The sequence below is a fragment of the Raphanus sativus genome, chromosome 6 (assembly GCF_000801105.2).
Source record: "Raphanus sativus cultivar WK10039 chromosome 6, ASM80110v3, whole genome shotgun sequence".
NCBI lineage: Eukaryota > Viridiplantae > Streptophyta > Magnoliopsida > Brassicales > Brassicaceae > Raphanus > Raphanus sativus.
Genome location: NC_079516.1, coordinates 34,982,613 through 35,126,791, shown reverse-complemented (window position 1 = coordinate 35,126,791; position 144,179 = coordinate 34,982,613). Strand labels below are relative to the sequence as shown.

General features: G+C 32.4%; 10 protein-coding genes, 1 long non-coding RNA gene and 2 pseudogenes across 11 annotated transcripts in view; 7 read left to right on the top strand and 6 right to left on the bottom strand.

Annotated features, from left to right (window-relative positions):
• The first annotated feature begins 6,450 nt into the window (after positions 1–6,450).
• On the top strand, positions 6,451–7,691 carry LOC130495919 (uncharacterized). Its single transcript, XR_008934917.1, has 2 exons — positions 6,451–6,685; positions 7,151–7,691. It is a non-coding gene; the product is annotated as an uncharacterized LOC130495919 (long non-coding RNA).
• Positions 7,553–8,462, bottom strand: LOC108806941 (MLP-like protein 28). Its single transcript, XM_018579157.2, has 2 exons — positions 8,170–8,462; positions 7,553–8,090 (listed from the first exon to the last, which is right to left on the bottom strand). The coding sequence occupies exons 1-2, from the start codon at positions 8,375–8,377 to the stop codon at positions 7,813–7,815; spliced, it is 486 nt and encodes a 161-aa protein (XP_018434659.1). The 5' UTR covers positions 8,378–8,462; the 3' UTR covers positions 7,553–7,812.
• Positions 8,463–14,788: 6,326 nt separating this feature from the next.
• LOC108808314 (uncharacterized) lies at positions 14,789–15,732 on the bottom strand. Its single transcript, XM_018580481.1, has 2 exons — positions 15,728–15,732; positions 14,789–15,593 (listed from the first exon to the last, which is right to left on the bottom strand). Exons 1-2 carry the CDS (start codon positions 15,730–15,732, stop codon positions 14,789–14,791), a joined length of 810 nt encoding a protein of 269 aa, XP_018435983.1.
• A 5,531-nt stretch (positions 15,733–21,263) lies between these two features.
• LOC108810319 (uncharacterized) lies at positions 21,264–23,148 on the top strand. Its single transcript, XM_018582439.2, has 7 exons — positions 21,264–21,400; positions 21,624–21,872; positions 21,954–22,009; positions 22,079–22,157; positions 22,229–22,367; positions 22,594–22,707; positions 22,779–23,148. The coding sequence occupies exons 2-7, from the start codon at positions 21,709–21,711 to the stop codon at positions 22,968–22,970; spliced, it is 744 nt and encodes a 247-aa protein (XP_018437941.1). The 5' UTR covers positions 21,264–21,400; positions 21,624–21,708; the 3' UTR covers positions 22,971–23,148.
• Positions 23,149–53,149: 30,001 nt separating this feature from the next.
• Positions 53,150–57,215, top strand: LOC108806241 (probable sulfate transporter 3.3). The gene is made up of 11 exons (XM_018578296.2): positions 53,150–53,489; positions 53,636–53,684; positions 53,785–53,992; positions 54,722–54,893; positions 55,005–55,070; positions 55,160–55,273; positions 55,359–55,475; positions 55,742–56,346; positions 56,508–56,593; positions 56,717–56,793; positions 56,883–57,215. The coding sequence occupies exons 1-11, from the start codon at positions 53,241–53,243 to the stop codon at positions 57,033–57,035; spliced, it is 1,896 nt and encodes a 631-aa protein (XP_018433798.1). The 5' UTR covers positions 53,150–53,240; the 3' UTR covers positions 57,036–57,215.
• Positions 57,216–62,232: 5,017 nt separating this feature from the next.
• Positions 62,233–65,308, top strand: LOC108806151 (auxin efflux carrier component 7). Its single transcript, XM_018578186.2, has 5 exons — positions 62,233–63,844; positions 63,934–64,019; positions 64,408–64,565; positions 64,654–64,730; positions 64,836–65,308. Exons 1-5 carry the CDS (start codon positions 62,427–62,429, stop codon positions 64,900–64,902), a joined length of 1,806 nt encoding a protein of 601 aa, XP_018433688.1. The 5' UTR covers positions 62,233–62,426; the 3' UTR covers positions 64,903–65,308.
• Positions 65,309–83,869: 18,561 nt separating this feature from the next.
• Positions 83,870–86,167, top strand: LOC108809690 (protein WVD2-like 7). Its single transcript, XM_018581849.2, has 5 exons — positions 83,870–84,202; positions 84,278–84,347; positions 84,776–85,371; positions 85,453–85,651; positions 85,741–86,167. The coding sequence occupies exons 2-5, from the start codon at positions 84,303–84,305 to the stop codon at positions 86,053–86,055; spliced, it is 1,155 nt and encodes a 384-aa protein (XP_018437351.1). The 5' UTR covers positions 83,870–84,202; positions 84,278–84,302; the 3' UTR covers positions 86,056–86,167.
• Positions 86,168–91,612: 5,445 nt separating this feature from the next.
• On the top strand, positions 91,613–92,587 carry LOC108808313 (uncharacterized; annotated as a pseudogene).
• Positions 92,588–104,601: 12,014 nt separating this feature from the next.
• On the bottom strand, positions 104,602–105,441 carry LOC108809122 (uncharacterized). The gene has a single exon (XM_018581255.2). The coding sequence runs from the start codon at positions 105,301–105,303 to the stop codon at positions 104,869–104,871; it is 435 nt and encodes a 144-aa protein (XP_018436757.1). The 5' UTR covers positions 105,304–105,441; the 3' UTR covers positions 104,602–104,868.
• Positions 105,442–110,071: 4,630 nt separating this feature from the next.
• LOC108806228 (U-box domain-containing protein 11) lies at positions 110,072–112,651 on the bottom strand. The gene is made up of 4 exons (XM_018578278.2): positions 112,259–112,651; positions 111,904–112,020; positions 111,454–111,819; positions 110,072–111,376 (listed from the first exon to the last, which is right to left on the bottom strand). Exons 1-4 carry the CDS (start codon positions 112,541–112,543, stop codon positions 110,345–110,347), a joined length of 1,800 nt encoding a protein of 599 aa, XP_018433780.1. The 5' UTR covers positions 112,544–112,651; the 3' UTR covers positions 110,072–110,344.
• A 6,410-nt stretch (positions 112,652–119,061) lies between these two features.
• Positions 119,062–120,028, bottom strand: LOC108810219 (heavy metal-associated isoprenylated plant protein 22-like; annotated as a pseudogene).
• Positions 120,029–135,068: 15,040 nt separating this feature from the next.
• On the top strand, positions 135,069–136,742 carry LOC108808309 (2-oxoglutarate and iron-dependent oxygenase domain-containing protein ICU11-like). The gene is made up of 8 exons (XM_018580479.2): positions 135,069–135,125; positions 135,227–135,265; positions 135,376–135,552; positions 135,637–135,787; positions 135,877–135,966; positions 136,047–136,171; positions 136,371–136,489; positions 136,646–136,742. Exons 1-8 carry the CDS (start codon positions 135,069–135,071, stop codon positions 136,740–136,742), a joined length of 855 nt encoding a protein of 284 aa, XP_018435981.1.
• A 7,238-nt stretch (positions 136,743–143,980) lies between these two features.
• The window catches only part of LOC108808308 (endoglucanase 3), a 1,697-nt gene continuing 1,498 nt past the window's right edge, over positions 143,981–144,179 (bottom strand). The window contains exon 4 of the mRNA XM_018580478.2: positions 143,981–144,179. This exon is cut by the window's right edge and continues 293 nt beyond it. Within this exon, the coding sequence (XP_018435980.2) occupies positions 143,982–144,179 (198 nt within the window). The 3' untranslated portion in view covers position 143,981.

Genomic DNA, 144,179 nt, shown 5'->3' with positions numbered 1-144,179 from the left:
TTTGACGGCGTTGAAATTTTAACAGCATTAAAAAAAAGTGGTACTTATATAATTAGAACACTAGGTAATAACCCGTACCTTGCACGGAATGAGATAATTAATTTCGTTATTTTTAAGATATAAGTCAGTAGATCTGTTTAGTCTAGATATTAGTTCGGTATTAGGTTGTTGTTTTCGTTGTTTTTAATCTCGTAAAATATAATTACAATTCAAAGTCCATATTTATTTTTTTTTGTTTGGTTAAATGATTACGATTTTTGATTTTTTTTTTGTGACAAACACAAAACTATTATTATTGTTTGGTTTCATGTTATATGAATTTTAGACAGTTTTGATTCGAACCAATGCTTTCATTTTATAACCTTTAAACACATGAAAAATCAAATCAAATCTAGATATTAGTTAAAGAAAAATGACATCAAATATTATTTGTATTGTTTGCACATTCATATATGTTAGACATAATATAAAAATTTGTATATTTATACTTATAGATAGGCCTGAAACTTAAAATCCGGATCCGCAATCTGATCTGGTATCCGCTCCAATCTGGTTCGAAAAATGGATATTGGGGGAGTCCTGATCCGGGTAGTGTTTATACGGATTCGGGTAGTGAAATTTTAGGTCCGGGTATCCGGATCCGGACCTATTATATATTTAAAATATTTAAAATATAATTATATTTATATATGTATACCATATATAGTTTATATATAAAATAACCAAACTTTTAGTTTTATTAAATTTCAATAATTTTTCAATTTTATTTTTTAAAATTATTTTAAATAGATTATATAAATGGTTAATTAGCTAGTTTTAATTTTAATTTTTTAGAAAAATATTTGGATCTGGATATCCCCGAGCGCACGCGTAGCGCCTAGCGATTAATGAAAAACTCGGAGACTAATCGAAGATTAATCGGGGATTAATTTTAGGGCATCTATCAAAACAGAAGAGTTATATTGAAAATATGTCTGTGAACCACGAAGATTAGTTGTGGTCTAGTGGTCTGCTCCCTTCTATAAGTTTCAATCAACCAGGGTTCAATTCTCAGTGTTGCCTTTTTTTGTTTTTTTCACTGCTAGGTTAAATGAAATGGGAAAAGACAAAACTGTCTCCATCTTCAACCTAAGGCCCTGCGTTTTTTTGGCTGCCGTTTTATTTTTTTTTCTTGCGATTTCATCTTTGTTCTCATTAATATCGTTCACTGTAACGCAAATTGAGTAGATCTATAACCTAACATGCCATTACGAACAATAAATCAACAAAACATTGGACTTTTTATTTTTTTCCGATGAACAACCGAATTGGAGCAAATCGCTGCGGTGGGTCACCGTTTCACGCGTTTCCGGGGAATATACCGCCGCCTAGAACGCGTTTTCGAACAAGGGTTACGTCTATGGATTTCTCCAACGTTGCGTATATGTATGTTACCCCTAAAGAATAAAATTATCAATTTACAGAATTTGTTCTTTACAGAATTTGTTCTTTTTTACAAAATCATATACAAATTTCTAGGTATGCAATTAACAAACTATAAATCATATACAAATTTTTCTATTAACAATCTTTAATCAATAATTTTTCATAGTATCTTCTACGCGATTCACCATTATTTTGAATTTCTTTATGGATAATTTTTTTTGATAGATTCGATTTAATTGCACATACTAGGAATATCCAAGCACATGTACGTGATTAGAGGTCTTATGACATGAATTTTAGTTTTAGACTTTGAGAAAATTAAAAAATATATGAATTTTAAACGGCTTATCTGAACATGAATCAAGCATAGAAGGGTTTGAACTGAACCTCGACCAAAATTTATAACTACATTAATATGGTTGAAATCTTGAAACTCAAAAATTCTAAATCTGTATAGATCCAAACCGAATCTAAATGGGTACCTGAATCCAAATGAATATATGAATCCAAATGGAAACCAACATCATATAAATATATTTGAAAAATAACTAATTACTAGATTTTGACCCGCACGTCCGTCCGGGTATATTTTCTATAAATATGTTACTATTTGTTTTCTATGTTAATATTAGAGTTGGACAAAAAACCCGAATCCAAAAAATTGAACTGATCCAGATCCAAAAAGAAGTACCAAATCCGAACCGAAATTGATTAAATATCTAAGTTATTCAAAATTTTGGTATTTAGAGAACTAAAACCGAATCCGATCTGAATCGAAGTATTTCAAATATCCGAATGTATTCGAAATAGATTTATATATATATATATATATATTAGATTTAATGATTTTAAAAACATCCAGAATATATATGGTACTTTTAAGTTGGTTTAAATAATTGATAATATACATAAATAGTCATATGTAAATATCTAAAGTCATTCATTAAAGTATACTCAAAACACCAAAAAAATAAAATAATTATTAATTCTCTATCCAACTATTTAAATCAAACCAATGTCGACAAAAAAAAAGATCAAACCAATTTATATCTTAAGTTTAGGTATTCTGACATATGTTATTCAAATTTATATGTAACATATTATTTTGCTTATATATTTTGCAAAATTTAAAGTATATAATAAATTTTAAAATAGTTTAAATGGGTTATCCGAACCCGAACGAACCCGCAAAGATTTGAATCGAATCCAAACCAAAATTTAGAAATAGTCGAATTAGACTGAAATCTTTGACACTGCGAACCCGAAATCTAAACAGACCCGAACTGAACCCGAATGTGTACCCGAAAGCCCACCCCTAATTCACTATCTATTTTTTTCCTTTAAAAACAGAGTAAACATATAATTAATAGTATTTTATACGTACTATCATATAAATAATCATATATATTATATTTTAAAGTTTAATGTGAAATAAAAAATCATAATTTAAGTTGGTATATGAAATTTGAATTTTTATTGTAGTTTTCTTATATATATTGAAAACATTTTTCAATAATGGTTATTGGAAAATATTTTAGTAAAAATAAATTTTTGAATATATGTATATGTTGAATCAATTTTTGATATAAATCAAATTTAAACTATTATTTTGATTTAAAATATATATAAAGTTTTAATTTTCTTTTATGATTATCTTAGACTAATGATATTTTTAGATAATTAGATTAGCTAATTTTAGTATATTTTAAAGTTGGCACAAATATATAGTATCTCATAATATAATAGATTTCCAATTTTTCTTAATAATATAGATTCATTCTTTTTCTAATATACTGTTATATGTGTTTCCAAACAACATTATACATTTTCTATATTGCTATTCATGTTTCCAACAAACCTTTTTTTGTTAAACTGATATTCATGTTTACAAACAAACTTATTTTTTAAACTACTATCCAAGTTTCCAAGCAAACATTTTTTAAAAATTATTATTCATGTTTCCAAATAAACCTAATTTATACTTCAGTTTTAATAATATAGATTGTTTTAGGAATATTATCAATCTTAGAAATCAAAGAAATTCAATTGGTTTTGATTTGGTGCACCGATATTATGATATCTAATGATATATTGGTTTTGATCCTACATATCAATAGTTAACCGAGGATTATTTTGTATGGAAACACGTTTGTTTTGATTTATGCAGACCAAACTAAACCAAGACATTGGTATTTACATGGTTTCCAATTTACAGAATTTGTTCTTTTTTATGTGTGAACCGAACTATGTATATACAAAATATTGGATAATAATTCAGACGACATGTTTGTTTTGATTTCTATTGGAACACATTTGTAGAAATATTGGTATTTTATGTAGTGGGGACCGTGTATTAAAACATGTTTGTAAGTCATATAGAGATTGTGGCATATTTGATTCGGTTTGAACTTTTACGTAAAACGACATAACCGGTCAATATACTGAAACATATTTAATTCGGTTAAGTGAAGCACGCATGTCATAATTAAAGTCATATTTCACTATGTTTTAGGTTCACGTTAATTGATTAGGTAGGATTTGTTAAGTCAAAAACGACAGTGTATTAAATCCAATGGCATAGATTGGTAAATATTAAGAAAAGATCAGGGTTAAGTACTAATTGTACTTCCCTTTTAATAGAATAGATAATAGAATAGATTTTAATAGAATAGATATTTGATTTATAAAAAAGAACAAAAACCCGCGCGGGCGCGCGGATCAAAATCTAATTAAAGTACCAAGTGTTTACAATTAATTGTTAGATAGAACCTTTACCGTTGAGAAAATATACATTTAAAAAAAAACATATGAGAAAAGGATAGAGAAAAAGTTTTTACTTTTAAACTTGAGAGTTGAAGCCGGTGATAACATTGCAACGACAAGAAAATGATCACTATCATGAAACAGGGAAATTATGGGATATGGATGGAATATAATGAAATAGAACCTCTTTGAGTTTACATGAATCGATGATCTCCCAAAAAGGAGGTATCCAGCCTCTAGGACTCTTAACATTTCGTTTTTTTACTGTAGTCCACTGCATATCTTGAACTTTCTGAGTTAGTTTGTTTAGTCTACCTCCTTGAGGTTTGAGAGGGATCACCCATCTCAAACCTTGTACACTCAGGGGTCATATTTAGCTTCACCTTGTTGCAGGATATTTTGGATCATAGCCATGAACTATGCAATCTTCGGGTGAGCCACATTTTCACCAATCTTCTCGTATAACATGTTCCACTTCACCACATTTCCTGTCCTCCTTGCTTCGGGGTCACCTGTGTGGGTTTGTGAAAGCTTATGTTCAATTCTATATATCCGATTAGTACGATGTTATACACTTTGAGTCTAAGAGGCTAGTCCGCAAGAATTTACTTTTGGTTTCATTCCCAAAATGTGTCATACTAATTAAAATTTAACATCTCTTTATATATCAGACACTTCTTTTCTAATTTTCCAATGTGAGACTAGTTTGATATCTCACAACCTGGACCGTGGATAGGAAGCTCTTGAACTCTTTCATCAGATCTCCCTCTATCACTCTGTACTTTATCATATTCTTCTTCGGCTCCACAGCCTCTCCTTGGCCACTTTTGGCTTCCCATCTGCATTGAAAACGCAGACTTTACCAATAAAATCTTATAGCGTCCAGTAAATTATAGATGTATACAACTTTTTCTTACCAAGACATAGTTTCAGGTGATGCGAGCGCCAACTCTGCCCATCTCTCTCTCTTGCATACTGGCTCCCTGGATGTTTTCAGGAGATGTTTTAGACACATCTAGTGGTCTTACAATGTGATAGCTTCTCGTATTCCAGTTCCCATATAAAAAAAGCAACCTCTATATATCCACGATGGCTTTTCTTTCAACAACATTCTACAGCGCGCTTATCGTTGTATGTAGCAAACTAAACATGCATTATTTTGAGACGTTTAATCATGAGATAGATCCTACTTCATGTTGCTGTTAAATATTGATGATTTTTTTGGTGCTTTATCTCTTGTATAGTCTTTTGATCCAAGATAGCACGGATGCCACACAACGACTAAACTAGAAAGTAACACAAGTCTTACCTTACGAAAGTGTCGACCTGATACAGTGAATATGTTGAGGCCCTCTTTCACCTATTCGACTCTATTAACAAGAATCTTATATTTCCGCCAAAACAGAAAAAAATAAAAAATTTCCATCAAAACTATAAAATTGAGGTTTTCCGTCAAAACTTTAAAACCGAGTTTTCTGCCAAAATCGTAAAAACAGAGTTTCTCGCCAAAAACACAAAACCGAGTTTTCCAGCCAAAATCGCAAAACCCAAGTTTTCCAGCCAAAATCGCAAAACATAGTTTTTCCGCCAAAATTGTAAAAATCGAGTTTCCGGCCAAAACCATAAAATTGAGTTTTCTATCAAAAGCGCCGTCAAAACCGCAAAACCGAGTTTTTCCGCCAAAACCGTAAAACCGAGTTTTTCCGCCAAAACCGTAAAACCGAGTTTTCCCGCAAAAACCATAAAACCGAATTTTCCATCAAAACCGCAAAACCAAGTTTTCCCGCCAAAACCGTAAAACCAAATTTTCCCGCCAAAACATAAAAATTGAGTTTTTCCGTCAAAACCGTAAAATCGAGTTTTCCAGTCAAAACTGTAAAATCGAGTTTTCCCACCAAATAAAAACGAGTTTCCTGCCAAACGTAAAAAATGAGTTTTTTCCTTCCGTAAAGTTGAGTTTTCCCATCAAAACCGTAAAATTGAGTTTTCCCGCCAAAACTGTATAATCGTTTTTTCCACCAAAATCACATAATCACATTTTTCATAAAAAATAATTAATTAATTATATTAAGTTAAATGGGTTAATAGGATCTTCGGTAATTTTAAGTAGAACTCATTTAATAAATGAGTTTTAACAAAACTATCCATTTAAAATCCACTAAACTAAATGTATTTAAACGGGCATTTATTTTTTGAGAAACCCATTAAAAACCCCCGAACAGAAACCCATTTTAACATCCCTAAACAAGATCCTCCCGAAGATGCATAAATGACAGTAGTGAAAGAAAAAGTCACAGACTTGAGAGGCTAGAAACTGTTTTTAATTATTCTTCCGCAACTTGTCTCTTTGAAGAATCCAAGGAAAAAAAAGCAGACAAGAGGAAGAGACATTGATGATCTTGTTAGTGAAAATAAGGATTAATCTTGTTAGTCGAGAATCTCATAGCAGCCACCTGCCACCCTTCCGTAGTCATCACCATGGTTCATCACCCATCAGGTACTTTATTGGTTTATAAAGATCGAATTTATATCCTCTGAGATGGAAACAAGGTGTGTGAATGATACCTCTCCTGATGCTATATCTCTTGTTTGCTTTTTTTTAATAAATGAATTTGGCTCAGAAACTAAAGACTCGTAGTGTGGAAAATAACTGTAAGTCTGTAACCCAGAGTGGAACGACAATTAACTAAGCCTTGCAGTCAGTGATCCTAGTCAAGTGTATCTTGTGAGTTATTTTTTTGATCTTGGGGGTCCTAAGATTTATAGAGCCAAAATTTTGAGGTGAATCTTAATAAAAAAAAAAGAAGTATTTCTACAGTTTAAGAGCCATAGGACCTATCACCAATGTATAATAGCTTTTTACATGTAGTTAAGCGAAAGTATCACCGGGCAGGACCGGCCGGTACGTGGGACTTGTTGATCAAAGAGTCTTTGATTGTTTTCTTTTCTATTCCGCTTACAGGAAATGTAAAATAAAGACACATTCACTTCGCATGACAAGATAGGAGATGTGGTAATAGACATCAGGCCGTTTCTAGAGGCTCAAAGAAAACTGCTTGGCTGAAGAGAGTTGAATCATCTTCAGTAAAGGAAAGATGGTCCACGACATGTTTCTCAACCTGAGATATGTTGAAAGCGGTGAGGTTGAGATTCAAATTGAGTGGGTCGGTGTTCCATGGTCAGACAATCTTTGAAAGAAAACAACAAAAAGCAAGTGTAATATAATGCAGGGGAAATGTTGATATGCTCACAGCTAACCTAAAATATTACAATGTGTATATGTGCACATGCGTCGGTTTATGCCTTGGAAAAGAGGTGTTCGCGGATCTCTTTGGTCATCAATTCAAAGAACTGCAGAGCCACCTTCTCACCAGTCAAGAAGAAATATCATTGCAACACACAAGTTACAGTTTACAACTTATAACTTCAAAGATACGTAACACACTAGAAATCATGTATATATGATTATGACATACTTGCATAATATTAGATCTCTTCAATCATATAGAGAGCACATTATTGATAAATATAAGCTTAACACCCAGACACAATATATAGATAGATACATAGTTGTACGGATAGATGATAGACTGATAGATGATGAATAGATATCTGAAGAATCCTCTAGAATTCAGAAGAAAGCATTTTGTCCATGCCCCTGGAGGCATTGACAAACAGCACGAGTATGTCCTCTGGGTCAGCCACCTTCTTATCAATCTTCTCATACTTCAGGTGACACTTAACCAAACTTCCAGGTCCTCTTTGTTTCGGGGTCGCCTGAATAGTGAGGAAGAAGTTCTTGAACTCATTCATTAGATCTCCCCCAATAACCCTAGCCACCATCAGATTCTTCTCCGGCTCCAGTGCATCGATCCTCTCCTTCATCACCTTTGGCTGTCCATCTACACCCAAAACGGGTGTTTACGTTTTCATGTTTTTGCAAAACAATATATCTAACGAGTCGATAGTTTTTATGCTTACCGGTGACGTAGTTCCAGAAGAGAATTCTTCCAACTTCTCCAGGCTCTCCCTCGAGCACATCACATCTCTGGAGGTTTTCAGGACTGGCTTTCGGAAGATCGTTTGGTTTTCCAGTGAGCATGTGGTAGTACTTCTGGGCGGGAGCTTTGATCTCAATAGTTGTCTCAATCTCCCCTACCATAGAAGACTGCATCGTAGTCCGTACCATTTTTCAGACGGTGTTTAGTGTCTCTGGGTGTTAATGTGAGTGTATGAGTATCTTAACAATTCATTAGCCTTTTTATAGAGGAAGTAATGAGAAAATTTGACTAGGCAGAAAAATGGGATATAGTTAATCTTCTAGTGACCCTTTTTATTCCCAGAAATTTAATCTCAGATAATATATAATATATATCGTTGTTATTTGAACCGTCCCTTTACTAAAGCATAAGAAGCATTAGCTTTCACTAATATATATTCTGGATATTATCTTAGTAGAGTTGGTTTGAATAGGTACCTTTCACTTTTACCATGCATCAGTGAAGTTCGATGCAGCTATGCTTCTTTACATCTATACTATTAAAAGGAAAGCAGTCTTGAAAGTCGATTTATGCAAGTTATTTTGGACCCTTTCATTTTCAAATTTTTTTGGTCTTACCCTATTTAATATAACTAACAATATTGAATTACTAACAATACATAACCAAATATTTCTCTAACCATATCCACATCTTTCTCTACGATATACCAATGTTTATTTAGTGGACCATAATATGTCCTACTCCTACACGATCGAGAATGATTTTTTTCTTCTAAACTACACGAGAATGATATACACAACACACAATATAGTTTATATATTTTAATATACTCCTAATTCTAATTAAACATGTATCTTTAATCTCATTTCAATACAAGACTCATTTCACCTGATATATAAACCTACTCCACATAGAAGACGAGACACTAAAGAAATCTATATCCATTTTTTCAACTGAAATCCATAACCTTATACGTGTGAAGTTACAACACTAAATTACACACGTCTTCTAATTATTTCAATATAAATAAAATGTAGTCTAACTTCTATATGTTTAAGCATGAACTTATTTTTTATTATTGTTTATATTTTTCATGTTTTTACAAAATCACCATGAAAATGAAGTCCGACTTATGTAAAAGCTTTGGATGTAGTATGCAAAAATATGTCTTGAACCAGTTTTGCAGCTGATATTTTATTACCTTAGAAAATATGAAAATAGTGATATGCTTTGTGAACTCGATTGTATAGGTAATATGGGTAGATAAATTTAATGTGAAATTCCTATTATATAGGTAACAAAAAAATCTCCAAGATATCAATACTATTCAATTCAAAAGTTATACCATGATCTTTTAACAAAAATATTACATATTTCATAGGTTTAGGGCGAGATTTATGTTGATTAAGAAAATGTATATTTTGATTTCAAATATTCATTATTTAATTTATGTGCGCTATATAACCAAGACATTATTCCATAGTATCATTCTTATATTAATTGGTTAACAAATTTTGCATATATTATATAAATAAATAGGTATAATTTAGGATCTTCTAAATATCTTCATTCGTAACTAACAAATTAACCAAAATTATAACCTAAAGTATTTTGACGCCAACTCCATTAACAACATACTCTTATAAATAGTTTTTTCATCTTAAAGCTTTGTCAACCCCAAATATCATTTTATTTTATTTTATTTCAAACATGAATCTTAACTTTTAAAAGATATTAAACTTTTAAAACTTTAACATCTTTAATTAAATATATTTTTATCATTTTCTCCTTGAATGTTATTTTGGAACAAAAATTTTAAAAGATTATTTAAAAGAATTTCCCAAACTTATATAAATAAAATTTTTATTTGATAAAATAAATTGTTCAGCTAACTAATAAAACACGATAAACAAATATGTTAAATAAAGAGATTGATGATGCAGATCAGAATGATATGAAATCTTTACAATTATAATTTCCTTAAAAATAACAAAATTAAAATATATACACAAATTTAATCATAAATCATATAAAATGTTAATATATATATATATATATATATATATATATACATTATGTTTGTTACATAAAAAGATACATGGTCTCATTTCAATATTCAGAGAGTGAGTTCTTTTGTGGACTGAACTTCTCATATTGCGGATTAATCTGGACCTTCAATTAGTTTGGAATACTCATGTAAAACAATTTCTTTTAAAAAAAATATTAATCACATGCTATAAAGCTCGACTTAAAAGATTGAATCAATTTTCTTAATAAATATCATCAAATTTATATGATTTTTATCGGGTCAATCAGTATTTGATTATAGGTTAATGATAGATCTTTGGGGGTTTACCGAGTTTTATTGGTTTTAACACATTGTATTTTAACTAAATCTGAATCGGATTATAGACGGGCTAATACCAAATTTATCGGTTTGACTACGGGTCTAAATCAAGTACGAAAACACATATATAATTTTAACTTCATCCCTTTTTTGATATAATACAAATTTATTACTTAATAATGTACATCAAACCCAAACTACTTATTCATGTAAATATTGTTATTATCGAGAAAAAACCCACGCTTTAAAGCGCGGATCAAAATCTAGTGTTTATTATATTTATAAATGAATATTGGGGACCCATTTTTCTATAACGATTTAGTGATCTCTCTTTCTTAGTAGTTGTCCACATGTCTTTTTTTTTTGAACACCTTCCACAGATGTCTATCAACACTGTTTACTCTCTCCATTTGAATATGTATGATGTTTTAGGAGATCTTTTTGTTTTATAATATAAAATATTTTCATATATCTGAGTAATTTTAACTTTATCAAAAATTATATAATTAATTGTGTGTTTTAGTGTTTTGTTTATAATTAAGTAAATTTTTAAATTATATTTTCAATAACTTTTTGAAAAGAAATAATTTTTTTTAACATGTAACCCTTATTATTCATATATACTATAACAAAGAGTATTTAGAGAGGGATTTTAGAAACAACATATTGAAAATTTAAATAATAAAAACTAGAATTTGACCCGCATGTCTGTGCATATATTATATTTATTTTTAAAATTTATAATTTTAATATTACCGTAAATATTTTAAATATATGATATACATATTAGTATTAAATATTGTACAATTCTATAATCTTATTGTTTTAAGTTTCTTATACAGTATTATTAATATATAATGAGTTGTTGTATACATGTATTAATTATTATTACATATTAATATATTTCTGAGTTCAATATAGTAAATTCATATTCTTAAATAATCAAATAGAGAATCATGTACAAATATATTTTCTAAAAGTTTCTGTGGTTTGCATACAATGCATTTATAAAGTTTATTTATTTATACTACAGAAATGATATCTCTTAGGTAGTTATGTTTTCGTATTGTATTTAAAATATATTTTAGCATCTATCAATATAGTATATTTCAGGATTTTATAAGTAAATATATTATTCTGTTTAAGTAGTTCAGCTCTATTATCGTAGTACATTTTATAAATAGTAGCATCTATCATATTAGTTTGGTAAACTTTATCGATATAAGATATTTTTGATGTTATGGTATTAATTTTTCTGATTTTTTATTCAATTAATACATTAAAATATTATACTATTTTATTTTTATAACATTATTTGTTTTTTCACTGCAAAATTTTATATTTTAACATCTATCATTTATCTTTTATAAAATTTGAATTATTATGATTATGAGTTTAAAATATTTAATATCACAATTGTATATTTGGTCAATAGAAATTTGGAAAATTACACAAATATTTTTGATTTTGGAATATTTTATGACTTTTGAATCTTTTTGTTACTAAATCTATATAATAAAACTGAAGTACACTTTTTGATATCCCCTCGATTTTTTCTAAATATTACATTTGTGCCATTGCTATTTATTTATGAGTGAAATTAATTAAAGATATAATAAGATTATATCCTTAATTACGTCTAACAACAAATATTCAGTCAGTTAATTCGGCTAAATTTTCGTGAGGTTTAATTAAAGTAATTACGTGCACAACCAAAATGTACGATGCAAGCAAAATGCATAGTAAATAAGTAAATAGTTGCATATGCTTTATGTTATACATTTTATACAGTTTTCATACTTTATACATTTAAATAATCCTACACGGTAAATTATATATCATCATATTTTGTTGATAAATTTACCCGCTTGGAGAATTCTGTGCAAACAATACGACTTAAATATATACATTATGTTATGACTAGTAACTTTTCTTATATAATTTACATTAAATAAATATATCCATAGGGTAACATATACACATCAATAAGAGCCACACATATTTTGACATACAATATTATAGAATTGTAAAAATATAATTCATATACAAACTAAAATTTATGATTTATTTCATTACACTTATCAAAATACATAGATTATCGTATTTGATTTTAAATTAAAAAAAATCAATGAAAACATGTTAAAAACACGAGTTAAATAAATAGATTTCCAATAACAAGGGTTCAAATAATTTGAAATTCTCAAATTTCTGGTCCAGTTAATAAAAAAGAACTAAAAATGATATATATATATATATTTTTTAAATTATATACAAAGCTTAAAATATTAAAATTATATATTTAATTTATAATGATCATTAAAAATTTAATCAAAAATTAATCCCACGCTTTTAAATTGCGGATTAAAATCTAGTTAATGCATTACTTTATAAAACATTAGTTGAAATTTAATTATTGTATATATTCAACAGAATTTATTATAATTTCAAATTAATAATAAATTTATTGGTATATTATTAATATGTTTAACGAATATTAAAATTGTAAAGTCTTATAATAGCATACTTTTAACACATGAACTAAAGGTTGGTTATATAATTTATATTTTGTATATAAATATTTTTAGAAAATATATTATTGTGAGTTTCAAAATAAATAAAAATTTTAATATATAATATTTTATTGTGATTATAAAAATTGTATGTTAACAATTTATTTTTGGGGTATAAAATATTACATGATTTACGAATTTTAACATTTTTTTACAGTAAGTGTTATTTATTTATTTAAATAAAAAACCTTTAAAAATAAAATATGTCAACTTATCAATTTAATATTGTTTTTTATATTTATTTCATATGTCATTTCTATTTTAATATAAGATAGACTATAATTATAAAATTTATAAAATATAGCATATAAGTTTTATTTTTAATTAACATTAATTTATAATAATAATTACGAAATTAATTAATAAATTAATTTATATAAAAATTATATCTTTAGTAAGATCTTGCTAGATTATTTCTTAACAAATTTTTTATAATTAAAATAAAACTAAAATTGATTTATTATTATATCGTTATTTATTATTTTTTAGAAATGATATATATTTTATTGATTAATGTAAATAATCAAATATGTCATATTAAATGATTAATTAAATTGTCCTCCTATCATTTTGTACCGTAGATTTTTTTTCTTCTATTTTAATAGAAAATATTTTAATAGAAAAGATGACATAACTGTAGCTTTAAAAAATATACTGATACAGTAATAAAGTTTCTACAGCTGAAAAGATAGGGCTTTAGAAAATAAGGTTGTTACAGCCATTTTTCTATTTTTTTGGTTGTAGCTTTAAAACCGATATAAAATATGATATGAATTTGAGTTTTGTTTGAGTTTTGTGATTTTAGTTTTTGGTTTGGTTCATCTAAATTTGCAATTATACTTTATTTATAGTAATCTGTGCGCTGGCATGTGTTATTTTTTATTTATACTTATAAATTTATATTAAATAGTATATGATGTTTGTTATTTATTAAGTTATAATAGTAGTCTTAATTTGGTTTTGATGTTTAGAACCAAAAAGTTCTGAAAAATATAAGATATTATCAAAATTACCGAATATTGAATATTCTTTCTAATCCATGATTATAGCATAAATTTAAAATATATTAATATATTATCTTTGATATTGTTACTAACATCAAAAAATTTGATATCAATGGAAGATGGTAATTTAAAATTTAAAATTCACAAATTTAGGGATATATTTGTTTCAAAGATATGTCTATATTTTAAATAACAGATTTTGAATTTTGAATACATAAAAGTATATCTAAAACTATATAGAATGATATTGTTGAAATATGTATTTTATAGCATGCTATATTATCTTGGGAATATATGATCATGTAATAATACATTTATGTTTTGTTTGGGTATATAACAGAGATTTGCGTATAAAATATGCGAAATGTTTAAGAAGAAGAACTCGATGTTATGTTATAATATAAAACTACTACATTTGCGATGTGTTTATAAGAAAATAAACCACAAGTAACATTCCTATAATTGGTCGAAACAATTTATAGATCTTGATCTTTAAGTTTTTTTTTTTTAATGAAATTTCAAATTTATTGAATTATCAAAAGAATATTATTTACGTATCAGTCACCTACTGTAATCTGTAGTATGAAAAAAGAATCTACATCGTAATCTGAAACCATCGCTGCATTAGTCCTCCCAGTTTGTGGTCTGATCCATACTTTAGAGAACTGATCCTGTTCCTCATGGCTTTATCAATAAGCCTACGCTTCTGATCCTGCAGCTTTGATGCCTCCTTCCATTTCTCTCCCTCCATATATGGTAAACTATCGTCTGAAACAAAAGTCTTGCTAGACACGGATCAACTCCCCTACCCCCCATTCTCTGCAACTGCTGCACCGTCCACTGCCAATCCGGATTGATGTCGCTTCCCACAAGTCTTCGGGCTAGTCTCTCCCATATCGTATAGGAGTAGGGACAAGTAAAGAACAGATGGTCTCTTGTCTCATCCCTTTCCCCACAAAGTTCACAGCCTTGGGTTATCCCCCATTGCCTCATTCTATCTCCCGTAGAAAGCTTGTTATTTATCGCAAGCCAAAGGATAAAAGAGAAACGAGGAACTCCCTGTAGAAACCATACAACTTTGCTCCGCCTTGGTCTAATCGGTTCCCAAGTCTGCTTTGCAGAGAAAACCACTTTGTAGTCATCCTCACTGTGCCTCCATAAAATTATATCACTTCCATCCTCAGGACGAGGTGGTTCTATTGCCATAATACTATTATATAGATCATGAGAACGCCTACCTCTCTGTCCTTTTATCCTCCAACCATCCATTGTTACTGCATCACAGACCTTAGCATGTCTCTGCACACCAAGAAGAATAGTACCTGCAGCTCCTGTCGTGTCTATCAATCGCCCCTGCCCTGCCCAATCATCGAACCAGAAGTGACAGTTCCTGCCATCTTTAACTTCAATCTTGAGGAACTGATAAGCTACTTCTCTCAGATTTAATAATTTTCTACATATCCAAGACTCCTCAGACTCATCCCTGACATCCAAGAAAGAGTTATACTTCAGCAGGTAGTGTTTTACCCAATTAACCCACAGTGAAGTGTGCTGAGTGAACAGTCGCCATATGAGTTTCAAAGCAAAGGCTCTTGCTGAATCTCTGACTTTTCTCACCCCATTTGATTTTTAAGTTTATAATCAAATAATCAATCCTTGGAAGTTGACCATATTGATAACCTGGAGGCAACAATAACCAAACAAAATAAAACAAAGACATAAACAGAGCCTAAAACCCATATATGTCCACAAGTCTATTCCTTCCACCTTTCCAAAAGAATTCGATATCAATGGAGCTGACCTAAGGAACAAATGTCTTGAGCAGTCCCAACCCTGAAGGGGATATCACCAAGCCATACTAGAACCAGCAGCATAAGAAACAATCGAGAGGTCAAAACTACACCAACTCCAGCAGCTGCTATCCATGTGAAACTTGTATGACCAGAAACCACCACTAAAACTAAGATACAAGGACAAAAGACCTTGAAACGCTACTTGGGAAAACGTCAAAGAAGACCACCAGCTCTTACACGCGAACACTCGCAAGGCAGCCAAGTGACCTACAGAACAAAAACTGTCCACCTCCTCGCAAGAGAAAAACTGAAGGTCAAGTTAACTGCTTCGTCTAGAAACCATCTCCCAGAACCACAAAGGACCAAGATAAGGTCTATTAGATACCTCCACAGCGAACATAAATCACAAAAAACGAACCCAAAAGGTCAACTTAGGATGCGACGAAGTGACTGAAACAACAAGAACCAAACAAAAGCAGTATTTCCAAGACTTCAAGCTAATAATAATTCACCAAACAAGAACATAAGTTCCGGTGATCGAGATGCTAGAAAAACCATCCTTCCCAGAGACACAGCCGGCGATAGAGATGCTAGAGGAACCATCCCCTCCCAGAAACAGAAAGCCGGTGGTAAAAAGTTTTGAGAACCTCTTTCCCCGGAGTCTTAGCCGCTCCGGTGGCGGTGAGAACCACCAACCACCGGAGTAAGAAAGAAAAGATCGATGGCTGCTCTTTTAACTAGGGTTTCAAAATTAATCGACGGCTGCTCTTCTAACAATAACCAATCTATCTATTAGATGTGATTTTAATAAGTTCAATTGATTTCTCCCAAATTAATCCAAATTTTCACAGCTCAGAGATTATCTATGTATCATGCACACAAAATCAGAAGGCCGACGGACTAGCACGAGGAGCTAGAAACCAAACGACCTTTGTTGGTCACATGGATGCGGAGCAACCAACTTGGATTACAGAGTCTATATGAGTTTGTAATAGTCGACGACAAAAAAAAAATATTCCAAACCGTATTTGTTTGGTTTAGATTAAAAATGGTTTGTTACTTAAATATTAATCCAAACCATAATTAGTTTAATTTAAACATACCAGTTACCATATAAAATTGTATATGTAGTATATTTAATCACAACATATTTAATAAGTCCAAATTAAAAACATGTCATATAAAGTTCAAATAAGAACATAAATTAATAGATTAGATAGCGCTTCCTTTTATTTGATAAAAATAGACTAGCTATAATATTATGTATATTTCCTAAATAACCATGTGATTTAAATATATATATTTTACTTTAAATAATTATATGCCAAGAATGAGAAAATCTACAACTGAAAAAAGAATAATGTCAAAAAACGTGTTTAAAAAGGAATTAATAATTTAATGAAATGCATTTTAGCCAAGAAGAGTGACAAGGGAATCAATTTTTCGGCATCCCTTTTCTTTTTGGAAAATTTGGTGGCAATTTTTAAAAACTTACTTTTAGCTAGTGGAATATGCTAAGAAAAAAACTATTCTGCACCACGGCTTTTCTAACTCACTCAAAGTATTGCTCATCGTGTTCAACATATCATTCAAGATAAAAAAAACATATCATTCAAGATAATTAGTAGAATATAAGTTACTAGGTAGTAGCGCTGTACGCAGAATGAAATAGTTTATTAAATGATTTATTGTATGTTATACCAAAAAGTTTATTGTATAGTTTTTTCTAGGGATATTCATTCATATATCCGTTTGGATTCAGTTGGTCTATTTTGATTTTGGATTTTTAGAGTTAGAAATTTGAATTGTATACGGATATCTATAATTTTTAGTTTAGATTTGGTTCAAATCATTGCGGCTTTAGTTCGGTTCGAGTTTGGATACCCATTTTAATTATGTATTTTTAACAAAAATTCAAATATACTTAAATTCTCAAAATTTGAAAATAAAATAATATAAAACCTTAAAATTGAATAAAGTAAGACTAAATATTTAAATTTACATAAAATTAGTTGAATTTAAATATTTAACATATTTAAAATAATTAACATATTTAAATATATAATTGCAATTTAAGATAATTTTGGTGTCCAAAATATTTTAGTTTGAATTAGATTCGGGTCTAGTTATCTAGATATTAAACTGTTGAGATCCATCTAAGTACTTAATCAATTTTAGTTTGTATTTAATATTACTTTGAAATCTAGTTCGGTTTGGTTCTACAGATCCAGATATTTTATCCAAACTTACTTTCTTCTCCTAATATAAAGCAAAATAAAATAAATTTACAACAGATATTTTCAGCTTGCTTAACATACATAATTATTGGACTATACTTTAATAATACCAATAAAAATGGTTGGTTGTTATGCCAATATTGTTGGGCATGTTACAAAATTGACATTGTCTATAACCACTAATGTGTATTTTCTTATAAAAGATTATTGGTAAATATAATAAAACACGAGAGTGAAAAGTGTTACCGATGCGTGGAAAATAATGTGATCTCTACATTCGGCTTCTGAATTCTGTTTTTCAATCGATTTCAAGAATCTTTTTCTAAGCGTTTCTTATTTCTTATTTTCTAGTAATTTGATTATGTTTCTAACTTTTGGTTAATTGTGAAAGTTCCGTAAAGAAAGGCAATATTTGGCTGAACTAAAGATCCGAATTTGTTTGTGGTGTTTTCTACATCAGTTTTCTTAATTCATAAACAATCACAATTATTTATTACATTTGTGTTCAGAAGCCTCAACCATGGCTAATTTCAGGAATATATGAAACTTTCAATTTCTAAAAACATTTACATTCCAGTATTTTACTTGAAGTGAATCTTAATGATTTTGTAATTTTTTTTTTCAAAATGATATTATTCAGTAGTTTGAACGGAGAGAATTTCAGTTCAATAATACAAAGGTTAAAAATGAAAGAACTAAAAATAAGCTGATTATAAAAAATTAGTGTAAACACATTAAATTATTTGCAGTTGAGTTAAAAATTAGAATGTAAACGCATTAATTATCAAACGATTATGAGGTCGACACGTCAGAATACTCAAATTAAAATCGATGTGAGACTGCCACGAGTCCAACGTAGTGTGAAAATATTTAGTGATAATACTTCTATTTTAATATATACTAGGTGTTTGCCCGCGATTTCGCGGAAAATAATATTATACGGAGAAATATATATGATGTTTTTAATATTACAATCACTAAAAATGATGAAAGATATTAAATTTTAAATTTTAACTTTAATTGTTTGATTATCAAAAATTTCAACATATATTTTTAGAAGATCTTAGATAGTTCAACAATATAAATATAAGTTACTAAAAGAATTTCTATGAAAGCCACATTATAATCTTTCTTTTATTCTACCTTTCATAGAGGAAAAAAAATTTGTGTAGTTCCAAGATGATGGTCAGAGTTTTCTATAGCTCCAACATCAGAATTACTGCTTTGTTTTACTTATATTTTTTATTTGTTTGATTATTTTTAATTTATTTTAAATTTAATAAAATTATTTTTTCTTTTATATTTTTCCGAAATATTTTTCAAAAACAAAAGTTTTAAATATGATTAAAGGTAATAACATTTTAGTTTAAATATGAACAAGGTATTCAAAACTAAAAATGGCAGATAATTGATTGTATAATTACTTTTCAATTTACATAGATAAATGAATAATTCAAATGCTAACAACCAATCAAATTACGAGAATTAATTATAAATTTCATCTATGAATGACACACGATGAATTTTATAGGATGATTTAATTAAATAAATTCAAATTCCAACAACCAATCAAATTAAGAGAATTAAAACTAAATTTCACCTATGAATGATACATAAGCGAAATTCACTATAGAAAAATTGAGTATTGATGACACAATCTTCTAAAATACATATTTGTTAAAGCTATTTTTGTTAGTATGATTTGTTTGGCTATTGATATAAGATTATTCTTAATTTAGTTTCTTTTAGAACAAAATTAAATAAATCAAAAATCAAAAACTTTCGACCAATCAAATTAAAATGATTATGAGAGAGCTCTCCTATGAGTGACACATAATCATAATCACTAAAATGTCTTCTCAATTAATATATATGAGGATAAGGAAATTAAACTATATGCCATATATATTGATAAAATTAACCATGTTAGTTTGATCCAATCATTAAAATATATTTTGCATATAGTTGCTATTATTAAAAAAAATTCTAAAATCACATATTTATTTTATAATATTTTATAAAATCTCACTATGTTAAAGAATGTTAATATTTTAAGAATGGCCTGACACCGCGCAAGGCACCGATCTTCACCTTATATATATATATTGTTACACTATAAATATGTTATTTATAGTTTTAATTATAATCATATATTAAACCTATGAATAAAATATATTTTTATACAAGTTATATTTCGACATTTATTCTAAAGTTAGTTATAATATATAATATTGTTTGGAATGTTTTTTTAATATAATCTTCTTATAACTTACCAAACGCTACAATGCTAATTAGATTTTCCTGGAAATATTAAATGTAGGAAACCCGATCATTGATGACACAATTTTCTAAAATATGACTTCTTAAAATCATTTTTGTTAAATATTATTTGTTTGGCTAATGATATAACATTATTCTTGATTTATTTTCTTATAGAACTGAATTAAATAAATTAAAAATAAAAACTTTTGACCAATCAAATCAAAACGATTAATTAGAGAGCTCTCGTAAGAGTGGCACATAAGAAAATTAACTAAATTGTATTCTCAATTAATATATAGGAGGATGAGAATTTTAATATCCTTCAAATTAAATTATATGTCATATATATTGATAAAATTGAACATTTTTACCATTGTAGTTTGTTCCAATCATTAAATATATTTTGCATATAGTTCTATTATTTAAAAAGTTCTAAAATCTTATATTTACGACAAAAAAAAAGATATCTGAAATTGAAATTAAACATGAGGTTAAAGAAAAAGATATCTGAAATTGAAATTACAAACGACGGCTCCTCGATAGAAAGAGAAGAGAAGATTTGTAACAAAAAGGTTCAAAATGACTAAATGCCTTTAGTCAAAAAGGTTCAAAATGACTAAACAAAGGCAAACCCAAATCTTAATCCAACGTCAAGAAATTTCAGAGGATGATATTTCGCAAAAGACACGCATTGTCCAGTTCTCTTCATATATTGGGCTTAACCCTTATTTGGCCCATATTGTAAACCATGCATTAACGTGTGTTCGGATCAAAACGGTTTCTGACCCGGAAAAACCAGGCCGGGTAACCGCAATAAGAATATTGATGATGAGAATATGCCGTGGAGGAAGAGACTTGAAGGAAGAAGATTCTTAACTCATTCGCATCTCTATTGCTATATTCTCTCCTCTTCCTCTTCCTCTTCTACTTGCTCCTCCTCCATTATTTATGCACTTATTTCTTCTCAAAACTTTCTAACGTTACGGCCATTCCTGCAGGTTCGATCTCTCTCTCTCTCCTTCTCTAGCTGCTTCTTGCTTTTTTTTCTTTTTTTTTTTTGTCAAACGGCTGCTTCTTGCTTAATAATAAGTTTTATGTAATATATAAGTGAAGACGCAACTACGACTCGAATCACTGAGAATCGAGCACACAACTTGTGGAGTAACGGAACCTACAACGACTTGTCTCCATTATATGTTTGTTTTTTTTCTATCATTACAGAACAAACAGAAACAGCCAGCAAGTAATTGCTTTCCTGGCGAAAGAAGCGAGTTCGGTCTTGTTGTGTGGTTTTGAAACAGAGCTAATGAGCCTCCAAACTGCAACAAAGTCAAGAAACAACGCCCTTGAGGGTATCCATGGAGTTCACGTCGTGTCTCCCTTCTCATACGAGCGGACAACCCAAGTTGGTGACTTTCAGACCAACTGCAAATCCTCAGAAATGGGAACAAATCAAAGACTATTCATCGAGTACGTGCATGACAGGATGTTTTTAAGCTTCTTCCATGGATAATACTCATAACTTGGTTTCTCTTCTTTTTTTTCTTACAGACGTGTTTGGCAACAAAGACCTCCATGTCTAAGGCCAATCCACTGTTGCATTCGCGGTATTATTATAAACACTATAAACCCTTCCATCTTTGTCTTCCCATTCTCATGAATCGATTATATGACAGGTGACCAGAGTGCCTTAGAAACAGCAGCTAACGTGGCTACTTCCCTTCCTTTCATCTTCCTTGGAATGCAAGCACCAAGGTAAATTCTCTCTCTCTTTGCTCCACCCATTTATAAGTAGACTTTCTCTAACTAGAAACTATGCAATGTAGGAAGAACCTGAACACAAAGGTGTACGCAAACTCCCTAATTGGAGTTGGAATCGCGTCGAGTCTGTATCATGCCTCTAGAGGAAAGTTGAGGAAGTATTTGAGATGGTTAGATTACACTATGATCGCCACAACAACAGTAGTAAGCTCCACTCATATATGGCCCTTAGAGTTCTGGGAGGAGGAGGGGTCTTAAACAATTTACTAAACATTTTAGTAAAAAAGATATAGTTTTTAATAATTTGGGAGCCCATGTCATATATAATAGCTCTAAACTTTTGGGGTTAGTATAAATGTTTTATTTAGCTATGTCCAGGACCACTCTACTATCTTTAGCCAATATAAGCGGTTATTTGTGTATTGGACAGTGTCTTTCAAGGGCTCTAAGGAATGAGAATCCAAAGTTCTTAATGGCTGCATCAGCTTTAGTTCTACCGTTTCAGCCTCTAATGGTCTCTGCTGTTCACACCGGAATGATGGAGGTACTAATTAAAGCTCATGAGACACTTACACTTCTTGATGTAATCTAACAGAACGACACATTTTGAATCAGGTGGCGTTTGCTAAACGAAGCTTAAAGGATCCAGATCTCAAAACAGCTCATAACGTACACAAGATGTCTTCGTTGCTAGGAGGTGCGCTGTTCATAGCTGATGACTTCTTCCCCGAGACACAGTTCCTTCACGCTGGTTGGCACCTTGCTGCAGCCATTGGAGTTGGAACATGTAATAAGCTTCTTGAATAGTAGATATCTACTCTTGGAACAGAGAAACCAAAATAGTTTCTGTGTTACTCATAATCAGCCGACATAACTAAGAAACATTGTACCCGGTAATATCTACTTAAGTTCTAGTAGATGGTGTATACATGATCATGTAAGAACATTATTGAATTTCTAAAAGGCCATGCAATATAAAACAGAACTCTCTCTCGCTAGCCAACACATCAATCGTGAAATCCAACATACTCTTGCAGTCTTGCTCTCCAAGCTGCACTTGAATACCACCGAACCAAAATCAATTTCCCGGTTCTGTCTCTTCGCTACAGAATTACTCGCCTTGGTTACACGAAGCCCAGGCCCATTAGAGTCGATCCGGTTTAGTCATGTTCAATAATTTCTCTTAAGGAACATGAGTTTAATTTCTTCCAACTGCTGAACTACAAAAATAGTTGAACTACAAAAATAGTTCTAGACCATGATTAACCTCGATCTCTTGATTGGGGTTCTTAACTTCGGTTGAGAGACGGTTCTTAGATTTTCTTAGATTTTAATTAAGAAAAGCTAAAAACCGTCTCTTAAATAATAGATATAGGAGCCGACTCTTAACCGAAAAGTGTAAAAAAATATAAAAAATATCAAATCATGAGTTAAAAACTCCGGCTAAGAGACCGGGTTTAATCATGTCCTTAGGCAGACAAAAATTTTAAACACTATAGAGATTATTATCTTTTTATCTGTTTGTAGTGATGTAATAGGAGAGTCGTGGAGTATTAAGTTCAAAACTGAATACGACTGGCGAAAGAAGGGTAAAGGAAAAACGACAACTTGAAATTTAGAAGAGGAAAAAAGTTATCGCATGGATTGGAGTTGGTTTTTAAAGATGGAGCCTCGACGGATCTGGTTTTCCTCTTTCTAGATCTGGTCATCGACTCCGGTGATGGTGGTGCATGGGTAGTGTTTCTGACTCGGTCTATTTGATTTTTCATGGATCTTGGGATCTAGTTGGAGCGGTGTAGCAGTCGAAGGATCCTCTCCTTTGCCTTGGCGTCTCGGCGTGGTAAACCCTTTCCTCTGCTCTCAAGGCCGACTTAGAGTCGCTTCTTCAAGGTGTGGATCGGTGTTTTCCTTTGTGGTGGTGTCACTATGGGATTCTCGTTGGTTCGTGTGGCGGGTTTGGTGAAGCTCTGGCATGCGGATAATGGTTTGGTTCCAATCCTCCTCTCTGGTCTTTGTCGTTTTCTCCTATGATTTCAACTGATGGTGCTTCCGCTTCGGGTGTTGCGCATTTCCCGGAGTTGGATTCGAGTATGATCTTCATCGTGTGCTGCCTCGGTTCTAGTGCCAGGGCTTGCATCCTTTTGTTTTGTGTGGGAGATCTTGCTCTAGTTCTTAAAGTAAGTATATGTGGGGAGTTTGCTTGCTCCGTGAGTCATTGGAGTCTCATCTCTCCGATGGTTGCATATCTAGGAGTTTATCCATCCTAGTGGCGTAGTGGTTCAACGATTGCTCCATCAGGATGACTTATTTCTTTTCGCTCGGGTACTCTTCCATCTTGTCACTGCTGCTCCCAACGTAATCTACCTTTCTGGGATTCTCGGTATGATCATATCCCTTACTGCCGTCAGAACTTCATAGTGACAACATGACTTCAACAAGAAGGCAAGGTTAGTTGCGCAAGAGCCAAACCTGGATTAAGCGACTGGATGGTGAAGTTGATGTCTGGTCCGGACCTGACTGTATATCGTATCCATTGACTGACGTTTTGTTGAAAACTCTTTTTTTTATCGAAAAATATATTTTGACATATGGCACAATTTGAAGAACAATATGAACAATACATTTTTTTTAACTTGGGCTTGCATTAACAAAAATTTCACAAAACATAATTCAAAGATTTCCAACTTTAAAACTAAGGCATAGCAACGAAAGGAAAGAGAAGATATGCAGTATAAAATGGATAACCATAGAAAGAAAATAAAAGAATGACAAGCTATGAAGAATAAAACAGAGATATAAATTGGAATATATCTTTTATTTTTATTTGATTCCCATTCAAAGCATATTTTCTTTTGACTATAAGTCTATTAAAAGAATTAAATTTGAAGATATCTTTTATCTTTGACCAGAAAATATATTTAATCTATAATTCTGTTATCTTATATATATTCATCTTAAGCGTAATAAAAGATGAAAAAATTAAAAGAAAACATTGTAAAACTGGCTATGATTATGAAAACTTTAGTCACATTACTTTTTACCATCTTTTTTGTTATATTGTGTGTTCATTGTCGTAAGATGTCCACTATCAATCCCGGTACTTATTTAGTATTATACATTCCTCTTTTTACTTATGTACATGATTGCATATCTTTTATATGAATGTGCATATTGGCTTGATGATTGTTATTGCTAAATAGGTCTTGGAATAGAGGAAGTTGAAAAATGCTTCAAATTTAATCCTTGTGAAAATGGAGGAGATAGAGGCTGCACAGTGTTCTGCAGAAGACAAATGGCAGATTATTTGTTTGGCACTTGTACTAAAACAGCATGTTGTTGTGTTGGTAGATAAGTCAGAAGTATGCATACAAGATAAAATGATTTGATAAAATTTATTGGAATCTTCCTATAAAGTAATAAAACTAAGGGAAAATTGCCAAAAGTTTCTAAAACCGATTAGAAAAAGTTGTTAGTGTTAGAAGATAATACGAAAAAAGTATAATGATCATCCTCTTAACCGACTCTTCCAACCAACTGAACACATTATATAATATTTTCTTTGTAGTATAAATACATACCCTAGTTGTGTTTCAGATGATTTGATCACATCAATAAAAAGAAGAAATCAAATTATCATAACTCCATCTCTTCCCTTCCTTTACGTTACCAAAAAGAAAGACATTAAATAATTAATAAATTTCGTAATTCTGTTTTTATTTTATTTACAACAGGTTATCAGCACGAGCGCTCTCCTACCAAGAAGATAAGTTTTTAATTTGTCTTTTAATTAATTTAATTAATTTAATTTATATTAATTTAAATATTGTTTCGGAGTGAGAGGCTACGCTTTCTCCGTTTATTCTTCGAGATGATAGGCGTTGTCTTTCCTGACTGATTGTTAAGATAGGTTATGCCTTCACAATCAGAGAAACATGTGATATGCTTTGCCTCCGTAAATAAAAAGAAAATATCAAAATGGAAGACTAAGTCTCCTCGGTTCTTGAAATAAAAAAGGTCAAATAGTAGGCTAAGTCTCCTCAGACCTTGAATAAAAGAAAAAAGGTTAATAGGACAGATTTTGTCTCCTCGAACCTTTGATAAAAATTATTAATATGGTAGTCTTTGACTCATCGGATCATGTGGAAGGCTAAGCTTCCAATTTTAGTTATGCTTTTTAAATTTCTGCAATTTAAGTTATGCAATCTATTTTTTGCTTTTATTTTATGCATTTAATTTATGCTTTTAAATTATGCATTTAAAATTCAGTGTTTATTATATTTTTATATGTTATTCTATGAATAAGGATATCATGTCGAATTTGAAAAAAAAGCTCAAAATTAATGCCCATGATAGTACGGAAAATAATTATATGATATGGGAAGTGGGTGCAAAGATGCACCTGAGAGAAAATGAGCTTTGAGAAATCATCGATAAGTAAATCAGATGAGAATAAAAAAGCTATGATATCTTACACCACTTTGATGATGGTTTATAAGATGAGGTGTATCATGAGAAAAGATCTAAAAGATCTTTGAGTAATTAAATCTCTGAAAGAAATGATTCACTAAATAGTTGGAGTAAATCCTCCATGAAAACTGAAAAAATGGAAATCATGATACTTAACCATCAAGTCGGTCTTACTGGGAAATGACGAGTGTGTAGATGCGGTTGAAACCGATATTGTGGTCGTGAAAGAGGACGAGGAAAAAGATATTGTCCCTATGATAAAAGAAATAACTTCCACATAAATGGAAAATGGTCGGGTGATAAAAGACAAACAGAAAAGGTTTGCTACAGATGTGGCAAGAAAGAACGTTGGGTACGTATTTGTCGTATACCAAAATATTAGCCGATTTGTATTGATAGTCAATAAGAAAAGAGAAATAAAGTAAAATAAACTTCATCTTTTATGATTCTGGACCATTTTTTCATGGATTGAATACTCATCTTGATGTTTTAAGATTTTCTGTATAATTTAGAAAATAAAAATGAAAATATCGATGCGACATGAAAATTATTCTCCTGAATAAGATTTTGAGATTCAGGATAGGGATAGATACTTGGTAGATATTGGGTCATCATACATGGCTATTAAAGGTAACAAATATCTATCCTCTCTTAAAATAAATAAGCATAGTATCTAGTAATATAAAATTACTATTGGCTCTAGAAGAGTTTATGATGAAAAGACATGCATAAGAAAATAATGGCAAAAGTGTAAATGGTGGTAAACCTAAAGCTTACTGATATATAGCCATCTCCAATAATGTTATCGATATTATTGTGAAATATTGAAAAACCAGAAGTTTTTCACGTATAACATATCTTAAAGAAAATAAAAGAAACCATCACGGAGATGAATCATCAAGAAAGTTCATTGGATGTGATTTCTTTAAACAAACCTAAATCAGGATCTCACTCTGAAGGATTTGAAACATAATTCATGAATATGTTATTGGTTCTAGAGTGGGATTTACTACGAGATTTTAGACATAATGTCATCATCTCGAGGGGGAGAATTAAAGAATCCTAGTGAATGGAACATTGATAATATTATGTTTACTCGAAAAAGAACTTGATAAAATAAATTAAGTAAGATGATTCCCATGACCGGATGTAAACATGCAGTTATGCATGTAATAAAGACATATACAATCCAGAGGGATAAAGTATATGTAATAATTAGAAATATGTTTGCAAAGTTACTAGACGCATATGAAACAGCTGGTGGAATGAGATATGAGTAATGGATTATCATGAAAGTTATGTAGGATAATCCATTTATAAAATGGCTGCTAGACATTTTGATGAAATAATGAAATCTCATATACCAGCTGAAAAGACTCCAATAAGAAAATGTGTCTTAAAATGACGATATATGAGTCTATGGCACACTAGAGACGTGATAGACCACTTTGGTTCCAAAGAGTCCTCGAAAAAAAAAGCAAATATATGAATAGAGGATAAATCTCTTGAAGAGATCGTTGATGTGGTTAATGTGTAGTCAGGTACCTGGGTAAATCATCGATGATGATAAAGAGATTTTAATTAACCATGTCAGTATAGGTAAAAAGATGGAATCAAAGAGAAAATAGATTATCGACAATAAATGAGAAAAAGCGCTATATAAATGAGGATCCTGAATCTACCTCTATATATGAGGGTGAAGTGAATGAGACAATCAATTCGATATAAAGCTTGTTAGAAAAATGAGAAAGTTTTGGACTAGAAATCCAAGCATATTTCTCTAGAGAATAAAATGAAAGATGACCTTGAGGTATAAAAAGCAGCTTGTTCCAAAATCACTGGAGAAAATTTAAAATAGATGCAGTATATCGATATGTCTGGCAGGATATAAACGACTTGAGCTGCATCTCGATATTTAGTATTCCCGGGAGAATTAACAATGTTTTCGGGAACGATAAAACTCTGAAAGAGTTAGAACAATTCTTAAATGAGATATCTGGATGCAGTAACTGGTGTTATATTTACGGCATGATTTGTCAATTGTCATTTTAATAAAGATGAATTTCCAGTGTTAAGAAGAAAATCAGAGGAATTTCTACAGAGATTACATGGTGTACACAGTTGTTGTTACACCTTTATTCTCCTACAAGTCAAAAAGAGCTGGAAGTTCAGAAAATTGTGCATTTGCATAATTTGATAAACCATTTACCATATGAGTTCACAGATACGAGTGGTGATGAAATCATATATATCTAACAAATCCGTTCAATATTACATGAGTATGAGTAGATGACAATGAAATGAAAGAAAAAAAACTCATTGAATTTAACCAAATGTAGAAAATCTTTTATCAAAAGAAAAATATATTAACCAAAGGGCAAGTCGTGTTAAAAAAATTTAGCCAAAAAAAAAGTCGTGTTAAAATTTTCCAAAACTGGATTCAACTTAAACTCTTCTCAAATTTTCCCAACCAAAAATTGAAAAATGGTTTTTATTGGATGACAATGGATGTCCTTACCAAACTATATATTCAACATTTAAAATGTTAGAAAATAATATTAAAAGAGGGAAAACTGACACATGGAGGTCCCTAAAGTGGGCAAAGAGGATAACAAAGCAACACGCGATCAAAAGCTCGATGTGTCTTTAAGGAGGTCCCAAGATAATAAGTATGGGTTTTCAATCTCATGACAATGATGAAGAAATGGATAGGCACTATAGCATATAGATTCACCTTATTATCATCCTAGAGTCTAAAGACGAAGAAAAGAGGATCTTGACACTAACATCGTATCGAATCTCATCATCTTTTCTTGTGTTCTGGCCAAAGCCACCATAAATAAAAAGAGAACATTACAAGCCTTGCATTATTGCATAGTGCACCGACCTCTATGAGAAGATTCATGAAACCTAATAAGACAAGGACCAAGCTTAACCATTGGTGGGTTTGAAGTTCTTTCTTGATGTGCCACGTTGTTATTAAAAATAAAGTTTTTGAGATAAGAAAAAAAAGTGACTTGGTTTCACATTTATGTTTGATTAAGAAACTAGAATCGAAAGTTATCCACTAAATAATGGCACGCATATTTTCTCTATAAATCTTTTTGTTTTAACTTTCACGAGTGCTGTTTCCTTCTTTTCTAATTGTCAATTGCTCTCGTGGTTGTTAATTCGAACGAAAAGTAAAGTGCTTAATTTAATTGCTTGAATGTGAAGTCCCAAGTGTTGATTAACGAACAAAACTTACCTGTTGTAACTTTGGTTCACGTTACCTATTATTACTGTAATTCACAGTTACTACTGATCGTGAGAACTGTGTAGGCATGTTTGTGGTTATAAATAATGTATATCTAAAGTTATGCTGCTATTTGCGTTTCACTAATTCATATGCGGTGATATTCTCGTGGTTCTTGGTGAATACTCAGATGACAATGCCATTTATAACAAAATAAAAGATAAATTCTTTCAGTAATACTAATATGCACTCTTCACGAGTTTCAATATGGATGATACAACAAATGATATTAGTACAAAATAGTATAGTACAGACGCAATGCTTATGCAATGTTGTCAAAGAACGACAAACAATTACACCATCTGAAGCGCTAAATTAAAGTGAGAAAATTAAAATAAATTGTTTGGACTTTACATTTTGGAAGAAACTCATCTATGTAGAACTTGTACAGCTCCTTTTTACATCACTTACAGCTCCTTTTAGTCATATGTACGTATTATTTGTTGAAGATAAGAACATGATACAAACAAACACCAAAATTGAATCACATCAGCATAATAAAATCAGGAAGAAAGCAAAACATATCAAAGACAAATCCGTATAAGTTGTTTGATGTACATGCAAGTTGGTTCAGAATAGAGGTTGAAAGAAGGTTGAATAAAATTGAAAATCGGAGGACAGATCTTGTCACAGTCTCATTATTATTTTTACTTTTGGACGATTGGATCACCTGTCAGATTACGTGGTTGCAACTTGCAAGGAGATGGACGTTGACATCTTCTTTTCACTCCCAAATAATTGTTATTGGTTTTTATTATGAGTCTGACTGAAAAACACAATTAGCGAGAATATTTTGGCGATAATATCTTTTCCTTTCACTTCAGCTGGTATTGTGCCAATCAGGTGAAAATGCTTTTCATCACTTTTACGCCTAATACTGTTTAAAAAGAGGTATACATATCATTTAGTTCTCTCTCTGTTTTTGAGGTGAAAAACAATTACGCCCAGCACTGTTTAGATTTTCATTATTTCTTGTTTTTATTACTCTGCCACTTTCCCTCCTATTTACTCCAACTAGTTTACTCTCAGTTACTCCGAAATTAACCGATCACACCCTATGAGTGTGATTGGATGGTAATTGTAGTGTAAACTTTTACCTAACTTTTGTTTTACTCTGTATTCAGCTAAAAAACTACCAATCAAGTTAAATGTTTTTTTTTTGAACACTCTAAATTTCATTAGATTGGTTTGGTTTGGTTAAACCGGGTTCAATACAAAGCAATTAAGGGCTTGCTTAGCCAGACCATCTTCAAAAACCAAAGAGCTTCGATGGCTGAAGCGAAAAGAAACAGAGACAAAAGAAGATGAAAGGAGATGGATGTCTGAGATGATTCCGTGAAGATCAGAGAAGGATGCTTTTCCTACGATTGTTGCCACCAATTGCATGGAGTCCGATTCGAAGATCACAGTGTCCAGTTGGAGGGCAATTGCATGATCCATCGCCGAGCGCATTGCTAGTCCCTCCGCCACGAGAGACGAGATCACAAAAGCGCAAGTTTCACTATGAGAGTTAATTCTCTCACCATACGTATCAGAGAAGCTCCAGGCTAGGCCAGCCGCTTGGAGATCGCTCTTCCATGCCGCATCAGATCGACAGAGGATTGCAGGATTGGGGGGTCTGTGACTCTGGGGATGGGATCGGTTAACCGTCGGTAAGATTAACTGAGCCGATTTCCATTCTTTGGCATCACAAACAGCTTTGTTGATTGTTTCCTGCACTGAGAATTCTCTTTTTTGGAAGATAAGGAGGTTACGAGCGGTCCAGATGGAGGATATGATCTAAGGAGCTAGGGAGCAGTCACTGAGTCCAATGGGGGGGGAGGACAGTTTCCTTTAGAGCTAACTTCCAGCCGTCTGTGAAGGATCCAATAAGGAGGGGCTTGAGGCCTGTTGAGACATGAGCTAAATCCCATACCTTTTGAGCAAAGGGGTAGTGGAAGAATAGGTGAAGGATGGATTCTGAGCCTTCGCACCTAGCGCATTTAGAGTTAAGGATTATCTGCCTAGCAACTAGCATCTCACCTACTGGAAGCGCGTTATGCTTGATTTTCCAGATGAGGAGCTTTAGCTTTGGAGACATTGGGATTCGCCAGACGTCAGAGATCCAGTCTTGTTGCGCTTGTGGGACTGTTGTAAGCGAAGGGTGATTCTTTTCAAGAGCAGTGTAGTATCCTGTTTTCGCAGTGTATACTCCTGAGCTTTGGTTTAGCCAGATTCTCCTGTCCGGTCCGCCACATTTGCTTGGTTTTATGGACAGGATAGGGTCTAGTAGGAGGGGAAGAAGGTTCTCAATTTTTTGTGTGTCCCATTCCGTTGAGTGATCTTTGAAGAGTGTGGAGACTGTTGAGTTGGCTGAGAGCAGAGGTGCAGGTCCCATAGGGGAGATTTTCTGTGATGTTGAGAGCCAGGGATCTTGCCAGATAAGGACGCTTGAGCCGTTCCCAATTGCCCAGCTAAGGTGCTCTTTTAAGAGGTCTCTTCCTATGAGGATTCCCCTCCAGCCGTGAGAGCAAGCAGAGGGGGCTTTGGCTTGTAGAAAATCTTCATTGTGGAAGTACTTGCCTTCGAGAACCCGAGCTAGGAGGCAAGAGGGCTTTGACAGTATACGCCAACTGATCTTTGCCAGGAGTGCGTCGTTGAAGCTTTGAATGTCTCTAACGCCAAGGCCTCCATCTTTCTTTGATTTCATCATAGTGTCCCAAGATATGAGAGACATTCCTCGCTGGCCTTCCTTAGGGTCCCAAAAGAATCGAGTCAATGCGGACTGGATCCTTTTACAGAGGGACTGGGGAAGCTTGAAGCATTGCATCGCATGATTTGGAATGGCAGCCAGGACAACTTTGAGAAGAGTGAGTTTGCCAGCCGGTGATAAGTGTCTGTTGGACCAGCTAGCTGCTCTGGCTCTGATCTTGTCTACAATGGAGGTAAAGGTGTCTCGCTTTTTCCTACCGAAGTGTTCGGGGAGACCCAAATATTTCCCTGTTCCACCTTCTTTGTGAATTCCCAGATCGTTCATTCTTTTATCTTTCAGGGCTTGTGGAGCTTTATTGGAGAAGGTGATTCCTGATTTTAGCGGGTTGATGCGTTGCCCTGAGGCAAGTTCATAGGCAGAGAGGATTTCCAAGAGGGCTTTGACACTGGTGGAGTTTGTTCTACAGAGAAGAGAGTGTCATCTGCAAAAAGTAAGTGGTTGATTCTCGGGCTGTTTGTAGCCACTCTGATCCCCATTAATTTCTTTTCTTCTTGTGCTACTCTGCAGAGGCCTGACAACACTTCACTACAGAGAATAAAAATGTAAGGTGAGAGCGGATCGCCTTGCCTGATACCACGATGGGGGTCGACTCTGCCTTGGGCTGATCCGTTGATAAGGAAGGTGTAGGATACGGTCTTGATACACTGCATGATCAGGTTAGTCCATTCTGCTTGAAATCCCAGTCGTAGAAACACAGCCTCTATGAAGTCCCAATCAAGTTAAATGTTATTCTTCAACTTTTACTCTACATACTATTGCTAAAGTGGGAAAAACAAGTGGTTGTGACTGGTAAATCCCAACGTAAGAGAGAGTAAGGGTGTGACTGGCAACTGCCAACGTAATTAGCAGTAAATTACAGTAGAGGACTTGAGTAAAAAAGTTTGAGAGTAAACAAAATAAAAAAGTGTCACATCTAGGGCAACTGACATTCCCACTTCAGAAACAAAGAGGAAAATACAAAGAAAATTACATTTATTTAAATAGTAACTAGTAAAACACAGATCGTTTCTAAAGAGAAGAGAAAAGTTAGAGAAAGAAAGAGAAAAGTCTGGCGATCTTTAAATCCGGCCGACGGTGTGGACTTCCATAGCCACCGTCGGTCTGACCTTTGTTTTAGATAGTCTTCTAGTCTCCGTAAGTTTTTCCGCCTGCTTCCGGTGTCGCACCCTTTTCGTAGTGGGCGTTTGGCTCGTGTTTCCGGTGTGGTTTCTTTCCGTTAAAGGGAAACGGTCGGCTCTAGCTCCCGCGTCGTTTAGTCATGCTGTAGTCGACATCGGCTTTATTAGGGTTTGTTTGCTTCTTTTCGTTTTGATGGATCTTTGTGTCGGTGGAGACTCGTTTCCACTAAAGATGAGCTCTCGGGCTCCGATGGATGCTCTCCGAGGAAGGAAGGTGGGTTTGGGTCACTGCGTAGACGAGAAAGATCTACGGCGTGGTGACGACTTTCGAGGAAAGTAAGCAAGGGTTCTCGGTTCGCGTGTCTAGGATTTAATGTGGTTCAAAGTCGGAGGTTCAATTGAATTTTCCGGCGTGATGACAGTGCGGTGAAGAACGGTTATGGGTTCGCTGGAGGCTTGTCGATTTCCGAGCTCCGGCGAACGAGGATGTCGATGGTGTTGCTCCGGCAGTGGTGATGCGGAAACGGTCAAGTCGAGGCGATTTTGACGTCGACGCGTGTCGCGTTAATGGAACAGATCTCTCCACGTGTCGGGTCAGCCTCCTCGATTCGCGATCTGGCTGGGTTGTGCGGTTTCTGAGTTTGGTCCGAAGACCTGTTTAGGTTTTCTCTTTTAGCCTGTAGGCATTTGGGCTTGTAGCCGTCTTTTGTTGTAATCGGGCTTCGGCCATTTACTGGGCCTGGCCCTTTATATAATTTAAAATACTTTGACGGAAAAAATAGTAACTAGAGTAAAAGAATAAATTAATAATTAAAATTTTGTCCACCTGATTGCTAAATTTATGAGCCGAAAATGGAGTAACATATTAGTAGTGAGAATATTAACGCTATTTTATATTCTAAATAAAAAATAGAAAATAGAGAAAAACAAAAAAAGGTGAAAAAGGAAAAAAGAATAGAAAAGTGAAGTAAAACTAAGGCTGGGCAAATAAACCGAATCCGAAAATCTGAACCGAACCTGATCCGACAAAAATGAATCTGAACCGATCCGAATCTGAAATAAATACCGAATGGATCTTGTTTCAAGGTATTTTGGGTTATGGATATTATCTGAACCGAACCCGAATCTAAATGGATATCCGATAGAACCCGAAATATTCAAAACCTTAGAAATATCTTGTATCAAACATGATCTCAATTCCTAATATGTATTCAAAATACATTAAGATATACTCAACATATAAAATACTTATATATTACATGAAGGTTGGTGGTTCTATTACATGAATGTTGATGGTTAAATGTTGCTGTTGAATTTTGAAATATTTAGATTTAGATTTTGTTTTCATTAAACAATGTTTTTTATTTCATGAGAACATGGTTTTCATTTTATATTTTCATTTATTTTCTTTTTTTTATCAATAACTATATTTCTTTTATATTTGATTTTAAATGATCATGGTTGATGTTCATTTCTTATTTTTAAATCTATTTTATTTATGTTTTTGGTTAAAAAAGGTTCAAATTAGGTATTTAAAACCCAAAAAATCGATTATATTTATGTTTTGGTTACAAAGTTAGTACATATCAGATATTTTTAAACTGAATAACCGATTGGGACCTGAACCCCAAAAGTACACTGGGTTGTACCGGTTTTTTGAAGATTTACTAACCCCGACCCAATCCGATAAAACCCGAACCGGTTCTGAACCGAACTTTCAAATAATCCGAATAGAGCTGATTTTGATAAACCCGAAAAAGCAAAACCCGAATGGATAAAACTGAAATCTGATTGGGACCCCGAATGCCCATGCCTAATTAAAACATTTCTCTCACAAATCCAAGAATAAAATTGTAGAATATTTTTTCACCTTTCCAACAGTACATAGAGTAAATGAGAAGAAATATATTTTCACTTGATTGGAAATATATAGCATAACTTGGAGTAATAATTTTCTTTTTTTTGAAACTGGCTTTAAATAATATTTTTTTCCACCGCTATAATTAACGCTAGAATTACAAATCAGTCACACTCACTGTGCAGTTTTACTCTCAAGTTTGTTGCAGAATTATAATTAACGTTGGCTTCTGTTTCTTTTTGGAAAAATAATTGTTGGCTATGTGAAGTATTAGCTATCACATGGCTAACCATGCAGAATATACTAATGTATATCTAGTTACACGAAGTATATATTATGTATGATTACATCCCTCAATTTAATGATGTTATTTAATTAACATCACGAGTTTAATTTTATTAATTCAAAAAGTTATATAGATATCAGAAACCGTTTAAATCTACTGTTTCATCAATTAAAATATGGTGTAATTGATAGTAGTTGAACAAAATATAATTTATAAAATCAATATGTTTTATAAAATTTTGATAAGTAGTGTTTTGACATTTTTTTATTTTAGTGTATTTGAAAACTATACTAATTATATCATTTTATTTATATTAAATATGAAAGTTATATAAGATATTATTTAGTTTTGTTTTTAATTAGTTTAGTCTGTTTTGTTATTAAATTTCAATAAATATATGTAATTCTTTTGATTAATTGTGTGATATATATATATGATCTATTTTTATTACAAAATTTTTTTTGATGTCGATTTACTAACTCTAATATCTTATTTGTTTAATATAAAAATAATTAACTTAGTTAAATTAATGAATTATTTTATTTATATTTTCATAAAAATTGCATTCATTTAACTTACTAAACCATATTATATTCTTATATTATTTTATTCTTAAAATTCAATAATTAATAATTATTCACGAGAGATTATTTTTGGTTTTAAATGGCATCAAATAAGTTTTAAACAAATAAAATGTTAGACTCAATGAATTTACGTCAAATAAGTTTTGTAATTAAAATTTATCAAATAAGTATATATCATACAATTCATCAAACAAATTACAGAAAATTATTAAAATTTCATAAAAAATATTAAGATAATTAAAAAACAAAATTACACAATATCTTATATTACTTTCATATCTAATATAAATAAAATAATATAAATATATAGTTTTCAAATACACTAAAATAAAAATGTTAAAACACTACATATCAGAAATGTTAAAACATATTGATTTTTATATTTGATATGTATAATTCAATTCTTAAGCTTTTATTACATTGGGTTAAAATCTAATTTTAGTTAAATTATTGTCGGATTAGTCATATTTTAATTAATGAAACGAGATATTTAAATGGTCTCTAACATCTACATTTTTTTCGATGAATAAAATTAAACTTGTGATGTTAAATACATAGCATCATTAATTTGAGGGATGTTGTCATGCATAACATATACTTCATGTAGGTAAATATACATTAGTATACTTTGCATGATTAGCCATGTGATAGTCAATATTTCACATAGCCAACAATCATTTTTCCTTTCTTTTTCCTGTGTTTACCTTTTAACATTTTCTTCAGTTTTCACCATTTATTTATTCTGTATTTCTCCAAAGTTTACCAGTCACAACCTATATTGTTGCTCAGGTCTGTGAGCAAATGACACTGCAGTAAAAAATCTGGTGGTGTCTTTTGACATTTTCCGTCTTCGTGTCACCTTATACATTATCTTATTTTCGTAAATCAACGTTTTAGTTATCTTTACAAAAGCCAACCAAATGGTATCAATATCATCGTCTATCTCGTATAAGACCATAAAGCAATTACAAAAAAAGATTTATACTCGTTTTCGTTTTTAGACCTAAAACTACATATCAATTGTTGGTGGAATATTGTTTATGAAATGATTTCTAAAAGATCCATTGTTATTTCCATAAATGGAGTGATATAAGTGTAAGATGTTAGAACTATTTTTTACAAGCTGATTGGACTGAATAAAAAATGAATATATGTGAATAGAATTTTACAAGTCTACTGGATTAAGTTAAAAATATAATACAATACTCCTTCTGTTTTTTAAAGATACATATTCTAGACTTTTCACATATATTAAGAAATCACATTAAAAATGCATTGATTTTTGTGAATAACAATTTTCCATAACTTTTAACCAATAAAAATCCAATAAACACAATTAATTTTTTTGAAGTTAACAGATTTTCATTAAATAATACATTGGAAAAGTAAAAAATGTATCTTTTTAAAACAATTTTTTTTTCTAGAATATGGATCTTTGAAAAATAGAGGGAGTATTATGAAGTAATGATATAATTTATTTGGAAAAAGTCAATCGTGTTTGTAAGTCAATGGGTTGAGTAAAATGATAGAGACATCATTTTACTAAGTTGATGACTAATGTAAATCTATTTGATGACAAATAACTTAAGCTACGTAAATTTGGTAACGAATCTAACTTAGTGACCAAGTTATGCAACTTAGTGACAAATGTCTAAACTAAAGTACACTTGATGACTAACTAAAGTGATTTAATGACAATGGCTAATACTAAAATTCACTTGGTGTCTAATTATGATGACTTAGTAACAAATATCAAAAATTTAAGCAAACTCAATAACACATGTCAAAGTTGTTTTATGACTAAGCTTTGTGACTCTCTCCTATAAATAGATATCTTACCTTTCCATTAGGGATAAAGAGAAACACACTTGAAAAATTACAAGTGAAAACATTCACAATAAAAAGATGTATGAAGATAAGCTTCTATAAGCAAATACATCAGATATTCTCACTCTTGCAACAAATTTTCTTTAGACTTTTTATAGAGTCTCGAGAATATAACGTGGATGTTAAGTTCATAGATTTTATTTTGGGTGATACAAAACAGTCTCACATGGTTTTATCCTAGGACTCAAAATCGTACAAAAACCATCTCATCTACTAGCGATTTATTGAGTTAAAGAAAATGATCAAATCACGACTCTACACATTCATCTTTTTCATATCGGTTTTCAAACGTTTTTACCGATTTATATTATCGTTATCACTACTCTTTGTTTCAATCTGGATTCTCGCGTCCTAACATACTTAACTCAATAAATCTGCTACCTACTTATAGCTTGAATCGGATTGAATATTTCTAACAATATTTCTAAAATGATTTTATAAACGTTTTTATAAAATGTTTAATCCGTCTAAAAATGTTCTGAGAACGCACTTTAGCTATTTCCTCATAAAGTTTTTACATAAAACATGAATGTGCAATTAAAAATTATTTACGTGACATTCATTGAAAGGTTCATGATCTCATTTTTTTCTAAATGGAAAAAGCGTTTAAGATAGCTTTTTGGAAAAAAACCGGAAACGATTATTAAAAGTTCAAGAACGCTTTTATGTGATTCTGAGGATGATTATTAAAAGTTCAAGAACGCTTTTCGTTTCGGAGAACGCCAATTAAAACGTTCAAGAATACCAACTAAGCGATTCTGGAGCAATTATTAGCAATGACTAATGGGGTAAAAGGTAGTTCAAACAGTGAGGAGACAACTCTAACCAAGAATGGCCTACGCATTTCCGGTTGTACAAAGCAACATAAGAGGACTTTATCCCGAAAAGTTCAATAGAATTAAACTTTGAAATTATAGATAAATAGTAAGAAAGGATTGTGTCGAACAATTACAAAATATTTTCTTTGAATAAATCTAAATCTAAGGATTGAAGATTGTGTTCAAATAATCATAAAATATTTTGTTATACAAATATGAACAATTAGACGACAATCCTAATTGGAAATAGTCATCCACGTGGATCATTTTGTCTATGTCTAGTAAAACCACTATATAAATATATAGTGAGTTGAATACTTCCATGAAACATTGAAGTTCTATATGGAAAAATCAAGGCTAAGATCACAAGCTCAAAGAAGTTTGCAATGAAGAAATATCTAGTCAAAGAGTTGTGTTTCTTTATGCATGAGACAAAGACTGCACGTACGACAATTTATTTGCATACTAGGTCTATAGTTAAATTGGAAAATATCCAGAAAAACTATCTCTCATAAGCAAAGGCTAATAGCCATATGACTTGATTGTCAGGCAAGACAAAATTTTCAAATTACAAAGTATATGGTATTCACAATTGTGAACATAATGCGAAAAGTGATTGAGCAAAGAACTAGGTAAAACTAGAAATCCCATGAAGTTGTTGAACAAAATTTCTAAACTCTTAATGGATGAGTGATAATATGCATGATCCCGAGTTATCTCAGAAATTTGGGGAGAGTATTGCTTACCGCATATAATAAATGGTAAAAAAACATATACACTTAAAGGTACTAATAAATGGCAAAAAGCCATATAATAAATGGCAAAATGTGGGGGGGGGGGGGGGTGGGAGTTGCTTACCGCATATATATAGTACATTTGTTCCAAATACTAAAAAGTGTAGGAGTACTTAGAAAAAGTCAAAGTACTAACTCCTAAAAAATGGAGATGCTTAGCAAAAGTTATAAACTACCTCCTAAAAATGTCTTAGACATGAAAACTGTGATCTCATAAAATCAGCTGACAACCTTATATTTCCAAAGGTTTTATATGAAATTAAGTTTTAAAATCATCAAAAGGAATGGGTTTATTGCCTATGATTAAGGATGTTTGATGGAAGAAGTTGGTTTAAGGGGACAACTAAATCAAACAATATCCGATAAAAGCACTGTAACATGCCCATATCCAAGATGATAAACAGTGCTCCTGTAAATATAAGGTTAAGCATTGGCTTTTAATGAGATAAGACCATGACCTTCATATACATGTATATAAAGTAACAAGGTAATTTATTGTGTTTATGATAGGTGCACATAGGTTCAAGACATCATGATCACTACCTGAAAAGTAAATCCGACAAATACAAACAGTGAGTAGTTAAAGACTAGAAGATGTTACTACATCATATACAGTTAGTTTTTCGTTTATACTTGCGAAAATTCTGTCTATCTAATCTTATTTAAGGTCTAAGCAGTCGAGTCAGTCGAGTCTGCATAAATTTAGATTATTTCTATTTATGTGGGGGATTGTTGAAACTATTTTTTACAAGCCAATTGGGCTGAGTAAAAAAATGAATATATGTAAATAAAATTTTACAAGTCTATTAGGCTGAGTAAAAAAATATAATCTAATGTGAAGTAAATGTTGTACTTTATTTGAAAAAAGTCCTTCATATTTACAAGCCCATGAGCTGAGTAAAATGATGGAGAAATTATTTTATTAAATTTATGACTAAGCTAAATTTATTTGGTGACAAATGGTTTAAACTAAGTAAATTTGGTGAGTAATCTAACTAAGTGATTTGGTGAGTAACTTCATCTTTTGGTGGAGTCCTAGTGGTAACACAAAAGGATTACACTGGAAATTTTGGGATAAGGTTTGTTTACATAAGGATGATGGAGCACTGGGATTTAGAGATCTGACGGATGTCAACACAGCTATGCTTGGAAAGCAACTATGGAGATTTATAGAGAAACCAAATTCTCTATTTTCTCGTGTTTTTAAAGGTCGGTATTTTGGGAATACTTCACCCCTAGAACCGGCCAGATCATACTCGTCCTCCTATGGATGGCGCAGTATAATCTCTGCTAGATCTCTGGTTAGCAAAGGACTAATCAAAAGGGTGGGATCAGGATCTTCTATATCAGTATGGAATGATCCATGGCTCCCAACCAACCGCCCGAGACCAGCAAATAAAAAACAAAATGTTCTCTTACCAGATCTTACGGTCGACTCTCTCATTGATAACTCGTCGCGTACTTGGAACTCACTGGCTTTACAGGAAATAATGGAACCTGCGGATGTCAAGATTATTGAAAGTATACCCTTGAGTAGGGTACAAACAGCAGACCGAGATGGTTGGCACTTTACAAAGAATGGAAAATATACGGTTAAATCAGGATATCAAATAGAAAGAGCATATCCAGATAGAGGGAAAGGGATAATAGAGTTTGGTCCAACAGTTACGGATCTTAAAGCATATTGTTGGAAAGTGCGTTGTCCACCAAAGATGAAGCACTTTCTGTGGCAGTTGTTGTCAGGATGTATAGCTGTTAAAAAAAAATTAAAAGCCCGGGGTCTCAAGGGAGATATTGGATGTGACAGATGTGGAGCGGCTGAGGAATCTATAAATCATGTATTTTTTGAATGCCCACCAGCAATCCAGGTTTGGGCTCTATCGAGGATCCCTTCGCATCCGGATTATTTTCCAGGACAATCCTTGTTTACGAATATGGATTATTTGTTATGGAGAATCAAACCAGCAATGGACGATCATCATTTTGCGTGGATACTTTGGTACATATGGAAAGGAAGAAACAATAAGATATTTAGTAATTTGGACATAGACCCAAGGGATACCCTTAAACTGGCTATGACCGAATCTTTACTCTGGTTAGATGCACAACAAGTTATAATAGAGAAGAATCAGGTTTTAGAGGCATCTGAGTCCGTTTTACCGCTTAGACCGGGACGATGGTGTTTTACGGATGGATCTTGGAAATCAGAAGATACCTTTTCCGGTCAGGGATGGTATAGCACTTTAGAAGGATTTGAAGGTTTACTGGGAGCTAGAAATACAAGGACAAGTCAATCACCCTTACATACGGAGGTGGAGGCTCTCATATGGGCAATGGAATGTATGAGGAACTTAAGGCAGTATAATGTTACTTTTGCAACGGATTGTTCTCAATTGGTGAAGATGGTTTCGGAACCAGAAGAATGGCCAGCTTTTGCAAGCTACTTAGAGGACATCAGAAGTCTCAAGAGAAGTTTTCACAGCTCAGAGATAAATCATATATCAAGGACGCAAAACAAAAAGGCGGATAGCTTAGCACGTGGTGTGAGGCAACAGACGTCGTTTACTGTCCATATGGATACAGAGCAACCAGTTTGATTTACAGAGTCCACATGAGTCTGTAATCTTGTCGACAAAAAAAAAAAAACTAACTTAGTGACCAAATTATGCAATTTAGTGATAAATGCTTAAACTAAAGTCCACTTGATGACTAACCAAAGTGACTTAGTGACAAATGGAAAATACTAAAGTTCACTTGGTGTTTAACCATGGTGACTTAGTAACAAATGTCAAAAACTTAAGTAAACTCAATAACACATGTCAAAGTTGCTTTATGACTAAGCTTTATGATTAGGGATAAAGAGAAACACACTTAAAAAATCACATGTGAAAACATTCACATTAAAAAGATGTATGAAAATAAGCTTTCATAAGCTTTAATACATCATATACTCTCCCTCTTCCAACAAATCTCTTTAGATTTTTTTATGTAGTCTCGAGAGTATAACGTGGATGTTAAGTTAATAGAATTTTTTTTATTTTAGGTGATGCAAAATATTCTCGCGTGATTTTATTCCGGGACTCAAAATTGTACAGAAACCATTTCACATACGGACGATTTATTGAGTTAAGGAAAATGATCAAAACGTGATTCTACGTATTCATCTTTTTCATATCGGTTTTCAAACATTTTTATCGATTTATATCATCGTTATCATTACTCTTTATTTCGTAATTTTCAATATGGATTCTCACGTCCTAAAGTAAAGCTATGATGTATGAGTTTCAGATATTATTAAGCTCTGCATACATTGTATCTAGAGTTCTATTTTTCTCATGTTTTGGCTTAATTGTCATTCTTATTTATGTATCTTATGAATAAAACCGTCCATATTTGGGACTAATTAGGCATCTGGTGTCATGATGATATATCCTTCTTGTTAAGAAGTTAAATTAGTATTGGAAAAAATGATTGGTAGCTACTATATAACCATAATTAATCTGGATAAAAGTAATATAGCAAAAACTTGATTCATATGATAGTTATGAACTATCATGTATTTATGTTAGCATGAGTATTTCCAATCCAAATCTATTTTTTATTTATATTCTTTTCTAAAATAGAATAATTTTATTATAGAAGTGAATTTGTTCTAATTAGATGCCTATATAACAGAGTCAGTCTATTATAGACAAAACATATAGTACAAATGTAACATTTTTTTTTCTCTATAACAAAGTAATTCTATTATAGTATCTTCAACTTCTTGTTATTTTTACTTATAACTTCTTGTTATAAATTCTAACACATCTTTATTTCTTCCTCGGAAATAGAAATTGTTATTTTTCTCTAAATATAAAAGTAAAATAGTATTCCTCTATTATAAAGTCATACTTTTTCAAAATAATCTTTTAATTTTAAAAATTTTTATAACTATAACCAAAACAATTATTTTTTATTACAAAAAGATAATTCTTATAAAAATAGAAGCACATTTTTTATTTACATACTAGTCTTTTAAGGAATTTTTAGTTTAAAAAATCATAAGTTTATAAAAATCTTGTAAAAGTTAAAAGAAAATAAGATTAATCATCAATTTTTAGAAATAAAAGATACTTGTTGTAAAGTTTAAATAGAATCTTTTGAGAATATTTATTTTAAAAGACAAAAATAAAATACATTGGAGAGAAACAAATCTATGTTTTAGAGTTATTTTATTTCCTATCAAATTAAGAAAATAAATTGGAGATGGTTTTAGAGTATCCCGAACCCACTCTATTTATCATTCTAAAAATAGAGTTTGGATTAAAAATACTTTAATGTTACTCTATTTTTACTATATAATAAAGCAAAATGATTCTATTCTATAAAAGAGTTATTTGTTTATTTTTTTCATCACTCTATTTTTAACTATAAATATAAGATTTTGGAGAAAATCCAACTTTATTATAGAATTACTCTATTTTTAAAAGAAAAATATATAGTGAATTATTGAAGATGATCTTACAGAGATATAGTATTGGAGTAAATTCACCTTTATAATATAATTACTCTGTTTTAGAAGAAAATATAAAATGTCTGATTAGAAACTTCGGTGGAGTAAATCAGAGTAAATAGGAAAAAAAATAAAGTGGTAAAAATTAATTATCTTAATATGTTAGAATAAAAAGGTGGTGGAAAATCAATAAAAACCAAGCAAATAGTTTGCTTTCTAGGGCAAATGAGTGGAAACAATTTTTTACCCTTTTCATCATGATTGGATGTATCCTAATGGGACTCAGAGTAAAATGTATTTAGGGCATGATACTTTGGTCTCTTAGGTGGGTTTTTAACTCATGATTTTACATTTTTTTATTTTTTTTTTACATTTTTCGGTTAAGAAATAGCTCTTAAAGTACCATTAAGCCTTGGCACTATTAAGCCTTAGGTCTTAGCAAAAAAAATAATTAAAAATTAGTGGGTTCCACCCAATTTTTAAAAACCACTTCTTTCACCTCTTTTGTAAAGATTGGATTTTGGGAAGTTTTTGGACTATTCGCAGGCTCCGCTGATACGTGACGGTCTACGATTAGTTTTCTTTTAATTTTTTTAACCAGATTGAAAAAAATTCAAAAAAAAAACAAAAACCTACCTATGAAACCGTGGGCTAAGAGCCAAAGGTTAATAGTGTTCTTATATATCTTTTTAAGAGATATTTCTTAGTTTTTCTTAGTTAAAATCTAAGAAAAACTAAGAACTGTCTATTAGCCGAAGCTAAAAAAAAACTCAATTAAGAAACCAAGGTTAATCATGTTCTTACTCCAAATTTTATTACTCTGGCAATACCATCCACTCATACTCAAAAAATAAAATATGGTTGGATTGGAGACGGTCTAGCATCATTAACATCGTGATTCATTTAATTATCTAAAAATGTGTCATATTTAGAGTCCGACCACTTATAATAATGTTTTGACATATTTTCACTTGTTCATAATTATATAACATTGTACTTAAATAGTTTATTTACTAGTCAAGATGTATAGCAATGTTATGGTTTATCGTTTGCGTAGTTTAAAATCAATTTTCTTTATTTATTTAATAGTAGTGTAGTAAATGAAAAAAAGCTTATTATAGAATCAAAGAGACAGAGACTATAGAAATGCAATATCGGCAATTCTCCAGAAAGAGAAGTGAGACGCTGTTGTCAAAAAAAGAAAGAAAAAAAGAGAAGTGAGACTCGATTTAGTTCAATAGCTATCAAATTTACTGTAGTCATGAGAAATTATCGTTCCACGGAACCTTGAATAGTACCCAGCGCGACTTTAAATATAAGATACTTTGTGATGCGTTGACGATTGTGTTGTTAGAGAATCATCTACCGTATATACTAATTCATACAGCTTCACAAGAACATAAAAGCAACAAAAACAAATTTATGATTTCGAAGCAACTACATATCTTTCATGCACTTTTTTGTGGAAATAGCAACTTATTTCTTTCTCAAAAAAAAATAACTTAGAGAAATTGCCAAAAATACCATTTTCATAGTACCACTTTTCATGTTTACACTAACCACTTTTACCACTACTTTTAATGAATGCTCTAGATTTAAAGGTTTAGGATTTAGGGTTTAGATTTGATGTTTTAGGGTTTAAGGTATATAGTTTAGGGTTTACAGTTTAGGATTTAGGGTTTAGAGTTAAGGATTTAGGGTTTATAGTTTAGACTTTAGGGTTTAGGGTTTAGGATATTGAATTTAGGGTATATAGTTTAGGGTTTAGGGTTTAGAGTTGAAGATTTTGGGTTTAGGGTTTAGAATTAGAGGTTTAGGAATTAGAATTTGGGATTAGAATTTTGAAAAACATATAAAAATAAAGATATAAGAATTTTTACCATTTTAATAAATAAGGTATTTTTGAAAATGTGTCTTTTATTGTGGTAAAGATGAATAATGGTACCTTGAAAGTGGTATTTTTGAAAATTCCCCAATAACTTATGTCAGTATGGAGTCTCCTTTAAAAGATATGAATAAACAAATGCGACATTGTGTTTCAACAAAAAAAACAAATGCGACATTAAAGAAGTTGACGAGTTTGTTCAGTGGAGGAATCGAAAAGATTCATGTCATGTCTGAAATTTTTGGGTCCTTTAGTTTTTTTCTTCTATTTTTTGATTAAATTTAAAAAAACAATTATTGACAGTTACACGAATAATATAACATTATATGGTTATACATATGCAAATTATATCAGTCATATAACAACATTTGTGAATTATTATGTCTTTTGTTGTTAACACCATAAATATAATTTTGATATTGGAAAAATGTATAATTTGTATTTTAGCATAATTCTAATTTTTTTTAAGAAAAAAACATAACACATATCCAAATCATCAAAACCAAAATACACACATAGATCAATCATTCAAAATGTAATGGTATATATCATAGATAACATGTTAAAATATGTTAAGAATCATGATTTTTTTTTGAGTTACAAGTCTAATTTATTGTTATCGATAGTATGTCGATGGTGTTAACAATATAACACATAGTAGTTCAAAAATATTATTATATGTTCATGTAGTTTTTAATAGAGTCATTTTGGTAGATAGCCATGAAACTAAAGTTATTTAGGTAATCATGCAAAAATAAATTTAATTAGCTATATGGTCAAAACAATGAAAGCAAAGTTACTTTGTTATTTTTTTGAAGATGAACATTCACATTGACTACAAAACCGGTTATGTTTTTGGTTAAACATAGAACTATAATCAAATTGATTAAAAATGGTGATAGTCCAAAATCCTAAAACCATAAATCCAACCCAAGTAATAACCTGAATTCGAATTACAAATATAAATTTTAAATTCTAAATCCTAAAATTCAAATAGAAATTCTAAACTCTAAACCCAAATATAAATTCAAAATTTTAAATCCTAAACCCAAATAAATACTCTAAACTCAATATCCAAATAGAAGCTCTATATTATTAACCTTAAACCCTAACCCAAATAGAAACTCTAAATTCTATTTTTTTATATGAGTACTATAATACAGACAACTTCACTAATTTTTTTTGACTGAATAACTTCAGTATACTCTAAACCCTAAATCCTAAACCCTAAACCATAAACTCAAATAGAAACTTTAAATCCTAAACCCAAATAAAAATTCCAAATTCTAAACCCTAAACCCAAATAAATAGAAACTTTAAACCCTAAACCCAAATAAAAATTCCAAATTCTAAACCCTAAACCCAAATAAAGACTCTAAACCCAAAATCCAAATATAAACTCTATATTATTAACCTTAAACCCTAATGCAAATAAAAACTCTAAACTCTAATTTTTTTTGTATGAGTACTATAATACTCTATACAGACAACTTCACTAATTTTTTTTACTGAATAACTTCACTATTCATACATTACAAAACCAAACTTCAAATAATAGGGTAATCACATGTCAGTTTATAAATAATAGGGTAAGATTTGTCCAAAAAAAAGGTAAGAAAAAAAAAACAAAAACAGACATCAAAGACATCGGGGGCAATTTTGGGTTAAACCGTTTGTTTCTTTGTGATGCCCATCCACCTAAATAATCTTTGAAACATAGCCATAGCATGCAATTTCTCTTTTTAATACATGTTTTTGTATAGCATATTATTCTTGTAGCTATCAATCATTTTTTATAGATTTTATTAATTATATAGCCGAATAACGACATAGCAATAAGGGTAAATTATATCGATGAATTATTTATTGTTTAATCTTGCACCATATAAAATTAGTCTTTCATTTTGTCATATATTAGTTTTAGAAAGAAAACAAATACTTTTAACAATGAAAATATAAACTTCAAAAATACATAATGAGATATATTTCTGAGATACAAAACCAGCAAAAATAAGTTCTTTAGAAAAATCCTAACATCAGAAAGCAAAAGCATAAAATATACGATACATAAACTAAAGAATATTTGGTACAACAACTAAAATAGAGAGACAAATGCCTGTTTAAATAGTACTCACACCCAAAGAATAGAGCCAGCGAAACTTCAGCGAACCTTTGTGAGAATTACTATTGCAAGGTTGATAACAAAACCCTCCTATAGAGAATAAGCCTAAAACAATAATCAAGCAAGAAATCATCAACTTCGTAAACTAGTAAGATCGAACCACGAAAGGTTCAAACCCAATTTCCGGATATAATGAAGTCGGTATAAGAGCAACAATTAAATATTTAGATAAAAACAATACAAAAAAGGCGAGATTTCGACTAGATTCTTTGAAAAAGAAACTAAGATTAGAATGAGATCAAAATCTGAAGAACTTATAAGCACTGCCAAAAAAAAAGAACAAAGTCAAAAAAATATTTATAACAACGAAATTTTATATATCTAGAAGTAATTTAAACCAAAGTTGTGGATAGAGGGACCAAAGTAAGGGTCACGCGAATACATTCACAAGTGCGCAATGTGCATAGTGCTTCACATTGCCCCTTCATTCCAAAAGAGTTGGGCATCAGATCCTTTTTCTACAAATAACTCCATTCACGTCCCGTTACTTTTCCCTTTTGTATCTTTCTCTGCTATTCTTTTCCTTTATTTTTAATCTGATTTGACCTACCAATATCCATTATAATACTCATATACTTGTATTATTTGACTTCGTGTTCATTTCCCTTCCATGTGATCTTTTTGTCATCGTAGCCAACCAATACCATAGGCATTATTAGTTGGGAAATTGCACCCAATAACCAATAAAAGAACTTAAATCAAGTAACTAACCAAAACCCTATTCTCTCTTTTCTTTTCCTATTTCTCTCTATCTTCTTCTTCTTCTTTCTAGAAATTTAATTTTGTTTTATTTTTTGGTTATTTCCCCAATTCTCCCTTTTTTGGTGTAACCCAATTCTCCCTTAGTAGTTAAAGTTTTAATACCATTAACATTTATTTGTAAGTTACATTTATTTTGTAAGGTTTTGTGATTACGCGAGTTTACTATGGTTGTTGACATGAGATACCCAAATTCGAACTCTTCCATTCTAATTTCAGTTATAGTTTGACTATATGTCTTACAAGACAAACTATATATTCTTCCACAAATTCTAAAGATTATAATGGATTTTGATTGATGATCTGCAATTAAATAATTTTTTTTGAACAAACAAACATTGCATTACTTCGAAGGGATTGAAATTCATTACATACATAAATAGAGATGATTTTGCCACAGAATCATCTTCCGCATTGAAATTTCGAGAATTGAAATCGAAAAAAATTACATCAAATAAAGTCCTAAAAAGATAGATATCAAACATAATATTGAACTGTTCAGGTTGTGTCTCTTCCTTTTTCAAGAACTTGATCAGAAATAGGGAATTAGATAGAGCTATCAGAGATCAGACATTTGAATAGACAGCAAAGGAAACTGCTCGATGAACAGTGTTGAAGAAACATGGTTGTGAGCTTCTGAAACGTTGGTTAGATATGATTTACATAAATATATTATAGATAACTAGAGGAAGAAAAACAAACGCAAATATGATTTCCATAAGTATAGTATAGATTGATAACAAAAGGATATATATAGTATTAGATTTTAAATCTGAAGTTTTAAATCCATTGATTTTGAACAGTTGCTTTTAAGTTTTTTTAAGTAACAATGGTTTAACGAAAAAAAATATTGGTTTAACGATTGATTATGGAATAAAAAAATATAACGAAAAAAGAGAATAAATTGGACATATCCGATATCTATTTTTATTTTATTATTCTTTAACGCAGAATTAAATTAAATTTGAATCTATTGTGGTGTTTTATCAGTCGGTCAACCCTAATTAACCGGATAAAACTGAAAACAATAAACCTCATCAGTTTGGTTTCATTTGAAAACTTTGATTAATTGGCTACGGCATGCCTAATATATATTTCCTGTATAACTCTGAATCTACACAAGTGCTCACTTTTTATTCCACCTTTTTTTATATGGGCCCAATGATAATTAGTGGGTCTATAATCCTCCAGTTTGGATTATAACTTATCAAAAACAGTTTGGTATATTGACTCCATTTGTACAGTGGAACCACGTTGTGAACAAATTCCATTAATTAACTAGTTCATCTTTACCATTTTAATTTGTGTCCCAACGTAGAAAAGAAACTCCTTAAATAATGTTTTGATTAATTCTATTAGAGCTAAGCCCACCATAAAAAAAACTGTTCTTTAGTTAGGATTCACTCATTACTCTGACAAAATCGTTGGAGTCATTTATATTCGTCTAGACTTATTTCAAATATGGCTTCCGATGACGGACCGTCCGTCCCGCACTGCACTGCAGTTAACAGTAACAAATTTTTTTACATATATCATATATTTATACGTTTTTATAATTGTCAAAACCGCACCGCAGTTAAATCGTTTGTCCCGCACCGCTCAAATTGCGGTTACCATTCGGAGCCTATCTAGGTTAAAGTTGTATATATATTCGTCCATATTATTGATGTAGATAGGTTTGGTTGGAATTTCTTCTATTTCTTTTACGAGCTTGGTTAGATTCATGTTATATAGATATTTCAGTTTGGTCTCTTTCGTTTTCTTTCACCTGAAACAAGGTTTGATTAAACTAATATAAACTTGGTCTGATTCACATGAGAAGACAATCTTCGAGTACCAAGCTATTATCTCGTATATCATTTCCTTATTAGTTAAACTAGTAAGGTAATTAAACTATTTTGCTTTTCTGGCCATGAAACTGTGAATTATATCATCTTCACATGTTTTTTAAAGAGACTGAATGGCATGAATGAACAGATCAGTGATAAAGTGTTATATAATACATGGCTACTGTAGAGCTGAATTGTGGATAATATACTCTGAAAAGTGAAAGCCAAAAGATATTTTTATGTCAAGTGAAACCTAGTTGATATATGTATATTACTATATTTGTATAATCAGGATGACATGTGAAAAGCTAATGTCTAGGCCATTGGAGAGGAGTCACCCTATTGGTCTAAATCAAAGATCGATTGTCTTTCAATACGAAATAGCTAACAACCGGACTTGCCTACGCCTATAGATCCAGCCTTTTGAAAATTAGTCTAGGCTTCGGTTGAGACACCCTAATTAAGTTTACCAAAAAAAAATGTTTCTGATACATGAAATTTGCAAATTGCAAGACCAGTCATGATCAAATTCGCAGTGAAAGAAGTTTTAGTTCGATAGTTAACCCATAGATCACCACGAGTGAAATGAACTTATGAATCTTGGTGTCAAGGGTTTTCCAACCATAGTATGATTTTAATCAATTACATTGGATAATTATTAACGCAATATCAAAACACTGTAGTAATATTTTTAGCTATAGTGTGGGCTCGACTCATTGACCCAAAGACGATAAGTCTTAACGCTCATCAACTTTTTCTCTTTGTCCGGATTAATGTGACAACTACTAGTAGGCTAGTTGGTCGTCCCTCTGTTTGTTAGAGCATCTCCAATGTATTACTCCAAAATGGTGCAACTTTAAAATAGAGTAATGTTTTAATCCAATGTATTACTCCATTTTTTTCTTCAAAAATAGTTAATAATTGTTAGTAATATCTTATACTTATAAAAATTTACCAATTAAACCTAACTATTTTATATTTGCAAAAATATCTTAAAATATAATTTATTTAAATTAAACATTTATTATTAAAAGATACAAGAAATCATAAAAATAGAACAAAACATAATATATAAGTTGGTTCAATAATAAGCATTAGAATATTCTCCCCACAAATGATCAATTAATACATTTTGTAATAAAAATGAGCTTATTTATCTTTGATATTTCTAAATCGAGTAAGAAAATTTTGAAATCGGACATTTAAATCACTTATTTTATGTTATTTTTATTTTATATTGTTTATGTTGTTTAATTATGTTATGCATTTTATGTCAAATTATTAAATAATGAAATTTCTTGGTTTTCATGTTATTTTATCATTTTAAAATATTATTTAAGTAAGAAATAAGAACATTAAAAATTTAAAGGACCATTTTATAAATAAAAAAGTTTAACTCCAAAATGGAGTAATGTGTAAGATTACTCCATAAATGGAGTAACCCTAGCCATTATTCTATTTTGGAATTGAAAATGGAGTGGGGTTGGAAAAGATTTTATTCCAAAATGATGTTTGGAGTAGAAAATGGAGTAGGGTTGAAGATGCTCTTAGCCATCTTAGTGGGAAATAAGAACATATAGATATCTTTTTCAAAAAAAAAAAAGGAACATATAGATACATTATTGCGTATTACTTAAGTTTTTGGGTTGAACATACTGCTTGTTTTTTTTTTCTTACGTGCTATATTTTCGTGTAAATTTATTATCATTCATACCATCATGGTAAATGCATTATAATTAATTCTCAAACTGACAAATGTTTATATGACTAAAATCTATATTTTGTATTCGATCGGACGTAGAATTGTTGAAGATCTGAAGCATATATACTGTATACAAACAAAAATTCCCAGTGTAAATAATAAAAAATGCTAAAAAGAGAAGCAAACCAACAGTACGTGTACGTTTTCAAAAATTACTATTTCTTTTGAAATACCCAAAAAAGTGGCCAAGCTTACCATTATAAAATGTTAAGGACCGACCGAAACAACAATACTCATGGTTACATTATCAACAAAGAGGCAACAAAGAAAACAAAAAAACACGACGAGTAACATCTATATAATTTAATGGAGGTGCACAAGGTGGTTGCTCCGCCGCATAAGAGCACGGCAGCAAAGCTGAAGACAAGACTGAAGGAGACTTTCTTCCCTGACGATCCTTTAAGACAGTTTAGAGGACAACCAAACCGTACCAAACTCATACGAGCCGCTCAATACATTTTCCCAATTCTCCAATGGTGTCCTGAGTACAGCTTCAGACTCCTCAAATCCGACGTCGTTTCAGGTCTCACCATCGCCAGTTTAGCTATTCCTCAGGTACATACAACTTTTTCCAGTGAGAGAATTTTAAAAATCTCGACGATGACCCATTTCATCTTCTGACTAACCAGAAGTAACACTTCAATCAAAATTCTTGATATTTTCTCCAAAATTGAAGTTTGTTTGGTCTTTTTAAAAAACAGGGGATAAGTTACGCGAAGCTAGCTAACTTGCCTCCAATCGTTGGTCTATGTAAGAATCTGAATTGAAATTGTATCGAATTATTCTTTAATATACGGAAATAGCGTTATAGTATATAAATATACGCACGTGTGTGTGTTGGTGTATGTAGACTCGAGCTTTGTACCACCGTTGGTATATGCGGTGCTGGGAAGCTCACGAGATCTAGCGGTGGGACCAGTCTCCATAGCTTCGTTGATCTTAGGATCCATGCTAAGGCAACAAGTGTCTCCCGCAGACAATCCTCTTCTCTTTTTACAGCTCGCTTTCTCTTCGACCTTCTTTGCTGGTCTCTTTCAAGCCTCTCTTGGAATCCTCAGGTTACAAATATATTTTATTTATCTATATCAAATATCTGAATAGGTATCTATTTTACCCATAACAGTTTGCTAGCTTTGCATGAACCAGTTGTATCTGCTGACTGTTTGTTCTGTTGGAAACATGTTTTCAGTGGTCAATATTTGGGCCTGAGCTAGGCTTTACCCATCAATCTAATCTATAGCGTTATACAATATGTTTGTTTGATTTGATTTAACTTATAAAAGAAATAATCTTTTGTTTCAACATGTATTTAAATATTCTGTTAATTTTTATTGTATATTTTCCATAAAAGCCATTAGCAAAATTAACTTAAAATATTCAAATTCATTAAATTTAAACTACATTAATAAAAATGATTGTCATGTTAAATGAAATAATATTTTGCTTGTGTCTGAATTTTACATTTTTATTAATATTTTGTAAATATATCTTTTCAATTCTATAACTGTTTGGGTATGTAGTATGTTACCCCCCCCCCCCCCCCAATTTCGTTTTTATAAGACGTATTGGGTGAATACCCAGATAACCACTTCACATTATCATTAACCAAAAACAATTCAACCAATAGAAGATACATTGAAGAATACAAAATAATTATAATAAAACTAAATTTTAAGTATAAATTTTAAAGAAAAAAAATCCATTAAGTGAAAACGAAGAAAAATCTCCATAGACATCTTATAAAATATAATTGGTGGAGTATTTGATATTTATATTTGAATACGCAGGCTGGGATTTATTATAGACTTTCTATCAAAAGCAACACTAATAGGGTTTATGGCGGGAGCAGCCATAATAGTATCATTGCAACAGCTAAAGGCTCTACTTGGGATAACTCATTTCACTAAGCAAATGGGCGTAGTCCCTGTTCTCTCCTCTGTTTTCCACCACACCAACGAGGTTCTCTCTTCTTTATCCTTCTTCTTCCTCTGTTTTATTCACACCTTTATATACAATCTGACATTTAGTTTACTGTTATTGTAATATATGACATTCAATGGTACTGTGCAGTGGTCATGGCAAACAATTGTGATGGGAGTTTGCTTCTTGCTGTTCTTGCTCGCGACACGTCACCTCGTATGTTTACGTCTCTCTCACTATTAGTTTCCAAATATAGTAAGTCAAAATAGTAGTAAATGATCAATATATAAGGAAATTAAATGCAGAGCATGAAGAAGCCAAAGCTGTTCTGGGTCTCAGCTGGAGCTCCGCTTCTTTCAGTTATCGTCTCTACGCTTCTCGTCTTTGTTTCCAGAGCCGACCGTCATGGAATCAGCGTCGTAAGCTTCCCTCTTTCATTATACATACCCAATCCTCTCTTTTTTTTGCAGAACTTTTGAATCTTATAATTTTGTGGACGTTCAGATTGGGAAGTTGCAAGAAGGTTTGAACCCACCGTCTTGGAACATGCTTCAGTTTCACGGAAGTCATCTCGGACTCGTTGCCAAAACAGGACTAATCACTGGAATCGTCTCACTCACTGTAAAGTTTCTTTCAACTCAGTTCTGCTTAATCTCACGTCACATGCATGGCCTTGATAGTTTACTTAATCTGCGTTTACCTTTGCATGTTAAGTATTATTATAATTTATAGCCTTTATTGAAAAAAAAAAATTATAGCCTTTATTGTTTACTTAGTTTGCATTTACGTTTGCATATGTTATATATATTAAGAATATATAATATCAACTTAAAATGATTTTAACTCGTCTTGTTTTGTACCTTTGTCTATATACTTTGATCGTACAGGAAGGAATCGCAGTGGGAAGAACATTCGCAGCACTAAAGAACTACCACGTAGACGGAAACAAAGAGATGATAGCCATAGGTCTAATGAACGTAGTAGGCTCTGCCACTTCCTGCTATGTCACAACCGGAGCTTTCTCTAGATCAGCAGTTAACAACAACGCCGGGTGTAAAACCGCTGTTTCAAACATCGTGATGTCGGTCACGGTTATGGTTACTCTCCTCTTCCTAATGCCACTTTTTGAATACACTCCCAATGTAGTCCTCGGTGCCATCATTGTGACCGCGGTCATCGGTCTCATTGACCTTCCCGCGGCTCGTCATATATGGAGGATCGACAAATTCGATTTCTTAGTGATGCTGTGCGCCTTCTTTGGTGTCATTTTTCTATCAGTCCAACAGGGTCTAGCTATTGCGGTGGGACTATCATTGTTCAAGTTATTGATGCAAGTCACGAGGCCGAAGACAGTTATTATGGGAAATATTCCGGGGACTGATGTATACCGGAATCTTCATCATTACGAAGAAGCACAAAGGATCCCAGGAGTTCTTGTCTTAAGCATTGAATCTTCTGTCAATTTTGCCAATTCGAACTACCTCACAGAAAGGTTAGTTATATAAACTATGTTTTTGTACATTTAACTGTAACGGCTATGTCCCATCCAGTTGAGCTACCATCACATGAACCACAATTCTTAATAGCTATGTCGCCTAATTGATAATATTTGAACTAACATTCTCTTCATCTGGATTGTGACAAACGTTGTAGAACATCTCGCTGGATCGAAGAATGCGAAGAAGAGGAAGCTCAGGAGAAACATTCGAATCTTCTGTTCTTGATTCTTGAAATGTCAGGTTAGTCTTAATCAAACTGATCTATTTTAATTTTTAACCCTATCATCGTATCTAAATATATATTTTTTTCAAAAAAGCTTGAGCTTCATAGCTAATTATGTTTAATTTCTACATATGTTGAAGCCGTGAGTGGGGTGGACACAAACGGAGTCTACTTCTTTAAGGAATTGAAGAAAACAACAGCGAAGAAGAACATTGAGGTAAAGTTGTTCTTCAAACAAGGTTTTCGTTACCTAACCAAGAAAATGTAATTAGTTTTTCTTTTTATCTGAACCGAATATTTGTGCAGCTTGTGTTTGTGAACCCATTAAGTGAAGTGATGGAGAAGCTACAGAGAGCTGACGAAGAAGAAGAGTTCATGAGGCCTGAGTTTCTCTTCCTGACTGTTGCTGAGGCCGTTGCGTCACTCTCTCTTAAAGGCCCATCTCTCAATAACGTTTGACTATAGTCTTTTTTGTCGGTCCAAGAAATGATTTTGGCCGATGGTCAGATTTTTCCCTTTTCCATCGTTTTATTCAGTACAGTGTAAAGTTACGTTCCTCTCTCTTTCTCCACGATTGATTTTGGTCAATAAATCTCAAGATGTATGTTTTAGTATGAGCTTTTGCTATATTTGAGTGTACTTAGCCGGTGGTGACCCTGGTGACTTTGAGGACTAATTAACCCATCAGACTAATCAACTCTCTCGTCTCCTGTTAATTTTCAAAAACAATGTGACTTTCAACTAAACAATTCCTAGAAAAAGGCTTTAACCTTATACTATGCGTCAAAGCTAGAATGTAAAGAGGATGGCCTACAAGTTAAAGCCAATTCCTTACAAGTGCATAGGTTGTCATGATTAACCGCTCGCTTATATAAAAAACGAACGAGGCAATAAAAGGTATATAATTCAATTTTGATCAGCTAAGTTTGGCAAATGAGGCCTGCACGCCATTGCTTTAGCAGTTTATATTAATAGATCACTCATGAATCACGTGTTTAAATCACCACTATAAGGCAATACCCATCATCAATAACACTTTGAAAATAGTATAAATTTAACCTTTGCTTATCCAGCTTATCCCCTTTCTATTATTCTAAGAGCATTAGTATTTAACCTTTTATCTCTTGTGTTAGTATCAATAATGTCATTTTCTGCGTGGCAATCCAACAATCAATCTCACATCATATATTTAAAAACCTTCTTTTTACTAGATTAATTATTGTTAATTAAATTGTAACTTACCATGATATACTATATGCTTACTATATGATTGTAGGTTAACACCCGATTTAAGTGCCAAATTAGAATAATTTACGCCGAATGATTTATTATACTAAAAATACGAAACCTAATTATTACATTCATGAAACATGTTATTATATTCCTCAAAAAATACAATTTATCATACACAAATTACAGCTACTACTATTTTTTATCTTTTTGTTTAAAAAACAAATTTTAAATGTTTTGTTTCTTTTTTTGAAAAATCTGCATATGAAATAACCAATTCTCATTAGTTGGTGAACCTGTAGGTTCTGTTCGATATTAATTTCAAGGTGGGTTATTAAAACAAACAACTGACATTATGTTAAATTAAAGCAAAAGATTAAATGTCCAATATACTAAACTTGATAGACACTTCGAGAAGAAGGGATTAAGGCAAATATTTATAAACAAGGTGGAATTATAATTAACGCAAATCTTAGTAATTAATGGTTACATTTGTCAACATCCCTTATATATTAATCTAGAAACATTACAACATTCTTTTGTAACCACGTATCACCATGAGAATGAAATTCAGAATTCTTAGAAAAAGAGGTTGGTCCATCTTAATTTATATTATATTTTTTTATTAAACTAACTATGTAATTGATAAATAGTGTACAAAATAATATTCTCGCACTTTCCTTAAATAAAAGTTACGGAATTGCTAATCTGATTAACGTATATATGATAATTAATGATTATGAATTAAATATTTGATAACATTTTTGTATCTTAGCTATTTTTATTTGATTTTATATTATTAAAAGATGTTAAACAATCATATTAACCATATAATTAAAAAATTAGTTTTTTTCTTATATGTTTTATTTAAAATTTTTTAAAACGACTATAAATTATTAGAAATTTTAAAATACCACTTTGAAAATTTTGTGATCGATGGCTTAATTTTTTTGTTATAACAAGATAGAAGTGATCATAAAATTGTAATAATATGGACTTTTATTTAATAAATATTAAAATTAAATAATATATATATATATATATATATATATATATATATATTCCTCTATATATTAATTGAGAAACATTACAACATTGTTTTGTAGACACGTGTTTCCATGAGAATGAAATTCAGAATTCTTAGAAAATTAGGTTGGTTCATCTTAATTTATATTATTATTTTTATTAAACTAACTATTAAATTGATAAATAGTGTACAAAAGAATATTCTCGCACTTTTCTTAAATAGAAACTACGGAATTACCTATATGATTAACGTATATATGACACTTAATGATTATGAATAATAAATATTTAATAACATTTTTTATATCTTAGCTCTTTTTGTTTAATTTTGTATTATTAAAAGATATTAAACAATCACATTAACCATATAACTAAAATTTAACATTTTTTCTTGTATTTTATATTTTGAATTTTTTAAGACGACTATAAATTATTAGAAATTTAAAATACCACTTTTAAAATTCTGTGATCAATGACTTAATTTGTTTTGTTATAACAAGATACAAATGCTCATATAATTTGATTAATATGGATTTATATATATGTATATAAACGACTTAAAGAAAGAAAATGAGCTGCATCAATTTAGTCCTCTTGTTGAAACCCTTCAAAACTATATGGAAGACTAAAGTCAAATATTTGATAACATTTTTTATATCTTAGTTTTTTTTAAAAAAAAATTATATTATTAAAAGATATTAAGCAATCACATTAACCATATAGTTAAAATTTTACATTTTTTCTTATATGTTATATTTTGAATTTTTTAAAACAACTATAAATTAATAGAAAATTTAAAATACCACTTTGAAAATTCTGTGATGAATGACTTAATTTGTTTTGTTATAACAAGATACAAATGCTCATAAAACTGTATTAATATGGATTTTTATTTAATATATATATAAACGATTTAAAGCAAGAAAATGAGCTGCATCAATTTAGTCGTCTAGTTGAAACCCTTCAAAACTATGTCGAAGACTAAAGTCAAAGTAATTCGATTTTGGAAATATGGTGATAAAATCATTATAATGATTCTCAATGATAAAGTAAAGTATTAAAAATTGTATAATCTGTTTTTGTAATAAAAAATCATTTGTAATATTGTGGTTTTTATAGGTGTATACAGGGTAATAAAATTTTAAGTACAAATGGATAAAGTTCATCATATATTCAAAATATATTTATGTCCACAATTATAACTACAAATGCTTAACCCAATATATACATGATTATATAAAGAAAACATAACTGTATACATATTAAAAAAAATACATATAAATATCTAATTTTTCAATACTATATATTTTTAATTTTTATAATATAAATTCATCATGCACAAAGTCAGGGACGGACCTACAGTAAAGTAAGGTGTGGCACATAACATGTTGCTGTCTGTAGCTAGTTTGGTTTTAATACTTGCATCAGAGCCCCACTCTTCATGAGTTCGAACCTCGACTTCTCTTGCACATACTACTAATTTGGTTTTAATACTTGCATCAGAGCCCCCCTCTTCATGAGTTCGAACCTTGACTTCTCTTTTTCAGTTTTTTTTGTTTTCTTGTAATTAGGCTAAAGATAAATAATAATCTGATAAATGTGTAGTGTTTTAACTCAAATTTCAAGGCCAAACCAGAGATAAAGCTGATGTTTACACACTAAATTTTTTTCTACATATTTTATTTTATTTTAATCACTTTTCATAAATATATATTCTTTTTTTTTGCATTGTTAAAATTTTTTATGAGTGATTTTCTTTTCTTAAGTATTAGTTTTCTAAAAAAAATTGCACTATATTTTGTTTATATTTGTATTAATTTAGTGCTCAAAAAATTAGTATTTATTAATTATAATATTGAGATTAAAATAACAGTTATACAATGTTTATAATGAAACTATATGTGTAATATAATTATATCTTAATATTACTCAAAATAAATACTTAACATATAAAAAGCTTATCTTTTTATTTAATTTAAATATTTTATTAAATAAGATGTAAAATTAATGACATTTATTTTTTTAATTTTATATACTTTATTTATTAATTTATAATTAACATTTTTTTGTAAAAAAATATATTTATGGTGCCCCATATTGATTTATTTTCTAGATCCGTCCATGCGCTTTGCACCGGTCTTATCTTAGTGTCATCATTATAACATTATATTAAGATATCATCATCAACAACGTCATCATCAGCAGCTGCAGCTGAGTTCAATTCAACATTTGCTTGACCTTTTCTTGTTCTGTTTATATCTTGGCTTACGTTTGATGTACCTTCTGGGGCTAATGCCCAGTGACATCCTATCCCACGATGAGAACTTGACGTTTGAGCCATATGATAAGCTAGATATATGGCAAAGTCACTAGCCGACGAAATTTTCAACATGCATTTACGTTTGTATGTTAAAATATTATGTTTTAGTCAACATTAAAATATAGTCAGAACTTTAAATGCATTTCTGGTAGCTTTAAATAATTTGAACGCAAAATTAAATATGTAGACATTTCATTTTAAATATAACTATACATGATGTCAAGAAGAAAAAAATACAAATATTATACGTTTAAATTAGTCAAATTATATAAGTAACACGTTTTGACTATCGTATGGGAAGAGGTTCATCTCCGAAACATTTTTCCTGTCCAATATTTTTTTCATTGGAGCTTCCCTAATTTCTTTTATCAAACATGATGATTTGATGAGTTCTAATATGCAATGTTAAGCAATTTTATTTTTTTGGTCCAAAAAGTGTATTGTTGGAATTTGATTGGAACGCTAAGTGGCTTTAGATTCGATGAATCCCACTATAGCCGAACACGAAGAAAACGAAAACATCTAAATGATTGATTTTTCATGAACAACCTGCAAGAGTCGACCACAACACTCCGTAAAAATATACACATACATTAAAAGTTCTATAAATTAATAATATCGAGACTACGCCAAATTATATTTTTTTATTATTTTATAGAAATTATTAATTTATCGATATACTAACTGAACTAAAAACTCAATTTGAGACTATAAAATTATATTATTTTATAGAAGTTTTTAGTATATATTAATTTATAGAATATTATATTATTTTATAGAGATTTTTAGTATATATTAATTTATAGAGTATTAATTGAAAGAGGTTATACTATATATCCATTCTAAAATGTCAGTAAATTTTCAAAACAAAAACATAACTCCACCTTATATATCCTAATTCAAACACAACCCATAACCATATATTGAATGAATCTTATGTGATACTATTTTATAGTTTCCTTCAAAAATGGGGCAGAAATTAGGGGAAAGTGTAAGATAAAAAAAAACTTATAAATGTAAAGAACAAGTAAAATATAAAATAGGAGCTTATAGTATAGGTCGTCATGTGTGTTGATGTATAAAGAGCTGTAAAGGGACGTCTTCTCTCGTAAAACAATAATCCTCAAAACCTCCTCCTCCCTCTTCTCTCTCTCTCTCTCTCTCTCTCAAAGCCTTCGTCATCACAGAGTACAGAGACTGACACTATTCCTTTGACTTCAGACACTCACTTCCCTTAACTAAAACAGTTCCCCACTCATCCTCCCGCGACAACAATGATCACATGGCACGACCTCTACACAGTCCTCACGGCGGTGATCCCACTCTACGTCGCCATGATCCTCGCCTACGGCTCCGTCCGCTGGTGGAAAATCTTCTCACCGGACCAATGCTCCGGAATAAACCGCTTCGTCGCCATATTCGCCGTCCCCCTCCTCTCCTTCCACTTCATCTCCACCAACAACCCTTACGCCATGAACCTCCGCTTCATCGCCGCCGACACGCTCCAGAAACTCATCATGCTCTCCCTCCTAACCCTCTGGGCCAACTTCACCCGCTCGGGCACTCTCGAGTGGAGCATCACCATCTTCTCCCTCTCCACGCTCCCCAACACCCTCGTCATGGGCATCCCTCTCTTGATCGCCATGTACGGCGACTACTCCGGCTCCCTCATGGTCCAAGTCGTCGTCCTACAGTGTATAATCTGGTACACGCTTCTCCTCTTCTTGTTCGAGTACAGAGGAGCCAAGATTCTCATCATGGAGCAGTTCCCGGAGACGGCCGCTTCGATAGTTTCTTTCAAAGTCGAATCCGACGTCGTTTCGTTGGACGGGCATGACTTTCTTGAAACGGACGCTGAGGTTGGAGACGATGGGAAGTTACACGTCACCGTGAGGAAGTCGAACGCTTCTAGGAGATCTTTTGTTGGTCCTAATATGACTCCTCGTCCGTCGAATCTCACCGGAGCTGAGATTTATAGTCTCAGCACGACGCCGAGAGGTTCTAATTTTAACCACTCGGATTTTTACTCGGTGATGGGATTTTCCGGTGGCCGGCTCTCGAACTTCGGTCCGGCGGATATGTACTCTGTTCAGTCGTCGAGGGGACCGACTCCGAGACCTTCGAATTTCGATGAGAGTTGTGGTATGGCTTCGTCTCCTAGATTCGGGTATTACCCGGATCCAACCGGGTCGTACCCGGCTCCGAATCCGGAATTTTCATCCTCTGCCGCGAGTAAAACCGGAGGGAAGTCGAATAGTCATGATGCTAAGGAGCTTCATATGTTTGTGTGGGGCTCCAACGGGTCACCCGTTTCGGATAGACCGGGTCTTCCACTATCGGGCGGAGCTGATAATGGAGCGAGTGAACAAGCTGGAGTATCCGATCAGGAAGCGAAGGAGATCCGAATGTTAGTCTCTGATCCTCCAGCAGCTGCTCCCACCAATGGAGACTTTGATGGTGAAGAAGAGTCAGGGAAGGTGAAGGAAGTGCTACACAAGCTTCGATGTAACTCCACGGCCGAGCTAAACCCTAAAGAAGCGGCGGAAACGGGTGAAACCGGGCAGGGAAAACATATGCCGCCGGCGAGTGTGATGACTCGGCTGATACTGATAATGGTGTGGAGGAAACTGATCAGGAACCCAAACACTTACTCTAGTCTCATTGGTCTTATTTGGGCTCTCGTCGCTTTCCGGTAACTAATCAAGAATCAATCAATACTTATTATTATGAGATTATTATATACGAACCTGAGTTTTAATTGGATTATGATTACTATGTAAGGTGGAATGTGGCAATGCCTAAAATCATTCAAGGATCAATCTCAATTCTCTCTGATGCTGGTCTTGGTATGGCCATGTTCAGTTTGGGTGAGTCTCATCTTCTTGCTCTGTTCTTTTCTTCTTTTCATTAGCTTAACTACGCTAATCCATAGTCACAGACGAAATCGTACGGAAAGTTCGGTATATTTTAAGATTTTTGGGGGTCCCGTTATGGGATGGACCATCCGACATGTAGGGTCAAGGATACGACATCATATTATAGAAGTGGTCGTTGTGGAAAGACATAGCTCGTGTTCTTTGATAGTTGTCGTGGTCCCCAATATTAAGTGGAAGTTGATTGGAGTTTACATTCATTTACATTTGACGTGTGATATCATAATAGAATGGAATTAAATTAGAACAAAACTTACATGATGTATTCTATCATCATTTATTGTTGTTGAGTGGAAACTGATTATTGTGAAAAATGATGAAGGGTTGTTCATGGCGTTGCAACCTAAGTTAATAGCTTGCGGAAATTCTACGGCAACTTTTGCAATGGCGGTGAGGTTCTTGACTGGACCAGCAGTAATGGCCGTTGCAGCCATGGCTATTGGATTACGCGGAGATCTATTACGCGTGGCCATAGTTCAAGTAAATATATTTGATGTTGCTAAAACAATCTTTGCTTATTTTATTATTGACAAAATCACTAATGAGATCTTGTGGTAACTATTTGTAGGCTGCATTGCCACAAGGAATCGTGCCATTCGTGTTTGCAAAAGAATACAATGTTCATCCGGCGATCTTAAGTACAGGGTAAGTATATTATTATATTGAATAAAGAGAATTTTTCATGCTTAATAAGTTAATATAAGATTAGTGACTAATATTGTTTATGTTTTATGTGGATTGAAATTGCAGGGTGATATTTGGGATGCTTATCGCACTACCGATCACACTTGTTTACTACATTCTCCTCGGGCTATAAGCTCACTAGTGGTGAAGTTTTGCTTCAGACAAAAAACAAGATCGTTCCAAGTTTAGTGGAACAAAACTAGAGAATGTAAACACAAGAGGTTTATTAAAGTTAGTGACCAAGATGTGATTTGAGGATCCAAAGCCCCTTTCTTGTCAAAACTTTCCTATGGATTATTTGAGAAGAGACAAGCGACGGGAAACAAGGGCAACGAGACAAAAGAAACCATCAAAAAGAAAAAAGAGTGATAACATATTTGATTCTTGAATTTCTCCTTTTACTGCATATGTGTTCTGAATTAGGTAGGCATTGCGCTTGTGTTGAAACGTTTCAGGTCTGTGTACGGTGTCTGTTTTGGAAAGTGTGCTTTTGTATGTTATCACTTTTTACTATTAGTCTACTCGGTTTGACAGTGACTTACAGAAAATACACCTAATTTTTTTTCTTGGAACACTAAGGAAATACACCAAACAAAGGATAACTTTAGTAGCAGACTTTTAGATGATGTTGAGAACATTGTTAGTAAACCACCTGAGAAACATTTAGTTACCATCCATATAGAGCATTGGTTTCTTAATTTGCCATAATGAGTGGGAAGAAATGGGTTAGGCGCTTTTGCACTTCAACCTTTTGGTGTCGTCACTTAGTAACTTTCTGATGTAATTACGTATATAGAGAAACAAAAAAAAAAGGTTAACAGACAGAAAAAGTCAAAAGCAAAATAAAACGAAGATGGAAACATACAAAAGGATATTAAGAAAAAGGTATAAAGCTGCTTCTTTTCCTTTTTCTTTTGTAAAGTGCTTCTTTTTCTTGGAAAAGGGTTTATGTGCTTTACTGCTTTTATTGTTTTCTTTCCCTATTTTCTGCGTATATTATCAAATAAGAATACGAAAGCGATTGAAAATTGAAAATGACCCATTTTTAGGTAATATGTTAAGATTGAATATTAATTACGTAGGCTTTGATTGATTGGTAACGTCGTGGAAGTGGAATATGGCGGAATGAGCAAATATTTTACCAATAAAAAAGTTGCGGAATAATAAAAAAATGAAAAAATGCAAGTTTGCATTTTTGCTGACATAAATATAAGAGAATTTTCACTAAGTGAAAAATTGAGTTTTAATAGATTATGGTGGAAAATTATAAATTCAACACTTTTTCATATACTAAATTCTATGTTAATACCATTTTAAATTTTAAAATAAACAGTAATAACTTTTTTATGATAAATAGTTATGTTAAAAATAAAGTTATATTATAATTTTTTATAATATTATGAAATGTCAATCTATTAGTAAATATCATATTAAAAGATAAGCTAAACATTTATAATAAGAACTAAAGTAATTTTAATTAATATTAGTTATTTTTATATTATGTAATAATTAGTTTTATTATTGATAATTATTTTTCTTATAAAAGGTGAATACTCTATAAAATATTTTGATTAATTAAACATTTAAAATATTTTCATCAATTAAACATTTATTTCATTATTTCATAAATTTTAAATTTTTTTGCAGTTTAATTAATTTTTGTCACAGCTTAGCGATTTTTTCCGCGATTCCTAAATTAAATGATGATTACCAATTGGAGCCTTAGTCTTCGACCATTACTCCTTTTGTCGTCCAATACTCCAATTACTCCTTATTTTGCAAGAAACTGATCCACACTGTATTTAAGCTTTATGACCATGAATTTTCTTTAATTCTATCGATTAATATAATTTTTTGGATAAATGGTTTTCGATTAATATGATGTGAGCAGAAAAAGTTAAATTTAATAAATTTGCATATTAATCCAAATGTTTCTAACGTCATATGCGATTCATATTTGTATTAAATATTAGTTTCCTAGTGAAATTTTTCGAGAAATAGAAACAATAATGGTAGGGAATACATATGACAGGTAATTGATAAGTTTTAATATTGGTGGGGGAATGATCGCTGGCTTCCGAAATGATGTAACCAATCTATAGACCTATTGAATTGGATGTCGAAGTAGAAGGGAACATAACGCTATCTTTTCCTTCTAGAAATTTGGAAAAGTCTTGCAACAAGTAATCAACAATCATGGATTAAACGCACCAGTCATTGAAAAAGTAACAAACTCCTTTGGTGAACATACTCAACTTTTACGCAATCTTAAGACCAACATGCCTCGCACAAAAGCTGTAATGAAATTCGTGCACCATCAATTTCAATGCGACGTGTAAGGGATTATTTCTTGTTATTATCGAAGGCCTAAGGGTATCAGACATAGTCGTTACGTAAGCGGATGGAAGCGAATTGTCTTAATGGCATATGTTGACATTAAAAAGATTGATGCACCGAATCATCTGTTTGGATTAAGTATTGTTTCATTTTTCTTTTCAACCGGTTTAAACGGGAATTTAGGATCTGATTACAAGCCTAATTGAAACAAAAGCTACTAAATCAACGTATTACAAAACTACCTTCACCTAACCACTAAACCCAATACGTTTCGATATCGCGCTTTTAAAATTCTTAGGATCGTTTGCCGTTCTTAACCATTGACGATGGCCATAGAACCGTGAGATTCTCTTTGTTACGTCGGATGCCTGGAACTCCTATGTTGCCTTCGGTGTAGCTAACTTTCGGAGAAACACCCATTACAACACCAACAAAACAGAAGAAGATACAAGAGCCATAACCAAGTGAAAACCGCTCCAATCCCAATCTCCTAACACACCAAACCATCCAAAATAAGGAGCCAAAGGGCCACTATGCCAAGCAGAAGATAACTACAAAAGGGGCTCAAGCCAGCCGCAACCAAACAAAGACAAATAACACTCTAAGACCTGCAATAGCGTTAGAGAAACGACATCACCACGAACACAATCATGCCACGGCGTTGGAAAATACCGCAACTATACTGATCAAGCCACTGAGTGAAGAGAAACTGTGTTGACAAAACAGAGACATACAAACCACTCGTCTATAATTTCATCCGAGAACCGGACACAAACCACTCGTTGATCGTTTGGTGGCAAGGAACAAGCTTGGAAAGGAGCACACAAGAATGAAACAATCGAGAACAAGCTGACACGACTCTCCAAACTGATAGCAACAAGAGGACATGGAGAGGAAAGGAGATCGAGAGGAAGTCCACAACATCGCTTTGAAGACGCCATGGACGATTCCTCCAACACCGCTCCGGAGCATCACGTCATGGAAAAACACCCGAGCCCTGACACACGCCGACAACTATAGTTTACCGACGCCTTCGAGTAGTAAATCCCCAAAGCTCTCAAAGATGAAGAGGTCAGACAAGACCGTAAACTAGACGTCTAGAAGAGGACACAAATCTGCCACCGTACTCCCCTCATTAGCAAGGAACCACCGACAAGCCCACCTAACTACCTTCACGTGCCGCTGACTCTCTAAGGGGCTAAAGGAACCCCTCGCGTAACCCTAAAATCCGACTGCTCAAACCGTGACAACACCAAACCCGCACCACCGCTCCAACAACCAGCAGCCCCACCTGAGCCGAAGCTTCTCACGTGCGAAGGCGAAACTGGAAAAACCCTAGCCACAGAGCGACGAGCAAGGCGGAGAGAGTGGAAGCCATGGATGAGAAGCAAAAGGAAAAAGAGATGATGGGGAAGAAGGAGACAGCTCCCAGCGTTTGCACAGCCTCTCACGCGCCGTCAACTTGCCGGAGCCACACATATTTAACTTTTGCGTCGAAAGAAAGAAGAGAGAGGTCTTTTGACGAGTCAAAATCTTGTGTAGTTTTTCAACATACACTTCAAAATCTTGGAACTTTCATTTGGCATATTCACCCCCAAAAGTTTGGATTATTCACAAAATGCCATTACATTTTTTCTTTTGAAAATGAGTATTTTACTCTATCATCTTCATATCTATCTAGTATTTACAATATTGGCATTGCCATGAATACACCAACCACCATAAACAACCAATTTAAAACTCTTAATGCACCTAAAAATCAAAATTTTAATCCTCCTATCTCATTTCTTATGCTCTAAAACCAAGTCTCTTTCACTTTTTATCTTTATTGATCCAAAAAACCCAATATTTGGATTCTAAACTTTGTAAAATTCAAACTGATGATTCTTGGTCATTAACAAATGGATATGTTTCATGGTGAAGTTCTATGTGTTAGGAGAAACTAATCCAGTTATCTTATTGGTTGAAAGTTTGAAACTGTTTTTTTTTTCCAGATATATTCGTCAGAAGACTTCCGTGTAAGTCTTCTGGTCGTACAAGACTTATACGAAACTCTTCTGGTCAATGCAGAGGTTACTTTTCCAATTGAATTTATGTGTGTTTTCTAGAGACGGCTTCTATAGAATTCTTCCAGCGTTTCTTTGTTAACAAAAAAAAATCTCGAAAATTTCAAAGAAGACTTCCCGATAAGTCGTTTATTATTTTTTTTTGTCATCGACTAGAACAGACTCAAACTGACTCTGTGAACCACGAAGGTAACTCTATGACTCAAAGAAGACTTCCCGATAAGTCGTTTATGATAAACATGTTAGTTTTGCAATTGACTCGATTGTGTCAGAAATTTGGCTTTCTCTAGACAAATTACATGAAAGTCTTCCGCCAGAAGACTTCCATGTACGTCTTCTGAACTCTCGGTGGAAGTCTTCTCACTGTCAGTGAGAGTCGTATCAGGTTACTTTGCAATTGAAAAATAAATATTTCATTTTAATTAGACGACTTCCATGTAACTCTTCTTGAAGACGACTTCCATGTAAGTCTTCTGGAAGACGACTTCCATGTAAGTCTTCTGGAAGACGACTTACACAAAAGTCTTACCGAATTTTATTCCGAGATTCTGGTCAAACTTTGGTTATCACATAAGACTTCTATGTAAGTCATCTCCCGGAAGACTTATATGGAAGTCATCTAATTAAAATTAAATATTTAAGTTTTATTTTTCAATTGCAAAAATAACATGAGACGAAACATGGAAGTTGTCTAGCTAAATATAATATTTAAGTTTTATTTTTCTGGTGTAAGACTTCCATAAGTCTTCTAGAAAAAGTCAAATTTCTAACACAATTCGGTCAGTTGAAAAACTAACATGTTTATCCTAGAAGACTTCCCGGTAAGTCTTATCTCGTATTTTCGATTTTTTTTTTCAGAAACAAAAGTAAGCTAATATTTACAAATGACTTCTCTGGAAGCCTTTCTTTGTGAATTTTCAATTGCAAAAATGATACAAATGGAAAACTTCCTAGAATTCTTTAGACGACTTCCGTGAAAGTCTTATACGTCAAAGTTTAATAGACTTTCATTTTCTCTAAAACTATAAAAACTTTTTAATATTTTCTTATTAATTCATGTATTTTAGTCGATATTCGCCCTCCTTAATGAAATTCATAACTTATTTGCTTTTAATTATGAGGTTACCAATTCATGTTTATTAGTATTTATAGCTAATCCAAGAAGACTTACGTGGAAGTCTTCTTCGTTAATTTTGTAAACTTGTTAAGTAACTTTAAGCTACGATTTTTAACTTTCAAAAGTGTTAAGTAACTTCAAGAATATCGAGCCATATGATTTAAGATGTCTTCTTAGATCATAAGATATAATCTTCTTTTTTAACTTTCACAAAATTTGAAATTTCAATTTTCACTTAAAACTTGATTTTTTGCTTAAATTTTTGCTTATATTTCAGATTTCTCACTTTAAAGTTCCCGCTTGAAATTGTTATATGTTTGAACTTATATAATGTGATATTTTGTGAATTTGACTAAGTTTCTTGAGAAATTTTGTCCCTTAGTACTAGTAAATTTGAGTAACTTTTTATGTTATTGTGTTTTGCTATTGAAGTTGTATTTATAGCTTCAATAATGTCAAGTACTTTTGGCAAGCTAATATTATAGAAATGAACATATTACCAATTTTGTTTCATTAATATCTCTTCAAATTTACAAAACAATTCACAATTAAAAAGTTACATCTACAAATCACAAAACAGATCATAAACAAAATTATTATAGATCATTCCTCCACAAAGACAAGCTTAGACTCCATTTGACATGAGAGAAGACTTACATGAAGTCTTCTAGGGTATTATATGGTAGAAGACTTTTGAGAAGACTTTCAAAAAAATTTCCAAAGTCTGACTCAGATCTGAAAAACTGCAAATCCAAAAAACGTTCAAATGGGTTCAAAACAAAGAAAATAGTTGGAAGATGAGATAATTTTAGCTTTAAAGAATACACAAAAATACATATCCGGAAAATATATCTACCTTTAAAAGAGTAGAAGATGAGAACTATGTAATAAAAAACCTGCAAAATGATGAATTAGTGAGAAAGACATGAGAACAAAAATGATAAATTGATATAAAGTCTGGTGTTTTCAAGTTTTAAGAGACTTAAGAGAGATTGAAGAGTTTTTTTTTTTTTTTTTTTTTTGTCGGCAGAGATTGAAGAGTTTTAGTTTGGGAATAAGATAAGAGCTTTAAACAAACAAATGCTACCAAATGAAGAAAAATTAGACATATAAACTTACCAAAATATCTGTTATGAAAAATGAGACATGAGAGAATATGTCGTCATAAGTCTTCTAGTGCATTATATATTAGAAGACTTCTAAGAAGACTTCTTTGGAAGTCTTCCAAAACTTGGTCCAGATCTGAAAAATCTGTATATTCAAAAGTTTTCAAATGGTTTTAAAATAGAGAAAAACTTCAAAATAAGGTAAGAGCTTTAAAAAACAAAAAAAAGTTTTCAAAAAGTAAGAGTTTTAAGAAACAAATGGTTATCAAATGAAGAAATATCATACATGGAAACTTACCAAAAAGCTCTAATCTGTTATGAAAGAAGAAAATGGGAGAGGACGCCGCTAGAAGATGTTCATCAAGTATTCTATTGTATTAAATGTTAGAAGACTTCCGAAAAGACTCCCCTGGAAGTTTTCCAAGTCTCTCTCAGATCTGGAAAAAGATAAGAATTATAAACAATAAGAGGTTACTATATAAGAACTTAAAATAATAAAAAGAGTTTTCAAAAGATAAGAATTATAAACAATAAGAGGTTACTATATAAAAAATATAATTTATATATCTACCTTTAAATAAGTTGAAGATGGAAACTATGTAATGAAAAACCTGTAAAACAAAATAAATCAGTGAGAACGACAGAAGATAAAAATGATAAATTAATATGAAGTTTGGTGTTTTAAGTTCAAAGATATTAGAGAGAAGTTTGATAGTTTTAGAATGAGAAACATATATTTTTGTTGAAGCCATTTGATTGTAAAAAAAAATATGTAAATTTTTCTTTATATACGAAAAACTAAAATTCCAATAAACTTAAATATTTTTGATTCATAATACTTTCAAATAAGTCTTCAAGTAAGTCTTCTAATAGAATACATCCTAGAAGACTTACTTGAAAGTCTTCTATCTAGACTCTAAATTTACTATTCGCCTAGAAAAATTCCACATAAGTCTTCTAATGCATTATTTAGAACACTTAAGTCACATACACCCTAAACTCAAAATAAATAATTAACTAGAAATAAACACTTCATACAACTTGAAATTAACATTAAAAGTGTTTAAAATACACAAATTAATCACATATAAGTCAAAAAAATTTTTTCCAAAAAACAAGCTAAACTTCCAAAATCTGACCCTAAAAATACATACAGTACTATAATATATGTTACCAAACCCTTAACCAAAGAATATCATGACACACTACATTCACTTATCTGTATTGAAAACAATTTAATTTTACTAGATCTTAATTTATATTGTTTAGAAATGTTTATAATTACATAATTTTAATTTTCTAACATCAAAATATTTTTTTTACAAAATTTAGAAAATTATCTTTAAGATCTACTATATGAGAATAATTCCTCGAAGTCTTCAAGAAGACTTACAAAACCTTATAAGACTTGCAAAATCTTAGAAGATTTTATGAGGTTAAATTCATAAAAATGAATTCCGTTTTTTTTTTAGTTATAATGGGTTGGTTGTAATTTCATTAGTATTTTATGTTACTTTTACATTTGATTCGAATTTGGATATATTTTGGGGTTAAAATCAAATTTTGAGTTATATTTGACAGATTCTCCAAAAAGTTAGAGTAAACTATTGTTGATGGCCTTAGTCTAGTGATTTAAGTGAAACTTGCTAATGCTTCTACACCAAGACTGTGATTAGCAAAAACTAAAGTAAGTGGAAGTAATCAGAACGAAATTTTGAGTCGTTTACATTCCAAGAACAATATTTCTTTCTCTATCACTCAAAGACACAGCACATGTGAGACACTTTTTCTTGAAAGTATCTGAGTGCTAATGACATAGATCCCCTTTAAGACAGATTCAGTTAAATTGTGAAACAAAAAGAACATCCTAGTTTGGTTTGTGGATAAGTACTAAAACATTAATTTGTTTTTACTTTTAATATATTATTAAATATTTTCACACCAATGTATTTGCATAATGATTTTTTTTTGTTTTATAATAAACATTTAGCTATTTTATTTGATCCAACTAATTATAATACTTTTTTCTTTATATTTTAACATATATATGTATATATTAAATTTGAACTTTATAAAACTGAATTAAGTGGACGTATAGTATTATATATAATATGCCGTGGACGGTGCAACCATAACGAATGAGTCGTGGACGGTGCTATTTCAACAAATGAATTGTGGATGGTATGTATGTGGAATGGAAGTATATGTTGGATTAGGTGATGACCATGATCTACTAAATTAATTAACCATTTAGAACAACAACATGAAAAGAAGAGAAAAACACACCGATGTAATTCTTTTAAAGAAGGAGAAAAACAAATAACTATTTAGGACATGTCTCTGATTCAACAAAACATAAAGTGATGAAGTTGTTCATAGGCTAGTTGTGTGGACAAGAGAGATTTGGATATGGAAGTTGGGTGTGGACGAGTTGTGAACATGGGAGTTGGGTGTGGACGAGTTGTGGACACATGAATTGGGGTTGGACGAGTTGTGCACACATGAATTTGGGTTGGACGAGTTGATACAACCTTAATTCTTCATATCCACAGCCGCATCCGCCATCACCGCTTCCAATTCTTCACATCCGCCATCACGCCGCATCCGTCATCACCAGTTCTTCACATCCTCCACCACTCTCATCCGTGAAGCTCTCCTCTTAACCTCAAACTTCTGTCACTTTTTTAGCTCAGCTCTCCGCCGCATCCATCATTACATGAACATTAGAACCGATTCAACCCAATGAAACCTTCCAAAAGATACAAAAGTTTATTCTAATTCATTTAAAACTACCAAGACTAGAAGCCTAATCAATCCACATGGATCTCAATCAGAAAGAGGAAACTAAAGACAATATAAGACAATAAGATTTTAATTTAGAAAAGACTCATCAAATAACAGACAAAATTTCATCACAGCAAGATAAAAGCTTTAAGCTTTGATAAAACACATCAAAATATACGTATTCAATTAAACACCACATGACTAAAGGTTCCAATTTTGAAAAGAAAAAAACTAATTATATAACTGATAAGAACAATCATCAATGAACCACGGATTTTTAATTGCAAGAGACCTGTCAAAAAGAAGCAAAAAGATTTCACATTGCTCTCAATAAATTAAGGTTGATTGCGTAACTCCTAGCCATCTTGAAAAAGAAAAGTGTTCCCTTTAATAATCAATCCCAAATCTTCTTAACTTTCGGAACAGAATGGTCACATGAATCAAGATATTAGGAGTAAGTTTTAGCATCATATAATAGAGATTGAGATTTAATCGAGATTAGGTTTGTAAATTGAGACCATATCTTGGAAAATATTTTTTATGGGTTTACTTTTTATTTTGAAATGTGGATGAAAGGAAGAGGTTTAGATTGGAGAGAGAGAAACTCTGGTTAGAAAAAAAGGTAACGAGAGTGAGTTGTTTTTACAGGGTATATTGGTCTTTGAACAATAGGAAAGTGTGTGGCAAGTGAGAAGTGTCTTATTGTGCTATTGTAAAGTCAAAAAGTGTCTATGAGTGTAATTTTTTTTTTGATTAACCAGGATGGGTTCGGGCCTTCGGACTTTATTCCCTCTAAGCTCGGAGCCAGTCTTTGTCTGTACCTGTTAGGGTCCTGGACACTCTTTTCCGCCCGAGACTCGAACTCGTGATCTCTCAGACAAATGTCTGAGGTGTTACCAGTTGAGATAGCTCGTCTGGGTCTATGAATGTAATTTTTTCATAAAGTTTTTGTCCACTTGGCTGGTAAATTGACGGGCTGAAACAAGAACAACTCATTGATGGTGAGAATATTAGCGATATATATGACTTGCTCAGGGCATCTCCAATGTAAAACTCTATTTTTTCCTCTAAAATGGAGTAAAAGTGAATATGGAGTAAAATTACTCCAACCCTACTTCATTTTCACTCCATAATGGAGTCATGAACAAACAAAAAATAGATTACTCCATTTATGGAGTAAACTTCAAAATAGAGTGAGATATAGAGTTGGGTTGGAGCATATGTTACTCCATATTCACTTTTACTCCATTTTGGAATAAAAAATGGAGTTGAGTTGGAGATGCCCTCACACCATAAAAACCTCGAGTTTTGGATTTCGGAAAAAGGTAAAAGTATGTAGATTTATGAAAAAAATGTTTTAAAAAAGTCTCCAGCATGGTACAAATAAGACTGTTGACTGGTTGTTTTCAAACGTATATAGAGATAAACTTAATTTCTAGTTAAACTTTATAGATTTTGCTATAGGTTCTTACTGATTTTGTCATTCTATAGGTTAATCTCTATCAGCTACAAATGTTACATATTTATGTTTTATATCTAATCATTTGATAAAATCGATGACAAAAATCAAATATATTTTTCACTCGACAAGTTTTGTATTTAATTTAAGGTTTTCTATTTTAATGGTCTCGTATTTCCATTTCGTAATTTTGGTCGTTTCATTTTCATTGATTATCTGGTTCCACAATGCTACAAATCATAACCATACATATATGATAGATGTTGAAGTGTGAGTGACTACTTACTAGTGTACTTATGAGTAAAAGGAAAGAGCCGATGTCTTAAAATGTCTGCTTCTTGCTTGGTAGCTTCTTCTTCTTCTTTTTTTTGTCTAACGCTTGTATTATTCTTCAGGCCCACTCCCTCATTTCATGTGCTCCCTATGCCTATAGACCTTGCTCTCCTTGTCTCTTTGTCTCTCTTCGTTGAAATTACCCCAAGTTCTATATATACACATTTATAATACATTACGTTTTCTTCTATCAAAATTGATTCAGGCTTCAAAAAGTTCACTTGAAATTGATGTAACCATCAAATCGACCAGACAAAGCCAAACGGGTTTCATGGGGGTGGACCGTAGACAGCACGGACAAATCACAGCACCATGATAATTAAATCGAATCATTGAGAGGTGTTTTGTATCTCAGTATCAACAATGGATCGTGTGCATGCATTTGAAGTCCAGTACTAACAAATATATGGACCCCAAAGGAGAAAGAAACGTAGTCGTTAATTACTTTGAAGTACTAATCCATCTTTAACCAAAAAAAAAAGAAGTACTAATCCATCTCGTTATACCTATTACCTATCGGGGAAATTTTGTGTGAATCCAAAGAGAAAAGAGTGATATGAGTGCCCAAAACTCCCCTATCTCCCTACGCTTTTCAGTTAACGGTGACATACTGATACTGGTATTTCCTAGTGATTTTTACCACTGCAATTGCACGTTACCCCAAAGTAACGTGCAAATTATTATATACAAAGGATAAAAAGTAAAACACATTAAAAAAGCTAACAAATTTTTAAAAACTAACAAGTTATCTACGAACTAGTTTTGATTTATCTTTATTAATTTTCCATATGCGATCTTTTTCTTTCCTATAGAAAACCTTTTTATTTTCGGACAGATAAATCTTTTCATTTTTGCATTGTCCGTAATTTATATATATATATATAGATATATATATATATATATAGATATATATATAGATTAAAATTTTCAATCAAGTAAAAGACCAAGAGGAAAAAGACAAAAAAAATTATGGAAAAAAAATAAATGAATAGCATAAATGGAGTAAGTTTAGATAAATAATAAATAAAATAAAATGATTAGGATTGAGATGGAATGGTTGTGTCCTCGTGTGCGTGACTGCATTCTCTCGTGGTACACCACCATCTTAATAATCGCTATTCTAATAGCCTAGTATACATCATTTAAGCTTTTTTAGCTATAGTGAAGAGAAATGTATATTATTATTTTGTGAGAAAAGAAGAAAAGAGAAATGACAGGTGATAGTGGGTGTCGGCAAAACCACGGACCTACCGGTTAGAAGTCTCCGACAAGTGAACCGTTGGTTAATGGGACATTCACACTCCTTTCCGTATTACAGATTTACACCCATGTCATAAATAATAAATAAAACTATCGAACACAACATGGCTCATGCCTATGTTGTTTCTTTCACATGGGTAATATGTTCACCCTTAAACTTCACAGAAATCCAACATACCATCAATGCCTCAAAAAAAGAAGAACATAACAGTTTCTCACTATGACAGTTGCCAACTCTCTTCTTAAACTCTTACCTTACTCTAATTTAAGTGTCATAAGTCATCTGAGAAACATCACGTCAGTATTCCATGTGACTCCTATCTTTTGTAGTATATATATACATGTCGGTAGTCGTCTCCCAACGTTACCAAGGAGCAATGACATGATGCAAATTATCTACTCTCTTTGGATTCCCTTCATTTGTTCTCACTCATACGTTTGATACATCGCAGCTCCAAACTTTAAAAGTTATTGGGTGTGATGCAACAATGGGTTTTGAACAATACATTAATTTTATGTTTGGACTAGACTTTCAATATATATTTCCCTTGTCTTCTCAGACAGGGAACCAGAAAATAAGATAGTATTGGGCTGTTAACATGACCACTGGACTAAAACAAATTTATATATCTGAACATCCTTCCTATTTAAATAAAATTTGATTTTCATAATCGATCTATAACATAAATCTCTGTTTACATGCGACCATGTTAATACTTTTAGAAGTAAAGAATTAACTTCTAAAATCAAACAGCCAACTTCTAAAATCAGACAGAGCTTTTTTTGGGTCAAATTGTTAAAATCAGACAGATTTTCATAAGATTCGGCTTATTTCAGAAACCGCTCTATGAGATGGTAAAGTTTATATAGGATATGAGTGGGGAAAAAGATAAAAAAAATATGGCACCTGCGCGAAAGATCGTATGATTGCATTTGACCTCCCAATCAATAAACAAAAATGATTTAATTGTGTGTTTTCACTAAATAAAATAAATAATAAAGTAGTCCAATAACGGTGTAAGTGGTTTTGTTTTCTAAAGTAAAATCAAGATCTGTTATCGTCTGTATATTAATAGAAAAATATTTAAAAAGTTATAACTCGAATTTTGAATTAATTAAAAAAATATTCTGTTGAGTTGTCAAGTAATTGAAATACTAATTTTTCTTATGTAGTAGCTTGATAATCAATTGAAAATTTTGTTAGTTCAAAATTAAATTATTAAGGAATGATATATTATATAGTGTGTCTATTATAGATTATTCATTTATCAAATTGAATTTATTATCTATTATTTCCTTAAATAAAACATACAGAATTACCTAATTTGATTAATATATATATATATATATATGACAATTAATTATTTTAAATAATAAAAATTTGCTAACAATATGTATACTTTCTATCATTTTTTAAAAACAATTATTACTAAAATAAATTACACAATTACATTAATCATATAGAAACGAGTTTTTTAGTTTTTTTTAATATGTTGTATTTTGAATTTTTCAAAACGAGTATAAATTACTAAAACTGTTAAAAGTCTCACATAAACTTTTGTGATCAAGGTTTAAATTTTTTATGTAATAAGATACAATTATTATAAAACCATATGAATAAATAATTTTATTTTAATAAGTATTTATGTTAATATATATATATATTTCATATCATTTAAATTAAACTATACATCATATGAAAATACATACTTATATATTGATATTTGCATTGAACATATATTGAAAAGTTAATATTTTAATTTTGAAATCTTCACTGTTTTTTTAAAATGATTATAAATTATTGAAACCACTAAACATCCCATATTAAAAAAAATTAGTCAGTGTAAAATTTTGTTACAAAAATATGCAAATATTAAAATTATATAAGTAGAAACCTCATTTAATAAATCTCCATATTAAAGGTATATCATATATCTATGTTAATATCATTTAAATTTAATTATACATCATATACATAGATAAGATTGATTGTTAAGATATATTTATCCTAAAATGATTGCGAACAAACTAGAGTGATCGTTTGATTTATAAGCGCACGCCAATTTATTACATAATAGTAACTGATTTCTTAGTTATTTAATATATAATTATTATTTTATTATTTCATAATAAAATAACTAATAAATATAAAATATTTATTCTTCACAAGACGCATATCTTAACCTAAATATGTATATCTTTAATAATTTTAAATCTTGAGTAAAAGTAGCAATGGACCTATATTCTGCTTCAGCAGATGACATACTGACTGTTGGTTGCGTCCGTGTCTTCCATGGCAGCCAATTTCTTTCTTTCCTAGAGGCAAATCCTTAGTTGTCCATGTGAAATTTTTCTCCAAAGCATCTACCTTATCCACAACCAAGTTTCTCCATCTTTTATCTCTCATTGTCTCCTTGAAGGCCTTTGGTTTTGTAGTAGTAAACACTTTTGTAATATCATGGTTCGATATTGGATACCAAGTTACCAACATACGATTGGTTTGTCATCAGTCATTAACTATTGCCAAATTAACCAAAAATTCCGCAACAATACGATTGGTTTGTCATCAGTCATTAACTATAGTTGTGGACAATACAACTATTGATCTTGAATCATTGTTTTTTGCGTTGCAGTCGACAATTCAATTGGTTTTGGGGAAACAAAGTTGTAGTGTCCACGACAATTGTATCAGTTGGCCCAATTATCCTTTCTAGTGGGCTTAGAGGAACAATATGGTCCATATTCTCTTCCAAAATTAACCCATCAAAAATTGGAGACCAAAGACATTCTTCGTCTTCTTCAATGGTTCAAGTTTTCAGTGTTTGTGCATAAGAGAAAATATACTACGAGAAGACAACATCTTTTTACACAAAGAACTCATTTTTTTCCAAGTCATCAAGTCTCCATGCTTTCTTAGCATATGGGTAACCCACAAAGACATATTGCCGGCTTCTCTCAGGGAATTTGTCTCCTCCTCTATTCTGATTGTGAGTACAACACAAGCTGCCAAAAATTTTAAAATATTCATAAGATGGTAGCTTCTGATACATCATCTGATATAGTGTTCTGTTTCCAATCACAGAGCTCAGAGTTCTATTTATCAAGTAGGCTGTAGTCAAACACACACTCCCCCCCCCCCCCCAGAACTCGATAGGATGTTTTGCTTGAACTCGTAGTGCTCTTTGGAGGTTCAGAGTGTGCCTGTGTTTTTGTTCCACCTTTCCATGCTGTTGTGGTATTCCCACACTAGAAGTTTCATGAACTACTCCACAGTCCTGAATGAACTTAGCTAGACACATGAACTCAAACCCATTATCGCTTCTTATTAGCTGTAGTTTCATTTGAAATTTTCTTTCAGTGAGAGAAGAAGTTTTCCAGTTGAGACAGTGCTTCCCTTTTCTCATTCAATAGACACAACCAATGTCCTCTTAAGTAATCATCTACTATGGTCGAACATTTCTATTACCAAAATGAGAAGGAATCCCATATAGCCCCCAAAGATCAACAATAAAAAGCTCGAAAATCTTAGAAGTTTTATTTGTACTGATAAGAAAACAGCCTCTGGTTTGCTTAGTGTGGAGAAAGAGATCACATGCTTTATCCAAAACCGACAAAGAAACAGAAGAAGAAACACTAAGGAAATACTTCACAAACTTTCGCATAGGGATGACCCATCCTAATATGCCACAGCTCATACAAGTTTTCTTCTTTTGCTGTGATCTCCATGCTGCGAAAGCGAAACATTCTTCCTGCAAGCTTACCCGCTCCAATAAGCATCCTCGAAATGTGGTTCTGAACAACGAGTTATCAGCCATCTGAACAACACATTGTTTTCATCCATCAACTGTCCAACAGAAATCAAATCTAATTTCAAGTCTTCTACATAGTAGACCGATTTCATAACTAAGTCTGCCCCTAGATATATTTTTCCTTTTTTCAAAGAAACTTGTTCTCTTCCATCAGCCACAACAATCAGAACTGGATCCAAATCTCGAAAAATTGTCAAGAAATCAAATATTCTAGTAAGATGATGTGAAGCACCTATATCCATTATCCATGAAGTAAAAGAAGGCTTACCAGACAATTTTTCGACTGTCTCCTTTCCTGCATTTTTCATTGATGATGTTCTTGATTGAGCGCCACTGCTGTTCGGTCAGACCCCTCACAAATTCTCGGACCTGCTCAGTCGAGACGAGATTCTCCTGAGCTGGGTGTGCGATTCGTGATTTGGTACATTCACACAATTCTCATAAGATGTATTTCCCCGCCCTCGACCCCCACTCAAACTTTCACCTGAACCTCCATGACCTCTCAATGGGAGTGTTTGGCTCTTTGGTCTGTCTCCCCACCATTCAGGGTATCTGATCATGGCGCAACAGTTCTCATAGGAATGTCCAGTACGGTTACAATGTTTGCACAAAACGCTTCTTTCTCCACGAAAGCGTGCCTTTACTTGAACCAAATATTCTGAACTTCTGGTCTCTCTCTACGTGTACGGAGATCCTCTTCTTGTCCCAAAATGTTGTAAACCTCCTCGAGCGGCTAAATTGGTTGTTCAGCCACAAGACTTGATCTCACTGTGTGAAATTCATCATACAAACCAAACAAGAACTGATGCACCTTGTTTTCTTCTCAATCCGCCTCTTGCGCTGTGCCAAGATCATAGACACAATGACCACACTTGTAGGTTCTTAAAGGCCGATAGGTTGCGAGACTATCCCAATTTTTTTCCATAATATGATTCTAGTGCGAGTCCTCTCAGCTTGCAACAGGCGATTTCAGCTCTTATTTGCTGAATTATGGGACATTTTAACACCCAAAATTGCTTTTTAAGATGATCCCACAAGTCTTTCGCAACATCCCTGTGTGAGATGTTCGAACACAGCACCAGAAATCGACATCTTTATCCAAGACACGAGTAGAACATGGATTGTCCACCGATTTTCAAGGTCACGAGAGCCGTCTCCTGGTTTCGAAATCGTCCCAGCGAGGAATCTTCATGTCAAGGCTGTTTACATTCGGCACTCTCACTCATCTTAGTTGGTCCTCTTCGACAATGGATGTGAGATCACGGCACTTGGGTTGTCAGTTGAGGTTAGGTCGTAAGGCGAGACGGTACTTCTCACCTTGCTGCTGCTGCAGCATTGGTCAGGTTTGTTCCTGTCATATTTTCCACCGCAAACTTTTATTGACTTTTTTGAAAAATAGAGTTTCAGCACTGATAACATAAAGAGGATTAAAGAGACTTTGAAAATTTATGTATATTGATAATATGATGTGAAGATCATATATATACGACTCGAACTACAGGAAATCAGGAATATCTACACTAAACTTGACTTTGTTATGTAAGTTACGAACTTCTCTGCATTATAAACTAGAACAAACTCAAAGAATATACTTATCCACACGATTAACATAAACCAATAGATACTAAACTGATAACCAAACTCCAATAGCAAAAGAAAAAACTTGTATAACGGTTTCTTTTTCATGTATAATTTTATTTTAAGAGTACGTACGCTTGGGGGAAGAATAAGAAGGGCTTTAGATCATCATTATGGGATGTCTGAACATAAATATTCAGTATGAAAACAAATAATAATATTCTCTCCGTTTCAAAATAATTAATATTGTACTCAATGCACAAAAATTAAGATATACACTTTTGTTAAAAAATAATCTTTACAAAATATAAATAAAAACTAATTTAACCAATCATCAAGAGAACTATCAAAACTTCATTGGTCACTATCTTCAACAAAACTAATATTAATATAAAATATTAAAACTTCATGTATTTTGAAACATCAAAAACTATTTAAAATATAATCTAATTTTGGAACGGAGAGAGTAACAGTTAACTGGCAAATTAAATCTAATTATTTTTTGCTTCCACATTTTGAGAGTCAAGTTGATAAGATATCCCCACTAATGATTAGCTCATTTGCATATGATTCTCATTTCCCATTCTTTTTTTTTTCAGTTACAAAAGAAAAGAATGGGAAATGAGAATCATATGCAACTGAGCTAATCATTAGATAAGACTTACGACTTGTTGCTGCAACCGCGGGACATCACATGCAATTGCCATGCTATGGTCTGAAAAAAAAAAGAATGTGAAATGAGAATCATATGCAACTGAGCTAATCATTAGATAAGACTTACGACTTGTTGCTGCAACCGCGGGACATCACATGCAATTGCCATGCTATGGTCTCTCGCAAAAACGACATTTCTTATTAATGTTATCACATGCTTTGGAAGGTGAGGTATCAATTATAATGTTTCCTTGTTTAGCCTCCATTATATTGGTAGGAGACCTAACCCCTAAATTATTTTCATTTTTATCTTTGCTATATCTTCTTCTAAGCAACTAAGCACGGTAAAAATACACAAAAATCATATTGCACTGATATTAGTTTTACCGATATCTCATTCTTGTCTAAATATTTTTCATTCAGACGAAAACATGTAGTTAATGGTTATAACTTTGTATTACTCTCCGTTGCTTTTTTTCCTTGCTCGATTAAATTATCATATTTAGATCCGTATAATACATACTGAAGAAAAAAACAAAAATCGGTTGATAAATTTAAAGAGATCTAATGGTCGGGTCCGTAAGCGAACGTTAGATTTGGCAACATTTGAACATGTTGAAGCGCTTCACATTCACGTGTGAAATGATATCCACATGATCAATGATCTAAGAACATGTCGAAGCGCTTCACTCTCGACCGTTGATCGTGCCCTCCTAATTAAACGGCGTTTAAAACGGAGAACGTGGGAAGCGTACGTTTGAGAACAGAAGAAAGTGACAGGAATATTGATTAGTCTCCAAATCTGTATTCATCATGATAAAATGCTATATATACAGAGTTCTTTTTGTCCAAAGTTCCTCATTGTTGCTTACTTCATCAGTTCCGTTTTCTACTCTCTGTTTCTTATGCTCTTTCTATCCCAAAATACAGGTATGTTTTTGATTTGTGTTTTTATTTTTCCTACTCTCTTTTACCGAACTTCTAAAAATGCACGTATATCTACAGTTAACAGAAAATTATATAACTCTATATGATGGCGGGCGAAATTCAAGAACCGCTTAACCTAAGCCTTCTGGTAATCTCTTCACAACTAACCTCAAATTTTTACTACTTTGTCTTCTTGTAGTTTTTTTTTGTAAATTATTGTCTTCTTGTAGTTTATAGATTATATGATTAGTTCAAATTAATACTGACTCGCTTACATAAAAAAAGTTACTGACTCGTTTACATGGACCCATTGATAAGAACTAAGATACAGACTTCTATGGTTTGTTCGTCATGTTGAGACCTAGAAGACCGGGAGCCCTTCTGTTAGTAGCTTGACGACACTCCCGATATATTTTGAGTTTCTTACGCAATATTTTATCAAAATATATGCATAAAAAAGTCATAAAACAGTTGAACACTACTATTCTTTTTTGCTGCGTGAAATTAAACACTAATGCATTACTTGTGTTTGAAGCAATGCAAACCTTTTATAATCTGTTTTTGAATGGGTTGCAGGAGAATTCTATTAACTCAGGATCCGTTTCATTTGGAAGATTTGAGAAGGAAGTTTTATCATGGGAGAAGAGATCATCTTTTTCTCACAATAGATATCTAGAAGAGGCTGAGAAATTATCTAAGCCTGGCTCTGTTACTCAGATGAGAGCTCATTTCGAGGCACATTTTAAGAAAAAAGGAATCCAACTTCCGACTTCTGTAGAACCTCAAACATGGGGACAAGTAGCTCAACATCATCAACAAACTGCTAGTGAGAAAGAAGAAGTTTTGTCGGAGAGTATGAGTCAGTGTAGCTACTACAGCTATGAACTAGACAAATGTGATAGAGAAAAGAGCCCATTCGGCGAGTCTTGTGTGAGCTGTGTGTCTTATGGAGAGACTCTTCTGAATTCTGATGATGATCATAGTTCTCTTTCTGTTGCTTTGGAGAAGACTAATATTGGTTGCATTGAGAAAAGTACAGTTACATTGAAGCCTTTAAAAAATGACCGGAAAGCTATTAATTGTTATGAGAAAACGACTAAAGCTACTACCAAGAAGCATGTTGTCAAGGGCTCTTCAAGTTGTAATACTAAGACCAGTTTTGACACTAAGAGGTAGCCTACTTAAGCTTTGTTTCCCATCTTTCCTTCTAACTGTTTCCCCATTCTCAAGGATCTATTTTGTTCTGGTGGCAGAGGAAAGGAACTGAAGCCGACAAGGATTATTAAATCCCTTGCATCTCAAGCTTCAATATCAAAGAAAACTGAGAGCCTAACTTCTCTAGCCACAAGCAAGCTCAGGTCCAAGACTTGTATTGGTTCTTCTATAAAAGAGAGAACAGCCACTATTGGTTTCAGTTCAAGAAGCAACGAGCGAGTTGAGAAGAGAAAGGAGGTACATAAATAAATAATTAACTTATCTCTCCTCCCATATGCTCTGTTCCCAAAATGGAGTTTACAAAGGAACATTTTCTGATGTTGTAGGAAAATGTGGAAGCTATAGTGAGAAAAGCTCTCAACTCTAAAGCAAGACCAAAAAGCACACAAGCTAGACCTCAATACATATCAAAAGATCAAGAAAAGGAAAGAAAAGATACTCAAGAACACTCATCTAAAGCTAGGTGTGCTCGGTCATTGGTCAATGGAGCAGCCAAGAGTAAGCTCAATATTAACAAACAGAAGGTGGATACACAGAGGAGTCTAAGTGGGATTAGACCAAATAGCAGCAACAAGACAGCAAAAAACATCCCAAATAGGAGTTTAGCGGTTAGGCGTTCTACGGTTGAGATTGCTTTGTGAGCCATTCACCGTCTCAGCTAGTTCTTTGCGTTTGTGTTTCTATGCTATAATGATCATTAGTATATTATACCATAGAAAGACAAATATAATAAAACAATCAAAGCATATGCCCTAGCTTATGTTGAAATCACCATTCAAATAAGGGAAATTTACTAGAATTACATAGTTTTATTGTGAAATTACTAGAATAACTTATATTTTACAAACAAATTATTAGAATGTTTTTATGATCTAAATTGTCGTTGTTCATGTTATAAAAAAAATAAACTAAATTACAAAAGTGTCATTGCCACAAAATGATCGGGATATTTGTTCTGAAAAAGTATAAATCTGTCGGATGTTAAGTTTTTTATATAAATCTATTGATAAAATAAAATCTGTCAAAAATGTGTTGCCAAATTTTTTTAAAAATGACAGATATTTTCTTACAACAGAATTGACTGTTCGATTTTAATTAAAACATATTTTTGGAATAAGTCTAAGCGAATGAATTAGCTGATTTGTTATAAATGTTAGATTTTTTTGGTAGACTTAATTTTGAATGGCACACTTACGTACATCTAATTAACATTTGTAACAGATTTTATTTTATTTACGCAGTGATAGACTTTTAGGCAAAAATCTTGATTTAAGTAAACCGAACATAATTTGAAGGTGAATTTGAACCCGATTTTGTTTAATTTTGAATCTAGTTTATTACTTGTGTAACTAAGACCAAAACTAGGTTTAAAAGTCTATAATTTTAGTCATCTACGTCATCCCACTTTTCTTCACTTTTCTTCAATGCATGTTACATTGATCTTATGTCGAATTTGTAACCAAATGAGACATAACTCCAAAACATGTCCTCTTAGGTGATTGAATATTTGATTAAGATTAGATTCTACTTGTATTTGAACATCGCATCCCCTTTTAGTAGCTACGTCCAAAAATAATCTTATTGTTTCTATTTTTCTAACTGGCGCAACAGTTTCCTTATAACCAGCATCTTCAACTTATTTATTTCCAAGAGCTACCAAGCTAGCCTTAAATCTCTCTATTGTTCCATCTAACCCGAAGGCAAATTGACAATATCCCAAGTTCTGTTGGCTTTAAGAGCGGAAATCTCAGTACTCATCGCATTACGTAATCGTTCATCCATAACAGCCTGTTTATAAGATTTCGGTGGAGATATCTTACCCATCGTTACTTGATACGATGCATGTCTAGCAGAGAAGTGGCCATAGCTGACATACTTTGAAATCAGATAAAGCAACTTTGTATTCCCTCTTGTCGAGTTGGTGAGAACACATATTTTAGCTGAATTGGTGACGAAGTTCTTCAACTTAACAAGCGGAACCCTTTTTTGATGACCTCTGTGAAGTTGTGTCTCGTACTCAACGGATGGTTGAGGTTATGATGTAGATTTTGATGTCGGGAGTGTCGAAGAGGAAGGAGAGCAACATTAGATGTTTGGGAAAATTCTGATAGTGACTCATTATTGGGACCAATAACAGATGAATCATGAATACTTTCATTGTTGGGAATTACATTCTCGCTCGACCCAACTTCGACGTTTCTACTCAAATTTGAGAGTTAACATCAATTCCAGAAATCGGCTCCCACATTTCTGGATTCATTCATTCTCTTGGGTCGCAAAAGAAAACTCTTTTTCACAGAAAAAAATTACATCTCTGAATATGCAAAATTCTTATTTCTCCAAGCAAACAATCCTCATCCCTTCTTACCATATCTTACCATATAGGTAACCCATAAATACGCATATGTTTCTGCATGGTGCGAACTTGTCTCCTCTTGTTGATTGTCTATGAGCATAGCAAAGACTCCTGAATACCATGAGATGGTCATAAGAAAGATCTTTGTTGTGAATCTTCTCATACAAAGTAATACCGCCAGTGACAAATTTTAGTGTCCTATTAGTCAAATATCCAGCAGATAGGATACATTCTCCACTGAAATCAATAGGATGGTGAGCTTCGAAGCGTAGTGCTCATGCTACAATCAAAATGTGACGGTGCTTCCTTTCTACCAGGTTGTTTTGCTTTGGTGTTCCGAGGAAAAACAGTCAATTAGTACCTCAACTAGGATCATATTGCCTAATCAATACCCAGACTATTTGACTTTGCGTGTTTGTACCTGATTTAATAAAAATTTCAAATTGATACCTGAACTTATAAAAAAACGGCATTTACGTACCTGAGAGCGACACCGTGTCAGTAATATGCTGAGGTAGACCGATTTTATGATTAGTTTGATTTTTAAACTTAAGCGACGTCATTTAGAAAAACTAAAAAAAATCAAGTCAGTGGTAACCTGGGATCGAACCCGAGTACTACACAGTTTCAATAACCTTATTAACCACTCATGCTAGTAAAGATACATTATCTTGTTATACAATCAAATCTATATGACCTCTCGTAAGAACTTATTAGAATTTAACACTTAAACAATTAAACTTTCCACCTTCTCCAACATTCTTCTCATTTTATCCCTTCCCCAGTTCGATGAACCCTAAAAAATTCAAGAGAAAAATCGTGTGTAATCGTGAGGCGTTGCTTGGTTTGGAGGAATGGCTTACATAATAGTTTAAAACATCTTAACGAGGATAATGGACAGCAATTGAAGAGTCTTCCTGGGTTTTTTAGTCTTAGAGGTTCTAATCTGAGCTGCCTCTCCACACCTTCAAACCAAGGAATGTCAGGGAGGGTGGGGAGTTTAATTGTTTAAGTGTTAAATTCTAATAATTTCTTACAAGAGGTCATATAGATTTAATTGTATAACACGATAATGTATCTTTACTAGTACAAGTGGTTAATAAGGTTATTGAAACTGTCTTCGATCAAAAAAAAAAAAAAGGTTATTGAAACTGTTTGGTATTCAAGTTCGGTTTTGGTCCCAGGTTACCGCTTATTTGATATTTTTTTTTACTTTTTCTAAACATCGTCTAATTTTAAAAAGCCAACTCATCACGAAAATGGTCGACTTATCATTGTTATCCAGATCAAATCGAGAACAAAAATAATCATACCAAAACAAAATTCCAAATTCATAAATAATCGCTCGGTTCTATATCTCTTGATACAAAAAAAATACAAAAACCACAACTGAACTGGAACCAAAAAACAAAAGGAATTGAATCGAAAACTGAATGATCATGCCTAAACATATGAGCGAACAAACTGACGGGTTAATTAATTTTTCAGAAAAAATAATTCTGCACTTCCAGAACTCGAATCAAAATCTAGTGCAACTTTCAAAATTGCATATTTATAATAGCTTAATCTAAAAGAAATACTAACGAATAATTTCGTAAGCCGTAGTAGGGCTGGGCAAAAAATCCGAACCCGAAAAACCGAACCGAACCCGATCCGAAAAAGTAGCACCGAACCCGAACCGAAATTGATTAAATATCCGAATGGGTTCAAAATTTCGGTATTTAAAGAACCGAAACCGAACCCGATCCGAACCGAAATATTTTGGGTACCCGAATTTATCCGAAATAAATTTATATACTTAAATATATACATTATTTTTATATATAATGTATATTAAAAATATTAAAAATATATAAGATACCTTTAAGTTTTCCAAAATACTCGGAAAATATATGCAAATAGTGAAAAGTAAATGTTTAAAATAGCTAAAGTATACTGAAAACACCAAAATAGTTAAATATCTATTGATTTTTTATCCAAATATTCAAAGAAAACCAATTTATATGTTAAATTAAGGTATTTTGACATATATGTTATGAAAATTTATATGTAATATATTATCTTTCTTATAGATTTTGAAAATTTAAAGTATATAATGAATTTTGAAAATTTAAAAACATTTTAAATGGGTTATCCGAACCCGAACCGAACCCGCAAAGATCCGAACCGAACCCGAACCGAAATTTAGAAATATCCGAATGGGGCTGAAATCTTTGACCCCGAAAACCCGAAACCCGAATGGACTGAACCGAAACCCGAATGGTTACCCGAACGCCCAGCCCTAAGCCGTAGCATCTAGAGATAACTTCTTTTTTATTATGCTTTAGTTCAATTGCAGTATATTGTAAGACTATCTCCAATCCACATCTATTTTAATTTTAATGCTTTTCTTTAAAATAGAAAACTATTTATCACAAATGTGAATTTGCTTAAATGTGTGTCTCTATAACATAGTTATTTATTCATAAACTATATAAGGAATTGTTATTTTCATCTCTAAATATAGAGATAATTTTTTCTATATTTTTTAGAATAGATAAACTCTATAATAGAGCAGTATATTGAAGTAAAATCATCCGTATAATAGAAATATGTATTTTAGAAAAATGTATAGAGAAATATATCAGAGATTACAACACCTTATATAAACATATCAAAGCTGTCCCTAATAATTACTAGTTAACTTAATTACAGAAGTTACCGGGAACTCCAACTCCCACAAGATTTGCCACGGCAACGATCATCACCGTCAATGTCCCTGGAACCCACGACGTTTGGTCCGTCTGATGAGAAGGGTTTCTATAGTAGTAGGGAAAGTAAGGCAAGATAGCTTCCGGTGGTGGAGGACCATAGAAGCTGCCGCCAATACCGCCAGGGACGGATCCACATTGTGAAAGGATGCCCCATACTGATTATATTATTTTCTTGATCAATAGTCTTCATTGATGCATTAGATCTGTTGGTTACCAGTAACATCAATAGTTCATCTAGTGTTCGATTACCCACTCCAGTGGGTCTTGTTTCACATTTTTCTTTTTATTATCATTTTCTTCTTAGCTATATCTCATATTTTCTTTTTTTCCTCCATATTTTTATTATCATTTCTACTTGTAACATTTTTTATTTTCAACACATTTTATCTCTCAGTTTTCTTGTCAATATGTTATTTGAGAATATAATAAATATTTTTTAGTATATCAAGATAATTTGGATCTGATTTACGAAATGTTATTTTTCATTATATTTTGTACTTCTTCCGTATCACTTTAAGTGGTGTTTAAATATTTTTATTTTGTTTCATAATAGGTGATATCTCACTATTCTAGAAGAAATTTAATGCCATTCAAAATATGTGAATAATTACAAAATAATGTACTATTTTTTTTTTGTTAATCAAGCTTTGTTTAAAGTGATTTTTATGTAAGCAAAATAAAGGGAAATTGCCACTAATACCATTTTCTAACTACCACTTTTCAATTATACACTAACCAACTATACCACCAGATTTTTAATGGTAAAATACCATTATACCCTTAAATAATTAAACCTAAATTACTCTCTTCTCCCCAGCGACATGTTTCTCTCGCCGGATGTATCGTCTCCTATCGGTGACTGTGGAATCGCAATTGAGTACGCCTCTCATTTCAGGTAACGATGAGTGAGGGACTCGGACTGCTCTCTTCGCCACTGGTGCTTTTGGTCTATGGTACGCCTTCGAGTAGAGGGTTCAACTTGTCTGGCTCAGGCGTTCCCACAACTCTCTCGCAAGTTCACCCACACACTCACACATTCGGTGCATCTTTTTAGCTCTCAAGAACCCTTAAACATCTGTTTCTCTCTGTGAGAATCAACCGATGTCGGCTTCATGTGCTGTAACACCGTCTGTTAGAACAGAACTATTCAGCTCATTATCTAAAAGACCCACCTTTCCTGCTCAAACTCGTCGACCAAGTAAGTTCTCTCCACCTTTTTCCATCAGATTCTCCTTAGATTAAGCTTTGAATCTCATTAAAAGTTTTGATCCTTTTGCAATGAAGGGAACAAATGTGAAATCAGCAGAAGGGGTTTTGCAGTGAGAGGGATTGTTGCTTCTGGAGTTTCAATCATGGGCACTCCTCCTTCACCATCATCAGCTGCTTCTCAGCAAATTCAAGGTTTGAATCTTGAAGCTTTATTATTTAAAAGATTGTGGCTCTTTGGCTTCTCTGTTTAATTGGATGATGATTCTTTATTTAGGTGGGGATGGATTAGCTTTTAAGCCAGAAGGATATAACTTTTGGGAAAGGAGAGGTCACAAGATTCATTATGTGGTTCAAGGAGAAGGCTTGCCTCTTGTTCTTATTCATGGCTTTGGTGCTTCTGTCTTTCACTGGAGGTAACATACTAACATCTAAATCATCTCTTGAGTTGGGGACACTGAGACTGCAATTGTAATAGGTAAAACATTCCTGAACTGGCTAAGAAGTACAAAGTGTACGCCTTGGACTTATTCGGTTTCGGATGGAGTGACAAAGCTCTCATAGAGTATGATGCAATGGTTTGGACAGATCAAGTTATTGACTTTATCAAAGAGATTGTCAAAGAGCCAGCTGTTGTGGTTGGAAACAGGTAACTCTCTATCGCTCTTTTTTGGTCAAATCCGTAACTGAAACGAACTTTTTTTTGCACAGCCTAGGGGGATTCACAGCTTTGTCAGTTGCGGTGGGATTACCAGAGCAAGTCACAGGAGTTGCGCTTCTTACTCTGCAGGACAGTTTGCATCCGAGAGTAGAAAGCAAGAGGTCTTCCAACGTGTGGTTCTTGGGTTCTTGATCTGAGTAAGCGCTTGGAGATGAGCCGGAGCTCCGGTAACGTGACGGGTGACCCGACTCGACGCGTTGCTGAAGCAGAGAGGGGACACTGAGTCGTGGACCGCTCTTTCTCAGTACCTCCTTCAGTGTATCTGTGGAAGCGACTGAGGACAGGAGCCTCGTGCTGAAGAAACTCGTCTTCGCAACCAGGCGAATCCTGATGTACATTGCACCTCTGGATGTTGCAGATGTGAGGACGGAGAACAGAAGCTCAAGTGATGGAAAGAATGGGATTTCTAAAATAATCTGCTCAAGAATTGAAAACCGCTGGGCTTCATTCATATTTTCTCTCCTAAAGCTGGAGACAAACATGCTTAGACCTGATGGTCCAATGACATAACCAGCACGATTTGCCATCTGCAAATTGAGAAACTTTATAAATACTTTCATAAAGATTTACTTATATTTTTTTGTAAGAATTTATAAATGATCTATAAACTCTTCTAACTGATTTATAAATTGATTTATAAACTCTTATAAACTGTGTTATGAAGATTATTAAATTCTTATAATCTTACAATTAAGAAAAAAAATTGAGAACTTATCATTAAAGAATATAGATCATTTATAAATTCTTACAAAAATTATAAGATGGCTAGAAAAGAGTAGAGAATTTGTAAATGATCTATAAACTCTTCTAACTGATCTATAAATTGATTTATAAACTCTTATACATTGTGTTATGAAGATTATTAAATTCTTATAATCTTTGGAATAAACCCTTATAAATAGATTTATAAACTCTTATAAATAGATATATGACCTTGTAATTAATTTATAAACACTTTTAAATAAATGTATAAACTCTTATAAATAGCTTTTAAGTTCTTGTAAATAGTTTTAAAAACCCTTTTTAAATATTTTATAAACCTTTATAAAATGTTTATAAATTAGTTATAATGGTTTATAAAATGTTTATATATTAGTTATAATGGTTTATAAATTATTTGTAAGGAATTATATATAATTTATAAAGGTTTATAAATAATTTCTAAAGATTTATAGATCATTTGTAATGGTTTCTAAGTTATTTATAATAGTTTATATTTACTCTGGTCTGGATGATCTTGTAGCTTTACTAAAGCTTCTGGTTTTTCACGCTTCTTTTTTTTGTAAAGCAGTTGTGCGTGAAAGAGAAAGCGGATTAAGTCTCTAGTATCTTCGTAATGATTTGTCTCAACAGATATTTTAGTGAGCAGTATTAGTAATGCTATGGTGTTTAATTTATAAAATTTTATAAATAGATTATAAGATTTACCAATTGTTTTATGAACTATTATAAATGATTTATGAGTCTCTACAAATCTCTAATTTATAAATTTATAAACACTTCACATTGCTTTAAATAAAGTTTACAAATGATTTACAAGTTCTTATTAATTTTTTATATATCCTCATAAACCCTTATAATTTTTTTTAGAAACTCTTATAAATTGTTTTTATAAGTCTTTATAAATTTTTATAGACTCTTATAAATGATCTAAGAGACTTTATAATTGATTCCTAAACTCTTAAACCTTATAAATTGTATACATACCCCTTATAAATTGTTTATAAACTTTCATAGCGTTTTTTTATAAATGGTTTATAAACTTTATTAATTATTTTATAAACCTTTATAAATGGAATAGAAACTCTTACAAATAATTTATAAACCTTTATAAATAGACTTATAAACTACTGTTTTATAAACTTTTATAAATAATTTATAAACTCTTGTTTGCTCTTCAAGCACTGACGCCTTGGGACAGATTCTTCGAAACATAGGCTGCTTTGGTTCTTTGATCTTTCTTCTCCATAACTTCGTAGACCCATTTCACGAGCTTCAAGTTGGAAGTTGAGGGACAGGGGGAGCTGTAAAGTAGGTGAAAATGAAGAAGCCAATAACCTGTTTATGACAATCCCACCTTTAAAAAGAGAAAGTTTCAAATGTTAAAAAATAGGCTATGATGATGATGAACAGAGGAGTTTGTTTTTGAGAGAAAGAACTTGAAGCTAAGCAAGATGTTAAACGCCTAGAATAATTTTCCTTCTTAGTAGGAAGCTCGTAGTTGACGAGAACTCGTGAGGAAAGAGAAGACTCTCCAGATGAAAGCATGGGAAGACAAACATCAGTCACAACCACCAGATGAGATTTCTTTTCATCTTCTTCTTCTCTGGCTTCACTCTCTTCCAAACCTTCTTCTTCTACTGCAGAGTTAAGTTGCTGGTTCCAGTTGATTGTTGCTTGTCGAAATTTCTCCAAAACCATAGCTCAGTCCCTCTCTCCCAGATCACTGTACTGCACACAAGCAACATACATCGAATGTGAACATAATCTAGAGGAGGAAGGAGAGTGTAACATAATCTAATGTTAAAACTGAACAAGTAAATGAGTCATCAAGAAGAGCATTTTGTTCTCAAATCAAGTATACATTAGATCTCCACGGATACAGAACACTAAGAATCCTATATATATAAAAATTAATCCAAACATAATGTAACATAATCTAATGCTGAATCGATGGCTGGTCATGATGAATCAAGCAAGTGACTAAACAACAAGAGTCTTCTCAAAATCAGGAACAGAACACTAAAGAATCCAATATCAAAAATGGGAAGAAACAACCTAATGACAAATTAAGCATTAATAATTTGTTTTATACAATATTTTGTTCTCTCTCAGCCAAATCACTGTACTTGTAAATACAACATAGAGGTTGAATGTGAACATAATGTAGAGGAAGTACACTGATCAGGATAAAGAAAAAGCAAGTGATTAAACAACAAGATTCTCTTTTACGAATCAAAGAACATTAGATTCTCCAGAACACTAAAGAATACGAAATCAACAAGTTCAAAACCGAAACAATCAACAAGTTGAAGAAGAGAATAGTACCAAGGCAGCAAAGGAGATGAAAGGAAGAGTGGATAAGGAAGAGGAGACGGCGTGGAGTTCGTCGCGAGAGCTGCAACAGACTACAATGGGAAGCCATGGACGACGACCTAGCACTCCTAGTAACTCCACCACTGTCACCTGTGCGTTTTCGAGTTCAGAATCTCAATTTCCGAGCGCTCCTTTAACTCTCTCTTTCTCTCCCACTTTTTCTCTCTAACGGCGCCGGCAAAATTAAACAGAGACCAGTACGTTTACGTGGCAAAGCTCGCCGAGCAAGCGGAGCGTTACGAGGACATGGTACAGTTCACGGAGCAATTCGTCAAAGATGCCACTCCAAAAGAGGAGCTTACAGTGGAAGATCGAAACCTCCTTTCAATCGCGTACAAGAACGTGATCGGATTTCAAAGTGCCTCCGTGGTGGATCAAGAGAAAAAAGCTTTAGGGTTAGTTTAGTCATTGTAATTATATATATTAGGTATTTCTGAAAATGTCTATATACTAATGGTATACATAAAAAGTGGTATCACCAAAGTGGTACAAGTGAAATTCCCCCAAAATAAATTACATAAATTTTTGTATTTCCTTAATATTTATGCAAAATTTTTAAATATCACTTAAAACCATACAGTGAGAATATGAAGCTATTTTATTATTATATGTTGGTCAAAAATAATTTTATATTAAAGAAATCAACAAATTAATGAAAATATTTTTATTAACTATTTTAAAGATTTATAATTTTAAATAATTGTCAGTTTAACTTTTCTAAATAAAAACTGCATAAAATAATTTTACTTATCATTATTCCTTTTGTTATGTCATTCATTTGTGCCTCATACAAATATTTAGTCTGGATCCGCCCCTAATACCGCCATCGCCTTCATCCGGTGGAGAAGGGAAATTCGGTAAATTTCCTGCGGGAAAAGGGTAGTAAAATGCTGGAGGAGGATATGGTGGTGGTTGAGTCGTGGAGGAGCCACCGCCAATGGTTAGTTGCTACTATATCTCTTCTTTAATCACATTACTTATTGTTGTTAATGTGTCACTAATTGTTTGATTTTAATGAGTTACTCTTCGTTATTTAATGGATCTTCTTTTGTTGGTTATGGTTTTGTATTAGGCTATTTTTGACTTCTTTGGTTTTTGTTGTTATTACTTATTAGTGTTGACTTCTTTTTTTTTTTGGTAAAATAGTGTTGACTTCTTTGGTTAGCATGTTATACAATGAGAGATTTACACTCTACATAGTTTAGATCACTATGTAAAATGATAAGTTTACATAATTCTCGATTAGTGACCCTTCACTACGTAATATGTATTTTTCTTGGATCTCAGTTTGATTATACTTAATTACTTATATTAACAGACAAACGGTCTTTTCAACGCTCTATGTGGAGATGTAATTTTCAGCCTTTTCAAAAAGTGTGATGTTTTGGTTGAATATTTGTATATTATTGACCCAAGGAAAGTTTCGAAGAACATGCATGCTTTGAATAATTGCATTGTATTGTATTAATAAGAGATATATATCTTACTCACTTAAAAAGAGATATATATATATATATATATAATTCAACAGTTTTATCGAGAAAACAAAAACCCTTTTGCTAATACGACAAAGTTTTAGATGAATATTCGACACGTCAACCACTACGATGACCTAATAATGTTCCCTAAAGAAATCAATGCGTCATTGATGCTTAAAGTGGTAGATGGTTGTATTTTTAACCCTCCCAAAGACAAATGGATATATAGTAGCATTTTCTAAAATTCTTGTATTATGTTTCATGTAAAAAAGTTTCATAACTATTAATCAAATCAAACATTAATTATGATTACAATTTTGAGGAAATTTCGAGACATCTGTAAAGGGCTACACGTTGAGTGAATTTGAAGGTTTAAGAAGATGCACACATGCCTTCCAGGGTTGGTATCGATCGATAAGAGCTTTTTATAACTGGGAAATTAACTAATTACCATCTAAACTCATACAAATGAAGAACAATTCATATTTTGATGTCAAATATCTATGTTAAATCCAGTTTCAAAAAAAAATATCTATATTAAATTGTTAATATTAAGGCCCATGAATATCGCACTAGAATGTCACTTTGTAAGCGTTGAGTCAATTGTGAATTTGAACGAGGGGGATTTGCCAAAAGCAATTTAAATATTGATTTTAATCATAAAACTAGTCTTCGTAATCGATCAAATGCAAACCAATCTAAAGAGGTGGAGAAAGTACTATTTATAATTAGTCTTTATGGTTAAAACAAAATCAAAAAAATATTTTATAATTAAGTCATTCATAAGTCTACATGTAAAAAAAAGAAATCTACAAATATGTAGACCTCTTAAGAAGTCTTTATGAAGACTTATTCTGTAGTCTATGTCGTAATTTGATCTAATAGTTTAATTTTAAAATGTATAAAAAGATTTTTGTGAAAATTTTAATTAATCATCGATATTAGGGTTAATATGAAGTTTATAAATTTAAATTTTATATAATTGAACAATTTAAAAGAATATATATTGACTTGGTAACCATGTGTTATACAATGTTTATGGTTTAACAACAAAAAATTCTAACATGTTATGTCTTAAAGTGTTAGATTCTTAAGGTTAGATTTTAGATTGAGATTTTTTGTTTTATTGATTTAAATTTGCATACTAGTGTTGAGTAGTTTATATTTTGTATATTTGGATATTTGATTATCAAGTAAACATTTAAGGTTCTAGTTTTGTGATTTAGGATATACTAGACGTACAATAAAGTCTACTTCACTGTAGATGTCTTTTTCAGTCTATTTTGATTAGTGTTGAAAATATTATTATTAAATAAAAATGAGTTCTTTATGAATTAAAATGTGAAATCATATACTATAACTACTCAAAATGACAAAATTAATTTAATAAATCACATATTGAAATTATTAAAACAATAACAAATAAACAACAATAATGAAATAATCGTAGTAGATTTCCAAAAAGATCTACTAAGTAGACTTACAATAAATTTTACTTCAAATTTTTAATTTTTGTAGACTTCAAAGGAAGTCTATAATATCGTAAATTTTAACCTATTTATAATTTTTGTCTCTCTATATAATGGAAATTTACGCAATCTCTTTCTAAAATGACTGCACAAGTTTCTAAAACCACTCTCATTTCTCTCTAAAACTCTCTTCTTTCTCTCTATAATCTCTCATTTCTCTCTAAATTCTTTGAATGTGAAGATGAACTTTTGTTTAGTTTGTTAATTTTATCATGTCTTTCTCACAATATTGTCTTGTGTTTGTAGGTTCATTCATGGTTCATGGTTATCACCTTTCCCTCTAAAAATTTAAGTTTTAAATCTATATATTTTAAATGTGTTTTTTTATGTTTATATTCAAATAAAGTTACAAATTCAAACTTTGTGCATTTACTTTGCTAGTATTTTATCTTATAAATTCTACTTTTGAAGTTTTTTCAGAATTAAAACCATTTTTCACATTTTCAAATGTACATATTTTTTACAATCTGAAAATTATCTGATAGAGTAGAATTCTAATGAAAGTTTACAAAAACGCCTACAAAAATAGGGATGACTTAATTTTTTTGTATAATGTTTTTTATCTCATAATTTTATCTTTATTTTGCAGTCATTTTCTTCCATGGTTTTTACCTTCCAAATATGAAAGATTTACATTTATAAATTTTAAATGTGTGTTTTGTATTTATATCTAAATAAAGTTACATATTCAAACTCTATGAATTTACTTTACTACTTTTTATCTTATAAATTATATTTTCTAAAGTTTTTCTGATTTTAAAAATATTTTCTCACATTTTCAAATGCATAGATCTGAAAATTATCTGATATAGCAGACTTCTAATGGAGTCTACAAGATTTAAACTATAAGCAGACTCCATTAGAAGTCTAAAAATGTGACTTTAATTTTTTGTGTTATGTTTTTAATAGTTGTATCTTTATTTTGCAGATATTTTCTTCCATGGTTTTTATATCTTCCTTCCAAAAATATAAGATTCACATATATAATAAGTGTTTTTGTATTTATATTTAAATAAAGTTACATATTCAAACTCTATGTCTATAATTTACTACTATTTTATCTTACAAATTATATTTTCTAAAGTTTTTAGATTTAAAGTTCTTTTCAAGTTTTAATGTATATATTTTTCAGATTGCAAATAATATTTACTAACTTTAACTTTTAAGAAGACTTCATTAGAAGACTACTCAAATATGATTTTAATTTTTTGTATTATATTTTATTTTGCAGGTACTTTATTCCAAAATTTTCAAATCATCTTCCCAAAAATGTAAGATTTACATTTATTCATTTTAAATATGCATTTTGTTTATATAAAACTAAATATATAGATACAAAATTTATGTCTTTTTACTATTTCAGGTTAAAACGTTATTTATAATAATTTCAGATAAATATATATATATATATATATTTTTAAATGTATAATTTTATATCTGAAAAGTTTTCGGTAGTGTAGACTTCATTAGAAGTCTACACAAGCATGAAGTCTATTAAAAATTAAATAAAGTATAATAAAAACATAAACTTTAAGTAGAGTATACTCAAATAAAGATTAGTAGACTTCAAATAAAGTCCACTAAAATATGATTTGATTTTTTACCTTATTTTTTCTCATAATTTTATCTTATTTTGTAGGTACTCTTTTCCAAGATTTCATTTGAGATATCAAGATCATGACTAATCAAACACTTTAGATTTTTTTTAAATAAATTGCTTTGTAATAATTTATCATTACAAAGTATTCATTTGTAAATAATTATTTTGATACATAATCTATAAACATTGTATTCATTTTATAGTTGTGTTTCACTTATATGATATTATTAATTTTTGTTACCAATCAATTTTTCAGAAAATACTCTAATCATCCAAACAGTCAAAACTACCATAAGCTAAAACAACAACTAACACACATGTGAGAAGAAGAAAATCTATACAATTTTTCCAAGAAGTTTCAAAAGTAAAATTAATTACAAATTTTTTACAATATGTTTAAGTGTATACATCAAACAATAAAAATACAAAAACATACTTCTAAATAAGTTTACACTTAATAGTTAACAACTTAATCAAACAAGAAATTTGTTAGTTCTATAGTTATAACACATTAACTTTCAAAATCCATTCAAGACCATTAAGATACATTAACACACAATGTAAAACAATTGAATTGTCAAAAATATGATGAATAATACACAAGTGCTTTTTAATAAATTTTTTGACATAGACTTCAATTGCAGTATACATTTGTAGACTTACAAAGAAGTCTACACTTATTAGCTAACTACATAGTGAAACCAAAATGTTGATAGTTTCATAATTATAAAAGATTTTCTTTTGAAAATAGTTCAAGACCATTATGATTAACTAACACACTGTCAAACTAATAAATATTGAAAATACATTACGAATAATACACAAATCCACTTTTTATAGATTTTTGTATATAGACATCATATTCAGTCTACATAGTAATAGACTTTTTTTTCAGTTTACGTATGTAGACTGTCATATAGTCTACAATTTGGGTTAGTTTTTGCAATTTCAAAATCCAGAGGTTATTATCTGTATTTTTTATACGGGTAGACTTTCTTTTGAATCTACATTTTGAAAAAAAAAATAGTTTTTGAAATTGACCAGAATTCAACCATGATTTGACTTTCTTATTATATGTTAATTTTTGCAATTGATCAAGTTTGACTTTCTACAAATAGATTGAGATAGACGTATAACATGTGTAGACTTCAACTGAAGTCTACTCCAAAATTCGACGGATTGGTTTTGCATTTGACCAAAATAAAATAGTAGACTTCATATGCAGTCTACATTTTTTCTGAGATTAGTAGACTAAATATGAATTCTACACATTTTTTTTGTTTTGGTCAACTTTATAACATTTTAGTCAAATACAAAATTTACCTATTCAATGCAGTCAAAGTTTTGGTCAAATTTGAAACTGACCTTTTGTCGACTTCCCTACAGTCTAATAATGTATACTTTCGATAAAGTCTACTAAGAAAAGTCAAAAGTTACGTAAAGTTCGGTCAAATGTAAAAACTAACATCTTTTATGTAGACTTCTTAGTAAGTCTATCTTTTTTTTTCAAAGGTTAAGACGCAGATTCCTAGGGGACTTTTCTTTACAAAAAAAATATTTTGGTCAATTGCAAAAGTAACATGTGCGTTGAAAAGTAGACCGCATCATAAGTCTACACATATGGGTAAATATACAAAACAACTACAATCACGACACATATATGAAAAATGACGAAAACATGTAAATAGTTACATTTTCCGGTGTAAAGCTCGTTTCCACCTTTTACCACCGTCCAAGCTCCAAATATGAGTAAAAAGAACCACCTCTCACAACTGAATAAACTCGAAAATATGAAAGTTTAGCTTACAAAAATGAAATTTATGGAGTTTTTAAGATGAAAATGGAGAGAAATGAGAGAAAATGAAGATTTGTTGGTTTAGAAAGAGAAAAAGTGGTTACAAATTGAATTCTTGAGTTTAAAGAGCTTAAAAATGGTGGTTCATGGCGGTTAGAAAACTGATGATAAGGATATTACTGTAAATAAGAAGAAATGTTTAGGGTGTAAAAAGAGTATTTCATAGGTATTTTATATTTCGAAATAATTAAATAATTAATTAATAATGATAATTATGTAAATAATTCAAAAACATAAGGAGGGTTTGGAAACTTTAAGGGTGAATAGCAATGACAAAAATAAAGAGATTGGTTTTGGAGTTGACTTGAAATTGTGGGTTGGTTTTGAAAAATAACCATTTAAGAGCATCTCTAATGTAAAATTTCATTTTTTCCTCCAAAATGGAGTAAAAGTGAATATAGAGTAAAAATGCTCCGACCCAACTTCATTTCTCACTCCATAATAGAGCGATGAACAAACAAAAATAGATTATTCCATTTATGGAGTAAACTTCATTATAGAGTGATAAATTGAGTAGAATTGGAGTATCTTCTACTTCATATCCACTTTTACTCCATTTTGGAGAAAAAAAATAGAGTGGTGATGGAGATGCTCTTAGGGCATCTCCAATGTAAAACTTTTTTTTCTTAAAAATGGAGTAAAAGTGAATATGGAGAAAAAATGAATATGGAGTAAAAATGAATATGGAGTAAAAATGATTCGATCCAACTCCATTTCTCACTCTATAATAGAGTGATGAACAAACAAAAAATAGATTACTCAATTTATGGAGTAAACTTTGTTATAGAGTAAGAAATGGAGTAGGGTTGGAGTATATTTTATTTTATATCCACTTTTACTCTATTTTGGAGGAAAAAAATAGAGTGAGAATGGAGATACTCTGAACAATAGCTTGAATTGATATGGCAGTGAAAAAAAGAAAAAGATCATGTGCATCATATAAAGGAACTTTTTCTTGTAACTGACTTTAATTATTTGCAATGGTTCATATGGTGCTTCCTTTTTCTTGTAACTGACTATTATTTGGAATGGTTCATATGGTGCGACCCTGGTATTTTTTTAACATGATTTTATCCTAATATAGTCTCCTTATTTTCATGACTCAAATTTCTTGCGCTTCTTTTATTTGGAATAAGATAGCTGAACGGCCTAACAACCAAGGGGCGAATTCAGAAGAATTATTTAGTGGGTGCATAGATCATAAAAATAAATATGCATTAAGAAGGGCTTGAACTTGGGATATTATGGGGTCACATGATGGTTTTTACCATTAGAACCACCGAAAAAAACTTGCCTGTCAAAGCTTTTATATCGAAATATATGTGGGTGTTGTTTTTTAAATTTAATGTGTGTGTGTGTGTGGGTAGCATCTTTAGGGGGAGAATGAGGGATTCTTGGTGGGATAGAACTCTTGAAGTGTTTTTCTTTGAAGTAGAGTTTGAGTTGGTTTCCTTTAGTTTTGTGTTGTTTAGCTTGGTTGCTTGTTGTTCACGAAAAACAGTTTGCACTAGTTGTAATAAGGTTTTTTGATGAATAAAATTTAACATTCATTCAAAAAAAAAAAAATATATATATATATATATATATATATATGCGCGTGCACGTGCCAACAAATAAAGTAGATGTTAACCTAAAAGAAGAATTTTAATCGGAGTGGTAGTTATAGCTACTACCACAACTCGCGACTTTCCTCTAACCTAAATACGTCAAAAGTCACGTACTAGAGAGTTTCTGGTGTGTTAGACAATATATAAGGAGAACAGCTGTGTGGTGCACAATGATTTGATTCATAATCAAGTCTTCAACTTTTGTAATTTCTAGTATTTATTCACAAGGAATAATATTTTAAATACATAAAAGTAAATGTATGAGTATATTCTTTAATTACGTATTCCAAATTTATTGTTTTACTATATAGCCAATATTAAATTTCATAGTACTTTCGGATGAATTTTTTTAAATTCTACATAGGTGTGTGTATGGAAAAAAGAAAAAAAGAAAGTGAAAACGTAGGTGAGGTGGCATTTGGTAGAGAGGATATAGCGTTAGGCGAAACAGATGCACATGTCTGAGGTCGGCCGTCTATGGCCCAGTTATGCTGAAACCCAAGTTGATCTCCATCTCTTTCACATCAGAACATATACATTTCTTTGACGCCAGTTCCAGCTTCATCTCAAATTTTTTTTTTTTGTCAACGTTATTTACTTTATTTGAATTAAGACATACAGGCCCGTTTTGTATCAAATGAGAAAATGATAGAATAACTAAAAATAGTAAGAAATAGTTGAAAACGATATTTCTATTTGCCCTAGCACAAAAAGTATTCAGTAAAACTATTTGTTACATATATATATATATATATATATATATATATATATATACAATCACATAGTTAACTAAAGAATAAATCAAAAAGAACTAAAGTATTTTCACCAAGTTCGCCTTTCTACCCTTTTTAATTTACATTTTTTTCTGGGAATAGTATCAACTTTACATTTGTTAACTTTTGTAAGTAAATTGCTTTTCTATAAAATTATTCCACATAAAGTACAATTTTTCAAGTTTAAGAATCAATGCGAACGGCAAGTTGATAAAGAGGTGAAAGAACATATCACATAAAGAAAATACATTCTAGAAATTTACATATTTCCCTTAACATATTTTTTGGTCTACGCACCTTATTAGTGTGTTTAAACCCCCATTAGAAAATTGGATACACGAAAATATGATGAAACAGATATGATCCTAGCTAGAAATTTTATTATTAACCAAAGATAGTAACGTTCTTCAATAAAGTGATCACAAGTATCCGAACGAACATACAAACAAATCTTCGATTTCTCGTTTCCCCGATCATGTCTCAAAGAATCAACAACCCCAGAACTCCGAACCCTATTAGACCGGCGAGCTTCACCACCGTAAAGCTTTTTCCTGCGGCGGCACCAAACTGCTCATCAACGGGATAGAGATTTCCCGGCGGACCCGTTATGTACAAGAAATTAGCCGGCGGAGGCGGTGGACAGTTCGGTGAGACTTTCTTCGGCGGTGGAGGAAGAGCCGGGGGAGGAGGACATGCGGGAGGCGGTGGAGACGGTGGTGGAGGAGAGGGCGGAGGAGGATTTTCGACGCAGCTTGGAGAACACTTTATGGGATCTACCTCGTCGAGCTTCCTCATGTTGGCTGAAGAAGAATCTGATGAAGCGTTGATGATTATTGGACAAGTCAACAACGTGATCGTCACCGTGAAGATGATGACTGCAACGTTGGATCCCCGGCTGTGATAATTTCCCGGCATTTTGTGATCGACGAGTTCTTTTTAGAACAATGAGAAATAAAAAGAAAAGTTTGTGAAGGTTACGCTTAAAGAGGTACAGAGTGAAGAGTTAAGAGGAGAGGTGCTGATGAATGCGTTCTCTTTACGTAAGCAAGTGCATGAGACTCATAGACTTCTTAAATAATGTATACTAACTATTTCCATAAACTTCTAGTCTTTTTAATAATAATAATAAAAAAAAGAAATCTTAACTAAACTTTTTTTTTTTTTTTGCTAAATAATCTTAACTAAACTTAAAAATAAAATACTGTCAATTAATAAGAAAATTAATAATATGGTTGGTTAAGGCATACTCGTCGGTCCACTAAGATATTGCTTTTTCATGTGAGTCCACATGAACAAATTTGGTTTTCCACGTTATGAAAAAATTTAATTTGGGAATTATTATAGTGGTTAACTACCACCGTCGTACACCAAAACAATAGTATAAACTACACATGTGTGAGATAGATAGTGGTTCCAAGTCATACAGCATGTGTGAATGTAATTTTATCTGAAGATCATTAATATGATATTAGCATTCTTAGCCAAAAAAAGAATGTAATTTCATAATACGTTTGTAATTATCCAAAATTAGTTAAGCCTTCTTTCTTTCGATCTTTCTTTTTTTGAATAGAAGTTAAATGATTTTTATGAAATGTATTTTAACATATACTATTGAATTGAATAAAGTAAATGGAGGTATAGGCCTTTTATCGTGACAGAAAAAAAAAAGTAACTGGAGGTATTAGTATGCATATACGAGTGCGTGTAGTTGCTTAAAGCGTAAGTGTTGGCTGTATTGCTTTTGCTTTAGTTGTTCGGTTACATAGAGCGAAGATATCAGAAAATATTTTTTAGTATGAAAGAGAAAGATTGGATAAATGCTTTCGTAGTGTTCCAAAAAAAAAGAAGGATAAATGCTTTAGTATGATTTAAGAATAATTCGTGGCAGAAAATTTAACAGCGTAGACTATTTTATCACATATAAAAACTATATTAATGGAGAACTTGTTTTAGTGTTTTAGTGGCCATGGAACATGCAACGGAGAATCTGAGTCTAGTAGTCCAAAATTTTGATTAAAAGGTCAGCAATCATTATATGTACATTATTTAGATGCCGGTTCATAGAATACATGACAAAGTTGAATTATATTCCACAGGTGAAAAGTATGACCTGTACTAACCGGGAGGGTCCGGGTAATGCCAATAGCATTGTGAGGCTTGGCTTGTAAAACAAGTCAAAGCCCACATAACTTATAGTCGACTAGAGTTAGCAGCATAGATCATATCTTTAAAGTTGGACCCAGTCCTGAAAACAGTCCATCTGATATAGTTTAGTTCTCTTGGACACCTTGTACATCATACAAGAGAGGAGAGACCTTATGTGGCTTCTTTTGATCAAGAAGATATCTGATTAAGAAAGTCAGACTAAGAAAGGGCCATTGTACCCAAAGTAATTCATACTGGTTATTGTACAATTTTAGTTGTTCCCAATAAAATTTCCTAGAAAAAGGCAAAAAGAAGCAAAAACAGTTAAATAGGATACCATGTTACTTAAATATGAAACAAAGCTAATGTGGATTCACAAAGTTAATTGAAGTTCAAAATATTTGGCTATGATCCCGAAATGCTTCGTTGCTTCAAACCGAAGTTTATACCATTGAGTAATTTTTCCGATTATTTATCTTCGTTTTCAGATTATTCAATCATTGAATATTTATGATTTAATTTTAGAAGATCAGTTTATACTTTTATTTTATAGAGTTAATATCAAGCTAAAAGAAGTCAAAACAAACAAATAACAAATTCAAATTAGGGGTTTTAGATTATTAAGAAGCTAGCTTGGGGTGCAAAAATCAGATGTCAAACAAGTATAAGCCAAACATTTATTCAAATTCTATTAATGTACTAATCTAGAACTCGAAATACACATTTAGATCAAAACACTCTCGTGGTATTTCATATTTTGTCAATCGATTTTAGCACCTAAACTCTTGTTTGGTTTGAGACTCGATAACAAACATTAGTGATGATCCAATTGGTTCACAAAAAAACCTTAACATTTACTTTCTCCGATTAGGGAAAATGTTCGTTTATCTTATGTCTAGCAACCTATAACACTTTACATAAGTTAAACTTAAATTCATACACTAAGTGATCAGTTTAGTGTAAACTTAAATGCAACAATGAATAAAGACAATCGATTGATAAACTTATTTATTTTAACTCACAAATCTAACACTTAATACCATGTATTAAATAAGTCGACTACTCAAACATTACACAAGAAAACTCAGAGATCAGAGGTGAAAAAGATATAGAATACAATAAGATAAGATAAGAAATATGGTTCATGGATTATTCTCTAAATCGAGAGAAAGAGAGAAACGATCCTTCTTCCTTACAAAGTATCTAATCGCAAAGATGATATCTTCTAGAATCTGTTTTTTTCTGAATAAAACTAGTGTACTTATTCAAAAAGAAGAAAATAATATATAGAAAAGTTGTTGGGTGAATCATAATTCTTTGGAATCTTCCTTAAAATCTCCAGCGCTAAAGTAGCTCTGTATAAAAATGGGAAAATTGCTAATAGAGAAAAAAAAAATAAGGGTGTTGTCCTTTTGGTATAAATCATTTTTGTCCAATTTTTCTCTTTTTATCCTTTGTATTTCTGAAAACTAATGAAATAAATACTTTTGTGAATCAAAAAAAATATTAAAAATACAAACAATTAATAAAACACCAATACACACATGTTGATATTTTTTTTTGTTTTCAAAAAGTTGATAAATAAGAATTTGAAAATACGTTCTACTAAAGGTAGAATGCGCCTTCTACGGAAAATGGTATAGTAGAAAGCGTTTTCTAAAATAAACACGTTCATCTACTATTTTTAGAACGTACATTCTACTATTTACTAATTTTCTAAAAAAGTGGAATGCGCATTCTACTAATCCTAAAGCTATCTACTTTTCGTCCGGAAGCATCTTCTACTTTTATTAAGTATTCTAAGTTTTGCGGAATGTGTTTTCTAAAATGTACTCTTCCGTCTACTAAAAGTAGAAAGCGTGTTCTGGATTTTTGTCAATGTTCTAAACTTTTAGAAGGCGCCTTCTACGGATAAGATTACCTGATTTTTGCGAAAATAAATGAAAATTTCAGTTATGGAAATATCCTAAAAATCTACTAAAAATATTCTAACTTCCTAAAACGTGTTATTTTCGATTTTGCTTGTCAATTTTTTTAAAAAAATGATTCTCCCTTGTCTTATTCATTAATCTATGGTTTTTCCATAGTTTTTCTTTTGTTTTTTTTTTTCACAAACTCTTGTTCTCTATGATACATATCTATACAACATGTGGTATTTTGAAATTAGGTGCAATTTTTTGTAAATTTTTATTTTTATTTTATAAGGTTTACAAATTTTATTTTTATTAAAAGTTTTATTAAAAACATTTTTAAAATTTATATTTTTATTAAAAAGTTAGATAAAATTAAAATGGTTACAAACGTTTTAAACTTTTTATAAAAAATAAAACTTTGTAAAATGTTTTTTTATAAAGTTAGTTTAAAGTTTTTATTAAATTTTTTGTAAAGTTTTATTTTTATTTTATAAATTTTAATTTTTTTATTTAATTAAAATTTTATTAAAAAAGTTTTAAATTTTTTATAAAAATAAAACTTTGTAAAATGTTTTTAATATGTTTATTTAACGTTTTTATTAAAAAAATTTGTAAATTAATTTTATTTTTACAAAGTTTATTTTTATTAAATAAAATTCTAAAAGTTTTATTTTATTTTCCCTTTTTAAAACGTTTTTAATTATCTTTTTTAAATTCTTTTAGTTTAATGTGTTTAATAAAAACTTTAAACAAACTATATAAAATTTGTAAACTTTATAAAAATAAAATAAAACTTTACAAAAAGTTTTTAATAAAAAGTTTAAACAAACTTTATAAAATACATTTAGTTTTTTTTTATTAAAATTTTTGATAAAATTAAAAAGTTTACAAACATTTTAAACTTTTTATAAAAAATAAAACTTTTTTAACTGTTTTTTATTAGGTTGATTTAACGTTTTTTCTTTAAAAAAATTTGTAAATTATTTTTTTTTATTTTTATTAATTTTTACAAAATTTATTTTTATTAAAAAAAGTTTTTATTTTTATTTTCCCTTTTTAAACGTTTTAATTATTATTTTTTAAAATTCTATTAATTTAATGTGTTAAATTAGATTAATCAAGTGATAGTTTTGTGATTATGAAAGAAATTATACTAAAAGGACAACTAAATGATGGTTTTATACTATAGGGACAACCATGCTGAATTTTTGTTCCGTTTTGGCAATTTTCCCTATAAAAATCTCCAATTTGCATTTTTCTCTGCATGTGTTCCTCTAAATGCATCACAACTTATTCCAGACCTATAATAATTCAGAAATAACTAAATTTTTTTGATAAAGATTTGAAAACAATTTAGAAAACATATATACAATAGGCCAAAAAACACTACATATCATTCCACTTGACAAGCATTTGAAACACTGAAGTATATGAGGTAATGTTTTGAAAGTATTGATACATCCATCGAATAAATTGATTCCTCCCATAATCCGCCAGTTAATAAGGACATGTGTTCCTCTACTAGCCTACCGAAGCAACAGAAACTTTGACATTTGACGAATAATGCAGCTAAATCAATTATTATGCTTCTCTTCCAAGTAACCTTGTTCACAAGAGTAACCAAGAAACACAAATTGAAATTCATGAATCAGAAACTAGTGCTTATTGTTCACCCATTTCATTACAAATACAACAAAATAAATACACAGAAAACCGAAAAAAGAGTTTCGATTCTCGAAAACCCTTTTGGCCTCACCATCTCCACATTCGTATCCCCAAAAATATCAAAAGAATTGAACAAAATATAAATATAATAACTGAACAAATAGCCAGCCAATTTTCCAAAAAAAAAATTAGAGATTGACCAACCTTTTCTTTTATTTTCAGACCACTAATAATCATTGACATGCTTTACGAAGAAGCTCTAACAAAGACGTAGCTTTCTTTTGCCCTCTCTCTGTTCCATTCTTCGATAGTTCCATCAAAGGCACAACCGCTCCGAGTCTGCCTATCAAGACCAGTCTCTCATTGTCTCTCTTACACAACGAAAGTAATATCGCTGCTGCGTTCTCTCTGCTTCTACCTTGACCCGTCTGAAGAATACCTACCAAAGCAGGTAAAGTATTCGCTTTTACCATTGCGGATTTCGCGTCTAGGTTACTTGCAAGGACCGAGAGTATCGTCAAAGCTTCATCAACCATCATCCTGTGGCTGCTTGACTCGCTTAGCATCTTAACCAATGCAGGTACTATACCTGCTCTAACCGCTCTGCCTTTGTTCCCCTGATAAATGCAGAGGTTGAACAACGCAGTCGCTGCATCTTTCTTCCCTCTCGGCGTCCCGTTTTCGAGAAGATCAACCAAGGCAGGTATAGCACCGGACCCGCCTATTATGATCTTGTTCTCATCAGCTAACGAAAGGCTAAAGAGTGTAGCCGCTGCGTTTTCTCTTGCTTCCATGGTTCCAGCTCTAAGGACTTGAACTATTGAAGTGACTGCACCAGCGAACATTATCAGCTCCTTGTTGTTGTCGTATATAGAGAGGTTGAGAAGGCAAGTGATTGCGTTCTCCTGCGTGGCGGCATCCTCTGAGGTTAAAAGGTTCACCAAAACAGGGATTGCTTCTGCTTCTGCAATCATAATGCGGTTGTCTGTGCTTGTCTTGGACATAGAACGGATCTCAGAAACCGCGTTCCTGCGTTCCTCTAGAGACCGGTTTGAGAGACTGCGAACCAACGCCCTGATCACTGACATGTCTCCACACCTGCCCTTTGCGGGTTGCTCAACGTTGTGTTCAGTGCACCACCGAGAGATCAAGCTTCTGAGAACGTAGTTTGGAGTAAGCGTGAAGTTTTGGAGTTTCTGCTGAGTCTTTGGACATGTTAGGTTCCCACAGTCGATCCATCTCTGTATGTACACCCTCTCGTACGTCTGTAATCGAAGAGGCAAAAACCATCAATAACCAAGCAACAGCAGTTAAGAAAATTACAAAAATCTTGAAACCAGACCTGTCCTGTGGAGACGATAACAGGATCCTTCATCAGTTCCAGAGACACAGGACAGAGAAAATCAACAGGAACCGTGAGTTTACTCGATTCGTCAGCGTTCTTGGTGACCATTTTGTCTAGCCTCTCGCTATCAGCGTCTTTGGACAAGTAAAAAGCCAAAGAAATGGAAGGGCTTTTCCTCAGCTGCTTCTTCTCCTCCTCAGCGAAATGAATCGTCTCCGAAACACTCTCAACCTTCTCTTCCTCAGCTTTGATCTTTGCATCATCTCTCTCCATCAGATCAGATAAGGCAGTCGAGAACTTGTTAGAGTTCAACGAACCGTATCTCTGCATGGCTCTTCTCAGCTGCGATCTCGCTAGCTCCACCTGATACACAGAACAAAATAAAACAACCTTGAAGCACTCCAAAAACACTAGCAAGATTATATATTTCAATGAGTACTATGTTACCTGCTCTCTAACTTCGTCAGAGATATCGTATAGATCGTATGGTAAGTTGCTTAACGCTTTCTCCAGCTTCCATGTAATGCATTGGAACTGGAACGAGACTCTCTTTGCAGCAACGTCCTTAAACCGAGAAAAAAAAAACCAACTTTTCAGTTAAACCGGAAATAACCGTAATATAATCAGTGGTTGCATTCGATTTAACCGACACTTAACCAGTAATTGTGCATTAACCGAGGATTTCAATATCTGAACCGAGAAAATCAACGTTTTAGCCAAACCAGAGATAAACGTGGTTTACTAAATTCGATTTAACCGATACTAAACCGGTAATTACTAAACGTCTGAAGATTTTGCTTACAGATGAGTCGGGAGCTTGGAATCGGGGGGCTGAGGAGAGGAGACGCTTCGCGGCTTGAAGCGCCAACACGAGATCAGACCACCAGTCATTCTCCGACGAAGACGAAGCGCCGGAATCCATCGGCGTTGATTCTCTAATCTCCTCTACCAAATATGACAACAGAGAGACTCGCCGAGTGAGATCTGTGCAATCCTTCTTGAACACGCCGCCGGCGTTGAGTGGAGTCTCGGCTATCTCGGCGATAAGTTTGAGCAGAGAGGCGGGTGAGATGGTTACTCCGGCCATTACGCCGATCAACCTCCGTCTATCGGAAAATTAATTTAATTAAATAAATAAAAAAGTAATAAAGCAACTTGGAGATTGGCTCTCTGCTCAGAGAAGCGACTAACGTCGCTTTTATTTATCCTCGCGCCGCGACCATTTTGTCAAGACTCAAGGGAGATGTCGCTATCACGGCGCCGTTTTGCAGGGCCTACTTCTAAGCTTTTTTTATTTAGAAAAATACCCTCAAATAACATTTAAATAATATTGTCAAAACAATAATACACAAAAAAAATTCACACAATAGTATTTATTAAAAATTTAAAAGAAACTTTTATATAAAATTTGTGTTTAAATTTTAGTATGTAAGGGGTGGGCATGATTAGAGTTTGAGAGTTAGAGTTAGGTTTACAACTTCGGATAATCGGATCGGTTCTGTGTAAGATTCGTTTTGTTTCGAGAATATCGGTTATATGTATTTAGTTGATTTTAGGTTCAGATTTGAATTGGCTTCGAATCGGTTCAGATATAAAAATATTAATTTGAATTATATTTTTATATTTTGTTGTTATATTTTAACTTATTTATTTTATTTCTTAAGAAAAAGTTGAATTCAAATGGTATGTATATATATATATATATAGTTTGAAACTAATGACAAAGATACTGAAGTGGTTTAATGGTAAAAGTGGTAGTACTTTCACCTTTCTAATCTGAGTTCAAACCCTAAGATATACAATTCCATGTATTTTAACATATATATAGGTATCCGTTCAGTTTTGGATAAGAACCGGAACTGAACCAATTCCTACGAATATTCATAAACATTTACCATCAGTTAAATATATTATATTCAAAATCTGAACTGGTCTATTTCGAATAATTTCGGATAGAATCTGGTTCGATACCACATCTTTATTTAATCCCTATTTAGAGTAACTTTTTTTTAATAAAATGAAAGTTACTTTGATTTTTTAAAATTTTGGATGTTATTTTCACAATTAAAATTTAAAAGTTGCTATTTTGGAGATTTCCATTTACTTATTTATTTATTAATATGTAAATGATAATGTTAAATATTTAATTTAAGAAATAGAGAAAGTCAAAATTGTTATTATAAATCTTGGATTGACTTGGTAATTTATTTTATTGAATGTATTAATTTGTAAATAACAAGTTTTTTTAAAAAAAAAGAATAGTATGTCAACGTAAACTTTTAATAAGGATGCTAAATTTATCAACATTATCTTTCCTTTATTTTTGTAAAAAAGTTCATCAACATTATCGATATTCACTCTTTTGGATAAGAACTTGCCTTGTTGTTTTCTTATATACCTTGTTCTCATAATCACATAGCATGCGAATACTTTGTATGAAGAAAAAAATTGCGAAACTGGCGGTAGGAGATTGGAAGAGAAGAAGAAGACAAGAAGGAAGATACAGTTGGCTATGGAATATTATGGTTCATATATGCAACCACAACATATAATTGAAAGAAATGAGCCACACACTCACACACACGCTTTAATTATACATAAGAGAGTGATCGAGCACCACTACATTTCTTTTCTTGCTTCGTTGTAAAGCCGACTTTATATTATCATCTGTTTTTATACAAAAAGTAATGGATTTTAATAATATATATATAAACAGAATGAGTCAATCTTATAAATACATGGACATTAATATGTCAAAATTAGGTACCTGTTTGTTCTGGCCGGAACTATTATGAAACTATAAAAAGATTATCATCATCAATCATCGACCGGTGTGTAATATTTTAGTTAAATTTTTTATCTCTATATTCCTATAAAAATGCGTAATATAAAAGAATATATGTCAAAAGTTGCCCACTATAATCAGAATGTTCACATAGAGTTGTTCGATGACTTTTTCCTTGAACGTACGTTTGTTAAAAAGTCTAAAAAAACTCTGATTGCCGTATATTGCAAATATAACCAAAATTAATAATATTTCATAACATATATATATATATATATATATTATTAATTAATATTTACTTACAAGTGCTTCATGTACATTTGTTGGAAAGAGTTCAGCAAGAGTGAATGAAAGTAGTCGTTGCATAAACACATGATAATCATGATTCTTCATTCCTGAGAACTTTTGACCTCGTTCAACACATCTTGACAGATTTGGAACATAACCATCAAAAAACTTAACTTCTGATGCAACCCAGTCAAACAAAGTTGTCTTCGCTTCTGATGACAATCAAAAGATGGGAACATGAAAGTTTCCATTGCTCTTGATATGTAACTCCCTTCTTGAACAAATATCAGGTAGGTCCATCCTTGACTTTTTATTATCTTTTGTCTTCCCTGGGACGTTGAGTATTGTATTCATGATGTTGTAAAAAAATTATTCTCTATATGCATCACATCCAAGTTGTGACGTAAAAGAAGATCCTTCCAGTAAGTTAACTCCAAAAAATATACTCTTCTTATGTCAATTGTGGGATACCCCATACCCATCAGACATATTTCCAGGAACATGACAGTTTCCTCCTTTCTTCACAGTTTTCTGAGCTCCGTAATAATCAATTTCCTCTCGATCTGTTGGCCGGTGAGATATGGAGGAGGACTGTCTCTGACAACTTTGTTTTTCCTAAACAATGTCTTATTTCTTCTGTAAGGATGGACAATGGGAAGAAATCGACGATGACAATCAAACCAATAACTCTTTTTACCATTCTTCAGTTTAAAGGAATCTGTAGATCCAAGATAATATGGACAAGATAACATTCCATGAGTTGTCCAGGCAGACAACATTTCATAAGTAGGAAAGTTACTTATCGTCCACAGCAGAACTGCTCGCATCGTAAAATTAGTTTTCGTGGAACAATCATAAGTTCTTACCCCTTCTGACCACAACTCCTTTAGCTCTTGTATCAGTGGTTGGAGAAATACATCCAACGATCATTTTGGATGCTTCGGCCCACGAAATAATATGGTCAAGAATATAAATTCTTGTTCCATGCACATGTCCGGCGGCAGGTTGTACGGCGTAAGAATAACTGGCCACAAGGAATATTGTCTCCCAGACATACCAAATGGACTAAATCCGTCGGTGCATAACCCAAGATAGACATTCCGAATATTTGTAGCGAAATCTGGGTATACCTTGTTGAAATGTTTCCACGTTCTTGCATCTGATGGGTGAGCGACCTCGCCATCCTTCTGGACATGTTCAACATGCCACATAATCCATGCAGCAGTCCTCTCCGATTGGTATAATATTTTTAATCTGTCTTTAATTGGTAGGTACTACATATTTTGGTACGGTACCCTATTCTTCCCACGTCCTTGCGGTTTAAATCGTGGTTTCTTGCAGAATCGATACTCTTCTAACTTCTCATCATCCTTCCAGTAGATCATGCAGCTGTCGATGCAAGCATCTATCATCTCCGAAGGTTACCCAAGACTATAAACTAATTTCTGAATCTCATAATAAGATTCAGCTAACACGTTGTCTTCTGGCAAATACTCTTTAAACAACTCCGCCCATGCATCCATGCAATTCTCAGGTAAATTATGATCCGTTTTAATGTTTATCATCTTAGCTACTATAGACAATTTAGAGAGACCTTCTCTACAACCAGTGTAGATTGGTTAATTTGCAGCATCTAGTATTTCATAAAACTTTTTTGCATCCAAATTAGGTTCTTTTACATTTCCAGTTTCATGAGCTATTGTTGTAGTTATTTCTAAAAATGCATCAGTAACCATGTCTTGAACCCTATCATGATCTACCATATGCTCCTCCTGATGATGACTAGATTCATTATGCTAATGATTCGGTTCTTCACTATTACCAGCAGCCTCAAAATTATTACTACTACTAGCTTCATTTCCACCATAAACCTCTCCATGTTGATACCAAATATAATATTGTGGTGTAAATCTTTTGTTTACTAAGTGCTTCCATACAGTTTCACTACGAGCAAATTTTGAATTCTTACATTTCCGACAAAGGCATAACATCTTACCGCTTTCCTACATGATCGGTGTACAGCCCGCCTGGTGTATGAATGTCTCTAGCCCGTTTAGAATGGCATCCGTCACTCTACCGGCAGAATCTTTATGCGAATACATCCAACTTCGTAACTCGTGAATATTATAGCCATCAACCATCTTTTTTATTTTTTCTGGATTTTTTTCTTTGAATTCGTTTGTGTGAGATGCACAACTTTAATTGTTTTAAAGTTTGCAATTTTTTTATAAAAAATATAAAACAACCATTTTTTAAAAACAATTTTTTTTCATCTACAATATAAATGATAGAGTATCAAACAATTATATTTCATTTACACGTGTCATAGTTGTGCAACGAAGGGTATAAATGAAATATAATTGTTTGATAATGTCTCCTTTTCTAAATGATAGTTGTTCTCGAAAAAAATTGTTTTTAAAAAATGATTGTTTTATATTTTCTATAAAAAATTGCAAACTTTAAAACAATTAATTAGTTTTGTTGAATTACTATTGGCCAAAAATTGTTGAAAATTAAAAATTACAGAAAACAATAAGTTTATTATAGTGATTTAATGCGTTTTTTAATACGTGTGAAAACATTAAAAAATCTATCTTTTAAAAACAAAAGGAGTATTTAGCTTTTTACTTTTTTTTTTTTTGTAAACTGCAATTTAGCTTTTTACTTGCCAAGTATTTTCTCCGACGTCATAGAATCTTTCAACTTTTATTAATCAATCACTGCCTCCACAAAACTCGTTTTACTGATACAGTGGCGAAGCTAGGCTATAAGATGTGGTGGCATGTGCACCCATAGTTATATTAAAATTCAAAGTTTTGTGCGTAAAAATATCAAAAGTTTGGTAGCTCATGTGGTAAAAAGGTAGATGGTGCACCCTTAGTTTCACCTGTTTGATCTTTAACCTATGCACTTTTATTTTTATTACCAAAAGTGCACTCATGAATTAAATGGTCTGGATTCACCCCTGATACAGTATCGAGTGATTGCAATATATTAGTCTAAAGATAGCTATTTAAACACTTTTATACTATATTTTATTTGCTTATGATATTATTCCATACTGGCTAATCCTTAGATCACAATTTTTTTTTTTGCTATGTTCTTTTTTTTGGGATAAGCAAATAAGAATGTCACTGTGATTCTGTGAATGATTCACATGTAGGTAGTGGTGTTTAATCGCTAGGTCTCCATTTTATGTAGGTTTTTAGTTTTTGAGTTTCAAGATTTTAGTAGTCCAAAAAAACAAATATTATTTAAGGAAAATAGTTTTATAGGCCAAAAATAATAACTATGTCATTTAACTAAAATAATTTAAAATTTAAAAAAGTTTTTAAAATCACGTTTTTCCTTTCTTTTATCTAAATCACATTTTTTTCTAAATCATTTTTTAAATCATTTTTTTAAATCACGTTTTTTTTTCTAAATCTATCTTTTTTAAATCACATTTTTCTTTTTTTTTAAATCACGTTTTTTCATAAAAAATTAATAAAAATATGATAACTGATTATTTTCAAATATTTTCTTCCCATATTTTTTTCGGAACTGATTATCTTTATCCGTAGAATATGTATTCCTATATGTAGAATACATCAAATATATTTGAAATTCATTTCTACTAGTTTTAGGTTTACATTAAATGTGTAGATTCCGATATTACAGATTTTAGATTTATAGTAATGTGTAAATTTCGATTTCTACAGATTTTAGAACAATAGGTTAAGCGCGGAATGTATTTTCCAAAAAATTTTAGATTACTATTTATGTAGAACACATATTTTAAACATACTAGATCCTATGAAAAAAATAGATTTCATTTTCTACTTCGTAGAATGTTATATCTACTTTCTGTAAAGCAGAATATGAAATTATGATTTAAACATTTTTAGAACTAGAAAAAATATCACTCAGTTGATATATGTATTTCATCAATACTTAATATTTTATAGTTTTTTTGTGTTTGTAAAACTATTTATTTTATTTATTTTCGAAAATACTAAAGTACATTAGAGGAAAAAAATGGTACAAAATAAAAATTAACCTAATAGGACATAATTATCAATTATTTTGCCTATAAACAATTTTCCCTATTATTTAACCTGGTCTACACATTTTCTGATTAACTTCATTTGTAGTTTTCCATCCAGTTTATTTTTCAATTTCAAACATTGACTCCCTTTTTAGGCGTTTCTTTTTCTTATATTTGTGTGATTTCTATTTTAGTATTATTTTGAAAAAAACAATTAACTTAACTAAATTTTGGTTTCTGATTTTATTTCTGGCTTACAACATACCGTGATACCGGCTAGGTATACCCAAATTAAACAGCCAAAATAAGATTACCGTATAATATTAGCTAGTCACAACCCAACGATGTTTGCATACCGTATGAAAAACATATAAAAAGGTAAAACTACTAGAGTACTAAACAAACCAAAGATTAGTTTATATAATATGAGAAAATAGCGAGCTAGATAGTCGTTAAATTACACATAGCAGTCGACTATGAGTTTTAACCAAAAAACAAGTAATTACTATAAGTTGCTTTGCTTCTTATTATATACAATAAGAAGATTACAATACAAACTTGATAAAGATAGAAAAACATATAATTATGTAAAGTACTAAACTCATTCACATGACGATGCAGGCGTTAGGGTTCTCGTCGCTGAAAAGGGACATGAGCTTATCGTCTGTACCTCCCGGCTGCGCCTGAGCCTGCTCAGACTTCCTCACAAAACCGCTGGTGCCCTCTTGTCGTAAGCTCCAGCTGCGTACGGATAAGCCACCATCGTGTAAGGAACGTACGGCCATAACTCAGCTTTCTTCTTCCCAGTGCTTTGCACTCTCTTCAATACTTTCTTGGGATCCACGTAGCCACTCACCGTCACTTTGTGCATCTTTCTATTCACTTCCACCGATTTTGCCCCTTCAGAAAATAAAACGAGTGGTATATATATATATATATATATATATATATATATATATATATATATATATATATATATATATATATATATTATGGTCGTGATTCTTTTTTTTTGGTCGTGATTCTTACTAATGGAGCTTTGAGGAACGAACCTTTCATGGGGGAAACAGCGTTCTTGATTTTGCGTTCGCATCCGTCACAGTCTATCTTCACCTTTATGTTCACTGTCTGCTCATATGATCAAATTGAAAAAGGTTAAGACGATCAATTATAAAACAAATAACAAAAGGGTATATGGATATTAATTACCTGCATGACTTTATGCTTCTTCCGTTTTCTCATCGAAACATCGAAATTATTAGAGATATAGTCGGAGAGAAACTCGAGAGCTCCCATGTTTACTGTCACAGACGCACACGCGAAGAGAGTAATGCTTCGAATGAGAATGGTGTCTCTAGCTATATATATAGGGAAGTCTGGTACTGTTAATAGTATGTTCGGAAACAAACAGATAATATAATGTTCGGATACAAACAGACATTAATTTATTCGTTGATGGAATGGAACATTAGTTATGTCATTAGGTGTAACAATATAATTGTTTAAAGTTGGAGGTGTGTCCCTCTAGTGTATAGATAAATTGACGTGCTCATCCAAGATATTTCCTGGCGGACAATAAGGCCATTTCTGATGTTCCTTTAAATTGGGTCGTTTTCCCTCTTTTCTTAACGGTTAATTCTTTGTGCTACATAGAAATATATAGTTTATAATAGAACGAAAAATGGTTGTTAGGTTTATATGGCGTCAAGTCTTCAACTTATGTTTATCTAGCAGACATGGTACAAGATGGACTAATCTGTCGATTAATCAGCTAGCTACTACTTTTAAATTATCAAATGAAACTTATGTAATGTGAAAAGGATAGTTCTAAGGATTGTAATTGGAACTGAAGACAGGCTGTGGTTTTTTGGGGATTCGATTACTTTGCAAAGATCGATGTAATGCAATGAAATGAATCTACTAAGAACTTCTTCTTATCTAAGTGCCTAATAATTACTTAATTTTTGCACTTTGACTTTAACTTTTTTCTTAGGATCGATATTATTTTGGTCTACCACGCAAAAGGCATTTGCGACCAACACGAATACAAAATAATTGATACATTACATAGTTAAAGTAAACAAAATGGAGCCCACCTCCAGAAATTGAAAGTTAAAATACATATATATATATATAAACCGGGGCTTCTCACTATAGTGGTAAAGAGCTCAAAGCTGTGAGTTCCGCCACCTGAGTTCGAATCCCGGTCAGTGGAAAATTAACATTTTGGCATCGCCAGAGACAGAAGACCGACACATAGTAACACGTGATTAGTCTGGACCACTTATGTGGAGTTAGGATACCTCTGTATAATACAAAAAAATACATATATATCGAAACTTATCAACCGATGGAGGATATGCGTGACTTTTACATATTTCTTATTGTATCACGATTGCTTTTGTCACATAGTAATTCATCAAAAGATCTTTGCATTTAAATATACAGTATTTTTTTGTAACAAGATGTAGTTTTATGTTTTTCATTTTGACTTTGTCATTTTATGGGTCTCAGTTTATGCATACTAGGTAAAACATTTTTTTCTTTTTTTGACTAAATTATACATATCATTTCGTAAATGAACTGTAGAAGTTTACAAGATGTGATGAACAAACTATAAAATATCTAAAACATACTTTAAAGGCTAAAAAGGTAAAAAGACATGGAAGCATAATCAATCGAATTTGAAACTATTTTGTTTTAGAACGAATATGATATCGAATCAATACAGACTTGTAGTAGCACCGGATGGAAGGTTGAAAGGAGAGACCCGGGAAACTATAAAACCTTTTTTCTTTTGTTTTCCAAATAGTCGGTTTATTGGACTCTCCAAAACAAAATGACATATGCACTCAAAAGATCGTCGAATAAGTGAACATGTACGTGTCTATACACATTTACTCACGTACGACGTTGTTTGCTTTAAGCAGAACTCCTTGCCCAAGTCATTCAGCCTTTGATGTATCAAACTACTCGTGTTGCTACCACTCAATATGCATACACTTATACTTAACTTGAGACAATATGGACGTTCAGACAGTGTAATTGATTGTCAAATATTAGTCGTAAACCTTTTCTGGTATTTACATTTCTGACTATCATCCATAGTACTACCTTGTAATTAGGCTCCATATGAAGTGAAAGCGGTTCTTTGATTTATTCATGTCCACATAGTTGATTAGTGTTTATACCTACAAAAATAATCAGTGGTCACATAATATTTTAATATGATAGAGTTGATTGCGCTTAATAATAAACTTCTTTGGAAAAGTGTGTTTGGTGCATATTAGGTTGAAATTGTGGTAAACGTCCCTTTTACCTGTTTGGTAATATCTTCTCTTTATGTTTAGTGGTGCGAGGCAAGGCTTGTTGATTTAATCATACAAAATATTATTGGTCCAGTAACTTGTGGAGACGAATAACTAATAATTAAATCTTATCGTATCAGGCATACAATAAGATGACAAAGGTTTTATTCAGACTTGTCAAAGAACCAGTCTTCCACATCTTACAAACATGAGTACATGCCCTCATGAAGGCCTACCCTCATGTGTTATGCGTTAATTGGTTGATGGTTTAATGTTCTTATACTCAGTCTATCAAGAAACCACTTTCTCACAAAATCAAGGTTTACTGTTTGCAAGACGTGTACGTTTCTTGTGGCCATATTCATAAAATACGTACACAAATAGGTTTTGAATCTTTTGATTCAGTCCATTAAAAAGTCACTATAGATCTATGAATAAAACTTTGATCAATAATGCCCTACTTCTTATCAACGGTTACAACTTACAAAAGTTAGCGGTCCATGCGTTGTTATTTGCCACTATCAGAGAAAATATTACAAATTTACATACTAGTAGAATTTGGGAAAATAGTGTAGCTGTAGTCTTGTAGAGACAATTGGGCAAGAAGTGATCAAAATCATACACGCTCTTGTTTTGTGGATTTAAATTTCTGTTGATCAGATAGTGTCACAAGGCTAACAAAACTCTAAAAGGATGATGAGGCTTTTGTATAGAGCCAAACCCAATTCAAATCAAATCAAACCAAAAAATTATCAATCATTTTTATAGATTTTTATATAGAAAATCTTCATCACTTTTCTCTGGGATTCATCATCTTCCCAGCTCCGAAGATCTATCTTTTTTAGTGGCTACAATTATTATTCTATTTTCAACAAAGATGATTCACAACTCTCTAATTTAATGATTAATCTCTAGAAACATTAGTTTTGTTTTTTTATCCCTTTTCCATATTCCCACTAACAACTAAGATCTTTATACTTTCTCTACTTTCTACTCCCCACTCTTGATATGACAATGAAAAGTTGACCATGAAAAAAAAAACAGTTCAGGAAAATATATTTCAACATGAGATGAACTCTGACTTTGGCTAAAACAGATGTGAAACTTAAAAGGCCTTAAACATACTATTAGAATGTAGGATTTCATGCGTGTTACAGGTGTGAACAGATTGTGTTTCCAACATAGTACCATGTGCGTTCCTTTTGAAATACTAAAACTAATGCAAAAGATAGTAATTTCGTAAAGATAAGCCAAAAAACATACCTGTAAATATTCAATTTTTCGCTAAAAGAATTGGAAAATATTTTTTCGAATTTGATTCTGATGGGGTTGTTGTAAAGGACAAGAAAATCAGGAAGCTTCTAACAGTGGGAAGCAACACTGAGGGTCTTTATGTTTTGAAGAATAAACAAGCATCTGCATTGTTCTCCTTTAGATCACAGTCTGTGAGTGCTGAATTTTTGCATAGGAGGCTTGCTCATGCTAATAAGATGGTCGTTCAGATGTTAGCGAATTCAAAGGCGATCTCAATAAGCTCAAGTGATAAGTTAGTTTGTGAATTTTGTCAGCTTGGGAAGAGTGCTCGTTTGCCTTTTTCAGACTCTAGTTATGTAGCTAAGAAACCTCTCGAAAGGATCTAGGGAGCCTGTCCTGTTGTATATGGTAAAGGGTTTCGATATTATGTAATTTTTAATGATCAATGGTCAAGATTTTGTTGGTTATATCCATTGAAATTGAAGTCTGAGTTCTTTGATGTTTTTTTTCAAATTCCAAACGCTTGTAGAGTATCAACTGGGTCATAAAATCAAGTTATTTTAGTGTGATGGTTGAGAAATCATAAGTGCTCAGTTCTTATCTCATCTTCAAGCTAAAGGGATCCAACAACAAATCTCGTGTCCTCATACTCCGCAAAAAAACGGGTTGGCAGAACGCAAACATCGTCATGTTACAGAGTTGGGACTATCTGTGACGTTTGAGAGTAGAGTTCCTCCAAAATTCTGGCTAGGTGTGTTCTTTACTGCGAATTTTGTCATCAATCTTCTACCTACTTCAGCTCGGCAAGGATCAGTAAGTCTGTATGAGAGATTGTTTAAGAAGACACCAGTGTATTTATAATTAAGAACGTTTGGCAGTGCATGTTATCCTAGGTTTAGAGACTATGCATCACTGAAGGATGTGAAACAGATGGATGTGAAACATGCGTTTCTTCATTGTGACTTAACCGAGACTGTGTACATGAGACAACCAGCTGGTTTTGTGGATAAGGCAAGACCTGATCATGTGTGCTTATTGCATAAGTCTCTCCATAGTTTAAAACAATCCCCTTGGGCTTGGTATGATAAATTCAGTACATATCTACTTGAGTTTGGGGTTTGTGTGCAGTTATGAATATCCGTCTTTGTTCATATACATCAGAGGAGGTCAGGTGATATTTCTACTGCTGTACGTTGACGACATGGTGATTAATGGAAACAGTAGTGCGGCAATGGCTCAACTGATTGCAGATCTTCACAAGAACTTTAAGATGAAGTATCTGGACGCATGAAATATTTTCTTGGTCTGCAGGCACAAAATCACGAAGGAAACATGTTCTTGTCTATGGGTATCTCATTCTTCAGGAACTCAGACTGCACGCTCAGGGTCTATAGCAACAGTGACTGGGCTGGCTGTCAGGAAATTTGAAGGTCAACAGGTGGGTTTTGCACTTATCTTGGACAAAATCTTATATCTTGGTCTTCACGCAAACAGCATACGATCTCCAAGAGCTCAACAGAAGCAGAGTATAGAACTCTGTCCGAAGCTGCTTCAGAGAAAGTGTGGATCAGTTCTGTACTTCGTGAGCTTGGTGTCCCTCTTCCAACCACTCCAGAAATGTTCGGTCATAACCTGTCTGCTGTATTACTCTCAGCTAACATTTTGAGCTTGATCATCACTATGTTAGAGAAAGAGTAGCACTTGGATCCTTGGTGGTTAAACACATACCGTCGCCATGATAGGTACAAGCATACATATGAAAGGAGAAGGTTTAAGAGTCGTGGAGAGGAGAAGGGAGAAACAAGTATCAACAGAGACGTTTGATTCATAACGACTTTTATAATACACGTGTCTAATAAGTAGTATAAATACAAGTCCAGAGTCTGTTAGACGGTTATGCAAGTTTACAATAGTGAATCCTTAGCGATGTGCTAGGAGCTACTCAGGTGATAGAGTAGTTGAGGTACTCAGGTGATAGAGTCCTCCATTGTTGTAATTCTTGTAGTCTCTCATCAATAAAGCGTAGTATTCAGTGTTGGTATCGATACTCTTTCTTAACAATTGGTGCGGTGAAACTGGTTCGAGCTCACGCGAAGTTGACGATCGGCGATTCTTAACGAAACTGAGGAGATCGGAGGAGATCGGAGCAATACGTGATCTAATATCAAGCGATGTCGAAACCTAAATCGGGAGAGAGAACTCCAGCGACCGTCGGAGGAGGATTTCGATATCGAAGCGGAGGAGATGGATATGCATTTCCTACGAGGCGGTTACGTGAGATTGAATCGTGCCTTGAAGGAATCGGAGATGAAACAAGAAAACGTTAACCAAGAGTTGCAAGCGATTCGCCAAATCTTGGAGAGGTTAACACCTCAAAGAGATGCGGGGAAGATGCCAGCGCAGAGTTCACCTCGTTATCAGGTACCTTCTCATAATCTGGAACGAAACCGGGAAGAACACTCGCTAGGTTATCGATCTGGAAATTTGAATCTTGCTACCAGGGAATCAATGTTGCAAAAGATTCCTATGCCTACGTTCTCTGGGAAACAACCGTATGCCTAGATCACAGCAGTAGAACGATGGTTTAGCGTGGGCAGATATGAGGAAGATGAGAAGCTGGAGTTGGTGGGCTTGAGTTTAGATGGCAGAGTGAAGAAATGGTTTCGGTGGGAGCTTAAGAGGAACGGTTTTCAGAGCTGTACTGAGTTCAAAGAGAAGTTGTTGTTGAGGTTTACAGAATCGATCGAGGAAGAGCCAGCTAGCCGCCTCATTGCGATCAGACAACAAGGTTCAGTGGAAGACTATATATCAGAATTTGAAGAGTTGACTGAGTTGGTTCCAGGATTGACAGATGATTTCATGATCAGAATCTTCTACAACGGTTTGAATCAAGAGATGAAAGAGGTCATCAGAATGAAGGAACCGAAAGGATTAGAGAATCATATTTCAGCAGTGTTGAAAATGGAGTCAAGTGCCTTCTGCAAAGTGGTCAGTAGAGAAAACAAATCAGAAACGAAGCAGCAGTCCAATGCAATGAAGTCGTCTTCGGGTTACAATTCGCAACATTATTGGGGTGACTCGGGAATAAAGAAAGCTCAACCACCAGTAAATCAAAAGAAGGAGGAGACTACTAATGCACCTGTTACTAATATGAGACCTCGGTTGAGACATTCGAAGGAGGAGATAGACAGAATGAGGAAGGAGTTTATATGTTTCAAATCTGGAGCTAATGGCTGGACTCGAGCACACATATGTTCCAATAAGGAGTTACGAGTGATAACAGTGGTCAATGGGCTTGACATGGAAGTTTTAGACGAAGAAGAATCAACAGAGGAAGAGATGACTGTTGGTACACCAGCTAAAGAGATGAGAGTCCTTTCTCTCAACTCGTTCTTGGGAAAGCATTCACCTAGAACAACAAAGCTCTATGGGAAGATAAAAGATTCAGGAGTGATCATTATGATCGATAGTGGAGCTTCCCATAACTTCATCACACCTGATACGGAGCAGAGACTCAAGTTGCAACTTTGTATGGATAATAGTCTCGACATTCTGCTAGGTAACAGTGTAACAGTAAACGGCAATGGCGTTTGCAAATCTGTTACATTCAACTTAGCAGATACTGAATTCACATCAGAATTCATAGTTTTGGAATTGGGAATGGTTGATGTTATTTTAGGAGTATAGTGGCTAGAGACCCTGGGAAAATGTGAAGTTAATTGGAAAGAACAAGTCATGTCCTTTATGCATCAAGGCAAAAAAGTGACAATAAATGGCGATCCATCCTTGCATTGTTCCTCACTCTCTTTTAAGTCACTGTCTCCTATCTTGAATGCTGATAGAGGTGGAAGAGGAGAGCTCCTACTATCAGCAAACGAGGTAGCTATCACCACTCCGGAAATTCCGATAAAGCTGCAGAACATTCTGGCTGAGTTTGATCATGTTTTCGCATTACCAGATGGCTTACCGCCCTTCCGTGGGTATGATCACGCAATAAACTTACAGCCAGGAGTTTCTGCAATATCTGTGCGTCCCTATAGGTATCCTCACGCAACCAAGATAGTGATGGAGAAAATGGTTAGTGAGATGCTACAATCAGGGATTATCAGACCGAGTACGAGTTCCTTCTCAAGTCCTGTCCTTTTAGTCAAGAAAAAAGATGGTTCATGGAGGTTCTGCATTGACTATAGGGCTTTGAACAAGGTGACTGTACCCGGCAAATTTCCAATACCAGTGATTGATCAGTTATTGGATGAACTATATGGCGCTACAATCTTCTCGAAGATTGATTTAAGGGCTGGATATCATCAGATTCGCATGAAAGAGAGTGATGTTGAGAAGACTGCTTTCAGAACAGTCGAAGGTCATTACGAATTTCTTGTAATGCCTTTCGGCCTTACCAATGCTCCGGCAACCTTTCAAGCTCTGATGAATTCGATCTTCCGTCCTTATCTGCGCAAATTCATCTTAGTATTCTTTGATGATGTGTTGATCTACAGCCACAACATTGAGGAGCATGAACAACACTTGCGCATTGTACTGTCTATTTTGGCAGAGCAAAAGCTACTAGCCAACAAGAATAAGTGTTCTTTTGGATTGTCACAGGTGGAATACTTGGGCCATATTATATCAAAAGAGGGAGTGGCTACCGATGCTTGTAAAACGAAGTGTATGAAGGAATGGCCAAATCCGAAAACAGTTAAGCAGTTACGCGGATTCTTGGGTCTTACAGGCTATTACCGTAGCTACGTAAGAGGGTATGGTACCATAGCAAGACCTTTGACTGAGCTACTGAAGAAAGAAAATTTCTTGTGGACATCGGCATCACAGGAGTCATTTCAGCACCTCAAACAAGCCATGATGTCAGCACCGGTTTTAGCACTGCCTAATTTTGACAAACCATTTATCATTGAGACAGATGCTTCAGGCTTTGGAGTGGGAGCAGTGCTAATGCAGAATAAGCGACCAATTGCCTTCTTCAGTCATGGTCTTACTCCAAGATAAAGTCTGAAACCGGCATATGAAAGGGAGTTAATGGCAGTAGTCATGGCAGTGCAGAAATGGAAACACTACCTATTGGGAAGAAGATTTATAGTCCATACTGACCAGAGAAGTTTAAAGTACTTGTTAGAACAGAGAGAGGTTAACATGGAGTATCAGAAATGGTTGACAAAGCTATTGGGATATGACTTTGAGATTCGCTACAAGCCAGGATGTGATAACAAAGCAGCAGATGGACTTTCTCGAATTGAAAGAGAGAATGGGATACAAGCCGGTTCGTTGTGTTTGGCATTAACAGTACCAGCGGTAATTCAAGTTCAGGATATCTACAAACAGATAGCAGAGGATGTGGAGTTACAGCGCTTGATTGAGTTGGTTAAGAAAGGGGAGTCAGTGAATCCGCATTACAAAGTGATTGAGGATAAATTGTGGTACAAAAGGCGTTTAGTAATACCGAAGCAGTCTAACTTGATTCCTTTGATCTTGTTCGAATGCCACGATGGGAAGATTGGTGGTCATTCAGGGGTGCTAAAGACAGTGAAAAGAGTTCAGTCAATGTTTCATTGGGAAGGATTATACAAGTCAGTTCAGAGGTATGTATCAGAGTGTGGGGTATACCAAACTCATAAATACTCAACACTCAGCCCAGCAGGCCTACTACAGCCACTGCCGATACCTCAACGTGTGTGGGAAGATATTTCAATGGATTTCGTCGAAGGGTTACCGAGTTCACAAGGCATCAATGTGATCATGGTGGTAGTCGATCGCTTAAGCAAATACGGACATTTTGTGGGTTTTAAACATTTGTTTACAGCAGTTGATGTGGCAAGCAAATTCATGACGGAGATAGTGCGCTTACATGGGTTTCCCAAGACAATTGTATTAGACAGAGACCGCATTTTCCTGAGTTCGTTTTGGAAAGAGTTGTTTCGTCTCTCTGGTACAAAATTGAAGTACAGTACAGCCTTCCACCCTCAAACAGATGGCCAGACAGAAGTCTTGAATCGATGTATGGAGACCTATCTACGGTGCTTTGCTTCGGGTCATCCAAAGACATGGTTTAAGTTTCTTTCATGGTCAGAGCTTTGGTATAACACATCGTTCCATACGGCGCTCAAAGCCACTCCGTTTCAAATCGTGTATGGCCTAGAGCCCCCTCCATTACTTCGCTTTGAAGACGGTTCAACACAGAATTTTGAACTTGAGTCAGCTCTGAAAGAACGTGATGCTATGTTGACTCAGATACGTCTTCATCTTGCTCGTGCTCAGTCTATAATGAAGTCACAGGCCGATAAGCATCACCGTGATTTACAGTTTCAAGTGGGAGATGTGGTTTACTTAAAACTGAAACTATTTCGTCAGACTTCAGTGGCCAAGAGATATTGTCAGAAATTAGCTGCAAAATACTTTAGTCCGTATGAGATTTTGGAGAAAGTGGGGAAGGTAGCATATCGCTTGAGTTTGCCAGTAGGATCTAAGATACATCCCGTGTTTCACATATCTCAGTTGAAAGCTGCTTTGGGTCAGAATCAGGTGCTGCAAGAGATTCCACCTGCGTGTACTGATTTGGAAAACATGGTGATGGAGCCAGAGGAAGTGATTGCTTCTCGTGTGGGTGAAGATGAAAATGTGGAGTTGTTAGTGCGTTGGAGAAACTCACTAGAACATGAGAATTCGTGGATGCGCTTGAGTGAATTTGAGTATCATTTTCCAGATTACAAGCTTGAGGGCAAGCTTGCTCTCAATGGGAGGAGTATTGATAGGTACAAGCATACATATGAAAGGAGAAGGTTTAACAGTCGTGGAGAGGAGAAGGGAGAAACAAGTATCAACAGAGACGTTTGATTCATAACGACTTTTATAATACACGTGTCTAATAAGTAGTATAAATACAAGTCCAGAGTCTGTTAGACGGTTATGCAAGTTTACAATAGTGAATCCTTAGCGATGTGCTAGGAGCTACTCAGGTGATAGAGTAGTTGAGGTACTCAGGTGATAGAGTCCTCCATTGTTGTAATTCTTGTAGTCTATCATCAATAAAGCGTAGTATTCAGTGTTGGTATCGATACTCTTTCTTAACACGCAGCTGCAAATAACAGACATTTTTACAAAATCTCTGCCGGTTGCATCATTCACTAGGCTTCGCTACAAACTTGGTGTTGTCGAACCGCCTACACTAACTTTGAGAGGGGATATCAAACTACATAGTCAATAATACAGTGAGAATAAGGAACATAGACCACATACAGAATTAGACCAGCAGTTGGACCAGAAACAAATGCAAGCCCAAAATCCAAAACGACAAACAAGCGTTTCTCTCGTAGAAAATTGCTGTAACGGCCAGTAAACAAAAGAGAGAGATAGGCTATGACGACAAAGATAAGAACTAGAGTACAATGACTTGTGCTATAACTAAGGTTCATCATGATAATAAAGATAAGCGAGGAGTGTTAAAAAGAAAGACGAAGGTTAAGCTGTCAAATCAATTCTCAGCCTTAGATCATGATAGTAGCGCTTGATGATGACATCTGTCCCTGACCTATACTTTTAGTGACAGTCATTGAGTCTGTATAAATAAAGCCTTAGGACTCTTGTAAACATCAAGCCAAATGAAATGAAAGAATCATTCATCGACTTCAATATTTTTCACATAAATTGAGTTTGCTTTTGAGGTTAAAAGTCAATATCAAAGCCTTAAATGAATATGAAAAAAAAAAATCTGTGGGATGTTTTGATGTTATTTTTTTTTAAAGGAAAAATGATTGTCAGCCATAAGAAAAATACACCATCATAGTTATACATGTAGATGGACAAAAGTAATATATAGAGAGAGCTACATGAACTATATGATTCACATGATAATATTCCTAAATTATGTATTATATTTCTAATATCATATAGAATAGTCGTTTATTAAAAAAAATAGATCAATTGCTAATACCATCAACGTAATTCAAATAGCTAAAAAGGTGTTTTTTTTTCATCAACGCTTTTTCTATTACTCAAAGAACTTGAGGTGGTCAGGGTAACCAAACCGGAATAAAACAACCAATGTAACAAAATTTCCTACGAAAAGATCTAGTAGACTTTTAATAACCTTTGACATATTTTAACATGTTCTCGGTTGTAAACATTGTATTTGAATACTTGATATATATTTATTTTGTTTATTGATCTTTTGTATGTGTATTAGGATCCAATATTTTAAGAGTTTGGTTGTTGAACTTCATGGATTCCACATCCGACTCACTTTTTTAGCTATTGATTTTTATTTGGGTAAAATAGCTATTGAAATTATGTTAGTAACATAACACACAATAGCACATAATAATTCAACATTCTAATTTTTAAATAGAAATTCTTTAAGACAGCCACTTTTAGTTTATTTCAAAAAATAGTTTTTAAGGAAGAAAATGATCAAAAATGCTTTATTAAATGGTAAATATACATTTATATTCATAGGGTTAATTAATCTAAATTTAGGGTTCAGAGCAAAGGAGTGTGGTTTTGGGGTGAGATTTATTTTCTTTTCTAAAAAGAAAAAAATATTAAAAATAGGTTCGAATTTTTTTTTCCAATTTTGAAAAGAAAGTTTGAAGAAAAAAATTGGAAAAACTGATCTTTTTAAAATAAAAAGTTTGAATTTTGAAAATATATTTTAGTTATATATATATAGATATATATATATATTTATATAACAATTGGTAGAAAAATATTTTGTCTCTTTAGTGAAATATTTTTAATCATTTTCTTCTTTGGAAGCTCTTTTGGTGACAAAAATTGTAAAGTGGCCATTTGAGAGAATTGACCATTAAAAAAAAAACTTAGAATTGAATATCTATATACAGTAAAACTCTATAAATTAGTAATGTTGGGACTATGATAATTTATTAATTTAAATAGTTATTAATTTAAAGAAAATTCATAATTTTATATTTTATTTTTAAATTATTTTTTAAAACAAGGAAAGAATATTTAATTTCATAATCTTATATATTAGTTAAAACTTTATAGATTTAAAATTTATCTATTTTATGAGACTATTTGATACATTTTATGTATGCTGAATATACATGGATGTATACAAATGAGCTTTTATATGTAATTCAATAAAGTAATATAAAAATGAGTTTATATATGTGATTCAATAAAGTAATATCGATATATGGAAATAGAAAATAAAATAAGAGACATAATTCATTTTGAAGACTCAATTACAGTAAAACGTTTTATTTATGTACATATAAAATTCATATATCATTATTATTAACTTATGATTTTTATGGGACCATATATTTAGGTACGGTTTTTCTAAATATTATTTTATTATTTATCGAATTGTATCACTTTTATACCGGTCCAATTTGAGACCCGAAAAAATTATTAATTTACCGTATTTATTAATTTACCATGTTTACTAATTTACCGAATATTAATTTATAGAGTTTTTAAGAATGGTTTTCCTCACTCTTAGGCCTCCACATCACTAATTAGATTCACTACAAAGCGAGACATGTCTTTTAATAAGAGACAATGAACATGTTTTTTATGGGTTTCTTACGGGGCCTGATATTGGGTCTTTTGGTTTAATTCTGAATGGGCTGTAGATCTATTTGTAAATTGGCCATCGTGATTAATAAAGGGTTTTACCAGAACACATATATGTTGGTGTCTTCTCCAAATCGTATTTATTGATGTCACAGGAAATAACGTACTTATTACTAGGTGATTTTTCCGTAGTCATCCACGGATATAAAAATTTATAAAAATAAATATATTATAATAATTAATTGTTATTTATTTTTAATTTAAAATTAATTTATAATTTGTATGCATATTTTTATTGATAATAATATATTATTTTAATTAGACATATGATTTTAAATATATTATATCTAGTCGGTTTTGGTTTTTACAGTCGATTTAGTTATCATTTGGGTATATTAGATTGCATCTATTTTTCTAAATTCAACTATAATATTTTTTTATTTTAAATATATTAAAATTATGATTAATTTTCTTATTTGCATTTACGTTGGTTGTTGTCTTAGATATGTAAATGTATTTGAAGAAGATTATATATAATTTAAGATATATTGTACTTAGAAAGAAAAAAAAACTAAAGTGGTCTGATTTCAATTTATATAAATTAATATAAGAATAATAATTTACATATATATATATTACAGAAGAACTAAATTGTAACAGTTAGTTAATATTTTATTTCATTTGTAAATATGTTTTGAGTAATCCTATAATTTACATTTATAAAATAACCTATTATTATAAAATTATATATTCTTATTGTAGTTATATATATGATTAACCCCAACTATACCAGGTAGATGATGTTTTACGGATGGCTCCTGGAAAGAACAGGAAAGGTATTCTGGACAGGGCTGGTACAGTACGTTGGAAGGATTTGATGGACTGATGGGAGCAAGGAATACGAGAGCAAGTAGTTCACCATTGCACTCGGAAATGGAAGCTCTTATTTGGGCAATGGAAAGCATGAGAAATTTAAGACAATACTCAGTTACTTTTGCAATGGATTGTTCTCAGTTGGTGAAGATGGTTTCGGAACCAGAAGAGTGGCCAGCCTTTGCAAGTTATTTAGAAGACATTATCTCTTTGAAGAAAAGCTTCACAAGATCAGAGCTCCTTCATATACCACGAACACAAAATAAAAGGGCGGACAGCTTAGCACGCAGTGCCAGGAAGCAATCGTCTTTTGTCGTTCATATGGATACGGAGCTCCCAGTTTGGTTTACAGAGTCTATATGAGTCTGTGTTTGCTGACAAAAAAAAAAATATGATTAAGATATAAGTTGGATTAGTCAAGTGACTCATGTTGTGAGTATATTGAGCTACATATATTCTTTTCAAATTCAAACTGAACTATAGTTATCTTTTATTATGATTAAGTAAAATCAAATTAATTTTATTTATCGTTTAAATGTGTATATATTTTCATAATAATTATCGTTGATTTAAAAAAAAATATTATAAAATGAAACGAAGAGTACAAACATAAATAACTAATACATTTTTGGAAGATCATAAACACATATCAATATTTCAAATAACTAAAATATTTTATAAATTCTAAATAATTTTATGCTTCAGATTTATTAAACCGTAAATTGAAATTTATTTTCAATAATCTTAAAAATGAGAATTCAGATTCGCTTTGGTATTTTGATTATGGTTATATTAAGTTCTACAAACATAAAAACATAAAATTTAAAAGCAAGTTTGATATTAAGAAAACAAATAATTTTAATAATAATAAAATATAATATGCATACCTTGTTAAAATATATAGTATTATGTTATTTTAAATTTTTTTGTCTATTAAAAGTTTTTATCTTTAATTTATTATTTTTAATATCTCTTATAAGTAAGCAGTTTGCAAAAATTATGTGATTGTATTTTAGATATCATATTATATAAATAAAATATAATTTATAAAATTTGTTTTGATGTAATTGAAATATATAGTCAACTAAATAAATAAAAAATAAATAAACAAACAAACCAAGATTTTATATTTCTAAGATCTGGTTTGATGACCGGTACTTGACCATGAAAGAGATCTATTTATATAAGTACATGAAAAGATCGCAATTTATATGACTCGTAAAAGTATATAATGTTTTTGGATGCATATAATAAATTACTATTTAGAAAAGATTACATTTTGTAGTCAAACATTTGACTTGACCAAGTACTATAAGTTCCTATAGTTACCCAAAAACTAGTCAAGGTTTCTTAAAATGTAAGTGACCCCAAATTTGTTTACTTGGGGGATGGATGTTCTATAAATGCAAAGCCCTAACCCTCCTAACCATCGTCATATCATTCATGCATCAAACATAAAACTTAAAAGACCATCGTTTTTCTAACCTGAACCAACATTCGTACATTACCCCTAAGTCGGCTTAGATCTATGGCTCTCGATCAACAGCAACCGCAAGCGTCGCTTGAAAGTGATGAGCAGATCCAGGTAACAATTTCCCTCCGCTTTAATTAGATCTTCTTGTTAGCTCGACCTTCCGTTTCTTGAAACTGAGTTTGAGTTTGTACCTCATTTCTTCGTGGGAACAGATTCAGGAGTACAAGGAGAGGGTCTTGTCTTCTTACCAGGTGAGGTTTTGTTTTTCTTCTTCTGTAAATCTAATTAGGCAAACGCGCGCATCTTATCTCAATTTGTTTGACTGAATCTTTTATTTGTTTATGTCCATCTGATTTTTCAGCGTCTGCATGGAGAGATCTATTCTCTTGACCCAGCTAGTTTCTTCGTGCCTTCGTTTCTTAAAGCTGTAACTCCAAATTCGGAGGAGAACTTGAAAAGCATAATGGTTCAATCCGCTCCTGGGATTTACACTTTTGAGATGCTCCAGCCAAAATTTTGTGAAATGTTACTAGAAGAGGTATGAATTGAGTTAAAGTTATTGGTTCTGTGTGTGTTTTGGCAATAGGCTATTCTTGTCTGTCAGATTCTAATGTTTTCTCAGGTTTTACATATTGAGAAATGGGCCCACGATTCGAAATCCTTAATAAGGAGACCCGGTACGTTGAATACATTTGGTGTTGTTCTTGATGATTTTGGCTTTGAAAGCATGCTCCAAAAGTTGCTTGAGGACTTCATAAGTCCTATATCTCAAGGTTTATCATTCTACTTGTAATCATACATTTTGGGTATCGTTGTGAAATATGTATGTGTGCTCAAGGGTTTTGTTTTTATATTCTGTCAGTTCTGTTCCCGGAAGTGTGTGGATCCGGTTTAGATTCTCACCATGGCTATGTTGTTGAGTATGGAGAATATAGAGAAACTGATCATGTTGGTAAGTACTGGGAAGCTCCTATCACTGGGCTCTTCATTGCTTAGTTAGGTTTGGACTAATATTTGCTTTGTTAATTTTAGCGTACCATATGGATGACTCAGAGGTTACTTTGAATGTCTGCTTGGGTAAAGATTTTTCTGGTGGAGAGCTGTACTTTAGAGGTGTTAGATGTGCTAACCATATGGATTCAGAAATTGGTGAAGAGGTAATAACCTTCCATTAAAGCAATCATTGTGTCATTTATTATAATAATACGTTCAGTGAACCACGAGGATGTGTTCACCATGTTTATGGTGAGTTTAGAACTGATCAGCTTATTTAGTACTCACATGATTCTTCGTAATTGTTCCGTAGGAGGTTTAGTTCGTTTTATTTACTTTTAAAAGAAATAAATTCTTCCGTAGGAACATTATGATTACCCTAACGTACCTGGTCATGCCGTTCTTCATCGTGGAAGTCACCGCCATGGTGCTAAAGCTATAACTAGTGGAATACGAGCAAACTTGATTATGTGGTGTAGAAGGTAAAGCCTTTCACACTGATTTTCATGGTCTAACTAAGCTACATCAGTGTTTAGATATTTTCATCAGCAGTTGCATATATGTTTCATGAACCGTATATCAAAAGTTGTAAGTTAAGTTCGTGTGAATTTCATTTATTCGTGGTCTTTCTCATGTAGCTCAACTTTTCGAGCAACTACAAGTTCTCGAAAAGATTTCCCAAGATGGTGCGCAAAATGCAGAGTTGATAGACACAATAGCAAGCGGCCAGAATAGAGGTAATATCAAAGCTGCATTATAGATGATATATTGCAAGCAGTTTCTTTTTTCTCCTCATGTGGTTGTTTATATTCTCTTTTGGGTAATTTTCAGTTGCTGAAGAGAGGAGAAGCGAAGATATGGATTTGCTTCTTTAGCACCTTTAGATTCTAGTTCTCTTGCATCAATTGCTATTTCTATGAAATAAATTTACATATTTAACAAAAAAAACTATATGTAAAAACAATCATCTATCTTGTTTATATCAGTTCAGTGGCTATGTCTGTAGAGGCAATGGAAACACTTTGTTTGTACGTATTAACACCTTTTTAAAAAGGTGAAATACCATTTGAATTGCTTGTTATATTTCCTGAATTGCTTTTTTCTTCGAAAAAATTTGAATTACCATTTTAAAATGGTAGTTTGTAAGTAACTACAATAAGTTGAGACTAAGTAGTATTTAGTTGGCAAAATAAAATAAAAATAAGGTTATTTTTAGAATTGATGTAAAAGGTACGATTCTTAAAGTGAAACAAAATAAAAAACATAAATCATTATTTCACATTTGATTTTGTTGACTGTTTCTCTTAGAGGGTTTGAAATTGTTCAAAGATTTTTAAGTAAAAAATGTATAAAATCATGATCTCCTAGTTGCAGTGACAAAGCAATTGGGTGAATATTTCTTGGAGTACTAAGCTCCTATCTTCAATGATATATTATTATATTATATATAATAATTTTGTTCTTTAATACGTTATGCATACTTATTTGAGCCCATAAAGTGTTATGGTATATTGTTGGTCCAAATGTTCGTTGGAAATTTTTTGACCCAATATAATCTGCACTTTGTTCCTAGAATTTGTGTTCAGGTTTTGTGTTTGGGCCTGAGGATTTTGGTTTTGGGTGTTGGATGTTTATAGGCTGTGAGAAGACATAGCTTGGATATGTGTTTGATATTTGGACTTGTTTGGGTTTGTGGATCAGAGGGAGGAAGATTAGAGTTAGAAGTCATACCAGTTTGTGTATCGCTATCAACGAATCCGTCGATGGAGTACTTCAATGTCACCGGTAGTGGAGAAGTTATCTTTGGGTTCCACAGAGATGGCAAGGTATAGTCAACGAGTGGCGGTCTGAGAGGGACGAAATAGTGCAAAAGTTCATCTTTTCCAATGGATTGAAGTTCGAAGTTGTCTTGGAGAGAAAAAGATTAAAGAAAGAGGTAATCTTGTTCATCAAACTGAACATGTCTGGAGACATAGATCTTTTCCTGAACTCGGTTGAAGACAAAGATAAGCACTCTAGGTTGTGGAGTAGCCCAAGAAGACATGGCGTGGAGTGATTGTCGAGCTTGTGGCTGGTATAGGGTCGAAGCCAGGGGAAGCATACGCAACCAAATATCTTCAGTTTGTCATAGTTGGGGCTTGTTACAAAAAGCTTGGAGAAAGGAGGTGTCATATTCAGAACCGGTGTCGGGAGATGATTGATGAAATAGACTTCAGCTTAAAACTCGTAAGTCGAGTAGCTTCGAGGCATTCCAGCGTGAGATAGGAGAGACAGTCTGGTTTCAACAATATGGAGATGTTTGCATTCCGATACTCTGTTGTGCTCAGTTGTGTGCGGAGGAGATGTTAGGTGAGATATGCCAGCAGAAGATAAGAAGGATTTCAATGCTATGTACTCTCCACCATTGTCAGAGTACAAAGTTCCGATTTTGAGGTTGAATTTGTTATCCAACTGAGATTTGAAGGCAGTGAAGACATCTCGAACTTGTGACTTTGTTTTCAACAGATAGAGTCACGAGTACCGAGTAAAAGGGTCGACAAAGACTACTTAATATTTGTAGTTATCGACAGAGATCACATGCGACATCCAGACATCAATGAATATGTATTTTATAGGTTTGTTTGAGGTGATTGATGTTTGAGAGAAAGGAAGTTTGTGGGATTTATTAATAGAAAAATATGGGCACAGCAAAGACTGTGAAGAAGAGTGCAACACTAACAATAGCTTTTAAAGTAGATAACGAAGAATGGCCCTAACGATCATGCCAGTCTTTGAGAGTATGTGTAGGTTTTGTGGATGCAAAAAAGGATTGATGGGTGGAGGGTGAGGCTGGCCACTTGTACAACTAATAATTGGTTCTCCCGTGGATCAATGGGTCACCCGAAGATAGATCCTTCACCTGAGAGTGAGCAGGAAAAATTTCAACGGAGACTTTGTTAGCGTTACACAATCAATAGACTGAGATTAGGTTCTTGTGAATGTTTGGAACACAGAGAACATTCTTTAAAGATAATGGTTTAGAGGAAGAAGGAAAGGATAGTGAACCAGTGTGCGTTATCAGGAGAGGAGAGCCATCACCTGTGAGGACAGCACCATTGCCATTGTATGGTGTGTGCAAGGCGAGATTGTCAAGATCACTCTTCATATGATGATTTGCATGCTGTCAAGAAACCACGAGTTGTTCTGTTGAGTCGAGCCAAGAGCAAGATTTGCACGCGACTGCCATGGAGGGTATGCATTGTTGATAGAAGCACTGCCAGGAGAGGAACCATGACCGCCAAGTTGAGGACACCTGCGCGCACTATGACCCTGAGTTCCACAGAGTTGACAGCGCCCCTGGTACCCGTCTTGAGACCCCTTTTGATACCTGTTGTTTTTGTTGAAGTTCTTTGTCTGTCGATTGTGGTTCCACTGTTGATTTTTGCAAGGCGTGCGCTGGTTCTGATTCTGGCAATGATTTTGTGTCTGTGTGGCAGCAACATTTGCGGTGACAGGGATAGCTACAGTTTCCTTCAAAGATGTGAGGAGCCTAGCTTCTTTGTTGAGAAGGTTCCCATGGATCTCCGTGACTGTAGGTGTGATGTCACGGCACTCTAGCTGATCCGCAATTGACTTGTACTCCTCTGGGATACCGCTAAGAATATATCCAAATTGATCTTCATGCTTAGTAGGTTTCCCAAGAAACGCAAGTTGGTCGAATCTAGTAACAAATCCTTGAAGATATTCATCAATGGTCTTCGTACCTTTTGTCCAGCCTTTGATTTGAAGTTTGATCGGCTGGATATGGCCTCTTGTAGGTTTGGTGTATGTAGACGAGAGAATGGATCAAATATCAGCAGCCGTTTTTTCAGTTGATAAAATAGGCTGAATGGTAGGCATAATGGCACCAACTGAATATCAAACAATCTTGACGTCTCTAAGTGGTGAAAGCCGGATTTGGTGTGGTGACCTCATTGTTGGTGACAGTAGGAGCCGGTGGTGGTGTGGAACCATCAAGATGACCAGAGAGCCCATAACAATCAAGTAAAACTTGAATCGGAATATTCCACATAAGAAAACTGTTTGAAGAGAGTTTGGTAACATTGGACATGTTAACATTGAGGAGGGCATGTAGCGTCAATGGTTTCAGCAGATGTGGTGGACATTGTCAAAGAAGAACCAGAGTGAGAGGAAGGGGAGGATCAATAGATCGATTGAAAATAAGAAGAAGGAGGCTGAGAAGAAAAACTTTATGGCTGCTATGATACCATATAAAGGTATTGTTCAATATATTAATCTGAAGAGTGGCTACAACACGAATATATACAGAGAAGACTCATATACTAGGAGCTATACATTTATACAGGTTTCCATAAGAATATGAGAATATTACAGACTTGAAAGAGAGGGATCTCTAGTATCCTTAACACTTCCCACGCTTGGTCCGCTTGTTCTTGTGTCTCACATGAGACCCTGATGATGTTGTCGGGCCAAGAGACCGAACTAAATCCAACAGCAAGTCTGATTGACCAACATGGACTCCATAAAGGGCAATGTCGAACATTTCGTTTATATTAGCAAAAAACGTCATTGGACCCGCATATTTCTGCGAATGATTTTGCTTCTTCGAAAAACTCCCGAGTTTCAGCTTCTTTCTCCTGCAATATTGAATCCAGAAAGAAACCCTAGTAAACTTGAGATTAGCCTTTTTAATACAGTTATTAGAGACAAAACTCTCACGCCAATAATCGTCCACATAATTTTTTAAAAAACTTCTCAGAAAGAAAACATTCCACTTATATACTAAAAACCCCAAGAACTAATATGGAAATATATTTTCATTATTTTTATGTGTTTGTGAAATTAAAATATCAAATAAAATTCGTGCAACGCACGGGTTTATATCTAGTCTTACATAGAAAGATATTAATATTACATACGGTGAACTAAAATATACATGTACCAGTTATATGATATGTATGTGAACATTTAAGTAGAAATCTTCAAACTATTAAAGATATAATAAAATGAAGTAAGTAAATGAGTGAAAAATCATGTTAACATTAAGTAGATATAGAAGTAAATGAACTAACTAATTAAGGTTTTAAATTATGTGTATGTTAAATTATAAGGTTTTAAATTATATGTATGTTAACATTACGTAGATATAGAAGTAAATGAACTAACTAATTAAATTTAAAACAAAACAGTGTAAACAGAAAAGAACTACTTAATTCTCATGTAGAGAAAAGAAACATAAGCGGTTCATTTCTTTTTTTCATTATTATAATTTTTTAATTGCCAGAAATTTTGTAGTTATCATGAATGGAAGATTGTGGGCTGGACGATACGCTTGACTTGAGAACCACTTTTAAATCACTTCACATTCAAAACCTTAAAGAGAGAGAAGGAATGAAATTAGAATTCAAAATTTAAAAAAGGAAAATTTCATATTAATACACAACTTTAATTATTATTTCCAACTTAATGCACAACTTTTAAAAATGATCATAAAAAACACAACTAATTTTTTTGCTCTTTTAATAATTCTACTAAAGCCCATGTATCCATATTACTTTGGCTCCTTAACGCCATTATCAAAACTGTTAAAACTGTAACATAATCGTTAATTTATACCGTTTAGCACTAACCCATGGTTAATAAACTAACCTAGCTTAAATGATGTCGATTTGTTTACCCTTCTATTCCTCTCAAATCTAAAACCTAACTTCCCCAACACCTCTCATCGATTTTCACAAGACAAAACACTGATTGCTTCTCTTCTCTCTGTCGGAATGTTCGTCATTACAGTGTAGACTCAGCGAGACAGTGACTTACGAATACAAAGATAAGGTAAGAGTTAGAAGCCATGGTGATCACCTTTTGTTTTTTACAATTGTTATTTCTTCTGAAAATCACTCATAGTTGCTGTTTTTTGTTTACAGTAACTTTGATGGTGCAGTGAAGATGAACATTCGCTATGGCGATTCGATGTCATACGAAAAAAAGAGAACTTCTCTTACACTGGTGGAGCTTGTGTTAGAGATTTGTTTGTCGACCCGGATCTCTTGACATGGTCAGTTTTCGAGGAGTTCAGACAGAGGAATAAAGAGTAAGGTAGAGCAGGTTTGGTATAAGGTAGTGAAAGAAGATATTTCTTCGGCTAGATCGATAAACAAAGACAAAGATGCCGAGATTAGGAAGTTTTGTAAAGTTGTCCCTTCTTTTTGCCAACCATGCATTATTCATTTTTACATACTATGACTTTAAAACATAAGAATATATTGATTTCTCACAAATGTAAACTTCATAGCATCCTTCGAGTGAATTAATAGTAATAAAAGAAAATAATTTCAACCAGTTGATAGTCTGTAATTTTTGGACTAATATAAATATGCCTAACAATTTTTAATTCTAATTTTTATTTTTATAAAAGATTAGATACATATTTTAAATTATATTTATAAACTAAAAAATCAATACACATATTGATAATTAGTATATTAAATTATTTTTTCATATTTTTATTTATAAGAGGTAGATTTTGGAACAAAATCTTTTCTATAGTAATAATCAAATTAAGAAATTTGTATTTGAAATTAAACACGTAATGTACTTGTGGACTGAAAAAGAAATTCAATGGCACCAAAAAGGATTTTAAACAATCACAACTCATAAAACATCAACATATATATTCTCTATAATTTAAAAAAATAGTGAGACAAAAACACAAAATAATTACAGAGCATTATATCTGTATTCTCGTATATAATATTTATCGTTTGGTTTAGTTAGTTAATATTTATCGTTTGGTTTAGTTCGTTAATATTTATCGTTTTATTTCTAACCACTATACTGAGATTGTATGGTTGGCTTTTACAGTTTCTTGATTTTCTTAAACTTAAAAATTATTTCTTAAAATATTAAACTAAAGGTTAAATAGATAAATATTGAATACATGCATGCAAAATCTATATTGTTGTTGCTTCCACCGTTTGTCGTCCATGGGACCATGTTAGGGTCTTTTAATATTAGTTTCATTCATAACTGAGTTCCAATTAGTATTTTAGGTCAAAGAATAGTTTGTTGCATATATGTATTTTTGGAGCTTGAATTAGATAAACGGAGGGCAAAAATATGAACTTGGGGGCTTGGTGTGAAGCTGGTAGGAACTTGGAAAGCACCAAGGAGGAATCAAGAGAAGCCAAAATATGAAGTATAGAGAACAAGAGACTGGCATTTAGGTCGGTGGAAAAGTATCGATAGTGAACTCACAAAGAAATAGAAGAATCACTCGGGCATGCAACATATATTTACATCACAAGGTTTTTTATATTAAGTTACAAAAAAAAAGTTTTTTTATATCAAATCATATCAACATAACCAAGCGCTCGTAGCTTGGTGGTAAAGGAGGTACAGCTGTACTGTCCGCCATCCGGATTCGAGCCTTGGTCACAACGGATTTAACATCCATTCCGTTGGGATGTTGGACCCCTTTCGGGGGATAGTTGGGAATTTGACTGTCCAGATACTAGAGTTATCAAAAAAAAAAAATCATATCAACATTAGTTAATCTTTTGGTCAAATCACTGGTTTAAATATATTTTCATTTTCTTTATACGTTTTAAAAATGAATAAAATAGTCATTTTCTAATTTGTTGGTATGATATGGTTTTCGGTTTAACCAACAACGAATAAAATCTCAAGAAGTCATCCCCCGTTAAATCATTATTGATCTTTTGATATGGATGATGATCACTGGATCAAATGAATTGCTTCTGAGTTATGTCTGCCAATTCTTTAACTAGCCAAGAGCCAAAATGGGCTTTCTAAACAGTTCCAATAATCATGGACCTAAAACCCATTAATGTTTACATTCGGATAGCTGCTTTTCGCGGGTAGGACTTAGACTAACCGATCTCTAACGACTTTTCAAATTGTAATTTGTAAAACTAAAAAGAAAAGCAATAAAAACGGAGACGAGACCACGGCAATTTAATGTAACTTTCCGATGAAATACGCCAGGGGTCCGACAAATGCCGCATTAATGTAAGTGGCTGGTTCAGACCTGCTGTAATCATCTCTCTGGTCTGGATACTGGTCGTTTCGATCCGGTCCTCCCACGATAGCTCCGGTTAATATGTTAGGGTTAGGGTTTGGGGTGCGGAAAAACTGGAATCCGCCGCTGCATCC

Coding starts and splice junctions, on each gene's coding strand:
- LOC108808309 (XM_018580479.2), top strand. CDS start 135,069: ATGGCTCTCGATCAACAGCAACCGCAAGCGTCGCTTGAAAGTGATGAG. Junction 136,172..136,370: donor ATTCAGAAATTGGTGAAGAG/GTAATAACCTTC, acceptor ATTCTTCCGTAG/GAACATTATGATTACCCTAA. Junction 136,490..136,645: donor TTGATTATGTGGTGTAGAAG/GTAAAGCCTTTC, acceptor TTTCTCATGTAG/CTCAACTTTTCGAGCAACTA.
- LOC108806228 (XM_018578278.2), bottom strand. CDS start 112,543: ATGGCCGGAGTAACCATCTCACCCGCCTCTCTGCTCAAACTTATCGCC. Junction 111,820..111,903: donor CTGACGAAGTTAGAGAGCAG/GTAACATAGTAC, acceptor TCTGTGTATCAG/GTGGAGCTAGCGAGATCGCA. Junction 111,377..111,453: donor TTATCGTCTCCACAGGACAG/GTCTGGTTTCAA, acceptor CTTCGATTACAG/ACGTACGAGAGGGTGTACAT.
- LOC108806941 (XM_018579157.2), bottom strand. CDS start 8,377: ATGGTACGGACTACGATGCAGTCTTCTATGGTAGGGGAGATTGAGACA. Junction 8,091..8,169: donor CTTCTGGAACTACGTCACCG/GTAAGCATAAAA, acceptor TTTTGGGTGTAG/ATGGACAGCCAAAGGTGATG.
- LOC108809690 (XM_018581849.2), top strand. CDS start 84,303: ATGATGGCGGGCGAAATTCAAGAACCGCTTAACCTAAGCCTTCTG. Junction 84,348..84,775: donor CGCTTAACCTAAGCCTTCTG/GTAATCTCTTCA, acceptor AATGGGTTGCAG/GAGAATTCTATTAACTCAGG. Junction 85,652..85,740: donor GAGTTGAGAAGAGAAAGGAG/GTACATAAATAA, acceptor CTGATGTTGTAG/GAAAATGTGGAAGCTATAGT.
- LOC108810319 (XM_018582439.2), top strand. CDS start 21,709: ATGAGCCTCCAAACTGCAACAAAGTCAAGAAACAACGCCCTTGAGGGT. Junction 22,158..22,228: donor CTTGGAATGCAAGCACCAAG/GTAAATTCTCTC, acceptor TATGCAATGTAG/GAAGAACCTGAACACAAAGG. Junction 22,708..22,778: donor TTCACACCGGAATGATGGAG/GTACTAATTAAA, acceptor ATTTTGAATCAG/GTGGCGTTTGCTAAACGAAG.
- LOC108806241 (XM_018578296.2), top strand. CDS start 53,241: ATGGAGGTGCACAAGGTGGTTGCTCCGCCGCATAAGAGCACGGCAGCA. Junction 56,347..56,507: donor TCGAACTACCTCACAGAAAG/GTTAGTTATATA, acceptor CAAACGTTGTAG/AACATCTCGCTGGATCGAAG. Junction 56,594..56,716: donor CTTGATTCTTGAAATGTCAG/GTTAGTCTTAAT, acceptor CATATGTTGAAG/CCGTGAGTGGGGTGGACACA.
- LOC108806151 (XM_018578186.2), top strand. CDS start 62,427: ATGATCACATGGCACGACCTCTACACAGTCCTCACGGCGGTGATCCCA. Junction 63,845..63,933: donor TGGGCTCTCGTCGCTTTCCG/GTAACTAATCAA, acceptor TTACTATGTAAG/GTGGAATGTGGCAATGCCTA. Junction 64,566..64,653: donor TACGCGTGGCCATAGTTCAA/GTAAATATATTT, acceptor AACTATTTGTAG/GCTGCATTGCCACAAGGAAT.
- LOC108809122 (XM_018581255.2), bottom strand. CDS start 105,303: ATGCCGGGAAATTATCACAGCCGGGGATCCAACGTTGCAGTCATCATC.